Genomic DNA, 144,179 nt, shown 5'->3' with positions numbered 1-144,179 from the left:
AAAGCCAAATTTGGAAGATGCACACAGTGTGTCAACATGTACTATCTCCCATCATGGGGGATCAATGTACATGTTTTGTGGAAAGTGGCTGAGATGAAGGGGTTACACCCCCAAAACATGTACATTGATACCCCATGATGGGAGATAGCACATGATGACATTAGGCATCAGGAGGAAAATGGCCACTTTTGGATTCTCAATGTGTGTGCATCTTTCAAATTTCACGCCATTTTCCTGACCCCACATATTCCTGCCATGGTGCTGAAAATGAGCAATATTTTTGGCAGTAATGCACTACATACATTAGCAACAAAAACAAGGTGTGTGTAGCAGACCCACAACATAATAAGATTATCTGAAGAAGAGACTTTCACCTCATCTCTCTCAGAACTTGGGTTTGCACTGTTGTAGAAAAAGGCCCAAAAAAAACAGCAAAAATACCTAGGAGACACCTAAAACAAAGCCAAGCAGTAAATGAAAACAAAGATTATTGTAGTTTCAAAGAAAAATTTATTTAAAAAAATGCCTCTCAGACATTGTCTGGCATATCAGTGGCCCCCCTACCCACAAAGTACTCCATGTATTGGGTTCTGACCCCGCGGGCGCTTTGGGGGGGCAAGCCAGGACGAGCAGCTTCAAGGGCCGTGAGATTGTCATTTTCCGGCAAGTCTGTATCTGGGCCAACTGAGACCACATAGTTTGAGGAATGTTTTTTTTTTTAAATTGTGCAGAACACAGCAGGCAAGCACTATGTGATTTAGTTTATATTCCGCCATGTGGATTGGCGTCAAAAATAAGCGGAACCGGCTGGCCAGTATTCTAAAAGTGTTCTCCACGACTCTTCTGGCTCTGGCCAGCTGGAAATTAAAGATCCTCTAATCCGGGGTGAGGGTCCTCATCGGGAAAGGCCGCATCAGGTGGTTTGCCAAGGCAAATGCCTCATCCGCGATGAAAATGAATGGGAGTTCTTCTACATTCTCCTCTGGGGGTGGCAAGCCCAGACTGCCACTCTGAAGACACCAGTAGAATTCCGTCCGTGCAAACACTCCACCATCCGACATCCGGCCATTTTGCCACACATCCACATAAAGGAAGTCATAGGTCGCTGACATCACCGCCAACATCACAATACTATTAAACCCCTTGTAATTATAATAGTAGGACCCCGAGTTGGGGGGTGGGACGATGTGGACGTGTTTCCCATCAATTGCACCTCCACAATTGGGAAAGTCCCAATGGCTGGCAAAGTGGGAGGCCACAGTCTGCCATTCCTGTGGCGTTGAAGGAAACTGTGAAGTGAAACAAGAAAAAAAATAATAATAATTTGGCACATCAACATTGCAAGCAGATTAGACACAAACATTTTTGGACAATATCAGTATAACATTTTGGGAAATTAGTATTTAAAGCCTAAAGTATAAGGTCCCTTTATCAGAGTCATCACCCCCCCCCCCCACCCCCCCTATCTGATGGGCCCTTGCAAAAAATGAGGGGGGGGGATGTTTTGGACAGGTAACCCTCTCCACTTCATTGAGAGCTGAATGCAGAAATAATGTGTGATACTTTGGCCAGCCCCTCCTTACTTACACTATTGGCAGCCCTCCGGACAGGTAAGAAGTGTCATAATACCAAAAAAAGGAGCAAATGGAAGCACATTTTGACATTCTGCTATTACCTATCAAGATAATCATGGAGAAAAAAAAAACTAGAAAATGTAGCATTTGAGTATTGAGGCAGGCCCTTGCACTACTATTGGCGGCACAGTGGTGTAGTGGTTAGCACTCTCATCTAGCAGTAAGAAGGATCGCTGGTTCCCAACCAAGACACTACCTGCCTGGAGTTTGCATGTTCTCCCTGTGCCTCCATGGGTTTCCTCTGGGTCCTCCGGTTTCCTCCCACAATCCAAAGACATGCAGGTAGGTTAATTGGCTTCTGTCCAAAATTGGCCCTAGTATATAAATGGGGACCTTGGATTGTGGGCTCCTTGAGGGTATGGACTGATGTGAGTGTGCAATGTACAGGGACAATTGTAGACACCTCACTCAGGTTGAACTGGATGGACTGGTGTCTTTATTCAACCTTACTAACTATGAAACTACATGCTTTGGTGAATTTGTCCATCAATCTGACCAGAAAAAGGGTAGGTAGAGTGGGTATAGGGTTTGGCAAAGTCAGCAGATAGAAGATTGCTATCAGCTGACCTAGCAGTTGGGGGGAGGGGGGTTCCTAATGAGTCCAACCAAAACAAAATGGCACTCTGCATGAATTTAAGCACACACATAACATTTGAAGACATTTTAGGGGGTGTTTAGGGGAAAGCAATACTATGGAGCTGACAAAAGACATTGCTAAGTGACTAGACTATAGGTTTATGGGCCCAGAAAAGCATGGTGGGGAAGTTAGTGAAGGCAAATATGCATGAAGGACAAAAAAGGAACTTGAAAAGCTTCCAGCATGCATGAGGACAAAGGGGCACAGCATATCAATTACAGCATATTGCAATATTATGGTAATTTGCGAATGAGGAAAGAAATACAAGACATTAGCAATCATTAAATACATAGAATGTGATGTTAATAGAGAACACTTACCTTCATATAGTCCTTCTGCAGGACCTGAATGATGGCAGAACAGGTCTCTGGAATAATGATTCCCAGAGCCTGGGGGGAGATTCCTGCGGAGAACTTCAGGTCCTGAACGCTTCTCCCTGTCACCAAGTAGCGCAACGTGGCGATGAGCCTCTGCTCCGGAGTGATGGCTTGCCGCATGCAGGTATCCTGCCTGGTGATATAAGGGGACAGCAAAGCCAGCAGACGGTGAAAAACGGGGTCCGTCATCCGGAGATAATTCCTGAAATCATCAGGATTATTCTCCCGGATCTCACGGAGCAAAGGCATGTGCGAGAACTGGTCACGCTGGTGCAACCAATTCTTGGTCCACAAACTCCTTCTCGCCCTGTTCATGGACCTGGCTTGTGTCAAAGCTAAAAGCCCAACACCAAGTCCCTGCACAGCACAAACTCTACGACGAGTATGTAACGAAACATGGTTTAAAACGGTCGGCTGGTCAGAACGGACAACAGAAAGCACAGATAAACAGCATTGCCTGAAAGAACAACCTGAAAAGCAGAAACGAGCAGACAATAAGCAATGCAAATCAAAGCATACTATACCAAGATATAGTCCACAATGAGCAACAAATGATACGCACCGACAAGCACAAACTGAAGAGCAGTAACGAACTGAAGCACAAATCTGAAAAGCACGAATCGCCTCTCACCAAACTTCTACTAACATGTGATAAACACGAGATCAGCAGAAGGAGCCCAAAGGGTGCCGGGCGTGGTGCTGAACTTCCCTTTTCTAGTGCCGTCATACGTGGCTTGCGTCACCACGTTCTTGGCAACCGGAACTTCCGACAACTTAGTCCGACCGCGTGTATGCAACACCACTTCCAGACCACTTCCGGACTAAATCCGTCGGAATTTATCCGATGGATTTAGTTGCCGTAATGTCCGACCGTGTGTACGGGGGCTTACAGTGTTGTGGCACCAGCACCACCACCACAACCACCAAAGACCCAATTTTGCTACCACTGTTCAACAATGGCATGTAACTACACGTTGAACTGGATGGACTGGTGTCTTTATTCAACCTTGCTAACTATGTAACTACAATTCTTGATATAATCGTTCACAGCAGGGTGCTCCAGTGTCCACCAAGAGTCATTTTGAGGGCTTACAGTGTTGTGGCAACACCTTAGGCCCCCATTTCTGCAGAGCATATAGAGCAGACCCCTACTTTCAAACATCCAACTTACAAACGTCTCCTACTCTACCTAACACAACAAACCTACACAGTCCCTGTCTTGTTTGAACTGCCTATATACTGCTGTTCTGATTATATAGGGCCTGGGGGCCCCATGCCTTTCCTTTTTTTAATTTGGGTATGAGGTTCCCCTTAATATCCATACAAGACCTAAAGGGGCTGGTAATGGGCGGGGGGGGGGGGGGGCTACCCATGCCATTTTTTTCTCAATGATTTTCATCCGTATTGCCGAAACCAGACATTACATTAAAACCCCAAGCAGTTTTAAATGACTTCAGTTAGAAATGTCATTTTGTGCAGGGACTGTTCTAAACACAGGAAGCACGTGGCACTTCACAGTCATACTATAGACACCCCCCAGGCATGATATTTAAAGGAATATTTCACTTTTTTTTTCACTTTAATCGTCATTAAAATCAGTACTCCTGAAAAAACAGCAGTTTTAAAAAAAAAAAAATTGGCATTGACCCATGTCCCCTGGGGCAGGAGCCGGGTCCCCAAATCCTTTTTAGGACAATATCTTGCATATTAGCCATTAAAATTAGCACTTTTTATTTCGAACGTTTGAGTCCCATAAACTTCAATGGGGTTCTAAAGTTTGCACGAATTTTCGGTCCGTTTGAAAGTTCTGGTGCGAACCAAACCAGGGGGTGTTCGGCTCATCCCTAGTTAGAAGCAGGATAGGCTTCTTTAAAGAGAAGAGTTTTCAGGGATCGTCTAAAGATGAATAGATTGGGGGGCGTGACCGGATGCAGAGGGAGGAGGTTGTACGTGTGTGAGTGAGCCGGCGTCTCGCTCTCCTCTCCATGCCTTCACACTGAGCGGCGTCTCCCCCCGTCAGCCCCGCCTGCTCGCGGATGGACAGCGGCCTGGGATACGGACCCCACGCCGAACGGACGTTCTCTCCTCCCCCCGCTTGCCGTTCCGCCGTGCGGCGGAGCCTGTGATTCAGAGGCAGTGGGCGCAACTCTGGATGGGGGTAGCTCTTTTCCTGCCTCCCGTGGAGTGGTTAGATCTGGAGACTAACCCGGGACCTGAAGGCTGAGACCAGAGAAGCTGAGAAGCAAACAATGGGAGGAATAGGCTTTCTGCGTATCTACTGCTAAAAGAGACAGGACCTGAGCAACATGCAGATGATCTCAAAGAAGGTGGTGAGAAGCAGCTGAGTGAAGTGAAACCCTTTAGTATAAATAGGGTGGTGAGTGAGTATTGGCCAGTGAATCTTGAACTGAACTGTGAATTGTGAGTAAGATTGTATACGCTGTGGAAGGACGTTGAATAGTTCCTTAAACTCCCACCCTATACATCTGTTTTTTACTCCCCCCCCCCCCCCCCCTGTCTCAGCCCTGACAATTAAGCAGCTTGCTCAAGAGATAATATGAGGAATTGGGGTTTGTTTTTTGTTTTTTTGGAGGAGTCGTTAATTTATTTTGAATAGCCTGTCTGGGTGCACAAGTACTGAGTGGAGTTGTTGCTGTTAGACCCACTTGGATCTGCTGGGACATTGCCCCCTCCCAGGGTTTGATTGATGCTGGGATAGCACATCAGGCTATGGAAGCTACTTAGTAAACTAAAGCCAGACAGTCCTTTAAAATACCACTCTATATATCTGCTTGCTCGGCGCTTCTCCCCTGCCTCAGCTCTGATAACTAAGGTCTTTGTTTAAGAGAACAACATAAAGAACTGTATTCACTGGAGGAGTTACTAACCTATGGTAGAGAGCTGTTTCTGTCCATAGCATTGACAACAACTACAACTTTATCCCCCAGGGGCTGATTCACTCTGGGGTAATATACTAGGCTATTAAGCTACTACGGAATATCGGGTAAACTGGATTCAAATTGATAAAATTACAATTTGTCTTTGGAGAAGATAAAGGTGAAGAAAGGATATCGCTCTTGTCGTGTATACTCTCCTTTTCCTCTCCCCCTCTCTTTGTTTTTTTTTTTGTTTTGTTTTTTTGGATAGTTGGTATACTATCTGACCGGATTTGAGGTTGAGAAGGATACTAAGTGTTTTTACTTTTTGAATATTAGCCCTGCATAAAGTTAAAGTCATTATGCCGTCGCATCGTGCGACTAAAGCAAGCCAAGCAGCTGCGGCTGCGAAACTAGAAAAATACGCCCATAACCCTGGTCAGGGGCTTGGCCAGACCCCTCCGAAGGGTATCCAACAAGGACAGCAAAATCAAACTAATAGACTGTCAGGCGCCAAGGGCACTAGGAAAAGTCACGGGTTAAACCACCCCGTGATGGTATTGGAAGGAGGTGAAGATATGGAAAACATCCAAGGTCAGGCCATCGTTGCAAACTTGGAAGGAGCACTTGCCCCGCTTGAAGAGGGGGCTCAGGGAGGGGTGGAATCTGAATCTGAGCCAACATTAAAAGAAGTCCTGATGGCAGTCAATTCATGTAGAGAATCCCTAGGAGGAATGAGTGCTCAACTTATCTCCATTCAGGAGGAATTATCCTATGTTAGACAGGATATCCAAAAAATTCAGGAAAGGACTACAGCCTTAGAGGGCCGGATTGGTCGGGTTGAAGACGACCTAGATCCTTTGATATGGGTAGTCAGGTCTATGCAAGAACAGCTAACCAAACAGGAAAACAAATTAGATGAAATGGAGTACAAGATGAGGAAAAATATTCGGATAGTGGGTTTGCCAGAACACTGTGAAGGATCAGACCCTATAGCTTTTTTAGTGAAATGGTTTGGAGATATGTTTGGTCAAGATACATTTTCACCATTCTTTGCTATCGAAAGGGCACACAGAGTCCCTGCAAGACCTCCACAATCTGGTGCTCCCCCAAGACCATTCCTGGCCAAATTATTGTTTATATATTATATATTATAAAGACAAAGAAACCATTACACGTAAAGCTAGAGAGATGGGCAAGATTGTATAAAATGGCTCCCGAGTATCGATTTTTCCAGACTTTTCGCCTGATCTGCAAAGGAGGAGAGCCAAATTTGGGGAAGTAAAACGTAAACTCCGCCAGAGGAATGTGACTTATGCTTTACTATATCCAGCAAGATTGCGGTTAAATGCCCCTGAAGGGGCTATGATATTCGATAGCCCTAGAGGGGTTGAGGAGTGGTTGGAGTCCCACTCTTAGAGGCTATAATGCTGGTGGACTGCAAATCTCTTCTTCGGCTTTTCCCCATCTCCCTCTCCTCTCCCTGTTTTTGGGGGGGGGGGAGGAGGGAGAATGCTGGGCCATTTTTTGTTGTGGGGGGGTGGGGGGAGGCGATTGTTAAAGAAGGTGTTTCTATTACTATTGGTGGGGGAGGGAGGGGGAGGGCGAGATAGAGAAGAGGGGGAACGGCACGCATGACGTCCCTTTATATGGGGGGGTTAGCGAGCTGCTCTCCCCATATGTTTGTTGTATGGGTTATACTCTGTGTTTGGAGGGTTTTTGGGGGGGGTAGAGGGGTGGGGGCGAGGAAAGGGAGTAACCCACGGTAGAATGGTGTGGAAAGTTTTTGTATGGGAAGGTCACATTAGAAGGCCCCAGGAGGTGCCTAGAGAGGCAATGGGAGAAGTGTGTGAGTTGAGTGGTGGGTGTGATTGGAGAGATGTGGGGGGGAGGGGTATAAGGGAGGGTTGGTATATAGGATGTAGAAAAGGGTGGGAGAAGCACACTCTAAGAGCACTGTATAAAGAATATTTAACCACAAGGAAACAATGGGTAAGAGATAACCACATAAAACTGAGTGTCAAAGGTGGAGTATATAAATTTTATAATAAGGATGAACACTATAATTATCAATGAGTGAATTCACAGTGTCAAAAGGGGAAAGTTTTATTGTATATTCTTGGAATGTTAGAGGTCTGGGAGATCCGAGGAAGAGGATGGCGGTTAAGTCAATAGCTGGGTCACATGGGGTAACGTTTTTTTGTCTACAGGAGACACACTTTACAAATGCTTCTATTTCGCAGTTAAGTTGGGGGGAGTACCCTATTCAATACCACTCAGTACATACCTCCTTCTCTAGGGGGGTTAGTATTTTGATCAAAGTAGGGACACCCTTTAATTGTTTTCAGGTTAAGATTGATGAACAGGGGAGGTATGTTTTCTTATATGGTAAGATAAGATAAAGGAAAAGACTTTGATTTTGGCCAATATTTATATACCGCCGCCCTCTTCTATGGATATTCTATATGCATTGGTTGAGTTTGTGTTGGATAAGCCGGGGGTCCCATTGATGATAGTGGGGGATTTTAATATGGTTATTGATAAAACAATGGATAGATTTCCCAAAGGGAGGATACAACAAGGAGGTACAATAGAAAGCCGTTTTTTACAGTTCATGGGAGAACTGGGACTGAAGGACCTCTGGAGAATTCAGAACCCAAAAGCCCGGTCTTTTTCGTGTCTCTCTACCTCACATTCAACCTTGTCAAGGATAGATATGATCCTAGGGAATGATGAGGCAGTTGGATTAGTAAGTAAAATAAAATATATGCCAAGGAGCCTTTCTGACCATTCGGCAATGATGGCCTTCCTGGAGATCGAAAAGGGAAATCAGCAACGAGGGTGGAGACTTAGTCCCCTATGGCTGGAGCTTATGAGAGACCCAAAAGATCTACTTGATGCATTAAGGGAATATGTTGATTGGAATACAGGCACGGCTTCGCAGGGGATGGTGTGGGATACATTAAAAGCCTATCTTGGAGGTCTCCTGATACAACAGATCTCTAAAATCAAAAAACTGTCTGGGGAAAGGGAGAAATTTGCCTCAAGGAGAGTGGCGAAGTTAGAAATCCAGTATATAAATGCCCGAACACTTGATAACCAGAGACAATGGTTAAAAGCGCTGCAGGAATACCGTCATATAATGTTAGAGAAAGCTGAAAACAAATATATATTCCAGAAACAACAAGCATTCGGAGAAGGTGAAAGGGTTGGTCGGATGCTAGCGCATTTAGTGAAAACGAACTCGACACCTTCTATGGTAACAAGGATTAGTATGGCAGAGGGTGGGATATCCACAAATAAGCTAGACATACTAGAGAGATTTAGAGCCTATTATGAGGATTTATACCACTCTAACCAGGCTGAGAAGGGGGAAGAAATGGACACATTTTTTAGTGAGCTGATAATACCTCACCTCTCTAAGGAAGATAGTGATACCCTTGATGGTCCTATAACGATAGAAGAGATTCGGCGTATCGTGCAGGAAATGGCAGGACAAAAAGCTCCAGGCCCAGATGTCCTCCCGGTGGAGGTTTACCACCATTTTGGTGAGGTGTTATTGCCTGAACTGTTAAAAGTCTTTAATTGGGCATTAAAAACAGGAGAGCTTCCGTCTTCAATGATGGAATCAACCATAATAGTGATACCGAAAGAAAATAAGGATCCCCTCAACCCATCGTCATATAGACCTATCTCCTTATTGAATTTGGATGTAAAGATCCTAGCAAAGGTCTTGGCAGCTAGACTAAATAGAGTGATAGAAAACCTTATTCATCCTGATCAATCAGGTTTTATTCCTGGTAGATCCACAAGTATAAATATAAGGCGGGTTTTCTTAAATCTTCAAATACCAGTGGATGGAGAGGGTCAGAGAGCCGTCCTATCTTTGGATGCTGCCAAGGCCTTTGATACCATAGAGTGGAGCTATTTGTGGAGGGTTTTGAGGGAATTTCATGTGGGCCCGGTATTTATAAAATGGGTGAAAATGCTATATAGGTCCCCCGGAAGCAAGGATAAGAATAAATAATGATAGCTCGGCAGGGATTCAATTGAAGAGAGGAACGAGACAGGGGTGCCCTCTGTCTCCTCTCTTGTTTGCCATGGCAATCGAACCCTTGGCCGTGTCCCTTAGATCAAATATGGGGATAAAGGGATTTAGGAGAGGGAATGAGGAAGAAAAAATAGTGTTATTTGCAGATGATCTTCTCCTGCTTCTTGGGGATGTGCAGCATTCTATAGGGGAGGTAATGTATAGAATTAAAGATTTTGGACATCTTGCGGGATTAAAGATAAATTGGGAGAAATCCTGTATATTGCCTATTGACCCCCTGGATAGTCCTTTACCTTGTGAAGCTGCACATATCCAGATAGTGACGCAAATGAAATACCTAGGCATAACTCACTAAAGACCCCAAACAGTACATAGTGGACAACCTGGTCCCTTTGCTATTTAAACTCAAACATAAAATTAATATCTGGAAGAAATTACCTCTATCAGCAGCCGGTCGATGTAATTTAATTAAAATGATAGTCTTACCACAACTTTTATATGTTCTACACAATTCTCCAGTATGGATCTACAAAAAATGGTTCTATAAGGTAGATTCCATATATAGAGAATTGATTTGGAAAGGGGGTCAAGCACGTATTAGCTTAAAAACGTTGCAACTTCCCAGTAATGGAGGGGGAGTGGCACTTCCACACCCATTTAACTATTTTTTAGCGGCCCAGCTACAACATCTGGTGGGAGAGGGCTTAGAGGATGGAGGACGGAAAAAGAAAACCCCTCTTGAACAACTTCTGGGTAGACCGTTGGTAGTGACACTAGAGTCAGGGATCCATCTGCGAGATGTTCCTACTCTAGGGTTGATGATAAAGGTGTGGGAGGCAACCAAAAGAATATTGGGATATAGGGGATTTACGGATAACAATAAACTAGATGAGATACAGAAAATAGGACAAATAAGGGAATGGGAAAGGTGCGGCATAAAGCTTATCCACCAGATTTACCAGAACGGTAATTTGAAACAATTTCAAGAGTTAAGGGACCAGTTTGCAATTCCGAAGAAGTCTTTTTTCAGATATTTGCAGGTTAGGCACGCATTGGGAAAACAGTTTGAGGAAGAGGTAATAGAATGGTGTGAGATGCCAGTAATCAAGGATATATTACGAGTAAAATCGGGGAAAGGGTTAATATCTAAAGTCTATGTAAATTTGTGTAAGAAGACCCAGGTAAGAACGCAGGAGCAAACGAATAGGAAAAAATGGGAAGCAGATGTGGGAAGCATCTCGGAAGATCAGTGGGAGAGGATTCTTGAGTTGGCACCTTGGGTGTCCATCTCCCCTTCTCAAAAGCTCTCTCACCTATTCCTGTTGTATAGGGCATATTACACCCCCAAGAGGCTCTTTCTGTTTGGTAGAAGGCGTGATGCGGCTTGCCCTAGGTGTGGAAGGACAGAAGGAGATATGATACACATGTTTTGGAGATGCCCCAAGCTATATCGGTATTGGAGAGAGGTAGTGATGATAATCAATCGAGTATTCGAGACGGTAGTAGAAGTGGAACCGATGGGGTGCGTACTGGGGTGGATTGAGGGGGGTAGTGATCCCAAAGATAGTAAACTAGCGAAAATAAGGTCCCTCTTTCAAGACAGGAAATTGATAGCTCAGAAATGGCAGTCCCCAACACCCCCTACCAGTGGAGAGTGGGTGCAGAACATGAATAGGGTTATTCTTAAGGAAAGGGTAGCATATATAAGACAGGGTGGTATTAAAAAATTTGATAGGATCTGGAAGTTGTGGTATGAGAAAATGAATGAAGGGGTTTATACTTAAAAGGGGAAGAGCTGCTAGTCAAGAAACAGCGGGAGAAGTGGGTTTGAGTGAGTGGGGGAGTTGCCAGTTAAGAAATAGTGTGAGGAGTGGGTCTGAGTGAGTGGGGGAATGATATGAATGTGGGGAATGGAAGGGTGTAAAAGGGCTATATGTAATTTGTATGGTGTTTTGGTTTTATATGGTAATGTTGTATGTTATGTTTAAATTGGGAAAGAAAAATCAATAAAGAGATCAAGTTTAAAAAAAAGATGAATAGATTAGGGGACATTATTATTAGTACTTTGAATTTTATTTGTTGGGTGAGCGAAAGCCAGTGGAGGGATTGACAGAGAGGATTATTCTGCCACAGCTCTCTCCTCCACCCCTCATCTTCTTCTTCCTCTATGGCCTCTTCTGCAGATTTGTCCTCTGAACCAGCGGTGCTCCGCAATGCCGCATACACAGGACCGGACTTTCCGGCAGACTAGGTCCGACAGTCTTCCTGATGAACTTTTCAGCGGAGTTCCAACAGACTTCCAAACAAGCAGACTTGGCCACACACGAACGGTCTAAGTCCGTTAGTTTTGAACGTGATGATGTAAGATGGGACTAAAAAAGGAAGTTCAATAGCCAGTAGCTTCCCTTGCGTCGTATTTGGTCCATCGGACCAGCACACAGACGAACGGTTTTCCCGATAGGAATTGAGTCCATCAGACAGATTTGAAACATGTTCTATTTATAGGTCGGTCAGATTTTTATAACGAAAAAATATCAGATTAGCCTACAGGAGAAGGTGGCCAGCTGACCAATGCCTTTCAGTCCTCAGCACCAAGGTCTGATTGGTTCAAGCAACCATCGCCAGCGTCTGCATTACATGGTGCAGGAATATCTAGGAGCAAGAGCAGACTTGCAGACCTTTCCAAGAAAGCATTGACTGGGTTACTGGGTCTTCAGGATGGACCACTGGCCAGAACTTGCTCAATATGCAATTGAGCTATTGGCCTGTCCTGCATCCAGTGTTCTTTTTGAACACACATTCAGTGCTGCGGAAGGGTTTGTAATGGATCATAGAGTGCTCCTGTCCACAGACTCCGTTGATAGTCTCACATTCATAAAAATGAATCAGTCTTGGATCAGCAGCTATCAAGTACCTGATGCTGATGTAACTGATTCAATTTTCTATGGATGTGGGATCCCTTGAAGACTGCCTATGCTGACTATCTGATTCCTTCTCAATCTTGATGATGCTAGCTTCCAACAATATTTTTGGTTTAGGGCACCACCACCACCCAAGGCCCAATTGTTCTGCTCCTGTTTAACTGGAGGGCATATAATTAAAATGTTTGATATAATATTTCAGTGCAGGGCCCATTCCTGCACCCAAGAAGAGTATCTGTGAGGGGTAACAGTGTTGTGGCACCACCACCCATGGCCTCATTTTTCTGCCCCTGTTTAACAGTGGCATGTAATTACAATTCTTGATATATTTCATAGCAGGGCCCATTCCTGTGCCCAACAAGTGAAACTGTGAGGGCTTACATTGTTGTGGCACCACCACCAAAGGCCCAATTTTTCAGCCCCTGTTTACCAGGGGCATGTAATTCCAAATCTTGATATAATATTTCACAGTGGGCCTGTTCCTGCACCCAACAAGATTATCTGTGAGGGCTTACAGTGTTCTGGTACCACCATCAAAGGCCCAATATTTATTCCCTATTTTCCAATGATATAGTATTTCACAGGAGGGCCCGGTCCTACGCTCACCAAGAGTAACTGTGAGTGCTTACAATGTTGTGGTACCACCAACACCTAAGGCACAATTTTCTGCAGAGTATATAGGGCAGGCTGTATAGTAGATATACTGCTGTTGAGTATATAGTGCCTGGGGGCCCCCCACGCCATTTTTACCAGGGCCTAGTAATGGACTGGAGGGGGGGACCCATGCCATTTTTTTCAATGATTTTGATCTATATTGCCGGGACCCGACAATTCATTACAGCCGCGAGTAGTTTTAAATGACATAAAATGACCTTTAGAGGTGTCATATTGCTGCAGTATTGTTCTAAACACTGGAAAATGCGCTACTTTACAAGCATACTAAGGACACCTCCCAGGCATGATATTTAAAGGAATATTTTGTTTTTATTGTTTCACTTTAAGCATTATTAAAATCACTGTTCCTGAAAAAATGGCCATTTTTAAAACTTTTTTTTGCATAGATACATGTCCCCTGGGGCAGGACCCAGGTCCCCAAACACTTTTTATGGCAATAACTTGCATATAAACGTTTAGAATTAGCACTTTTGATTTTTCACGTTTGTGTCCCATAGACTTTAACGGTGTTTGCGTGTTTGAACAAATTTTTGGCCTGTTCGCATGTTCTGCTGCAAACCGAACCGGGGGGGGGGGGGGGGGTTGGGTGTTTGGCTCATCCCTAGGGGTGACCTGCACTTGCCCTTTGTGGAAAAATTCCATTCACTGCTGATAGTGTGAATGAGTCCTAAGGCAGACAACATTCACCTGCCATAACTCCCCCATCCTCCTCCCTGTTACACAACTGCATATTAAATGGCTATTCTGCAGGACCAGGGCCTACACTTGCTGCTTTCTCACCTAGGCAAGATTGATCCACTCCATCTGAAGTCTCCAGGGATACTGATGTGGCACCCCCTGGGTCTACTGGGGGCAAGGAGGGACCTCCGGGGCCAGGGGATGACTCAACATTTACCCCAGGGCTATAATAGTATAATAGTTTAGAACAGTAATTAGGCGCCAGTCACTAGATATTTTCAATGCTTCAACCCATGGATGCTCAATCTGTGGCCCTCCAGCTGTTGCGGAACTACAAGTCCCATCATGCCTCTGCCTTGGGGAGTCATACTTGTAACTGTCAATGTTGCAATGCCTCATGGGACTTGTAGCTCTGCAACAGCTGGAGGGCCACAGGTTGAGCACCCATGCTGTAACCACTTCAATACCAGGCACTTATCCCCCTTCCTGCCCAAGCCAATTTTCGGCTTTCAGTGCTGTCACTTTTTAAATAACAATTGCGTGGTCATGTTACACTGTACCCAAACATTTTTATCATTTTGTTCCCGGAAATAGAGATTTCTTTGGTGGTGTTTTATCAACTCTGCGGTTTTTAATTTTTTGCTAAACAAATAAAAAAGATCAACATTTTTGAAAAATATATGATATGCAGCACTGATGGGCACTCGTAGGTGGCACTGGTGGGCACCAATAGGCAACACTGATGGGCACTGAAAGGCTGCACTGATGGATACTTATGGGTGGCAATGAGAGGCAGCACTGATAGGCATCACTGATGGCACTGGCATTGGCAGGCAATATTAATGGGCACTGATTGGCAGCTGTCTGGGCACTGATTTGCAAAGCCCTGATGGTCTAGGGTGGCATACCTGTTGGGGTTCCTTTGTGGGCATATCTGGTGGTCCTGGCGGCATCCCTAGTGGTCATCCATGGGGGCCTGTGCTGATAAACAATTAGCACAGACCCCCACCGATCGGCTCTCCTCTAGTCATGGCTGTCAGATGCGAGTGAGGAAAAGCCGATAAATGGCTCTTCCTGTTTACGTCGTGATCAGCCATGATTGGACATTGCTGATCACTTGGTAAAGAGCCTCCATCAGAGGCACTTTACTGAGATCGGTGATGCGATGTGTCAGACTGACAAACCACGCTGCACGCCCCCACAGGTGCACGATCGTGGCTTATCCTGTTGGACGTCATATGATGCCCAGTCAGGATAACTGAACCCCTACCCGGCCGCCATTCTGCTATAGACCAGGTGGGAAGTGGTTAATGTAGAACTTGAAAAGAGGTAGTAGGAGAGTGGATTAGGGGTGTCAGATACCAAATGCAGATAATGTACAGATTATTTGGATGCAGAAACAAACAGCTTTCTCTTTTTGGGATCTTGAATATCTGGATAGGCCGCTCACACAGACCTAGCAGTCAGTAGAACTCCTGGATAGGCCTCTCTCACAGACATAACAGCCAGTAGCTATTTAACACATTTTATATTGTAGAACAGCTTGACAGTACCAGAACCTTTAAGCCGACCCGGCGATACTGCAAACAGGATTTGATTTGTAGAACAAGATCCAAATTCACAGTGTCAGAACTAGGGATGGGCCTAACTAGCCCCTGTTCGGTCGATCGCACCAGAACTTTCGAACATCACGAAAGTTGGGAACCGAACAACGAACCCCATTGAAGTCTATGGAACCCGAATGTGAAAAATCAAAATGCCCATTTTGAAGGCTTATTTGCAAGTAATTGGGCAAACAATGGTTATGGTGGTCTGGGTATTGCCCTGGGGGACATGTACTTTATCGATGAAAAGAAAGTTTGTAAAAAATTTCATTTTTAAATCAGTAATGATTTATTGATGCTTAAAGTGAAAGTATAAAAATTTAAAATTCCTTTCAATATAGTGCCTGGGGTTAGTTCACCTGTAAATTGGCGCATCTGTACTGTGTATAGAAGCTGCTGCAGCAATAATTGCATTTATAAAGCCCAAAAAAATGGAATTTTCCCTGCAAGCTTTCTTTGTTTTGTAAGCAACGGCTTGGGGAGCCAGTCTGTATGATGAGGCCACAATGTAGTGCATGGGGAACAAGATTAGAGATTTTTTGGGATAAATTCTGGTGTCTCTACCACAGACTTGGAATTGTTCTTTGGGTGTCGGTGGTGCCTTCACACTGTAACCCTATAGAGGTACTCTTGATGAAAGCAAGATTTCACCTTGCTGCCAAAAATTGTAATGATATGCACCTGTCAAACAGGTGTGGAAAATTGTTCTTTGGGTAACTGCAGCATCCTCACACCGTAAGTGCCCGTTCACACAGGGGCGACGCGACTTGCAGCGGGACTCACAGACGCGACCTGCACACGACTTCAGCGGCGACTTGCAAAATGACTTCTGTATAGAAGTCAATGCAAGTCGCCTGAAGTCGCCCCGAAAATACTACAGGAACCTTTTTCTAAGTCGGAGCGACTTGAGTCGCTCCTATTAGAACGGTTCCATAGTACAGAACGGAGCGCGACTTGTCAGGCGGCTAAGTCGCCTGACAAGTCGCGGTAGTGTGAACGGGCACTAACCCTATAGAGGTACTTTTGATGAAAGCAAGAATTGGCCTTGTTGTCAAAAATTTTAATGATATGCACCTGTTTAACAGGTGTGAAAAATCGGCCTTTGGGTGTTAATTGTGCCCATGAAACCTACACCAAAAACATTCTTCCAGATAAAATCAACATCCACAAAACTAGGCAGCCTAAAAGTCCTGCAGAGATTCCACATCCCAAAAACACTTAACCGGTGACATCGGCATCAGGGGCTTCATAGCTGCTGGTAATCCAGGACTGATTCATTTTGATAGAAGTCAGACAGTCTATGATCAGTAAAAAGCAGCACTGAATGTCCTTTCGGAAAGCAAAACGTCTGAGGGCACCAAGAAAATGGCCACCGAACTACTAAAAAATGGCCGCGGCCCCAGGAAAATGGCCGCTGAGCACATGGCGGCCTCCCCCCCATGTCACACACAGCACAAATACCCCAATGTGGCCCAGAAACAGGGAAGAGGACGAGCGGACCCCCAACACCCAGCGCAGCCCCCTGCCAGGGCCCAGAGCCCCCCGGAAGACCCTGGCCAGGTACGTGCACCGCATCCCCATGTGCCCAGTCACACAGCAGCCCATAGCATGGGGAGGAGGGAAGGGACAGAGAGAGAAGCAAGGGAGAGTAAGAGACCCCCTAGTTGACCTCCCAAGGAATGCCCAGCTGCTCCATCCTGCTGAGACAGGTGGAACCATACTTACCCCTCCTGCAGGGACTGCTGGACGCATTCTATGGACAGACCCATCACCTGAGCAGTACGGAGTGGCTGTCGGCCACGGCACACTGTGACACAGACAGCAGTAGCCCGGTCAAATGTGTACCCCGGAGCATATAGCTCACCGGCCGTCCCTGGATTAGACGGGGCATGTCGTGGCCAACACAGTGTGTAGCTAGGGCCTGCTCACGCTTTATGGCCAGGCTGGGGAGACTACCAGGATCTATATTATCCAGCCTGTCACCCAGCCTGGCTGTTGATTGTAGATCACAGGAAACAAAAAATGCAGAAAAAAGAAAAAATTCCCAGGACCAATGGTTCCACCAGGAATCAGGTCCTTCTACACTAGGCAGAAAAAAACTGAGCAGCTAGATGCAGTGTGAGGGGTTATAGCCAGTAGGACTGTCTGTTTTTAACACTTTCTGCCTAGTCCTCTCCTAAAGGGGCAATATAACCCTAAGGTCAAGATGAGCTGCTGTGTCTGTCAATAAACGATAGTGAAAAAGCCCTTGTGGATTTAATTAACCTTTTTTTTTCTTCAGTTAAGTCTCTTTTAAAGGGGCGTGGCAGAGGGCGTTCCCTGTGTCTACAAAAGTTTGCCATTAGGTGTCCCTCATTTCCATCTCAAAATGTTGGAAGGTATGCAGGGGGCTACAATAACATCATACATCCCAGGAAGGTTCAAGTCAATTTCCACCTCACTCTACATGTCCCGTTCTATCGTCAACGCACTTGCACATATACTGTGTCATCAGAGAGCGGGCTCGAGGAACCAGGAATAGACAGCCAGGCTCTTGTTGATGTCCCATGGGAAGATGGTGACACAGGATCTGGAGTGGTGCTGAGAGATGGCTTACATCAGACAACACTGGACTCACTGGGTAGGAGATATTTTTGTTGGAGACAAGGTAAATAATGAGAAAGAAAAATTGAAAAGGGGAAGTTAAAGAGGAGCTCCAGACTCCCCCCAAAAAATTAAAAGTCAGCAGCTACAAATACTGTAGCTGCTGACTTTTATTATAAGGACACTTATCTGTCCAGGGATCCAGCGATGTCAGCACCCGAGCCGATTCTTCAGTGAAACTTTACCCATAACAACTTGATAAATAATAATGTTCTTATTAAGGAACATACATTCTACAATAATAATTATGCTACCAAAACTAGTGTGTGTTGTAAATTGCCTTCAGCATTGCTCCTGTTTCTTTTTGCCAGAGGCTGCCATTTTGCTGAAGCCCAGAGCCCCTGAGCAGCACTAAATCATTAAGTGGAACTATTTAACGGTTTTAAAAAACAGTTATGCTGTGTACACACGACTGGACTTTCCGACAGACTAGGTCCATGAGGATTAGTCCATTGGACAATCCGATCGTGTGTGGGCTAGTCCGATCCTTTTTTGTAAAAAAAAAATTAGACGGACCTAGAAGTCTATCCGACGGACCCAATTCTGACGGACTAAATTTGGGAAAACTGTTTGTCTCTGTGCTGGTCTGACAGACCAAATACGACGCAAGGGAAGCTATTGGCTACTGGCTATTGAACTTCCTTGTTTAGTCCCGTTTACGTCATCATGTTCAAAATGAACGGACTTAGTCCATTCATGTTTGGACAAGTCCGTTCGTTCAGAAAGTACATCGGAACTCCGCCAAAAGTCAGTCGGGAAAACCGTCGGACCTAGTCTGCCGGAAGTCCGGTCTTGTGTACGCGCCATTACATTCCTGGAATGCCAAGTGTCACATTTGCTAGTGTCCTCAACCAAACTGTCAAATGATCAAATGGCTAGTTGAATAACTGATTACATGTGCAGCACCATGGCAGTTGCAGATCAAACAGAAGCAAATTCCATGGCGGTAAAGGATAGGAGGGTATTATTCAGCTTCAAATATTGAGAGCAACAGAGCATGTGCAGAGCAGGGTGATACAGAGTATTACTGGATTTGTAAACAGTATAGACACTTATTTTTAATGTTTTACATAGCTATACCTGCAAAAGGGGCCAGCCTGAGGTGATCTAGCATGGCTTGATTTTCTTAATAAAGTTCCACTTGCCGACCGCCTAACTGTAAATATATACATCATTACTTTGACGCTAATGACCGGGGTTATGACAGGCTTTCATATAAAAGTGGTTTCAGCGGTGCATTCACCGCAAGATCACTTTTATAGGCAGTGGGAGAGGTGCCCCCCCCCCCCCGTCGCTTTCTGGTCGTCTCTGAACTTACGGGAGCTATCAGTAAGCCTGGATTTGATCCGATAGGTAAGTTGAGTGAGGGCAAGATAGCCTCCACTTGGCTCTATGCCCTTGGAGGACCGGAGCGACCCTGTCATGGTCGGTCCCGAGTCCCAGCAGCCCGTGGAAGACTTACCCACAATGTTGGTCCGTTGAGCGCTGATAGGTCTTCCCGGGCGCGCGTTAGCGCGAACGGACGCACGCGGGTGCGAGCAGGTACGATCGGGCGCACGCGGGTGCGCAGGGTTGCAAACGTGCGCACGCGGGTGCGCGGGGTCACGGTCGGTTGCACGGTTTGACGTGGGCGCGAACGGACGTGCCGTGCGACCGTCCTTGGCGCCCAGAAGGCTTCTTAAGTGATTCATTCTAGTGGCCCGTTGCTGTCCTGTCTACAGCGTTCCTGAGAGTTGCCTCTGATTACCTGATTGTTCCTGTCTCTGATCTACTTCGGCTTGTTCCTGATTATCCTGCCTGCTGCCAGCCCTGACCTTCGGACCTCCTGACTATTCTTCTGCCTTCTCCTTCGGTACCTCTGCTGCCAGCCCGTTGACGACCCGGCTTGTGTTTACCCCGCTTCTGCCTGCTGTTCCAGTCCGTGTTCTGTGACCACCGCTGCCTGCCGCCTGCCTGTCAGCCCTTCCGGTGTGCCCACCTGCTTGCTGCCAGCTGCTGACCTCCAGCCGTTCCAGAGTCACCTGTCTTCATCCACTGCTGTCTGACGCCAGTTCCTGGACCAGGCCCACCTACACGGACTTGGCACTTGTGCCCTCTGCCCTCCAGAACCCCTGTTCTCACTCCCAGGGGGTCTCGAGCCAGAGGCTTACGAGAGGCCGCTCCCTGCACTCCGGGCTCCCACCACCAGGTACGTAACAGTACAGGACAGCCATGTCCGAGCCCACGCAGGGAGCGTCTCCAATGGACGAACTTTGCCACCATCTCGCAGGCCTCACTCAAGCAGTGAAGAGTTTACAGGAGGGCTACAGTCAACTGGAGGAACGGGTCCAGGCCCTGTCCGCCTCCTCTCCTGCTTCTTCCGGATCTTCTGCTACTCCTGCTGTAGTGATGCTGCCACCCGAACCCAGGGTGCCTACACCCGAGAGATTTTCCGGAGATCGAGGGAAATTCCGGTCTTTTCGGAACTCATGTGAACTGTTCTTTGCTCTACAGTCGAGGACCTTCTCCCTCGAGGCCACCAAGGTGGGCTATGTGATCTCTTTGCTAACCGGTGAACCTCAGTCTTGGGCCCACCGTCTACTTGAAAAGAAGGATCATTCCCTTGAAACCTTGGACATCTTCTTCCAGGCCATGTCGCGGTTGTACGAAGACCCACAGCTAACCGCCACCGCTGAAGCAGCCCTGCATTCGCTGCAGCAAGGTCGCCGGCCTGTAGAGGACTACGTGTCGGAGTTCCGACGCTGGAGCTCTGACACGGACTGGAATAATGCGGCATTACGTTATCAGTTCCGGATGGGCCTATCAGAACCGTTGAAGGATGAGCTCGCCCGAGTGGGCATTCCAGAGACTCTAGAAGCCTTAGTGGAACTGGCAATCCAAATAGAGAGACGGCTGAGGGAACGCCGCCTGGAGCGGTCTTCAACCACTTCTCGTCCGGTATGGATGCTTCCTCGAGTCCCCAGCTCTCCTCATCTCACCCCTCCTGCTGTCACCACGACCAGTCAAGACCTCCCTGAGCCCATGCAGCTGGGTTTACTCCGGCTTTCCTTAACGCCTGAAGAACGCCAGCGCCGCCGGGAAGGAAATCTCTGCCTCTACTGTGGTGGGTCTGGACACTTCGTGCGCAATTGCCCTGCTAAGCTCCGTAAGTCCCTCTTCGTTTCTCCTGCCCTTACATTAGACTGTCCTAGTGCTGCCTCCCATTTGACTATGTCCATTTCCTTGCAGCTACCAGGAGGGAACGTCCAGACCAACGCCATTATTGACTCGGGTGCTTGCAGTGGCTTTATGGACCTAACCTTTGCCTCTAAACATAACATCCCACTTCGGCCCAGGGCAAGGGGACTTTCTATACATCTGGCCGATGGTTCCGCCCTCAAGTCCGGACCTGTTACCCAGCAGACTCAGCCCCTGTTAACCACTATTGCCGGAACCCATCAAGAATTACTCTGTCTGGACATTATCACTTCTCCTCTCTTCCCTATCATTCTCGGCATGCCCTGGCTGAGGGCACATAACCCCCTTGTTGACTGGACCACCGGGGAGCTGAGATTTCCATCACCTTACTGCCTCCAACACTGTCTGTCGGGAACCGACCAGGCCTCTTCTTCTTCTTTGCTCTGTCTGGAAGTTGACGAAGAAACCCGCCAAGTTGTACCTGCTGCCTACCATGATTACCTAGACGTGTTTAGCAAAAAGGGTGCAGAGACCTTACCCCCTCACAGGCCATACGACTGTCCCATTGAATTACTTCCTGGGGCAGAAATTCCCTTTGGGAGGATCTTTCCGCTATCAGAGACTGAGTTGGTGACCTTGAAGTCCTACCTGGACGATAATCTCAGGAAGGGATTTATTCGTCCCTCCACTTCACCGGCGGGAGCAGGGATCTTTTTCGTAGAAAAAAAGGACCAGACCCTGCGCCGACTACCGGGCCCTTAATAAAATAACGATTAAGAACCGTTATCCCCTACCACTCGTGCCGGAGCTTTTTCAGAGACTGGGGTCAGCGGCAGTATTTTCAAAACTAGATCTCCGGGGGGCTTACAATCTGGTCCGCATCCGTGATGGCGACGAGTGGAAGACTGCCTTTCGTACTCGCTTCGGGCACTTCGAGTACCTTGTCATGCCCTTCGGTTTATGTAACGCTCCCGCCACGTTCCAGCACTTTATCAATGATATTTTCAGGGACTACCTAGACCTGTTCGTCATTACCTACTTGGACGACATCCTGATCTTCTCCTCTTCTCTGGCAGAACACCGGGAGCATGTCAGGAAGGTACTATCCCGACTTCGTCTGCATGGGTTATACGCCAAGCCGGAGAAATGTACCTTTGAGCAATCAAGTATTCAATTCCTGGGGCTGGTAATTTCTGTAGATGGCATCGAGATGGACCCTCAGAAGGTCTCCGCTATCCGGGATTGGCCCGCTCCCACTGACAGAAAAGGGGTCCAGCGTTTCGTGGGATTCGCAAATTTCTATAGGAAATTTATTAAGGGGTTTTCTACTATTATAGCCCCCATCACCAGACTGACCAGGCAGAGTCTGAAGTTTCAATGGTCTCCAGAGGCTCAGGAAGCCTTCTCTACCCTGAAGGACTTATTTGTGTCGGCTTCCATCCTCAAACATCCTGATCCAACCCGGCCCTATATCTTAGAGGTTGATGCCTCTGAGATCGCGGTTGGGGCGATTCTCTCCCAGAGACATGGGCCTAGGGCCCGCTTGCACCCAGTAGCATTCTTCTCCCGCAAGCTAACTGAAGCTGAGGCAAATTATGATGTCGGAGATCGAGAGCTATTGGCCATTAAAGCGGCCCTCGAGGAATGGCGTTACCTACTGGAGGGAGCTACGCATCCAATCCTCATCTACACGGATCACAGAAACCTGGAATACTTGAAGTCCGCCAAGAGGTTGAAGCCACGCCAGGCCAGAAGGGCTCTTTTCTTTTCCAGGTTTCTGTTCCACATAACTTATCGTCCGGGTTCCAAGAACACCAAACCGGACGCCCTGTCCCGAATGTACAATGAGCCAGAGACCTCTCCACATCCGGATACCATCCTGGCCTCAGGGAACTTTCTTCTTCTTCAGGCCGATTTGTTGTCCCTGATTAAGCAAGTCTCCGTTGGTGCCACTCCTCCACCTAATGTCACACTTCTGACCCAAGATGAACTTCTCTGGCATGAAGACAAAATTTTTGTCCCCCAGGAGGCTCGGGTGCCAGTCCTCAGTGCATGTCATGACCACCCGTTGGCCGGCCATTTCGGCGCCCTCAAGACCACCGAGTTGGTCCAGCGCACCTTTTGGTGGCCCCAGCTGAGATCCGACTGCAAGAGGTATGTGGAGGCTTGTGCCATTTGCATCCGTAATAAAAGCAGCAAGTCCAGGGCCTGGGGTCTGATGAAACCATTACCTGTTCCAGAGAGGCCTTGGCGAATGATTTCGATGGATTTCATCGTAGAGCTTCCTCCATCAGAAGGCTACTCCACAATCTTCGTGGTGGTGGATAGGCTAACCAAGATGGCCCACTTCCTGCCGATGAAGGGCACCCCGTCCGCTGCAGAGACCGCTGAGGTTTTTATTAAAGAGATCGTGAGGCTGCACGGTGTCCCCGCAAACATTATCTCGGATCGGGGTGTGCAGTTCACGTCCAAGTTTTGGAGAGCACTCTGCAGGGCTTTGAAGATTGATCTCTGTCTTTTGTCTGCCTACCACCCACAGACCAATGGGCAAACAGAACGGACGAACCAGACGCTGGAGCAATACTTACGCTGCTTCTCGTCCTTTTCCCAGGACAACTGGACTTCCTTGCTCCCGTTAGCGGAGTTCGCCTATAACAACTCCATCCACTCTGCCACTAGTCAGTCTCCATTCTTCGCCAATTACGGCTTCCACCCCTCATTCTTGTCCCAAGACCTGCCTGAAAGCCCGGTACCAGCAGTCCAGGAGAATATCGACTTCTTTAGTGCCAATAACAAGCTTCTGCAGGAGACCATGGCAAAGACCCAAAGACATAATAAAGAAGTTTTTGACAGGAGGAGAAGGGGGGAGCTTGAACTTAAGGTTGGGGACCAGGTGTGGCTCTCCACATTGAACCTAAAGATGGCCTGCCCTACTAAGAAGTTGGGGCCAAGGTTTGTGGGTCCCTTCCCAATTGTAAAGAAGATTAACGATGTAGCTTTTGAGCTGAAATTGCCTGAGTCATTCCGGATTCACCCCGTATTCCATGTGGCGTTACTCAAGCCAGCCGTTCCGGACCCCTTCGTCAGTCGGAGGATTGTCCCACTTGAACCTGTGGTCGTCGACGGTGAAGTCGAGTACGAGGTGGAGTCTATCTTGGACTGCAGGCGTAGACGGAATCAAGTCCAATTCCTGGTAAAGTGGAAAGGGTACGGACCTGAAGAGAATTCTTGGGAACCTGAATCCAACATTCATGCCAGAAGATTGATTCTCGCCTTCAGAAGGGCCCATCCTGGTAAAATGGCCCAATTGGGCATCCGGAGGCTGCCCCTTGGGGGGGGGCAATGTCATGGTCGGTCCCGAGTCCCAGCAGCCCGTGGAAGACTTACCCACAATGTTGGTCCGTTGAGCGCTGATAGGTCTTCCCGGGCGCGCGTTAGCGCGAACGGACGCACGCGGGTGCGAGCAGGTACGATCGGGCGCACGCGGGTGCGCGGGGTCACGGTCGGTTGCACGGTTTGACGTGGGCGCGAACGGACGTGCCGTGCGACCGTCCTTGGCGCCCAGAAGGCTTCTTAAGTGATTCATTCTAGTGGCCCGTTGCTGTCCTGTCTACAGCGTTCCTGAGAGTTGCCTCTGATTACCTGATTGTTCCTGTCTCTGATCTACTTCGGCTTGTTCCTGATTATCCTGCCTGCTGCCAGCCCTGACCTTCGGACCTCCTGACTATTCTTCTGCCTTCTCCTTCGGTACCTCTGCTGCCAGCCCGTTGACGACCCGGCTTGTGTTTACCCCGCTTCTGCCTGCTGTTCCAGTCCGTGTTCTGTGACCACCGCTGCCTGCCGCCTGCCTGTCAGCCCTTCCGGTGTGCCCACCTGCTTGCTGCCAGCTGCTGACCTCCAGCCGTTCCAGAGTCACCTGTCTTCATCCACTGCTGTCTGACGCCAGTTCCTGGACCAGGCCCACCTACACGGACTTGGCACTTGTGCCCTCTGCCCTCCAGAACCCCTGTTCTCACTCCCAGGGGGTCTCGAGCCAGAGGCTTACAAGAGGCCGCTCCCTGCACTCCGGGCTCCCACCACCAGGTACGTGACAGACCCCCTTAAAGGCAAAATTAAATTTGTATTTATTTTTTGCTTTTAAGGTTGGGTTCACACCATCGCCGCATGCAGGACCCAGCAGGGGTCCGGTGTGTCCTGGTCCATAATTTCAGGTCCGATTTCAGCCCGAGTTTTTGGCTGAATTTGGACCTTAAATGGACCAAAAGATGCAGAGAGCTCCTGTGTAAATTTGCAATGAAGCCACAGCGAAGATATGTGAACCGGCTCCATAGAGAATCGTTCCAAATTTCCTGATATTGCGAACTGGATGCGGGAAGCCCACATCAAATTTGCAATGGTATGAAACCAGCCTAAAAGGTAAATGAGAGATCTGGGGTCTTTTTGACCCCAGATCTCTCAATAAAGAGGACCTGTCATGTTTATCTCTATTACAAGGGATATTTACATTCCTTGTAATAGGAATAAAAGTGATAAAAAACAAAACAAAAAACAATAATTTATTGGATAGTGTAAAAGTAAAAAGTAAAATAAATAATAATAAAAAAAATGTAAGCGCTCCATCCCTCCGAGCTTACGCGCAGAAGCGAACGCATATGTATGTCGCGCCCGCATATGTAAACGGTGATCAAACCACACATGTGAGGTATCACCGCGTGGCTGTTATAAGTAATTTTCTAGCAAAAAATACTGATTTTAACTTGTAAACAACAAATGGCAGAAAAAGGCCTGGTCTTAAAGAGGAAGTAAACCCTGATGGGTTTACTTCCTCTTTCATTCCCTGCAAAGGCAAAGCATAATGGACTACTATGCATCGCATAATAGTCCATTATGTGTCACTTACCTGACACAGGAGCCAGCGACGTCACCGCTGTCCCCTGTAGTCCGGCGCATCCATCTTTTCGGTGGGGTCTCGCAGCGCACGGGAGCCGACACGCGCGGCAGCTCCATTGTTGGAAATGCCGGGCTCAGTGCGCCTGCGCGCCGCTGTCTACGGCGCATGCGCCGTAGACAGCGGTGCCTGTCTTCGGGCAAATATTTCTTGGACCTACAGGTAAGCCTTGATCTAGGCTTACCTGTAGGTCAAAGTGGTTTGTAAGGGTTTACAACCACTTTAAAGTGGTTAAAGCGGTTGTTAAGCCACTCTCCCTACTTCACCCGTGTGTAATTGATAAAAAAAAATATGCAGATTATACCTCATTTCCAAACATCAATCAGTGCTTTTGTGACTGGCCGGCTCTCTCCTCTCCCCATCTGACAGCTAGAGCGGGTGAGGCTGAAATTCCCACATTGATGTCAGTCAGGAGGAGGAGAGGAGAGAGCCAGCAGGTCACGTGAACGCCGATCGTGCTCTGAAATGAGGTATAATTTGACATTTTTTTAAATATAAATCACAAACACAGCATTAGGAGACAGAGCGGATAGTATGAAAATTACATACAGGCACTGTCACAAGCTGACAGGTAGGGAGGGGGGAGAGCAGGGAGGAGAGTAGACAGGAGAGTTAAAGATGAGGTAAGTAAACTGACCACTGTGTCAGGGCTCAGCAGCCCTGATGAACCGTGTTCAGTTTACAAAGGGAAGGGTAGAAACTGGCAGGATCAACCAGGTATTTCAGATGATAGAAAGGAGCCAAATTACACAGCACAAACACTGTGCTGTATAACATGCTTTAAAAGGACAGGATCAATTTTTTTTTTTGGGGGGGGGGGGGGGTAACAAACGGATATGTAAAGGTTTGTTTTAAAAAAACAAACATGTCATACTTACCTCCTCTGTGCAGTTTGTTTTGCAGTGTGGCCCCGAGCCTCCTCTTCTGGGGTCCCTCAGTGGCGTTCTTCTCAAGTGACCAATTGGAGAGCTGCTCTCCCTCTGGGCACTTGTGCGGGTGTGCTCCCGTGTTCTGCTGCTGCATCCATTGCCACAAGCAGGACTCCGCCCCGCCCCCAGGTCATTGGATTTGATTGACAGCAGTGGGAGACCCAAGGGTTGCATTGCTCTCATTCTATCCAGGCGCTGGCATCATTACTAAGGGAAACAGGAAGTAAAGCCTTACGGCTTCACAGTCTCTTTCCTACTGTGCATGCGTGAGTCGCGCTGGGCTTTATGAATGGTCCGTGCTGTCTAATGGGACCTGTGTGTCTCCCAGAGGGCGGGGGGGGGGGACATTACGTAGGATCTGCTCCCCCCCCCATGAAAGGTGCCAAATGTGGCATCGGTGGGGGGTTGGGGAATCCGATCAGCAGAAGTCCCATTTATAGGTGGAACTTCACTTTGAGTCATTTTCAAGACAAAAATGCACATTGTGATGTGTCCAACAAAATGTAAAAATTGTTCCGACAGGGAAAGGATACAAATGTGAAAAGGACTGCAACCAGGAAATGATCTTTGACTTTTCTTTTGGCAGTTATGAAAGATTGAGTTGGTGTCGTGCTGTTCTAATTTAGAGTATTATTCCGAAGAGGGTAAATCCCTATCTTCCTAACTCAAAGGGGGGAGGGGTAATGTAGAACTGGGAGATCTACAAAATATTTAGAGAGGTATTTGGGATATTTTATCCACTAACAAAATATAGATCTCTTCTCCTATGGTTTTGAGTAGATTAGATGTAATTATATAAAATGCCAAGAGTACAATAAAAACAAAAATGAAAATTAGTAAACACACTACAGGGGTGTCTTCACCTAAACTCTAGACAAAAACAATAGTGCTTATTTAAAGAAAAGTGGACTTAGTGTGATCGTGATGGACTAAAAAAATCAATATAATCAAAAAAATGATAAAAGTAAACACACTGCAGAGCCAGCTGTGGCCTGCAGTATAACCATAATACGAAGTGTAAACAGATTCAGCACCGTCACCTGCAACGGTCAAAACAACCAAAAAGTGCTATGTGCTTCAGGGGATCAGTTTTTACCCTGATGAAGTCACATGGTGTGACGCCACGTGTAGGGACGGGAAGGACGCCCTCTGCTGCTGTATAGAGGCACGAGTTCGCTACTCGTTTTTTACAAGGAATATTTTTATGAATGAAAATGTGAGTACCCTGTATAAAGTTTTCTAATACATTGGTTTCAATTTCAAAAATTACTACACCATGGTACCACTCTTTTATTAATCTATTGGGTTCCCTGGAGTTCTAAAGACACTTGAAAGGAGAAGTTTTAACCTGGTGGGAAGAACCTTAAAGAGACCTCCAGCTTAAGGTGCTTTTCTCCTTACCATAAGGTAAGGGGCCATTGCCCACCCGAGTGTATGGTCACGAAGGAGGAACACACTGGCAAGCGGTGTTTTCAATTGGATTGCACATCTATAGCAAAAAGAAAAAGCACACACACTTTAAGGGACTATATATTTTGAAGTTCCCCCACTTTTCCTTTCACCTCCTGTGCTTTGGACTAATTCACCCAAGCGGATGTAGTACCTAACTGATCCACTTGTGGTTTATTGCACTTATGAACTTGGCCCTGTAGGGCGTTTATTTATTCTACAGAAAAATCTGAATGTATGCACTTTCGTGTGTTTTCACATATATTGCTCTAGAGTTTTGTTGTAGTTTATCGTTATCCAATTTACATTGCACTCAGCACATTTCCTAATTGTATTTTTTAACGAGCTAAACCTCACACACCTGATGAATAGGCTCTGTAGGGCATTTATATTTATTATTCATTTCCACACCATATTTTACCAATTGTTTCTTGTTTTTTTATGAAATGTCTATTAATTTGATGTAGTCACTTGATTGCACACCTACTTTAAATTCATTTTATATAATGTATTAATATTTTTTTGCCACTATTACTTATTTATACTACCTTTAGAAGCACATAGCACTTTTTGGTTGTTTTGACCGTTGCAGGTGACAGTGCTGAATCTGTTTACACTTCGTATTATGGTTATACTGCAGGCCACAGCTGGCTCTGCAGTGTGTTTACTTTTATAAGTTTTTTGATTATATTGATTTTATTCGTCCATCATGATCACACTAAGTCCACTTCTCTTTAAAACTATTGTTTTTGTCTAAAGTTTAGGTGAAGACACCCCTGTAGTGTGTTTACTAATTTTCATTTTTATTGTACTCTTGGCATTTTATATAATTACATCTAATCTACTCAAAACCATAGGGGAAGAGATCTATATTTTGTTAGTGGATAAAATATCCCAAATACCTCTCTAAATATTTTGTAGATCTCCCAGTACTACAATACCCCTCCCCCCCATGGAGTTAGGAAGATAGGGATTTACCCTCTTCGGAATAATACTCTAAATAAGAACAGCACGACATCAACTCACCCTCACGTTACAATTAAGTGAATACGGTTTGATCCATCTCGGTGAACGCAGCAGTTCCTCGATTCATCACTTAATAGTGGCAGCGCAGGAATAACTACCTTATCAGTTATGAAAGATTGGCATAGAAAAGTGATTGCGACACATTACAAAATGGCTCGTAAACGAATGCCATTAGTTTGTCATAAAACAGCGGAGCTCCAGTTTGAAGCATTCTATTTAACTGAAGAATTAATAGCGACATCCCAAGACTTTTATATTAGGAGTTCTATTTTGAATCCCATGGAGTCTGCAGACACAAATCACGTGCCATCAGGAATACACCACTCGCACTTCCGGGGCTCTGCCCTATCTTTGGTGATGACAGCTCCCCTCTCACATTGCTCTGAGCTCCGCCCTCTCTTGTGAGTGACATCTCCCTTTCATATGGTTCTAAGTAACCGAGCTCCGCCCTCCCCTGTGACCATGCAGTTCTCAGTGCCTGAGCTCCGCCCACTCCCGCGAGTGACAGCCCCCTCTCATACAGTTCTCAGTACAAGAGCTGCGCCCTATACTTGGTGAGTGACAGCATCCCTCCCAAACTGCTCTTAGTTTCCGAGCTCCGCCTTCTCCTCTGAGTAACAAGCCCCCTCATGCAGTTCACAGTCCCCGAGCTCCGCCCTCTACTGTGAGTGACAGCCCCCTCTCATACGGTTCTCAGTTCCCGAGCTCCGCCCTCTCGCGTGAGTGACAGCCCCCTCTCATACGGTTCTCAGTTCCCGAGCTCCGCCCTCTCGCGTGAGTGACAGCCCCCTCTCATACAGTTCTCAGTTCCCTAGCTCCGCCCTCTACTGTGAGTGATAGCCCCTTCTCATACAGTTCTCAGTTCCCGAGCTCCACCCTCTCGCGTGAATGACAGCTCCACTCTCATTCAGTTCTCAGTACCAGAGCTCCGCCCTTTTATGTGAATGACAGCTCCCCTCCCAAAACAGCTCTTAACACCAGAGCTCCACCCTATCCTGGCGAGTAACACTCCCCACCTACTGTGCCCTCGAAAACAAAGACCCAGCCTTTAGCTGCCCGTTTAGCTGCCTGCGCAGCTTTTGATTGGGTGTCTTTCAATGACTCTAGGCCCTCTCTGTTAGCTGTCCTAGCAGTGCCTGCTGGTCCCCATCTGCTGAGGAAGCTGTAGGCATTGCGGGTCCGCCATTGCTTCGGTTCCCGGACGTCCCTGCGAGTGTCACGCCGGAGCTCCCCCACATTCCCCTTAGCAGCTCTTCCATAGACCGGCAGCATGTTCGAGGAAGCAGGAGAGGTGTTTGATAACATGCTGAAAGCGTCATTCCCGCTTACCTTCATCGTCTTCATCCCCGCCGTGCTGCTCCTCGTGTCCCCTCTGCAGGCCGAGGCTGCTCATGAGTTCACCGTGTACCGCATGCAGCAGTACGACCTACAGGGACAGAGCTACGGTCAGTGACAGCTCATGGGCCTTCATTGCCACCTATGAGCCTGACAAGCACCACGTCAGCATATACTCATTCATATTCTAATACCAGGATATAAAGCCTAACTCTAATTGTGGGCTGTTTTCGTTTTGCATAGGGGGGGGGGGGGGGGGGATTACAGTTTGTGTCACGTTTTTAATTCTGTCTGTGACCCCAGTGGGGACATTTCTATGACTTCCTGCCCTTCTGATGCCTTTAGTCGGAAAAAAGGTGTGGATGGCTAAAAAACCCCAAAAACTTTCGCCAACATGTTTTAATCTCTGTCCCCATTGGAGACATTTTCCATTGTTTCCTGTCCAAATGACAGTCTCCCTCCAGACAGGGGGGTAGCCCTCCAAGAGGCTCTAGATCTTGGTGGTACCATTCACCTTGAAAATGAAAACACGATAGCTGGGGTTGTCATTTTCAAAATCTATGCGCAGGGGGTGTATAAAAGTCTGAGTTCTTTGTTTTATAATCCAGCTCTAGTGGTCATGATACGGTATGGAATTGTTAGAATGTTGTGGGGATAGTTCCTGGTTTACATGAGATTAGACAGCTGTGTGTGTGGATTTGTAGTAGGGCATTGGAACTTGTGTGTTGGTCTGAACAATCTTTCCATTAACATGCATTCTAAAACCTGGTACACACTACTATATAAACACAGAGTGCAGGAGGAGCTGCTGTACTAACAAAGTGATGTTAGTACAGCCATTTTCCCTGCTGTTATTGTGTTCTGACAGTGAAGTGCCCCCCTCTGCCAGGACACTCCATTAGCCATTGGCTAAGAGCACTCTGATCGGGAGCAGATTGGCAGACCTTATTCAGTCACGACCCTGTGACAGAAGCTAGCTGAAAGGCCGACCTCTGTTGGGCCAGCTGCAGTACACACGGGCCAAATGTCGGCTGTTTTTTTTTTTTTTTTTTTTTTTTTCATTGAATTGGCCGATTCTGCCCGATAGTTGTCCCTTGAGTACTAGGCTTAGGGCCCCATTTACTATGACAGGTTGCCGCAGTAATTCGCAGCTCTCTGCACAGCCAGTGATTCCCTGTGGTGATCTCTGCAGGACGCACACAAAGTGCCTCCAGCTGCAATCATCGCAGGTAATCGCTGGCTGTGTGGACAGCAGTGAACAGCTGCACCTGCCGGCAATCTGTCATAGTGAGCAGGGTCAGCGGCTATTCTAGCCACTGAGAGCCACAGCAGGGATCTGCTTGCTGCTGCTACTGTTCACACCAACCTTAATCACCATTGTGAATGGAACCTTCGGCTCCATTCACGCATGGGCCTTCTTTGAGCATGGAAAAAAATGCCCTTGCCCATTGTTAATGACACCCCAAATGTGCCATGCAGATACGTGTTTTCAAGGGGCTGCTTAATGCGTGTAGCACAAATAAATGTGCGTTCACAATATCTTAGGTGTAAATCTAGCCTTAGGACTCATTCACGCATGTGGCCATTATTGCCACCCCTCTGAAAAATGATCCGCAGTGGATCACATTTTAGACCGCTTTTGGCAGGTGGTGTGGAGGTGATCTGTCACCTCCTATGTTAACCCAAAAAATGCCAACCATCCTCCCCACAACATGGTGCAGTCCCAATCATTTGAATGGGTCACGCTCAGCAGTAGTACCTCCCGCTGAATTTGACATGCCATTTAGTTTTAGCCTCAGCTGTGAAGCAGAACATTGCGGGTACGGCATGTGTACAGTCCCGTTTAGGTCGGGGGGGGGGGGGGGGGAGAGGCAACAAAATTGCAGCACAACCGCCTGCTTTAACCACCCATGTAAACAAGCCCTTAGATTCTTACACTTATGACAAGAGGGCAGAATTCCTAGTTAATTCAGAAGGAAAACAGTAGTGATTAGCTTTTAATAGAAGAAAAAAAAAGTGAAGCTGATTACGTTCCCAACCCCCCCCCCCCCTCCTTTAAACTGGTTGGTTAGGGATGTATGTGGGATATCTGCTGGTGCTCATACATAATGGGGATAGTTCTTGATTGATCCAAAAGCAGCCAGGTGGGGGAGACAGATGTCTTCTGGCTCCGTTCAATCTGAGGGATCCGACTCACAGGTGGAATTGCTGTGATTTGAAATGGCGGCAAGTTGCAGGATGCTGGTGCGATCCCCGTCACTTCCATTGTCACCCCATCCACAGCGCGATTTTGCTGCGATTGTCGACTGGGGAATTGCCGTAAAATCATGCAAACAGAGTTTACGGTACGCTTGTCCAGAAGAAGTTCTTCTTTGGGAGACAGGCCTCCCACGATTCTGTTTGCGATAAGTTAGTCGGACGACAATCAGAGAAAAATTGTGCCATTGGAAGTGACAGGGATCCCGCGAGTTGCCACTATTTTAATCGCGGGCAGAATCGCAGCGATTCTGCCATCACTGAGATGTGAACAAAGCCAGTTCTCACCTGAACATTTTGTAGCTCATAGCTCCAAATTGCTCAACATCCATAATCCCTTGTATTTCAGTGGTGGCTGTTCACATATGAGCACTCAGGTGCTTGCTCCTAAATGAGTTATTATTGAAGCAGAATTAGGTATTTGTGGCCTCATAGACTTGAATGCCTGAAAACGCACTAATCAAGCATTTTGTGCCATTTATTTTTTTCAGGTGTTTCTTAGCTCTTAAGAACTGGTCTCCTTCCACCAGTGCTTTCCATTGGCTAAAACAAAAATGCCTAATGCTTGATTACTCCTGTGTGTGTATATATATATATATATATATATATATATATATATATATATATATATATATATATATATAAAAAAAGCCTTTAAAATTGCTCTGCTCAGATGTGAATGCAGCCTAAAGCTGCCCGTGCATGGTTAGGTTTTTTATTTTTATTTATTTCAGCCAGCAGACTGAATGAAAACAAGCATGAAGAGATTCTTCCATCCAGAGCTGCAGCCACTTATTGTTGAACATGACCCTTCAACAGAAGTTGCTCAAGCAATCGACATCTGTTGAGCAGGGATGGCCACACTCTTATATATATATTTATATATATATATATATATATATGTATATGTATGTATGTATGTATGTTCCATCCATGCTGACTTTCAATCCATGTATGGCCTGCTTAAAGCCGGGTACGGTTTTTTTTTTTTTTTTTTTTTTTTTTCGTGCAAAAAAAAAAAAAAAACTGACGCCCTCGGTCAGAGCCGCTGTACTAACCATACAAGGTTAGTCGAGTGATCTTCCACACTGAGCTGTTGTATTCTGACAGGGGGGTGGCCCCCCTGGAATAACATATACAGCAACACCCAGAAGCCTTTAAAAAAAAAAAAAAAAAAAATGCATCAATGAGTCCAGGACGCAATCTCTCTGCATCCATAGCTGCTTATCTTTCCCCGTACGTAAGTACACACTCCAATATGTGTATAGCTGCTGCGCCTAGCAGATTCATTGATGATTTTTTATTTATTTTTTATAGGCTTCTCCGTGTGGCTGTATTCTACTTAGGGAGCAATCTACCAGTAGATCTATGTGCCCTTGTGAATGACGTTTTACTAGTATGCTATGAAAGGATGAATAATTATACAGAGGACAAGATACACTATATTGTCAAAAGTATTTGGACGCCTGCCTTTACATGCACTTAAACTTTAATGGCATCCCAGTCTTAGTGTGTAGGGTTCAATATTGAGAAGGCCCATCCTTTGCAGCTACAACAGCTTCAACTCTTCTGGGAAGGCTGTCCACAAGGATTAGGTGTGTGTCTATGGGGATATTTGACCATCCTTCCAAAAGTGCATTTGTGGCACTGATGTGGAAGAGAAGAATTGGTTCACAGTCTCTGCCCTAATTCATCCCAGAGGTGTTCTTTTGGGTTGTGGTCAGGACTCAGTTGGCAGCTATAATAACTTAAACTCTTCTGGGAAGGCTGTCCACATGGTTTAGGAGTGTGTCCTTAGTGTTTGACTATTCTTCCAGAAGGGCATTTATGAGGTCAGGCACTGATGTTGGACAAGAAGGCCTGTCTCACAGTCTCTGCTCTAATTTATCAAACATGATCTATCGGGTACTCTGTGCAGGCCAGTCAAGTTTTTTCACTCACTCATCTATGTATTTATGGACCTTGCTTTGTGCACTGGTGTGCAGTCATGTTGGAACAGGAAGGGACCTTCCCCAAACTGTTCCCATAAAAGTTGGGAGCATGAAACATGTCTTGGTATGCTGATGCCTTAAGAGTTCCCTTCACTCTTAACTCCAAGCCCAACCCCTGAAAAATAAACCCACACCATAATCCCCCCACCAAATGATTTGTACCAGTGCACACAGCAAGTTCCATAAAGACAACAATGACCGAGTTTGGGGTGAAGGAACCTGACTGGCCTGCACAGAGTCCTGAACCCGATAGAACATGTTTGATAAATGAGAGCAGAGACTGTGAGCCAGGCCTTCTTGTCCAACATCAGTGCCTGACCTCACAAATGCCCTTCTGGAAGAATGGTCAAACACTAAGGACACACTCCTAAACCATGTGGACAGCCTTCCCAGAAGAGTTGAAGCTGTTATAGCTGCCAACTCAATATTGAACCCTATGGACTAAGACTTGGATGCCATTAAAGTTCACATGTGTGTAAAGGCAGGCGTCCCAGTACTTTTGGCAATATAGTGTATTTATAAAAATATATGCTTGGATTACAGTTGGAAAGTCTTCAGGAAAATATATTAAAGAAATCCTTAAAGTTGCTAAAAGAATGCTTAAAGTTGGTGTAATATAAATATATAATATTTTTTCATGTTAAGTACAGCAGGCATGCTTTGTAATGTCTAATACTTAACAGGTATTTTTTTACCTTTAACAGAGATCACAGTACTACCCCCAACACCACCTTTTATCTGCTTTTCTATTCAGAAAAACAGCGCCATCTCTGTTTAAGCATCACCCGGGGTTGGAATCTACCTCCTGGACTGAGTGACTGGCACAATCATGTGATGGCTGTGCAGCTGTTTGCTATGTTCCAAAATGTCTGACACATCCTCTCACCTTTTGACTTACTACAAAGTTGCAATATTGCAATCTGATTACTTGGGGAGGGGGTGATTGGGGAAGTGCATCTTCTTGCTTGCAGCAGAAGGACAATTTCATCTCTGTCTAAATGCCCGTACACACGATCAGAAAATCGTACAAGAAAATACCACTTTCAAAGCAATCGTATGATAATCTGATCGTTGGTACACAACTTTCGCCTGAAACTATCCAAAGGGACAAACAGAATTTTTTTTTTTTTTCTTGTACGATTTTCATTTAAAGTGATTGTTAACCCATTTATATAAAAACATCCCATCTGCACTGTAATAAACGTCCCTGTGTTGGGTAAAAAAAAAAAATGCTTATCTGTATAACAGCATGGCTCCCAGCGCTCAGCTGCCTCTTCAGGTCTCCTCTCATTCCGACTTACAGCTCCAGTAGGTGGGGCTGAGCGCTCCCGCTGATGTCAGCCAGGGAGGAGAGAGTGAAAGCCGAGTCAGCTGAGTGCTGGCAGCTGTGCTGTTAGGTAAAAATATGCTTATCTATATGTATAACAGCACGGCTCCCAGCGCTCAGCTGACTCGGCTTTCACTCTCTCCTCCCTGGCTGACATCAGCGGGGAGCGCTCAGCCCCACCCACTGGAGCTGTATGTTGGAAAAAGAGGAGACCTGAAGAGGCAGCTGGGAGCAGTGCTGTTATACATAAACCAATGAGCATATTTTTTACCCTACACAGGGACATTTACAGGTATATTGGAAGGCAGATGGGATTTTTTAATGAAATGTGAGAGCGGTGGTGGGGGGCGCTGACATGCAGAGAGGGGAAGGAGGACAGGAGACACAGAATAGCAAGCAAGCTGTGGATGACGGAGGCACGCAAGCAGACCACGGTGTCAGGGGATCAGCACAGGCATGTTTATTGTGGTCTGTTTGCAGGGGGGTATAACTAGGGCAGGTTCAGCCAGGTATGTCAGGTGTTACAGGGTGCCAAATTACACAGCACAAGCACTGTGGCGTATAACTTGCTTTAAAGGAACAGAATCAGTTTTTTTTTTTTGGGTTAACAAACGCTTTAATCCGTACAGTTTTCATCTGAAAATACAAATACAATCCATGACATCACTTCTGAATTTTTGTTCTCCCATACAATAATTTTTGAACTTTAGTAACATTTTTGATATGAGACCAGCATGCAAAAAATAAATAAAAAATAGGCGATCATTCGTCTGATAATCTCATTGTTTGTAACCAGGCAAAACAAAAGTCACATAAAAGGAGTTCAAGGGTGGTCTAATGATAAAAGGTGTAGCCTTTTTTAGCAATGATACTACTGCTGTATATTGTGACAGGTCAGGAATATATTCACACAAACCTGTAAAATTACAGGAGGAGATCAACCATTTTACACCCCCATATCTTTCTCTTGATAGGTTTTCTTTTACAGCATGTTTTAGCCAAGACAAAACTCAAACATTTTTGACATTGCCAGTGATGCAGTGATTTACTGCTTGCCGCTGAGGGGCTTCATGGCTGCTAAATCCTGGATATAAGTGCTGTCTTGCCTTGTATACAAGGGCTAAGTTTTTGTTTTCTAAATAATGAATGGAATCATTTTAAAGTTTTCACATGTTACTAAACCCTAGACCTTTATTCCACCTTGAAGAGATTGTTAAATTTATTCCTTAGATAATGTGATTAGATTTCTTCTATACAGCACAGCAGTGCCCAAATCAGGGGCTAGGCTAAGTCTTATATCCTGGTGATGTTGCTTCAGCTATTATACACCCTCCCTTCCAGGCCATTCAGAGTTTGCGACAGCACACTCAATTCATTTGAATCGTTAGTTTGTTATTGCTTCATGAGAGCAGAGATTCTTTCTAGTTCAGACGTACTCAGTTGTAACATGATTAAGAAGAAAACTGGCCACATAAGAATTAAAGTTCAAACTTTTTGCAGATTTCTAATGATTGTTAAATTCAGAATCCAAGTTCACCAATGAGCATTGGCTGTTTGATCATATTCATAAATTCTGTAATCTTCTCTAGATGATAGTTCTTATATTTGTGCAAGGAAGGGAATGCTACCAGTTTTCTAAATGTTGAAGCTGTGAATTTTTATATATATATATATATTTTTTTTTTTTATGTAGGTACTCGAAATTCGGTACTAAACACAGAGGCTCGTACAGTAGAGGCAGACTTGCTGAGTCGGCGATGTGTGATTATGCGCTTAGCAGACTTCTCCTTTCAACAGTATCAAAAAGCACTTCGTCAGTCAGCGGGTGCAGTGGTGATAATCTTGCCTCAAGAAATGGCAGCCTTGCCACAAGATATTATGCAGGTGAGAAAATTCCCAAGTCTCCTTGTCAATGAATGACAATTGCGTGGCCGTGCAACACTGCACCCAAACAAAATTTTGAGCTTTCTTTCTGTGGTATTTGATCACACTGGGAGTTTTTATTTATTTATTTATTAACAAATAAAAGACCAAAAATGTAGGTGGAAAAAAAGTTTTTATTTTTCTGTTACAAAATATAAATAAGTACGTTTTCTCCTTCACCGATGGGCCCAGATGAGGCTGCACTGATGGGCGCTGGTGAGGTGGCACTGATGATGAGGCACTAATATGCAGCACTGATGGATCCTTGGTGGGGGGGGGGGGGGGTTGCTAATGCTAAGGAGAGCAGTTGATCGGCTCTCCTCTACTCACGTCTGTCAGCGCAAGTGGAGGAAAAGCCGATACATGGCTCTGCCTGTTTATGCTGTGATTGGACACAGCTGATCACATGGTAAAGAGCCTAAGTCAGAGATCGGTGATGTGGTGTCAAGTTGATACATCTCTTCAACAATCGCTGTGCTGCATGCCCCCTCACGGCTCGTCCTGCTGGACGTCATATCACGTCCAGTCAGGATAATTTAACCACTTTGTCAGTTTCAATTGTCTGTTTTTCATCCAATCCGCTGGATGCATGGTGAATGTATCGCTATCTGTCTGTTTTCAGCGCATCTTATCAGATGGCAGGCGAGTGTCAGCAGACACATCTCAGCTGACATCTGCCTGCCCATACCAGTCAATAGGTAGCCCGCTCATATCCATCTAAAAAAACAGACAGGCGGATCTTTGTGGGCCGATCGTGTGAAAGGGGCCTTAATCTGAGTTTTACAAGGATGTGCAAATAAACAGGTACACTTTATGTAGGAGGATTTGTTTAATCTCTGTATCACCTGAAGCCATTCAGTTCACTGGGTACAGGTAAGGGTTTACAACCACTTTAAGAATATAGAAAAAACTAAAAAGAAACTGCGCTAAGATATATAAATGCAACTTAAAGGTGCACCTAACCAACATAAACTATCTATGTAAAATATAGGAAGCAGCAATTCTCCTGCATAGCATCAATACAGTGAATAAATTGGAAAACTAGAATTGCGCTAAACCTGTGAAATAAGTGTGAACCGCTAAAAAAACAATTAAGAAGTGATCCAAAATTAGCATGAATACAAAGATCTATGTGTTTTTGTATACTAGAGCTATCAAGCTCATATATACAAACACACATAGAATAATATTTTGAAACACCAAATAATTGATCAAAAATCAACTAAACCAAGTGAGATATATATATATATATACCGTATATACTCGAGTATAGGCCGACCCGAGTATAAGCCGAGGCCCCCAATTTACCCCCAAAAAACTGGGAAACCTATTGACTCGTGTATAAGCCGAGGGTGAGATATGCCTGTCCATCCCTGTGTGTGTGTCCATCCATCCCTGTGTGTGTGTGTGTCCATCCATCCATCCATCCCTGTGTGTGTGTGTGTGTGTCCATCCATCCATCCATCCCTGTGTGTGTGTCCGTCCATCCATCCATCCCTGTGTGTGTGTGTCCATCCATGTGTGTGTGTGTGTGTGTGTGTGTGTGTGTGTGTGTGTGGCCTTGTGTGTCCAGCCTACCTGTGTCCCCAGCCTCCGTCCGGTCCCGAGCCTCCGTCCGGTCCCGTCCCGTCCCGAGCCGAGCCGAGCCTCCGTCCGGTCCCGTCCCGTCCCGAGACTCCGTCCGGTCCCGTCCCGTCCCGAGCCGAGCCGAGCCTCCGTCCGGTCCCGTCCCAGGATCACCGCTCTTCGTCGGCGCCCATTTTCCTGTTCAAATGCCGCGCCTCCCTGTCTGTGATAGGCGGAACACAATTTCCCAGCAGTCTGTGTTCCGCCTATCACGGCCATCCTTTCATCCTCGTCCGTAGTACGAGGATGAGCGGATGTCCGTGATAGGCGGAACACAGGCTGCTGGGAAATTCAGTGTTCCGCCTATCACAGGCGAAGGCGGAGCCGGAGGCGCGGCTTTTGAATTAGAATAGAATGGCCGCTGTCTGTCTGCTCGACACGCTGATCGAGCAGGCAGACAGCGATGACTCGAGTATAAGCCGAGGGGGGCACTTTCAGCCTCAAAAAAGAGGCTGAAAATCTCGGCTTATACTCGAGTATATACGGTATATATATATATATAATATATATATATATATATATCTATCTTTATATTTCTTTATATAAAAATGAGGAATACATAATGTCCAAGCACATACGTGACATCCACCCGTGCAAATTCAATTCAAGTCCATCCACAAGTAAAATGGATCTTCAATGCTGGTATAGAGAAGAATGTGCTAAATCCACCACTGCTGTGTAGAGAATTACTCTTACCAGATGCCCATGATCCCCCGTTACAGAGAATCTGGAAAAGCCTGTAGTAATGGTAAACTCTCCAGGGCGTATCGGGTAGGACTAATTTACTTCAAATCGCTTGTGACAATGATGCGATCTCCAATATAAGCCAAGCGTGGCTGTTACTCCTCAAACCGCCTCATTGAATTCCACCCCATAAGATGTGCGTGGCATGTAAAATATAAACGCTCCAATAGTGTAAAACCTTAAAATTTATTTGATTTATAAAACAAAGCATCACTTACAGATGTATCAGAATCAGCGCCTGAAGTCTGGTGCGCCAGCCGATACACACTCGGACAAGCCTGTCCTTCTGGGAACACAAACGGCAACACGAGATGACGCCAGCACGTCGCTCCGCCCTAGTCATTCACACACTTATTTCACAGATTTAGTGCGATTCCAGTTTACTTTAACCACTTCCCGACCAGCGCACGACGATGTACGTCGACAGCATGGCACGGGCAGGCATATTGGCGTACATGTACGTCCAATATTCGTTGCCGCCGTGCCATCGGGAGCGCGCCGCCGGCGGCGCGCTCCCGCTCTGGTCGGGACCCCCGTGAGTCCGGTCGCGGGACCCGCGGACTCGATCGCCGCGGGCATCCCCGCGATTGTCTCACGGAGCGGCAGAATGGAGGAAATGCTGTATAAACAACATTTTCTCATTCTGCCTAGCAACTAGTGACGCTGATCTCTGCTCCATGTGATTGGAGCAGAGATCAGTGTACACTAAATGAAAGCCCAACCCCCCCACAGTTAGTAACACACCCCTAGGAACACTTAACCCCTACACTGCCACCCACTGGTTAACCCTTTCACTGCCAGTGTCATTTACACAGGAATCACTGCATTTATATAGCAGTGATTACTGTATAAATGACAATGGTCCCAAAAATGTGTCAAAAATGTCCGATGGGTCCCCGACAATGTCGCAGTCACAATAAAAATCGCAGATCGCCGCCATTACTAGTAAAAAAAAAAAAATAATAAAAAATTATTAATAAAAATGCTATAAAACTATCCCTATTTTGTAAACGCTATAACTTTTGCGCAAACCAATCAATAATCGCTTATTGCGATTTTTTTTTTTACCAAAAATATGTAGAAGAATACGTATCGGCCTAAATTGAGGGAAAAAAATGTTTTTTTATATATTTTTGGGGGATATTTATTATAACAAAAAGTAAAAAATAATGCGTTTTTTTTCAAAATTGTCGCTCTATTTTTGTTTATAGCGCAAAAAATAAAAACCGCAGGGGTGATCAAATACCACCAAAAGAAAGCTCTATTTGTGGGGAAAAAAGGACGTCAATTTTGTTTGGGAGCCACGTCGCACGACCGCGCAATTGTCAGTTAAAGCGACGCAGTGCCGAATCGCAAAAAGTGGTCTGGTCTTTGACCAGCAAATTGGTCCGGTCTGAAAGTGGTTAAGAATATCGTTTTTGTTCTGTAGAATTTTGAGAGCATGGGGCAATTCATCTTGTTATAGACCTTATTGCATATGGTTTCTATAATGTCTTTCATGTTCTCATTGTTTTGCAGCAATTCATGGATATTGAGCCTGAAATGCTTTCTATGGAGACTCAAGTCCCAGTATATTTTGCAGTGGAGGATGCAGAGCTCATATCTATATACGAACAAACTCTTGCAGCCTCTGCGAGTCAGGGCACCTCTTCTGCTGCTGAAGGTAACACTGTTTTTAAGATGAGGTCTTCATGTAAAATGTTTTATACAAGATAAACAGACAGATTTTAGATGCTGTGTGTAGATCACATATTCTACAATTTTTCCCCATACAGTGCTTCTCCATACAGCCACTGCCAATGGCTTCCAAATGGTGACTAGTGGAGCCCAGAGTAAGGCTGTTAGTGATTGGCTTGTAACCAGTGTTGAGGTAAGCTATTAAAACTAATACATTTTAAATACACCCTTTAAATTCCAAAAGAATATATTATTCATATTTTACTGTTGTGTATGAAATAGTCAAAGGTCTTAAAACTCCCATGTTTAAGTATACCTGACACAAACCTTAAAGTGGTTGTAAACCCTTACAAACCACTTTGACCTACAGGTAAGCCTAGATTAAGGCTTACCTGTAGGTCCAAGAAATATCTCCTTAACCTATACGGTTTAGGAGATGTTTGCCCGAAGACAGGCACCGCTGTCTACGGCGCATGCGCACTGAGTGCGACATTTCCAACAACGGAGCTGCCGCGCGTGTCGGCTCCCGTGCGCTTGCGCGGGAGTGACGTCATCGCGGCTCCGCCGAATGACCGCGGCGGAGCTGCGAGACCCCACTGAAAAGATGGATGTGCCGGACTACAGGGGACAGCGGTGACATCGCTGGCTCCTGTGTCAGGTAAGTGACGCATAATGGGCTACTATGCGATCCATAGTAGTCCATTATGCTTTGCCTTTGCAGGGAATGAAAGAGGAAGTAAACCCATTAGGGTTTACTTCCTCTTTAAGATTAAGGGGGATAATATCAACATGTATAAATGCATAGGTGGGACATATAGTGAACTTGGTGTTGAGTTGTTCACTTTAAGGTCATCAGAGGACTAGTGGGCACTCTTTACGTCTAGAGGAAAAAAAGATTAAGGCTGGGTTCACATCGGAGAATGCAGTGGCTCATGGCAGGGGTCGGGTGCGTCTCCATTCACTGTTTCAGGTCCAGTTTCAGCCTGAATTTTGGGTTGAATTCAGACCTGAAACGGACCCAAAGACACACAGGACCCCTGTGCAATTTGCAAGAGAGACGCCGTGGAGATGTGTGAACCGGTTCCATAGAGAGTCGGTCACAATCTCTTTATGTAGGGAAACCCACATCCAATTTGCAATAGTGTATACCCAGCCTTAATCTTCAAATACGGAAGGCCTCTTCACAGTAGAATCTGTGAAAATGGGGCATTTGCCACTGATAGCTCAATTTAAAATGACTGATAGGATTCCTTGAATCTCCTTGTGACTCCAATTCAATACTTATGTCTTTGAGCCATTGTCCCTGGTATCTAGCGCATGGTGTTTTTGTTACTGAAAATATCAGTGGCTATATTGTTTTCTCTTTTCTTTCCACCTTTATTACCTCCTCCCTTCATCTCACTACAGTGTTATACCACTATTGGCATGGCAACAGTAGAATGACAAATTGCAGGAATGGTGTTGTATCTTGTTGTAATACTGACAAGTTTTATGTACACCAGGGATATGCAATTAGCGGACCTCCAGCTGTTCCAGAACTACAAATCCCATGAGGCATAGCGAGACTGACAGCCACAAGCATGACCCCCAGAGACAGAGGCATAATGGGACTTGTAGTTTTGCAACAGCTGGAGGTCCGCTAATTGCATATCCCTGATGTACACCATACCTTTTCTGTCGGGACTTGAATAATATAAAAAAAAAGTTATGACAAACTAAAGGGGCCTGCAACATAAGTGGTATCCAGGGATGCTGGGCAGGTGGTGTTATATTGTTTCTGTGGTGGGGATTTTCTGAACCGTTATTGTCACTTTACTTTGTATGATCTGCACAAATGCTGGCCATAGGTCTCAGGAGTGAAAGCAGTAATGTTGTGACTGTGGAGGTTTTTTGTATAATGGTAAGTAAGTGGTGGGCAGTTTTGTCTAAAGGCATTAGGCTGCATTCACACTACAGCGTTTTGAATCATAATTACACAGGTTGTATAAAGACACCAGTCCATCCTGAGTGAGTGTGGGTGTGTGTCTACAATTGTCTCTATCCCTGTACATTGTATCTAATTAAGATGCTCATCTATTATAATATTTGTTTTATTTTATGACCCATATAGTGCTGTCAATTTTATGCAGCGCTCCATCACACGCTCACATCGGTCCCTACCCTTAAGGGGCCCACAGATCGCTGGCAGATTTGCCGCAAATCTGGCTGTGATTTCAAAGCTCTACTGTGTTAATGACAAAGCGTGAGACTTGCATTTGAGATGCCATTCATTTGAATGACGCCTCAAATTGCAGTGCAGGTCTACTGTGATTATCGCTTGATAATTCGCATCGCGGAAAGCATGTCGCCCTAAAGTAGCCCCTGAACGTTTTTTGGGCGACAGGCTTCCCATGATGCGGAATGCTGTGATTGCAGCACGAATTATCACGCGGCAGACCCGCACCGTGATTTGATGTGTCATTCAAATGAATGGCGTCTCAAATGCGAGTCCCGTGATTTGTCATCTACGCATCGGCACTGTCAAATTGCGGGTAGATTCTCAGCAAATTTGCCCTCGATTCAAAGCGCTGTAGTGTGCAGCCTGAGCCACGAAATTAGTATTGTCCACTCCACATGGCAGCCACCTGGTATTGTAAAGCATTCTTTTTATATTATCTTTATTAATTGATTTCTTGTCTTCATGCAGGGACGTTTGACTGGTCTTGGCTCAGAAGACCTTCCTACCATTGCCATTGTTGCTCACTATGATTCATTTGGAGTTGCTCCGGTAATTCTCACACACCCATGCATTCTAACGTAGCGCAAAGACATTCTGTATGTGATCTAATTTTTACTGCAATATTAATGCAATATTGTTTGTTTAAGTGAAATTGGAGAAAATGGATAAATACACATACATATATGCATATCATCTCGGGTGAAGCACAAAACTTTAAAGCTCCTTTTTTTTCAAAACTTTTATAGCTCCCTGGCTATGCTATCATAGCAAACTTGTGAACATTTTAGAAGTATAGTTTTCTTTAAACATTTTAGAAACAGTTATGCTGTGGCAACTGATAACACTTTTATTCTATGCAGTGGCTGTCATATGGGGCCGATTCCAATGGAAGCGGGGTGGCTGTCCTCCTAGAGCTGGCACGTCTCTTCTCACGACTCTACACTTACAAGCGAACACATGCCAGGTTAGATTGCCAAACATAGCACTCTTGACCTAGTCGTACCAGCCCTGCAACATGTTTCTGTTTCTCTCTGGCTTGGCCTGAATGAAGCAAGGCCTTAACCACACCCATATCATGCTTACAGTTAAACAAATGCTTTTTTGGAACTATGTTGCAGAGTTTTAAGCCATTGTTTGTCTTGCATTGGCTAAATTTTCTGTAATTTGAAGGTGTAAACCTTTACCTTCCTCATTTCTGTACTGTATGTTTTTAGGGACATGAAAAAGGTGTGTGTGTGTGTGTGTGTATATGTGTATATATATATATATATATATATATATATATATATATATATATATATATATATATATATATATATATATATATATATATATATATATATATATATATATATATATATATATATATATATATATATATATATATATATATATATATAGTAAATAAGTGGTTCAAATGGCCTAGTTTCTGTATATAGTGTGTGTGTGTGTCCTAATATCCCAGTGGTGTAAAGGTCCAATGTATACCAATTGTTTAAAAAATTTAATATACTGCATAAACAGTGGAGCAGCTCAGAGCATATAGCAGTGTATAGACGGTGGTGTAGTGTATGTAATATGCAGCATGGCATACAGAATGCAGTGGTCTGCTGTAAGCAACATACAAAATATTGTAACCTTGGTGCTAGATTATGAATGCCACTCAAGCTTGGGAAGCCAAACTCTTGCAGTCACCAAGGAGAAAGGTGCAGACCGCCAAAGGTGCTCATCCAAACCGATGCATGTATAAAATCAAAGAGGCGCCACACTCCCATCCAATCAACCTAGTATAGATTGACTATCCTATGATTAAGCTCCAGTAGGCAGAGCAAAACATGTCATGGAGGTGGCTTTGGTGGGGACTCATGGGCTGAGGCGATTCAGTTCGCATTGTGCGCTATATAAGTATTTCATTCATTCATTCACTTTGATTTTATTGTGTACATATCCTGTACATATCAGTCTGCGATATGAAAAGTTCAGCACAATGTGCAAAATGCAGTGGTCCAGAATTTGTAACATACATTACAATATAAATAGCACAGTGATCAGGAGTATCTAAAGTGCAGATTACAGTGGTTTAGAATTTGTACTATACACTGGGAACTTACAATGCAGCATACAAATGACTTACAGCATGGTGGGTAATAGTCTTCTTTACGTTGGTGGTCAGTTGGAGAAAGAATGTTCCTACAGATAGCCAGAGATCATTTTTGATCTAGTTGTTGCTTGCATAAAAGATGACTCCCCACTAGTCCATTGCTACTGTGTGCCTAGTGACATCTGCATCTATGCAAGAATTATGCAGGCACCATCAAGTGATGGATCAATCCACCTGCACGTTTGGTGCATGGACCAGTGCAGTTGACCAGTTTCTATAAATACCAATTATTACCCTCTTATTGCAGTGTATATATATCCTCATCAATATGGTGGCAGAGAAAACTTTTGATTAAAAGCTGTAAGCTATGTATTTCTGAAAATCGTAGACTGTTGGTTCTTTGTTAATAAGCACCTGAAGTTCTGATGCAACTCTCTAGAGGTGAGAGGATGGAGAGAGCAACCACACTTTCCTGGATTGTAGTTTTAATAAAACTATAGGATCTGAAATACAGTATAGGTTCATGGGAATGCCATCACTAATTTGTAGTATAGCATAGTACATGCCCATTGCTGTTCTTCTTTACCGTTCCCACTTGCATGTCTTGATGTAGTCAGGCTGATGGATATCGATGATTTTGACGGTCCTTCCATAGAGATGCTAATTTCATTCCCCGATAATGCTAATCAGACACTGGGGGGAAGAGTCTACAAACCTTTGTGTGCTACGTAACATCAAAATTACTTTTTTAGCAAATATATTAACTATAAAAAATATATACTATATTCCTCCTGAAAATACCATTTAGTTTCCCTTTTAATGTGTATGCGGAGCTTAAACATTTTCTTTTTTAGTTCTGTATGAATTAGTGAGGGGTTAAATATTCTCTCAGTTTAAATTTTTGCTGTCTGTCCAACAGAAAGTGAGAGGGGTTCTCCGCAAAATAAAGAAAATTCCTCTTAGCTGTCATCAAAATAGGTGTCTACTTTTTGGAATATTTATCCTCCTTTCTGGCAAAAGCTGTAAAATATTTGATTTCCTATCATTTTGTGTCCTGAATAAAATGGTCCTTAGGAAAAATAGAGTGAATTCCCCCTAGCAGGAGACACAGGCAACAACACAAAAATTTACAGGTTCTGCTCTTTCCCTATCCTAGCCAAAACTGGGGGAAAAAAAATGTTGTAGTATACATACTTTATGTAAATGTTATCCTTCTCTTGTGGGGGACATTTAATGACCGTACAAAATAATAGACCATAGTAATTTTTGTCAACTCTGACTTAATGGATAGTCTGTGTTCTTGTGATTTTGTTTGTCTTTTAAAATAATTCTACAATGTAGCTGAGTACTAATACTAAATGCAATAAACTGCTTCTGCAATTGCAAGCACTGCCACATTCCCAAAGATATCCTCAAGTTATCGTTTCATTAAGCAAAAATCTGTTTTTCAGCTAGGAAGTTGGTATTTCTGTTTTTCAAACATTACAGAAAAAAAAAATCCAGAGATCTAGTACAGCTATAATAAAACCACTTCTGCAACAACTGTACATTGAGACATTGTCAAAAGGCACTACTGAGCTAGTACACAGAATAACATGATCATAAATATCATTACTTAGAAGCTGGTATTTCTGCCTGCCTTGTGCACTTCACCACTGGTCAATTTTGGCCACTCTCCACAATGACTAAAGTCTGGTACACACTGAGGGTTTTTTTTAACCTAGCGGGTTGAACAAATAATAAGCTTGGGAGAAGCAGTTTGTACTAACTATACAATGTTAGTACAGCTATCTCCCCTGCTGTTCTACTGTGTTCTGACAGGGGGACCCTACCTGCTAGGACATTCTGATCAGGGCTCTCCACCATCGGCTGAGAGTACTGATCAGTAGTCGGTTACCAGCATGCTCGTCCAACAGTAGCCGGCCATTTGACTGGCTTCTATCGGACAGGGTGGCATACACACGGGCCGACTGTTTGCCGATGTTTGGCTTGTGTGTATGGGGCTTAAGTAGTATTAAGGTCTAGGAGGGAAGAGGACAACCAGAGTTTGCCCCTCCAAAGTGAGTATTTTCGTAATTTTTATTAGGTTTTGAGCCTCCCTGGGTGCTCTAGAAGAAAAGAGGATATTTACTAACACCTTGAGGTGCTTGCAAAGTTATCAGAGACCATGTTTTAGAATAAGTACAGACGTAAATAGTTTTTTTGACCTTTTGTATATGCAGTTGCACAAATCAGCTTTTTACTTTTACTGAATCACATAGTAACTGTCCAATTTTATATTGCCTGTGTTGTTTTTTTATTATATAATGTCCCTGTTTTTTGTGATTATTTTAATTGTTGGTGTCGCCTGCCCTTAAATTCACATTTCTCCCATGCACAGTTACAATCTGCTGTTTTTCGCATCAGGAGGAGGAAAGTTTAATTATCAGGGAACAAAGAGATGGTTAGAGGATCATCTGGATCACACAGGTACTATAGCATGCTGACTAGAAGCAGCATTGCAAATGCAACCACTGAAAAACAGTCAAAAGAAACCTGTCGCAAGAGAATCCTGTGGACTGCTGTGGCTGACCATTCCCTAAAAAGACTTGTTTATATATATATATATATATATATATATATATAATATATTTCGCACATTTAAGTTTTTAAAAGATCTGCACTAGTGCAGTAATTTTTTTGAAGGCTAAATGTTCAGCTTGAGAGCCAGGCAACTAGCATTTTCAGAAGGAAGTCAGCAGTGGCGGCCCACATCTTTCTTTAGAGGTTCCCTGTAATGGCAGGGATTTGTATGTGTTTTTGGCTTAATTTTTTATTTTTTTTTCCACAATATTTACAAACAAACTTCTTCTGTTATGTTATCAGTTGCTTGTCTTTTCCACTTATATTTTGATGAGCAAGTGTGGGAGGGGTTTTGGGACTGCATCTTAAATGTTTTGTTTTAATCCTCATAATTTTACATATGTTTTATAGATTCTAGTCTACTTCAAGAAAATGTGGCCTTTATACTTTGCCTGGATACAGTTGGAAGTGGAAACAGTTTGCACCTCCATGTTTCCAAACCTCCCAAAGAGGGCACCTTGCAGCATGCTTTCCTTAACGAGCTGGAAATGGTAAATTAATAAAATTCAAAACAAGAGTACCTCTTAACTTGTTGGAAAGAAGTGTACTGTCTGCCTATAATTCTTCTTCCTGTACAAGCTTGAACTGAAAGGAAGCATATGATTGGTTGCTGTTAACAAAAGTGTCGGGGATCAGGAGTGTGAACTGTTGTGGGATTGAAATTTTTAATTTTTTTTCCATTTCTGCTAGAGTACTTGAATTTCTCTAAGTTTTTTTTTTTTTTTTTTTTTTTTTTTTTGGGTAAAGATTATCTCCAATCAGTTTCCTGAAGTGAAGTTTTCTATGGTTCATAAGAAGATCAACCTGGCAGAAGATACATTGGCCTGGGAGCATGAGCGATTTGCTATACGAAGACTTCCCTCTTTCACCATCTCTCATTTAGAAGGACATCGCAGTGGTCACCGTAACAGTGTCTTGGATCTCAGGTAAGATGGTCATCAACATATGGGGAAAATGCCAACATTGTATTCTAAGGGAAAGTGTGTGCATGCTTGTTTATATGGTAGCATAGTATATTTCTTTTAAATGCTGCTTGTCAGTTACTTAGTGTATACGAACCCCAACAATGATTTTCACCTATTTACTTTAATTTGGTCTGTTAAATATACCATTTGAAATATCGTGAGCTGGTAGCGTCCATTCCCTAGACCTGTGCTTACTATTATCAGTTGCATTCTTCCAAGTTATCTATCTGGACTACTGAACACCTCCCCCTCTGTTACAGAAAAAAAGAGGGGGTCCTGTAGTCCTATCTAGGGTGACAACGCTGCTCCATAGATGCAATGCATTGTAAGCGTTTTCACCCTAGGTCAGGAAGAATGACGCTGGCAAGATATGTAGGTGGTTAAAAAGCCTGAAAAAAGGCATCTAAGGTATCTTCATAAATGTAGAGCTTTAAAAAGGTGCAATATTTATTATTTTTTACTTAGTTTTTGGATAGGCTTCATAAAAAAAAAATGCATCTACTCCTTATAAAGCTATAATAGGAAAGTAAAAGTTTTTATTTTACATCCATTAAGGGACACTGGAAGTCCTTTAACTTTGGGTTATGTTGCCACCCACAAGGATTGGACACTGGTGAAAAAAAAAAACTGCCCAGGATTCCCTTCCTTTAGCAGCATGCCTCAGTATTTTGCTAGTGTCCTAAGAGAAAGTATTGTTTTCTGCATCTCCGCTGTATGAAAGACGAACTTATGTTTTTGCTACCACTTTTTTTTTTTTTTCCCTCCGTGATAGACTCGTATACATTGCTGCTGGAGCTTTGTCCCTTCGATTGCAGCTCTCATGCGGCCATCCTCAGTGTTTGTGTGTTTGGTGTTTGGAGTGCTTTCTGGCACTTTCCATACTTTATCTGGATAAGTTAACTGCAAAGTGCTTTTAAGGTCCAGAGCCATTGGCATTGCCCTCAACTCTTGCCCCGTCTCTGAGGACTCGCTTAATGAGCTGGTTGAGCAGCAGGGAACTACTTCAATTAGGTCACCATTCTTCCTTGTTCCTGCTGGTTTTACTGTAGAAGGTGGTAATTGGGTGCTGCGTCATATGCTGGGTGATGTGTTGTCTGCACATGGTCTGAGCTCTTTCCCACCATACAGCATCAGGAAAGCATCTCCTAATGTGGCAGAGAATCAAGTGGAGCTTTTTTACAGCTTCCCCCCCAGTGACCTTGGTCACCTTTGGCCATCTGTCCCTCACCTGCTGCCAGCTGTCTGAGTTTCATGAGTACCTGAGGCCTCTCACCTTTAACCCATAGGTTTCAATGTTTCTGATTCTGGACACAGGGAACAGTGTATCAGAGTCCTCAGCTCATAATCTGCCAACATCTCCAGGGCTGCTTGCAGTGCATCTACTGACTGCAAAGATCTGCAGCCTGCAATCCAAGTGATTTTCTGCTTTTAGAGTCTGTTCTGTCCTTTGAGATCCATTTGGACTATTTAGGTGTTTCCGGAGCCTCTTGGCTGAGGTTTTTTACCATAGTCATGCATGATATTGGCTCAAATCTCCCAGTTATCGGCTGACTCTGGTTGTAGAGGACGCAGGCATGCTCCTAAGATCCCTCCTGCCAATTCTGTATCTGATTGGCCGACAGCCTTGGTGACATCAGAGCCATAAATAAATCATAAATCATAAACTCTTATTGACTGGTGTGACTTACCTCTTTAAAAAAAAAATAAAAAAAAAATGACAATCTACCGCTCCCGTTACTCACAGCATTACATTGCTTTGTCACACCTGGTGTGTTTTGTTCTTGGCAAACCGGAAGAAACGCATCTTGCAGGGCAGCATACTGTGATGTCGAGGGTAGGCTAAACACACAGAAGCAGGAAGATGTGTGGTACATCACCCAGGAAATGAATTTACCCACACTGCTGGTTCTATGCACTTTATCTGTGAGTAACTTGATTGGTTTTAAGGGTTTTAATAAGATACAGTCTCGCGCTATGAGCCTTTCCTCCTCTCTTGTGCTTTCTAATGAGGGTTTTTTTCTCTCTTTCTATTAAAGAAGAATAGATGTATAAAAGCTATACATCGCCAGATATCTTTCCAGTTCAGTGCTGTTTGACCATCTTATTTCATAGAGGTCATTGGTATCCAGTGAGTGTGGTATATCCTTGATTTTGTAGATTCATCAGCACTATGATACAAAAGTTTGGATTTTTCTTCTTCACATGCAATATTTTACAGGACACTGATATGGGGGAAGGACTTTTATCTAATTCACTTCATTGGTTTGGATAATTTTACATTTTTATTTGCTATGTTATTTATTTTATTTTTTGTTATAGCTGTAGTTAGATATGTTCTAATGTTGGTGTATTTAGCAGCTAGATATAGATACAATGGGTTTATGGTTTTCTGCTAGGTAGAGTGCAGAATTTGTTAACAAACAGGGAATTTGCCTGATTTTGGATCTCGAAGCTCTGAATGTCTTCATTCAAGTCCAAAAATTACACATGGAATCTACCAAAATGTTATCAGTGCCTTTCTTTACCATGAAGACTTTCTGGTAAGATGCTTACCTACATGCCCCTATTTTTCCAGTGCACCAGCAATTCCTACGTCATGACCCTGCCTTTTGCCCTCTCAATTGCATCTCAAGTATTTACCAAGCTGCTGGCCACAGTACTAGTCCTGCTGCATTCTCATGATATCCTCCTTGTGAGTTACTTAGACAACCTCCTGTGGACAACATTACATTAACTGTCTGTTTTAGTTATGCTTTTTTTCATGAGAATCCTAGGTCAGATATTGGCTTCTATCAATGCAGTCTCATTTGCTCACTCTAGGCCTCTACAATGCAACATTCTGTTGTCATGGAACAAGTCTGTCTGGTCTGTTGATAGACTGATTTGTCTATCAATGAAGACCAGGTTATCCTTGGTCTGACAGTTCAGGAATCTGGCTCTGTAGTTGAAGTCCTTGCCAATTTTTGGAAGATCCTCACAATGGATGTCAGACTGTAAGGCTCAGGGGGAACATTGTTGGAGCAGGAGAATAGGTCACCTTTTGGAGAAGTGTCGCGTCTCGATCAACCTTCTGGAACATTGGGTGCATTGGTTGTTGCTGTAGCATTGGACCCTCCTACAGTGTACGGTCATCTGATCCTGATCTAGATGGACAATGCCACGACAGTGATGTGCATTGAATCTTGTCTTGGACAGAACTTCACATTGCACCCTTGACAGCTATGTAAATACAAGGTGTAGATGACTGGCAGGCAGACCTCCCCAGCTGGCAGTGCCAAGACCCAGAGGAGTGATCTCTGCACCCAAAGGTGTTCCAGGACCTGTCAAAGGTAGGAGACACCGAATGTAGACTTACTGACCTCCAAGATCTACATACTGAACAGGTTTGTATGTAGGTACAGGGATCTCCTTGCAAAATAGTAGATGCTCTAATGTATGTATGGGATCAGTACACCCTTATCTATGCTGTTCTGCCCCTGAAACTTTTTCCTGGTCTGCTTCACAGGATCGAGGTGGAGGGCTTTCTGGTGATCCTCTTTGCTCCAAACTCATTTAGGTGAATGAGGTACGCCAACCTGGTAAGGTTCCTGCATGATGTTCTGTGGTCTTTGCCAGGATCATCAGGATCTTACGCCCCAGGGAAACCTTTTTCTTTATCGCACATCATGGGACACAGAGCCACAGTAATTGCTGTATGGGTTATATGGCACCTTCAGGTGATGGACACTGGCACACCCTAGACAGAAAGTTCAATTCCACATATAACCCATCCCCTTACCAGGAGTACCTCAGTTTTTTTTTTTTTAGTTGAGCTCCTCTGGAACATTCCTTGTTGGGACAAGCTATGCAACTGGACCCATTCAAAGTGTATTTTCCAGGCCGAATTGAATGGTACCCGGGCCTCGTGTCAGAAGAAACTGGGTTTTGCCTGTAACACTTCTCATTTTAGACCCCGGGATCCAGTGTGTGTGTGTGTGTGTGTGTGTGTGTGTGTGTGTGTTTTTTTTCCAGCCCAGGCGTGTGGATCCCCCAATAAAAAGGAGCCCCGGTTCTTGAACAGTTTTTAACAGAGCCCACCATGAGTGGTGAAGATTGGGTCTGGTTACCACAGAACCTTGCAGCTGGATAAGGTAAGGGAGATTCCTAAGGATTTTTTTTTTTTTTTAATTCTTGTGGTTTTTCTCCTTTAAGTAAATGTTGTCATATAGTTGCCACCAGGGGCTGTCAAGAGCACATACCTGATTCCATGCTTGTCAGTCTCGCACTGTGTCACAAGCTGCATGCTTCCTCCAGCCCAAGCCCCAGTTAAGATGTGGGAAGAGGGGTTTCCTCTTTTGAATGCCCCCCCCACCTGGACAGCTTCTCTCCAGGAGGCAGGGGAAGCATGGCTCAGTCGATGGTATGCCACGCGGCTCCCGCTGCCGCCGCCATTACGACGGTTCCCCATCCAGCAGCTCTCCTCCTCCAAATGCGATCTGGGCCCCGCTCGCGTGGGAAAACAGTTTATTTTCAAAAAGATGAGCGGTGGGTTGCCGGAGGAAGGGGACAGGGCTTGTCTGCGTGGTTCAGCGTCCACAACGTGGACTGTGTAAGCTATAAAGTGCACCTTTTTCAGGTGCATACAGCTGAAGGAGGGACACAGAGCAGACGGGTGGCATGTGTGTGTTGGTGACACAAGCATTCCCAGGGCATGTTTACTTAGCGTCAGGCTGAGCTTCAATAGCAGCGGCAGTTGCTGGACTATTGCTCAGCAAGTGGGTGAATTTTTCTGGTAGTACCTCTGCGTTTGTGCTCAGCACTATAACCAGAGGGGGTGGTACAAATACCACAAAACACAAGGGCACAAAGGGGTCACCCTCAGGTCCTAAGAACCCTCCCTCTGCAACACCATTCTCCCTCGAAAGATCTAAGGAGGCTGGTCAGAGTGAGCCATAGGGGTCATCAAGGGCTGCATTTGCTTCCGACATTTCAGCCCTGTCTATATAAATGAGGTTTTCTCCTTGGCTATGAGTGGATTGTAGGAAAGGTTAGCGGCTTTAATCGCATCTTCAGAGTGGAAGAAAGCACATTAGGTCCCCTTCTACCACCCAGGATCCTCAAACAGAGGAACAGTGGGAGAGTAAATATTAATCCCCCTTGGGACCATAAAGAGACTGATGACTCCTCTTCTGAGGGATCAAGTGGGGGTGGACCTCCTTCAGCGTCACAAGCTGAGAAGTTAATGGTGCATTCTCTTGCTGAAATGGTCCGCTCCACATTTAAGCTACCTTTAACTGAGTCAGTTGAAGAACCCACTTGTTTGGGTTCACTAAAGCCTCCTCATGCTTTGCTTTTCCTGTCCATTCATTGCTGGAAAAGCTCTTATGTATTCTGAGTGTGATCACCCAGATAAGCATTTTTTCCCTCCTAAAAATATTCCAACACTTTATCCTATGGAGGAAAAATTTACTAAGAACCTTTGTGAATACTCGCAACCTTTAGACACTGGTGAAAAAACTGAAGTACTCTTAATATGGGAGGGATTATATAGGGGAGGAACTCTCTTGTAATTGGGGTTACCAGTGTCAAGTCAACTGAAGGTGACTAACCCACCAAGTAATTACTAAGCCTCTGTGCCCCATGATGTATGAACAAGAAACTTAATTTTCTGTTTGTAGCCCTGCCTTTTGGTCTGTCTACTGCACCTCGGTTGTTTACAAAACTTCTGGCCAGATTAAGTACACGAGGTATAACAATAATGGCTTACCTAGACGACCTGCACTTGATAGACCGGTCGGTAGCCCCCTTGGACCAAAGCATGGTCTCCACCAGTCAGCTACCTGGAATACCTAGGTTTGGTCCTCAACCTATAGAAATCTTCTTAAAAGCCAGTAAGAAGATTAGAGTACTTGGGTCTGGTTATAGATACAGCCCAGAAGAAGGTCTTTTTACCCCAGGCAAATATCAGCTCCATAAGGGAGCTGGTTCAGGTGGTCAGGGCAAAGAAGGGTCATTTTTATTCACCTTTTGTATGTGGTTGTTGGGAAAGATGGTGGCTTCATTTGAAGCAGTTCCCTATGCTCAGTTTCTTTCGAGACTGCTGCAAAATAGTAACCTATCTGCCTGGAACAGGAAGGTCCAAGCACTAGATTTTCTGATGCGTTTGTGGCCAAAAGTGCACCAGAGCCTCAGTTGGCAGAGGATATCCAAGAATCTGCAGGGGAAATCCTTACCAGTTACCTGGAAGGTGGTAACAACATATGCCAGCCTTTCGGGTTGGGGAGTAGTCTGTCCGTCCAAGGGAAATGGTCCAGAACCGAAAGGACTTTGCCCATCAACATTCTAGAGATTCTGACAGTGTACCTAGCCCTAAAGGCCTGGATATTTAGGTTGCGGGATTCTCCTGTCAGGATTCAATCCGACAATGCTGCAGCAGTGGCTTATATCAATCACCAAGGAGGCAACAAAAGTCCAGGCAGAGGTAAACCATATCCCAGGGGTGCCCAACCAGTGGCCCGGGGGCCACATGTGGCCCGCTGAGCCATCTGATGTGGCCCGCGACCTCCTTCTGTGGGATGGCGGATTGGCAAGCCCAGATCATGGTTTGCAGACCCGCCGTCGCAGATCATCTGTGTTTTTAATGAGGCCGACAAAGCAAGCAGCTGTGGAGCAAAAAACGCGGTCTGTCTAGGCGGATCGGATCAGAGGACCTATAGAGTAGAGTGAGCTGCATCAGTGTCCGCTTCTGCATGGACCTGTCATCCGCCTGCTCTGCTCATTGTGGCCCGCGACTGGTTACCAAGTTGCTTAAGTGGCCCTCGCTCTTCAAAAGGTTGGGCACCCCTGCTGTATCCTAACCTGGGCAGAAAAGCGTGTGCCGTGCATATCGGCAATCTTCATTCCAGGGGTAGAGAACTGGCAGGCGGACTACTAAAGTCCCCAGCAGTTGTTCCCAGGGGAATGGTCTCTTCACCCCGACATCTTCCTGGCTATATGCCAAAGATGGGAGATCTGTTTGCGTCCAGGTTCAACAACAAAGTCGACAACTTTGTGTCAGGGTCAAGGGATCCACTCGCATGTGCAACAGATGCATTGGTGACCCCGTGGGATCAGTTCTCACTGATTTATGCAATCCCTCCTATTCTGCTACCTCAACTTCTTTGCAGGATCAAGTGGGAAAGAAAGTTGGTAGTTCTTGTGACCCAGAAGATCTTGGTATGCAGAAATAGCAAAGATGGTGGTAGGGGACCCATGGACCCTACCACCACATCCAGACCTGCTATAGCGGGGACCAGTGTTCCATCCTACTTTACAAGCGCTAAATTTAACGGTTTGGCTATTGAATCCCACATTCTGAAGAATCGTGGGCTTTCAGGATCTGTGATATCTACTTTGATTAATGTAAGGAAGCCAGCTTCCAGTGTCATTTATTATACAGTCTGGAAGGCATATGTTTCTTGGTGTGAATCCAGGGGTTGGCACCCTAGAAAATATGTCATAGGCAGAATTCTTGCTTTTCTGCAAATGGGGTTAGAGATGAAACTGGCCTTGAGTACTATCAAGGTCTTGGCCTTATCGGTATTATTTCAATGTCCGCTTGCTTTGTATTCTTTGGTCTGTAGCTTTATACAGGGGGTAACTTGGCTTAATCCTCCGGTTAGAGCACCCCTGAACCCTTGGGACTTTAATTTAGTTCTGTCTGCATTACAAAAACAGCCTTTTGAGCCGATACAACACATTCCCTTGGTCCTTTGACAAGGAAACTGGTGTTTTCTGATAGCCATATCTTCTGCAAGAAGGGTATCAGAGTTGGCGGCTCTTTCTTGTAAAGAGACATATTTAATCATTCACAAGGATAGAGTAGTATTGCGTCCTCATCCCAGCTTTCTGCCAAAGGTGGTTTCAGGTTTTCATCTAAACCTTTTTTTTCCAGAATCCTGTTCTACAGAAGAAAAGTCACTACATTCTTTGGATGTAGTGAGAGCAGTCAAAATCTATTTGAAGGCGACTGCTCCAGATTCAGAAAACAGATGTTTTGTTTGTGTTGCCTTAAGGTCCTAGGAAAGGACAGGCAGTGTCAAAATTCACTATTGCCAAATGGATCCAGCGAGCAATTATTCAAGTTTATGGTTTGAAGAGGAAAGTTTCACATTTTTAAATCATAGAGCACCCTACCAGGGCTATTAGTGCTTCGTGGGCAGTGTGTCACCAAGCCTCCATGGCTCAAATCTGCAAGGCCGCAACTTTGTCTTCAGTTCATACATTTCACCAGATTCTATCGGGTGGATGCAAGAAGGCATGAGGATATCGCCTTTGGGCACAGCGTACTGCAGGCAGCAGTATAGGTCCTCAGGTCTGATTGCACTCTACTATTGTTAGTGTCCCCTCAGATAGCATTGCTCTTTGTCATCCCATACAGTAATTGCTGTGTCCCATGATGTATGATAAATAAAATAGGATTTTTATAACAGCTTACCTGTAAAAAATCCTTTTCTTGGAGTACATGACGGGACACAGAGGTCCCTCCCCTCTTTCTGGTTACACATGTATTGCTTTGCTACAAAACTGAGGTACTCCCAGTAAGGGGAAGGGTTATATGTGGATTTGAACTTCCTGTCTAGGGTGTGCCAGTGTCATATAACCCATACAGTAATAACTGTGGCTCCGTGTCCCGTGATGTACTCTAATAAAAGGATTTTACAGGTAAGCTGTTATAAAAATCCTATTTCTTTTCTTACATCGGGGGACACAGAGCCATAGTAGTTACTATGTGAGTTATAGGGCCACTGATGGTGATGGACACTTGCACGCCCTGTTGCAGGTCCAGGATTGTGGGTAACCCGAGGTTCCCCAGTTCCTGAAGGTTTCCTAAAAGGTCTCAGAGCCCACTGTGAAGGGTGAAGATTGGGTGTTTTATCTCTGATAAAACCCTGCTGCGAGGTAAAGGTAAGGGAGATTTTCTCAGGAATTTCTCCTATGTATAATGTTGTCATGCCTATGTGTCACCACTGGGGGCTGTATTGAGCACTCACTGTCCTGATGCTGGAAACAGGACAGAAGCCTTCATTCTCTTCTCCTTCAGCCGTAACAGATCTTCCAGTAAGAAGGGGGGTCTGCTTCGCTTCCTGTGCTCCCAAAATAGTTTTTCTCCCTTTCGGGGGATAAGATGCGATGCCAAACTAGTTTACTTAAAAAAAAAAAAAAAGAAAAAAAAAAAAGAGAGAGACAGACCTTGGCCGCTCAGCGAAGGATTTACCCCCCGCTCCATGCCTGCCTGTCCAGGACGCCACTTGCGTGGGAAAGCACTTTCCTTTGAAAGGAGGGGGGACGTAATTTGCGTGCAGGGGCATGGCTAACGCCAGCCACACATGTAGGAAGCTGATTTTGGCGCTGTATGTAATGAAAGCTGCTGGCTGTGGAGGGACAGAGTAGGAGGATGGCTTGATCGGGTTAGTGACGCAGGCTTTTTCCCTTTGTCACATTATACTTTACCAGGCTAGTATTAATAACCGCTAATGGCGCTGAACTATAGCCTAGCAATGTACATTCTTTTGCATAGTGCCTCTGCTTCATGCTTCAGGCTATGAATGGTAATGGGACCAGGAACTTCTCTAAAGGGGTCAATGTTTTTTTCACTATAAACTGAATCCATTTCCAAAAAAATGTCATCCTCCTCTGAGAGGGCTACGGCTAGTCACATTGAGCCGTCAGGGGAAGCTGTTGTTGCAGAAAACACTTCAGTCCCTTTTATATATCATACAAAAGATTTTTCCTCTACCATTTGTAAATTGGAAAGAAGATTAATGCTATGATGTCTCCATAGTGGGGCTAAACATAGCAGATTCCCATCTAGTCCTCAGGACCCTCTTATTGAGGTGCATGAGGCTAGGGATCAGGTAGATCTTCCCAAATATTTGGAAGATACTTATTTATCCTCTTCTGAGGATCCTAATATAGGAGTAGCAGCACAGGACAAGTTGCTTGTGTACTCCCTTACTCAACCCTTTTTGCTGCCTGCAGCACAGGTTCTTGATGAACCTACCTCTGATTGGGTTCATTAGAACCTTCCCCATCTGGGGATGTTTTTTCCTATTCATGCATGGCTAAAAAAGCTTATGTATTCTGAATGGGAACCTCCGCATAAAACAATATTATCCTCCCAAGAAGTTCTCCACACTTTATCTATGAAAGATGATTTCTATGAAGAAAATGGGGGGGGGTTTCCAACAATTGATGCTGCAATTCCCTTAGTGAGCAGAGTCTCACGTGTCCGGTGGATAATGCACTGATGATATAGGATCCAACAGATAAAAAGTTGGAACTTCTTTTTAAAGCGGGGGTCCACCCTAAAGTGGACCTTCCGCTCTTATCGGAATCCTCCCCCCCTCCGGCACCACAATTGGCACCTTTCAGGGGGGAGGGGGGTGCAGGTACCTGTACAGTACAGGTATCTGCACCCACTTCCGGGATAGCTCTCTGCAGAAAGGGGTGTAGATTACGCCCCTTTCCGAAAGTCCCCCACTGCCTGCTGGGAAACACACAGATCCCAGAGGCAGCGGGTCCATCCTTATTGCGCAGCGCGACTCGCGCATGCGCAGTAGGGAACCGGGAAATGAACCCGAAAGGCTCCACTTCCTGATTCCCATACCCAAGATGGCGGCGGCAGCACCCGAGAGACGATCGAGAGATCGGCTTCGGGTGCCGACATCGCGGGCGCGCTGGACAGGTAAGTGTCACTATTTTAAAAGTCAGCAGCTGCAGTATTTGTAGCTGCTGGCTTTTAAAAATAAAAAATAAAATAAAACGTGGACTCCCGCTTTAAAGACTGTCTTTTGCAAGTTCAGTAGCGCATCTGGTTCTTGCTGCAATTGGTGTATCTCAGTCCGTTAAGGTACAGTTTGTGGAGATGCTTGAAATACCCGATTAGCAGGCCCGGCAATGGGCTGGTGTATCTGACGCACTGTCTCACAGTAGATGCTATGAAAGACTCTATAATTTAAGCCTTATTGCTTATGCTTGGACTAGTGCGTTCTCGCAGAGTTCTGGGGCTGAAAAATTGATCAGCCGAAGCACTCTGTAAAAAGCTCTTAGACAGTTTTTTTCCCCTTCATGGGGTACGGCTATTTAGAGATGATCTGGATAAGTACATCCAAAGGACCTTTAATGAGAAAAGCTCTCTTTTACCAGTAAAGAGGTTCAAACATTTCTCCTTTTAATCATGCTGCCTCTAGGCAGTCTCGACTGCCTCAACCGTCAGGTTTAAGGGAAAGTCCCCAAGGGCAGCACCAGGGTCAGAAGAGATCTTGGGGCAGAAAGCCCACAAAACAGAATGCTAAAGCCTTCTCATGAAGAGGCACCCCACTCATTCAGGTGAGGGGAAAGGTCCTGCGATTCTCAAGATCTGGCAAGAACAATGTCAAGACAGATGGATTTTTTTCTCTAGGTTACGACGAGAGTTTCCGTCTCCTCGTTTTGTTTTGTTTTTTCTGAAAGAAAATGTTCCCAAGGATCCAGAGAAAAAAAGTCTTTCTGGCCTCTGGATCAGCTGTTATCCTCAGTCGGGGATATCAGAGGTTCCCTTAGTGGAACAGGGCACAGGGTTTGGCTCAAAACTTTTACTGTTATAGAACCAGAGTAAGACCCATTCTAGATCTCGACAATCTGAATCGGCACTTAAACATCCGATCTTTTCATAATTCGATCGGTTGTGTCCATCCTGCAAGGAGGGGAGTTTTTTGGCTTTAATCGATATCAAAAATGCGTATCTCCTTGTGCCAAATTTTTCCGCTCACCAGAATTTTCTGTGTTTTGAAATATATAATTTATCTTTTCAGTTGTGGCCCTGCCATTCGGTTTAGCCACAGCACCACGGGTGTTCTGAAAGATTCTGGCACCTCCTTTAGCCAGATTAAGGGCTCAAGGCATAACGGTCCTAGCTCATTTAGAAGATCTACTTTTAATAGATCGTTCAGTCTCGGGTCTAAAACCAGAGTCTGATCACAGCTGTAACTACCTGAAATTTCTGGGTTGGATACTCAACCTAGGAAGACTCTCCTTAAAACCATCAAGGAGATTACAGTACTTGGGGGCTGGTTATAGATACCATACAGAAGAAGGTATTCTTACCCCAGGCAAGAATCGGTTCCATTGTAGGACTAATTCAACTTATCAAAACAAAGGAAAATTCCTTCCATTCGGCTATGCAGGAGATTGTTAGGGGAAATGGTGGCCTCCTTAAAAGCCATCCCTTACACAAAGTTTTTACTCAAAAACTGTTTCAAAATGCCATCCTGTCGGTCTGGCATAAGAACATTCAGGCCTTGTTTGTTTCCAATACGCTTGGCTCCCGACATAAGTCAGAGCCTAAATTGGTGGTGGTTATCCAGTAAAAGGAAAAATCTTTTTCCTGGAAGGTGTTAACAGATGCCAGCCTTCTCGACTGGGGAGCAGCACTGGAAGAAGATTCTGTCTTGGGGACATGGTCCAGGTTAGAGGACCTTGCCTATCAACTTTTTGTAATATTCAGGCAGTACATCTGGCCCGAGAATCTGGGATGGTCAGACTACGGGACTGTCCTGTCGGTGTTCAGTCTGACAAGGCCCCGGCGGTGGCTTACATCAATCACCAGGGGGCCATGAGAGGTCCTGCAGCCCAAAAAGAGGTGAATAATGTTCTAGCTTAGGCAGAACACAACATTCCTTGCCCATCGGCAGTTTTCATTTCAGGAATAGAGAATTGGCAGGCGGACTACTTGAGTCGCCAATAATTTTTTCCGGGAGAATGATCTCTTCACCCCGACATCTTCCTAGCAATATGTCAGAGATGGGGTATTCCGGACATGGACCTATTCGCGTCCAGATTCAACAACAAAGTCCACAACTTTGTGTCGAAAAAGGGATCCGCTAGCAGGCGGAACAGATGCATTAGTCTTCCTATGGGATCAGTTTTCATTGATCTATGCATTTCCTCCAGTTCTGCTACTTCCGCGCCTTCTCCGCAGGATTAAGCAGGAAAGAAAGGAGGCGATTCTGGCGGCCCCAGTGGGTCACAGAAGATCTTGATTTACCGAGATCTTAAAGATGGCAGTAGGAGTCCTTTTGGACTCTGCCATTATAGCCAAACCTTTTCGCACAAGGTCCGGTATTTCATCCTACCTTACGGACGAAAAAATTTAACAGGTTTGACTGTTGAATCCCACTTTATAAAGGATCATGGGTGATCTCCTTTGGTAGTGTCTACCTTGATTGATGCCTGGAAGCCGGCTTCCTGAATCATTTACTATAGGGTCTGGAAGGCATATGTTTCTTGGTGTGGATCCAGGGGTTGGCACACCAGGAAGTATGTCATAGGCAGGATCCATGATTTCTGCAAATGGGATCTGAAATAAAGCTGGCCTTGACTTCTATCAAGGGCCAGATCCCGGCCTTGTTGGTGCTTTTTCAATGGTCTCATGCTTCCCAATCTTTGTGCGTAGCTTATTCAGGGGGTAACTGGGATTACTCCCCCTATCAAGGCACCTCTAAATCCTTGGGATTTAAGTTTGGTCTAATTGGCTTTGCTGAATCAGCCGTTTGAACCTTTACGAGAAATTTCCTTGGCTCTTTTAACAAGAAAGATAATCTTTCTGGTTGCCATTTCTTCTGCTAGAAAAATATCGGAACTAGCGGCTCTGTCTTGTAAAGAGCCAAGGTATTATTCTTGCTTTTTTCTCCCCAGAGCATCAATCTAAGGAAGAGAAAGCACTACATTCTCTTGATGTAGTAAGAGCGATCAGAGTCTATTTAAAGGCGACCGCTCAGGTTCGTAAAACACATGTTTTGTTTATACTGCCGGAAGGTCCAAAATGTGGACAGGCAGTGTCAAAATTTTGCTATTTTTCCAAATGGATTCGACAAGTGATTGTTCAAGCTTCGACTTAAGAAAATACTTTCTTCCTATGCTAGAGCACACTCATCCAGGGCGATTAGTGCCTCTTGGGTGGTGCTTCATCAGGCCCCTATTGCTCAGATCTGTAAGGCCGCTACTTGGTTTTCGGTTCATACGTTTATCAGATTTTATCTAATCGATATTAAAGGTCATAAGGATATTGCCTTTGGGCGCAGTATACTGCAGGCTGCAGTATGAGTCCTCTGTTTTTTTGTTGGTTCTGTCTCCCTCCCTTCAGTTTCCATTGCTATGGGGCATCCCACATAGTAACTACTATGGCTCTGTGTCGCCTGATGTAAGAAAAAACAGGATTTTTAAAACGGTTACCTGTAAAATCCTTTTCTTTTGATGTACATCAGGGGACACAGAGGACCCTCCCTTCTTGGTATACACTTGTATTGCTTGGCTACAAAACTGAGGACTCCCAGTAGTGGGAGGGGTTATATAGGGAGTACACTTCTTGCCTTAGGGCATGCCAGTGTACATCACCCATCAGTTGCCCTATAACCCACATAGTAAGTACTATGGCTATGTGTCCCCTGATGTACACCAAAGAAAATGATTTTACAGGTAAGCTGTTTTAAAAATCCCATTCTACTTTTCTACATGGTTGCTGGCTGTTGACGTCCAAATAAATTATATTTTCAATGTGTATCGTCAGATGTGAAAGACTTCCTTAAATGGGCTGTAAAGGTAGAAGGCTTGTTACCTTAAAGTGTTACTAAACCCACAGCAGTAAAATCAGGCTGTATATGCAGCATTCTTGTTATACTCGCTGTGGAGCCTAAGGGACTAATCCTCTGCATTGTGTAAAAAGGTTGTTTAATCCTGTTTTCTCTCTTCCTCCCCTTCCACAGTCCCCAAACCATCTCCTGATAAAACAGTCTTTTGGGGGACAAGCTGCACATGCTAAGTTTGGTGTGTATTGCTAGAGGGTTTTTTATTTTTGTGGGAGAGTGCATGTGATCAGCATATGAGCCATAGGACAGTGAGAGTAGAATGAAAACTCCTACAAGCTTTAATCAGACACTGATAGAAGTCACAGGACTGCTCTAACTGCTGAAAAAAGGTATTTAGCCGTTTATATTTACTAAAACTATTGAATTTCCATGTTCTATTTACTGTGGAGCCCTAATATAGTAAATGCAGGATCCTGGGTTTAGTAACACTTGCATGCTCTGCATTAAGGCAATAAACCTTCTGTGCACATGATTCCACGACTTCAGCCAGGACATTGTTCTTCTGTCCCTTTTTTGTCCAGCCTTTAGTTCATGAAAAGGAAGTCTCCCTCTACTGTCTGGATGTGATTCAAGCTGTAAGAATTAGCCACAGCTTCTTTCAAGAAGTTTAATTCCCCTTTTTGTCATCCCAAGGAACCCCATAAGGGTGCACCAACTTTTTGTTCCACCCTCTCTTGGTGGCTCCAACAGATCAGTATCCAAGCTTATGGTCCCAGGTTTGGGTTCTATTTCCTGTCACGGCTCACTACTAGAGCTTTTTTAGTCTTTTCAGGTACAAGCAACTGATTCTAAGATCTGCAAAGCCACCAGCTTGTCTTCTGTTCACATAATCTAACATTTTTACCAGGTGAACATTTGTAGTCTCTTCTGATGCCAACTTTTTCGGGAATAGGATCCTTTGATTCCCTATGGCCTTGTTAGCATTTGTTTGCTGTGATAACGAACCTCCCTCAGGTGGACTACTTTTGGATGTCGTGAACGATAAAGACTACCTGTGTCCATTGATACAGGTCTCGCACTTCTATGACCATGCATTTAGTACTGCATTCATAGGTTGAATAAAGACACCAGTCCATCCAGTTCAACCTGAGTGAGTCTCTACAATGTCCCTATCCCTGTACATTGCACACTCAAATTGATCCCTACCCTCAAGGAGCCCACAATCCAAGGTGCACATTCATATACTAGGGCCAATTTTGGACAGAAGCCAATAACCCTACCTGCATGTTTTTGGATTGCTACATAACTGAGACATGCTGGTAGTGGGAGGGGTTATACTGGGCTGTCCTACATATTTTTTTGTTTGGTCCTCCTGTAGACTGCAGTATAGCCCAAAGGTTAAAGACTCAATAGACTCCAAAAAAGGATTTTATTTATTCTTAATTTTACTTTGTAACAAGATAGTGTTTTAATTCAGGCATTGTATGTTTTCCATTGATCCAAGGCTTTATTAATTTAAATGCATTGGTTTGTTGTTTGCTTTGTAGGTGGAAAGTAGACACAGATATCCTGGCACGTAACACCCGTATTCTTGCTGAGGCTTTAACTCGTGTAATTTATAATCTAACTGACAAGGTATGCTGATTTTAAGCCTGTATTGGTTTATATATTTTCCATGTACGTTATTTATCCATAATTAAATTGGTAGCAAGCCCTAGAATTTTTTTACCTACCAATAAGCTTGTAATGAAGCTTAATGAAACCCATCTTGCCAACTGTATACGTTCTGACCAAACTGGGTTTATATCAGGGAGGACAGACAATTCCAACAGTGCAATCCAGCTGATCCATTGGGTGAATTTGCAAGACACCAGTCCAGCTTGCCTTCTATGATCTACTGATGCTGAGAAGGCTTTTGATAAGTTGGTCTGGACGTATATACAAGCTGTGCTGGCCAGGCTGGGAGTCTCGGTCACAAAATACTTAAATGGATAGGGGCCTTATCTAGCCCCCTGGAAGCTCGGGTCAAGGTGAATGGAACTCTCTGGCTTTTCCCATTCGGAATGGGGCGAGGCAGGTATGCTCCCTGTCCCCGCTCATATTTGCCCTTACCCTTGAGCCTTTGCTGAATATTATTTGTTTGAATCCTAACATTAAGGGACTCAGTGTAAGGACTATGGAACAGAAGCTGTTGGCATATGCTGATCTATTTTATGTGGCTGATCCGCTAATTTCCCCTACCTAAAATTATGGCTGAGCTACAGACATTCTATTAACTTTTTACATTTCAAAATTAACTATAGAAAGTAATCGATTCTTACCATCCCCTCTGAACTGCATACCCGTTTACAAGCCTTTTTCCTTCACTTGGTGTTGCTCTTCCTTAACATATTTAGGAATTTGTCTCCCAGCCCAATTTTCCAAATTATACAAGTGTCCCCTTGCGTTCTACAATCCGATCAGACTTGCTAAAATGGGACTGTACCACTTTCTCTTGGATGGGCCGAGTCAGTATTTTAAAAATGGATGTGTTGCCTCGGATTCTTTTCCATCTACAGATGGTGCCTATATCTTTGCCCAGATCCTTCTCCTAGGCCCTCAACAGTCTGTTTTTGAAATGTATCTGGCATGGGCAAAGCCCCCCGGGTGGCCCTCTGCACCTTGCAATGCTCCAAGAGGTCGGTGGATTGGGGGTGCCCCCCCCCATAAATATAATGAAGCAATAGCCTTGCAGCAGATATTGGACTGGCATCATCATGTGTACACTAAATTATGGGTCCCTTTTAGAGAAATTCTTGGCTGGCCACTACCTGTTCCACTCCCCTTGGCTCTTTAGAGAACATTGTAGCCTTTCAGATTTTATGTCCCCCTGTCACCACCCATGTACTGAAATTATAGGATACTCTTAATGCTCAGGGGCTGTTATCAGGGCCCAGATCAAAGTGATCCTAGATATTGAGATGTCTGACTCTCTCCCTTAGAGGTTTTTGCTCCATGTGCCATCTATTCCTCTGCCATTACCGTAAGTCTGTTTTACCTTATCTTTTGAATGCAGCTAGGTGTGTTTGATCCCTGTTCACTGGAAAACGGCTCATGTTCCTGGGCAAGGAGTGGATGGCAACGTGTAAGGGCCGACATGAAAAGTTCTATGGGATTTGGGCCACTTGGATACATTACACTTCTATTGCCTCACAGATCCCATGGCCATCGGCCTCCGGGTCCCCTTCATCTCTCGGGGAACTGATTTAGCTTAATTCTGTTTAAAGATTGGGAAAGACTTTCTCAGATCCCGAGAATATTTCTGAAATTATCATTTAGTCTCTCCCCCCCCCCCGCCTACCCTCCCTGCTTGTCCTTCCTTGCCCTCCTATCCTCCCGATATCATATATATATATATATATATATATATATATATATATATATATATATATATATATATATATATATATATATATATATATATATATATATTATTATATAATAATATATATTATTATATAATATATATATATATATATATATATATATATATATATATATTATATATATATATATTATATATATATATATATATATATATATATATATATATATATATATATATATATATATATGTGTGTGTGTGTATACACACACACACGTACACACATATATATATGTGTGTATATATATATAGATAGATGTACCAATAATCTTTTGGTTATCAATTTCAAGTTTTTGTAATTTTCAATCTTTCGCCAGCTTGGGCTTTTTTTTTTATTTTTGTAAGCTAAAAGTTTGTGAAAATCAAAACACAGACTACTTTAAAAAATAAAGATTACCTGTAGGTAAAATGATTATCTCCTAAGCATGCACAGTTTAGGAGATGTTCTTGCTAGAAGCAGCCAGTGACATCACCAGTGCATGCTCTCTAAAGGAATGGCATACCCATGCCGTACCTTCAGAGCTGTGTCCTGCGGCCAACACGTCATCGCAGCTTGGCCAATCAGATACTCCGAGTCCCCAAACCTGGAAGGAAGACTGAGTTAAGATGGAAGCCTCTGCCAGCGGTGACAGTGTACCGCTGGAGGGCTTCTTCTTTTTAAGGTAAGTCTTAATGAGCTAGTTTTTATTTTATTTTATTTTTTTGTTTATTACCGCTTTTGGTTGATTTTATTATCTTTTCTATTTTATTTTTTCTATTTGTTACAGGGTGCCCCAGCTGACCTGCAGATTTTCACACAGCAGATGGTAAGAATTTTAGGCACAACACATTATCTGTGCCTCTAAAAAGCAGATTGATTTATTTTTTCCTGAGCATAGTGTTTAACATCATCAATGTTGAAGTATAACAATGTAATGTTTATTTAAAGCTTAGCTCCATGTTACAAAATATTTCCTTCACTAACAGATGTGCCTACTGGGTATGCTGTATGAATTGTATGTAGCCTCAGCTACATACAGTATACAGCACTGTGTTCTGGCAGTGTGATGGGGACTTCACGTCCCATTCTCCAAATAAAATCGAGTCAGGCTGAGCACTGCTCAACCATTCAGAAAAAGCTTTGTATTCATTCTTAGAATACACATGTCTCTGAATGGCTGAGCAGTGCTCAGCCCGACTTGAAAAAAAAAAGACTTAATCCAAGCTGGACAGGTCCCCGGAAGTCATTAAGGCCCTGTTTGTATCAGAGGATACCTGCAGCAGTAGATTCGTTTGTTCTGCCCACCTACAGAGCATGGTCTGAGATGCTCTGTTGCATGGAACTCTCCCCCATGTCCAAAAGCTGTCAGTTGGGAAGAACTAGCCTGCAGGAGATTGCCCTTTAGGGGATCAGTGTAAATAAGACCAGAATGCATGGCACAGGAAGCAGAGTACCTCCCCTAACACCAACATGTTGCTAGACCAGGAGACCCAACCAGCAAAGAGGAAACGCCTGTTCTGCAAGTTTTTAATGCTCCCTGGAGACTTTTCTTTACAGAGAGGAACCCCCACAGAGATAGACGTCTTTTCAGCCTTTTGATGGGGAAACTGAGTAAACAAGCCAGTAAACAAGCCAAGAACTACTTAATAGGGGCAGAAACATTTATCTTGTTAGGAACTAGATCAGCAACTGCAGAGTAAGGGGCTATGGTAAATCTAGAAGAAATTGAAGAAAGATGCCTCTGAGAAGAATGTCCCTTCACACCTAAGATTCCAGCAGAAGATGAGTGACATGTAACTCCCTGTCTAAAGGCAAAGGTCTTGGAGGTTACCATGCTGTGGTTCCATCCACCAAAGGCATACTCTGTACAGCCTATGACCTTGCATACCCCACAGGAAGAGTTTGGTGGCCAAGCAGGGAAAAAGTTCCAGTCACACTTACACAGTAAGCAGAGCTAGACTCCATTGGTTGAGGAGACCCCAGGAGGCAGAGAATAGTCTTAATCTGTGCTGTGGCACATGGGAGCAGCTGAAGAACAGTGCAAGTGCCAGGGGATTCGCCAGTGAACCTTAAGAGGCACACTCTGTACCTGAGCCCATGAAAGGTAAACTTCCCAAGGACCTGGAAGGTTTGGTGACGATCTCCCTGCTTGGAAAAGTGGGGGTGTACCTTCATGCTGAAGACCTCTCTGAGGGCTTAACAGGTTTCTTGCTTGCACCTTGCAAGCTGCCTGTAAATCAGGCTCAGGTCTGGGTGTAAAGAGACACAGTGTACACATCTGCTCCATGCAGTCTGTAGTGAAATTCACATATGCTGGAACCACCTGGGTGTAAGCCCAGACCGCAACTAGTGTAGATGGATGATGAAAGGAGCGGCGCTCGAGTGTATTAAAACAAAACTTCTCTATTCAGAAAATCTAACTAAAATGACCAACACAGCCAGTTCCCGGGCAGCCAGCAAACGTGTTTCACACCTCTGTACTTATTTATCAGTAATGAGTAAGCGCTGACATGTGAAATGTATCTACTGGCTGCCCTGGAACTGTGTGTGTTTTTTGTCATTTTATCTAGGTTTTCTGAATAAAGAAGTTTTGATCCACTTTGGAGTGGATCACACTTTAGTTTATGTATGGAGCAATGATAATTGCTTGTTTACATTCAGAAAAATATGTCAAGTGTACTCAAGTGTACTAAAATAAACATATTGTAGCAGTGTACTTTGAATTATGTCAATAGAAAGTTGCTTGTGTTTTCCTTGCAGCAAGTTCAGAAGGAACAGCTAGATGCACTGATGCAGTGGTTGACCAGTCAGCCACGGGCTGCACAGCTAGTAGATAAAGAGAACACTGTAATCAGCACTCTGGAGTATTATATGAGCCGATACTTGAAGGATGTGAAACTTTATCATGTGAAGGCTGACAAAAGGTAAGAAGTGTGGATTAGTTTAGCTGGTTATCTATTATCTCTGCATGCCTTTGAGAATCCATTTTTTGCATTTATAGTAATTCTGTCATGATTTAAAATATAATTGTGGGGTCCTTATCTGAATTTAATCTAGTAACCCACTGCTCAAATTTCAGCAGGAAGAGGCTCAATAAAACTTGGTTCAAAAATGATTGATCTGGTTGGAAAATTATGAGCTAACAAATTTAGTCACTGTTCTAGCATTTGAATAGTTGCAGATGCTGAGGCTGTGTGAATACAGAAGCTAGCAGTGCAGATTACTCCATCAATGTCGTTTAGCTTGAATGGCGGAACTTGCTTATTTTTCTTTTGTTCAGCCCACTTTGGCAAGCTTTGTTGAGTGTAAGGCCCTGTTCACATATAGTGCAGTGGCCTGTTTTTTACCGCACTGGTTGAACGTAGGTCACTGCCAGGACAAACTGAAAACAATTGTTTTCTGTGTGTCCTTTTCACACTCCAATTCACCCTGGAGGTGCTATGCAATGAGCTGCAATAAAATGCAGACATGCTGCATTTTATCACAGTGTAAAGGGCGGATCACATGTCACTGTCCCACAGTGCAACACATTTGCTTTTACTTTGTAAAAGTTGATGCAGAAAAAAAAACTGCGTGATGTGTTGAAAGGCACACCACACCACCCCTAATGCCGGCTGACTGCAGCCAGAACGGAGTGCTGCCCACACACTAAACCACAGCGGTGGCACTTAGGGAGATGCTACCATAGATGCCTATTTGTATGTCTGCATGTCAGATAATTGTTCCAACCCCAGACAGCTCTCAGGTTAATCACTCATGGAAGTTATTAAAGGAGGAGTCTAGCCTGTGCTTGGTCTGCAGACTGCTCTCTGTTGACTTCACTGTAATCCGTCCAGGCACCACTTCATCACGACAAAGTCTGGATCTGCCAGGTGCCTGGGCTGATGCCTGTCTCAGCCTCTCAGCAAGCCTCCAGTGAGTGTGGAGGAGCAGGGATCCATGAAAACCAAGCCATTGGTGGTGTTTGGCTTGGATCTCAGTGCAGAGGCGGCCGGGGATAGATGCAGTATCGGTCCGATGCTGCATCCACCTAGGTAAGTATGATTAGGGAAAAAACATACTTCTCTTTTAAACTGACTGTTACAGTATCTCACAAAAGTGAGTACACCCCTCACATTCTTGTAAATATTTTATTATCTTTTCATGTGACAACACTGAAAAAATGACACTTTGCTACGATGTAAATTAGTGAGTATACGGCTTGTATAACAGTGTAAATTTGCTGTCCCTTCAAAATCACTCGACACACAGCCATTAATGTCTAAACCACTGACAACAAAGGTGAGTACACGCCTAAGTGAAATTGTCCAAATTGGGCCTAATTAACCATTTATCCTCCCCAGTGTCATGTGACTCATTAGTGTTACAAGGTCTCAGGTGTGAATGGGGAGCAGATGTGTTCAAATTGGTGTTATCGCTCCCACTCTCTCATACTGGTCACTGGAAATTTAACGTGGCAAAGAACTCTCTGAAAAAAAGAATTGTTGCTCTACATAAAGATGGCCTAGGCTATAAGAAGATTGCCAAGATCCCAAAACTGAGCTGCAGCACGGTGAACAAGACCATGCAGAGGTTAAACAGAACAGGTTCCACTCAGAACATGATCTTTTGGCTCACCATGGTCGACCAAAGAATTTGAGTGCACATGCTCAACGTCATATCCAGAGGTTGTCTTTGGGACATAGATGTATGAGTGCATTGCTGCAGAGGTTGAAGGGGTGGGTGGGTCAGCCTATCAGTGCTCAGACCATACACAGCACATTGCATAAAATTAGTTTGCATGGCTGTCGCTCTAGACGGAAGCCTCTTCTACAGATGATGCACAAGAAAGTCTGCAAACTGTTGAAGACAAGCAGAATAAGGACATGGTTTACTGGAACTATGTCCTGTGGTCTGAGACCAAGATAAACTTATTTAGTTCAGATGGTGTCAAGCGTGTGTAGCGGCAACCAGGTGAGGAGTACAGACAGGTGTGTCTTGCCTACAGTCAAGCATGGTAGTGGGAGTGTCATGGCCTGGGGCTGCGTGAGTGCTGCCGTTTCCCGGGGAGCTACAGTTCATTGAGGGAACTATGAATGCCAACATATACTGTGACATACTGAAGCAGTGCATGATCCCCCTCCCTTCGGAGACATGACCGTAGGGCAGTGTTCCAACATAACATCCCAAACACACCTCAGCCGACCACTGGCTTGCTAAAGAAGCTGAGGGTAAAGGTGATGGACTGGCCAAGCATGTCTCCAGACCTAAACCCTATTGAGCATCTGTGGGGCATCCTCAAACGGAAGGCGGATGAGCGCAAGGTTTCTAACATCCACCAGCTCAGTGATGTCATCATTGGAGTGGAAGAGGACTCCAGTGGCAGCTCAGGTGAACTCCATGCCCAAGAGGGTTAAGGCAGTACTGGAAAATAATGGTGGCCACACAAAATATTGAGACCGTGGACCCAATTTGGACATTTTCACTTAGGGGTGTACTCGCTTTTGTTGCCAGCGATTTAGACATTATTGGCTGTGTGAGGGACAGCAAATTTACATTGTTATACAGACTGTACACTCACTACTTTACATTGTAGCAAAGTGCCATTTCTTCAGTGTTTTCACATGAAATTATATGATAAAATATTTACAAAAATGTAAGGGATGTACTCTTTTGTGAGATAGTGTATATTCTACATATTTAAATAGTAACCTAGAATATGGATCGCACATTTATCAAGTTTTTCATTCTTTTTTGGCAGAGACCCTGAATTTGTGTTCTATGACCAGCTGAAGCAAACCATGAATGCATACCGGTGAGCCTCTTGTTTATAATTGAAGATTTGTCAAAGGCATTTGGGTTCTTTTTATTTCTTTTAATGCATTTTTTATTTTAGAAGAAAAGGCAACAAAAACATCAGAAAACCATACAATGTATAATGTATACAGTCTCTAGAAATAACTGTGATACTGGTTATACTTTATAGTAAAAACCTAGCGGTTTAAAGAAATTCCAGTGACAGAGATTAAACAAAAACATTGGGGCAGTGTAAGATGGCTAAGATGCCATGAAAGCAAAGCCATTATGTTCCTGGAGTTAGATTTCTTCTTTTTTTTTTCTTGGTGAACTGCATGGCACTAAGTGTAGGGAGCTGCTACTGTGGATGGGGCGGGAGACATAAGGAACTCGGGATTAAAGGGTGAAAGAATAAGGCTTGATCTTATATTGGGGCAGCTTAAGATGGGAGGGTGTCTACGTAAGGCTTGGGGGTTGTAGAGAGAGAGTAGAAAGGAGGTAGCAAGAGTAGAGAGAGTGTAGAAAGGAGGTGTGCCAGACAGAGGGAGCTAGGATAAGTAGGAAAAATTGGGGATGTGAGCGTTGAAGTGGGGTGAGAGAGAGCAGAGAAAAAGTAGAAAATATTTTTAGGCAGGCCAGTGGGTTGAAGGAAAAAAATGGACCTGATTTCCCCAGCCACACATTCAAGGTGGCTAGGAGAATCCTCCCTGCTGTGTCTTTTTTGTTTTCCGACAGCAGGGAGTCTTCCCTGCTGTCAGAATACACAGATCATTTCTGCAGTCTACAGCATGCAGTGCTGATCAAGTAGAAATTTTTGATTTAGATCAACTATTGTTCAACCAGAGTGTCAATTCAAAGATTTAAATTCTGCCGGTCCCCACTGAAGCCCCCAAATTTTGTTCCAAGTATGGCCAGCTTTAAGGTTTGGAAAATAAGCAGGTAGATGGAAAAGTATGGTGATGTGTGGTGGGGAAGGCACCCATTCAGGGTTATTTAGGGTGGGAGCAGGGTAAGCCATTTGTGTTTCTCAGTGATAGAGAAGTCTATAGTTCATAATAAAACCATATGGGTCAGAACTTTGGAATACATTCCTTTTTGTGGGAGCTAGTTGGGTCTTTCATCAATTTAATCATTCATTTTTAATACCTATAATCTTTTTGGTGTTTTATGGTTGAGTTCAAAGCAAGACGTGTAATGTTTATCAAATCCTTTAATGTATGATTGGAATATGGGGTATTTGAAATGTTTAGACATTGCTTAACCAAAAAATAAAGTAGTAACTGGTCATTTTACCTTTTTAGGGTGAAGCCAGCAATTTTTGATCTTCTCTTAGCTCTGTGCATTGCAGCATACCTTGGCCTTTCGTATTTTGCAGTTCAGGTATGGATACAACTTTATTCTATGATAGCCGTCTATGCTGTCTATACAGTGGGTACAGAAAAGAATCGCCTTTTGTTGTTTGCAGCCTACAATTAAGACACACTGTTTTTGTTTTATCCAGCTGTATTTACTAGTTCAACTTACAAGTGAAATTTAGAACACCAACATGTCAGACCTGCCACTCTTTCCTTTTTTTTTTTTTTTGCAGAACTTCTCAAGTTCAGTTAAATTTGATGGTGGCCATTTGTGGACTGCAGTCTTCAAGTCATTCCACAGATTTTCAATGGGGTTTAGGTCTGGGCTCTGACTAGGTCATGCAAGGACATTCACCTTTTTCTCCTTCAATCACTGTGTGGTCAATTTTACTGTGTGCTTTGGGTCATCGTAATGTTGGAAGGTAAATCTTCCCATTGACTGACAACTTTCTGGCAGAGGGCAGCAGATTTTCCTTAAGCATTTGGTATTTTGCCCTATTCCATTCTTCCTTCTATCCTGACAAGTGCTTCAGTTCCTGCTGCAGAGAAATGTCCCCATAACAGGATATTACCACCACAATGTGATTATTTTAAAGATGGGGACCAGGGTGTGATTCTTTTCTATACCCTTCTTTTATATTCTATGTATTCTTCTGTGTTTTTGTTTATATCCTGAAGACCATTTTAACCACTTGCTGATCAGCTCACAGTAGATGTACTGCACATGCGTGCACCGCACCCCCTGTTAACCCATGATGTGATTGGACAATGATTGTGGCTGAAACCTGCTGATCGGCTGTGGCTAATCACAGCACAGAGTTCTGTTGACAAACTCTGTGCACTGACAGCGATCTGTCTGTTTCTTCTTCCTAAAATCAACTCTGAATTCAGGGAGAAGCAGATAGATCTGGTAGTAAAAGCAACACACATTACACTTGTTAGGCATACAGTTAATCCCTTGATTGTGCCTCGATGTCAACTCTTTCCCAGTCAATGCCATTAGTCCAATGTACAGTAGTATCACTGAATTGGTGTCACTAGTGACGTCCTTGTCAGTCAGTGTTCCTCCCAGCCAGTGGCAGTTAGAGCTAGATTGCCTGCCACACTGTAAGTTGCTGATCACCGCCATTACCAGTATAGTGTCTGTACGGATCAGTATCTTGATCACGATTAGAACTATACTACTGTCCCCAAAAGCGCAGTTTGGTTTTTACCAAAGACCTGCATGCAATACATTTTGGCCTTCATTTATGGAGAAATGTGACTTTATTGGATATACAGTTGTGCTCATAAGTTTACATACCCTGGCAGAATTTAGATTTCTTTGCCATTTGTTTGAGAATATGAATAACACAAAAACTTTTCACTCATGGTTAGTGGTTGGCTGAAGCCATTTATTATCACTCAACTGTGTTGATTCTTTTTAAATCGTAGTCACAACAAACTACCCAAATTACCCTGATCAGAAGTTTCAATACCCCAGTTCTTAATACCATGTATTACCCCAGGGCTCGACAAACCCCGGTCGCCAGGTCGCATTTGCGCCTAGATTTCGTGTCCTGGCGACTGGGGCAACGCTGCTGGGGTATCCTGTCTCCATTTGGACCCCGAACTCCGCCGCGCAATTCCACCGGGCTGCGCCGGCCAGTAATTGAGGCCGCGGCTTTGCGGCCTTCTAAAATCTTTCGGTAGTCTGGCGCCATCTTGTGGTGGATGTAGAAATTACACCCTATTCCAATAATGCTAATTCCTAATGGAGTGAAGCTCCCCTGCCTGTTTTTTGCCCAACGGTGAGTGTGGTGGCTGGTAAATGGCTTCTCATTATAATAAATATATATATATATATATATATATATATATATATATATATATATATATATATATATATATATATATATATATATATATATATATATATATATATATATATATATATATATATATATATATATATTTTATCCTCCCTGCTTGACCCCTTTCACAAGGGCTGTCTGATCAGGTTCACCTGTCAGTTTTTCAGGCGGACCTGATCGAACCCTTAGCAGGGAAATGGCAGTAAATGAGCGGGAATATGTCGGAAATAATAGTCACATTCTTTTGTTAACCACTTCGTGCCCGCGCTATAGACGAAAGATGTCTACAGCGCGGACACCAATTGCCGGGAGGGCGTCCCTAGACATCCTCCTGTTTACTTCCCCTCTGCACGCCGCCATGGGCGAGCATCGGGGAAGTTCTGTGTTGGCCGTGTCCCTTGGATACAGCCAATCACAGATCATGCTAAATGACCAATCACAGCGGCCATTTAGCACTCGAGCGGTGTGTCCAATGAGAGGTGATCTCATATGTGGGGGGCTGGGGGCTATCTTCCCCTCACTCGTCTCCATGTCAGGCCAGGGACAGGTCCAGATCGCCGTCACGGACCTGGCTCCTAACTTTTTTAGCTGGCTCCTAGATTCCAAGCAAATTTGTCAACCCCTGTATTACCCCCTTAAACATCAATGATGGCTTAAAGTCTTTTGTGGTATTTGTGGGTGAGGCTCTTTATAGTCTCAGATGGTAAAGCTCCTCTTGGCAAAAGGCCTCCAAATCCTGTAAATTCTTATGCTGCCTTGCATGAACTGCACATTTTGAGGTCTCCCCAGAGTGGCTCAGTGATATTTGAGGTGAGTAGACTGAGATGGCCGCTCCAGAACCTTCACTTTATTCTGCTGTAGCTAATGACAGGTCGACCTGGCCTTCTGTTTTGGATCATTGTCATGTTGGAATCTCCAAGTACATCCCATGCGCAGCTTCCTGGCTGATGAATGCAAATGTTCCTCCAGTATTTTTTGATAACGTACTACATTCATCTTGCCAACAATTTTGACCAAATTTCCTGTGCCTTTAGTAGCTCACACATCCCCAAAACATAAGCGATCAACCACCTGTGTTTCACAGTAGGAATAGTATACCTTTCATCATAGGCCTTGTTGACTCTGCTCCAAATGTAGCGTTTCTGGTTGTGGCCAAAAAGCTAAATTTTGGTCTCATCACTCCACATGACATTGTGCCAGAATGTTTGAGCCTTGTCTCTGTGCGTATTGTAAGCAGGATACTTTGTGGCATTTGGCTTTCCTCTGGCGACTTGGCCATGCAGCCCATTTTTCTTAAAGTGCCTCCTTAGTGTGCATCTTGAAACAGCCACACCACATGTTTTCAGAAAGTCCTACGTTTCACCCAAAGTTATTTGGTTTTTTCTTTGCATCACAAACAATTTTTTCCTGGTAGTTGTGGCTGAAATATTAGTTGGTCTACCTGATCATGGTTTGGTTTCAACAGAAACCCTAATTTTCCACTTCTTGTTTATAGAGTTTGAACACTGCTGATTGCCATTCTCAATCCCTTGGATATCTTTTTATATCCCTTTTCTGTTTTATACAGTTCAACTAAATTTTCCCACAGATCCTTTGACAATTTTTATTTTTTTTTGCTTTCCCCATGACTCAGAATCCAGAAACATCAGTGCAGCACTGGATGAAAGATGCAAGGGTCTGTCAGGAGTCCAGAAACTCATTGACCTTTTATATATATATATATATATATATATATACACACACACACACACACACACACACACACACACACACACACACACACACACACACACACACACACACACACACACACACACACAATTACAAGCAAACAGATCACAGGTGAGGATGGTTACCGTTAATAGCCATTCAAACCCCTTTGTGTCAACTTAATCACCAGGGTATATAAACTTTTGATCGGGGTCATTTGGGTAGTTTCTGTTGTCATTATGGTTTAAAAAGAGTAAACACAGTTGATAATGGCTTCAGCCAAACACTAACCAGCAATGGCTACAACATTAGTGGCTCGTAATTTGGCGGTCTGGCTGGACCAATTACAAGGCCATTTGGAAAGTGGGGCCTCAGGAAAGAAAAATCTTGATTCCCTTCCCATGCCGCACAAAGCGGAGGTTAATATGGCAGACGCATCTGCTGAGTCAGTCAAGCTATCGGCAAACATCACTGCCCTTATAAATTCCTCTCGCACGGCTTTATGGTTAAAATCCTGGTCGGGGGACCCGGCCTCAAAGGTTAGGCTGTGTGGCATCCCACTTGAAGGAGACTTCTTGTTTGGGCAGGATCTAGAAAAAGTTCTAGACCGTACTCCAGACAAGAAAAAAGGCTTTTCCTATTAAAAGTAAGAAAACCCTCAGGGAAACGTTTTTTTTTTCACCCCCAAAGGCAGTCACAGGGACAGACCTCTAAAGGGTCAACCTCTAAAAAACAGTTGGGAAGGGGAAAACAGAAAGGTGTCTTGTTTTCCTCTCCTAAGAAAACCACCAAGTCCCAGTCAGTGACGGCTCCCAGGGATCCTCAGATGACAGCCCTGTTGTCACATATTGGCGACTTGGTAGACCAGCGGGTTCTTATGCCAGTGCCACAGCAAGAAGTAAACCACGGTTTCTACTCATGTTTTTGTAGTAAGTAGCAAATTCCGCCTAATATTGAATTTGAAGTCACTAAGCAACTGGGTGACCTACAAGAAGTTTCGGAGTGATACGATATTTTTGGTGAAGTCAATTCTTCCCCCAGATTGCTTTATAGCCTCCCCCAATCTGAGGGACGCCTATTTACATGTCCCGATCCACACAGAATCTCAAAAAATTTTGAGGGTGGCAATCCAGTGGGGAAGGCAGTTCTGAGATTTTAAATTCAGGGCCCTACCATTCGGCCTGTCCTCATCCCCCAGGATTTTTACGAAAATCCTGGCAGAGGCACTGGCCCCCCTGAGACTGAAATCTCGGTCATACCCATACTAATGCCCCATACACACGATTGGAAATTCCACCAGCAAAAGTCTGATGAGAGCTTTTGTTTGGAAAATGCAATCGTGTGTATGCTCCATCGGACTTTTGCTGGCCAAATTTCAACCAAGCAAACTGACTTTTGCTGGCCGAATTTCGGCCAGCAAAAGGTGGAGCGCATGTTCTCAATTTTTCAGTTGGAAAAAGTTCCAATTGGAATTTCAGATCTTCTGTACAAATTCCGAGGAGCAAAATTCTGACGGATGCTCGGAAGTATTGAACTTCATTTTCTCGGCTTGTCGTAGTGTTGTACGTCACCGCATTCTTGGCGGTCAAAAGTTCAGAGAACTTTTGTGTATATGCAAGACAGCTTGAGCGAAATCCTCTCTGAAAAACCATCAGAGCTTTTTCCGGGCCAAAATTCCAATCGTGTGTACGCGGCATTAGATGTCCTTTTTATTTTTTGCACTCTTCGTGCTCCAATTACAAAGAGCTCTGCGGGTGGCAATTAACTGGGGGTCAAGAGTAGCCCAAGGGCGCTGGGAGAAAGTGCAGTCCCAAAGATCAGCCAGCTGGAGGAAATTACAGGTGATCTGGGAAACGCTAAAGGCATTTGCCAGAGAGCTGAAAAGTCACCACGTACAAGTCCTCTCGGACAGTGTGGTAGCATTCTCTTATTTAAACAAGCAAGGGGGAACAAGATGTCCGGCCTTAATCAGACTAAAGAGTGCCATTTTTTGGGGGGGCAAGAGAAACCTGAAGTCAATATCCGCAGTCGATCTAAAAGGAGTGCACAACCACCTGGCGGACCTTCTGAGCTGAAACCAAGTGTGCAAGTCAGAATGGTCACTAAACAGGGAGATCTTCCAGCTAATAGTAGAGAAATGGGGACTCCCAGAGGTGGATTTATTCTCCAACAAATCAAATGCCAAGGTTCTCGCTAGAAAGAGAAGTATGGGCCAAGAGGTGGGCTTTTCGCATTTGTTACTCCTCCCCCCCTCCCCCCCATTCAAACTTTTTCCTCTGGTCCTGAGGAAGTTTGTTCAAGAGAGTACCATGATGATACTAGTGGTCCCGTATTGGCCGTGGTTTTCCACACCTGACAGAGGAGCCCCCTCTCATGCTGCCCGAGAGCAAGGATCTCCTGTCCCAGGGCCAAGTTCTATTACCAAAATTACAGACTCTAAAATTGTTAGCTTGGTGTCTGAAGAAAGCGTTCTGAAGTCTAGGACTCTCGGACAGGGTGGTAAACACAATTCTTTCTAGTAGAAAGAAAGTAACCCAAACAATTTATGGAAAATTTTGGAAAGTTTTTTTTTTTTTTTTTTTTTTTATATTGGTCATGGTTAGATACCAAGAAAGTGTCTGTAGTTATCCCAGCCGTCTTGGAGTTTTTACAAGACGGTGCAGATCAAGGACTGGCCATTAGCACATTAAAAGTGCAGGTCTCGGCCTTGTGGTGTGTTTTTTTTGTTTTTTGCGCAACCCCTGGCATTAGACCCGCTAAAATTAGACCTGTCAACAGTATTGCAAGGTTGAATAAAATGGACGCAAAAGGAAGAGCTGTCCTTAAAATGGGTCACGCTCTAAACTGTCTTTTTAGTGACCATATCCACAGCTAGACGCATTAGCGAGCTGCAGGCACTTTCCATTAAGGAGCCTTTCCTGCAAACTTTTGAAGACAGTCCAGTACTACGTACGGACCCAGGTTTTTTTTGCCTAAAGTAGTGTCAAAATTCCACAGGAATCAGGAAATTGTTTTGCCTTTGTTCTGTGGGTCCCCAACCAATCCAAAGATAACAGAATTCCACCAACTGTATGTGAGAGTCTGTGTCTTGCGGTATCTGGAATTGTCAAAGCATTCAAATAACCAATGCTCTATTTTATATTCAGGAAAAAAATTGGGGTTCTATGCTTCGAGAGGCACAATCACAAGGTGAATTAAACAAGCTATTGTGGAAGCTTACAAAATAAAAAAAAAGGAATGTCCCTTTTACCCCATGGCTCACTCCACACGGGCACTAGCGGCTTCTTGGGCAGAGCGAGCTGGATCGACACCAGAATAAATCTGTCGAGCAGCAACATGGTCAAACTACTCAACTTGATTATGAAGCATTATAGATTGGACTTGATCTCAGCGCAAGACCACGCTTTTGGGATAAACGTCCTCCAAGTTGTGTTATTGTTATCATTCATGTTCTCTAAAAAATGATCAAGAAATCCTAAATTATGCCAGGGTATGTAAACTTATGAGCACAACTGTATTTTATAACAAAGTGGAAAAGGTTGTTTTCTTTTTTCAATTTTTTTTGTTTATATAATAAAAAAAAGTGGTGATCAAATGCCACCAAAATCTGTGTGGAAAAAAGTGACGTAAATTTAATTTGTGTGATCGCGCAGTTGCCAGTTAAAGTAGTATAGCAAAAAATGCCCGCCCTACTCGTGAACGGGGTAAAACCTTCCGGAGGCCAAAGATGTTTGGATTCACATATTTTAGTTGTTTTACAAATGCATGAGGCCACGTGCTAAGGGGACGTGTTTCTCCTTAACATTCACCAAATTTGCATACAGATCTTGAACACGTGTGAGAGACAAAATTGAACGTAGATGCATAAACATTTACTGACAATGTGCTCAAAGTAATATTAGCTAGCTGTATGAAATTCACTTGGGAAAACTGCTCCAACTCTTTGAGAAATGATCACCAAGGGTTGACTGGAAAAGGTGCTGTTTACCATGGTGGTAAGTTTTAGCTTTGCGTAATGTGGGTGAACATGGTAAATGTTATAAGCTGTCATTTTACAATAGATCTCTTGACAAAGGATTTTCAGATGAAATATTAACCACACTGTATCTACTCCCTTTTATTTTACTTAGCTTTGCTTAGATGATAAACTATACAGGCCGCACATAATATAGAAAGTACTGCACACCACAGAATGTTTTTCCCATGAGAAAAACCCTAGATTAAATCTAGGGAATGTCTATATAAAAAAAAAAAAAAATTACTTTTTGCCACATCAAATCATTCAAGGACTGGCCTACATTCTCCCTCCACTCCCTTCTACATGGAGGGTGTCTTCATTGTTCCTAAGGCGACTTCAGGTGGTGGGACCCGCTTCAACTTTTCTGCAAAAGAGATATGCATTTTTATATGACCTGGGGTTAAAAGCTCCTAGAATGCAGTACAGAGAGATACAGCGGCTAAAATAAGTATTGAACACGTCACCATTTTTCTAGGTAAAATTATTTCTAAAGGTGCTATTGACATGAAATGGTCATTGCATGTGGGTAACAACCCATGCAATCTATACAGAGAAACCCAGAAATAAATAAGTTCAGAAATGAAAGAGGATGTAAACCCTGATGGGTTTACTTCCTCTTTGATTCCCTGCAAAGGTAAAGCATAATGGACTACTAGTCACCGCTGTCCCCATGTGCACGGAGCCTCCATCTTCTTGGTGGGTCTCACTGCTCCGGCGCTGTCATTCGACGGAGCCGCGATGAGGTCACTCCCGCGCATGCGCAAGGGAGCCGCCACTCGCGGCATATCGCCGTTAGCGGCGCGATCAGTGCTCATGCGCCGTAGACAGCGGTGCCTTTTGGCACATATCTCCTAAACCGTGTAGGTTTAGGAGATATTTCTTGGACCTACAGGTATGCCTTAATCTAGGCTTACCTGTAGGTCAAAGTGGTTTGTAAGGGTTTAAAACCACAGTTGTGTAATAAAAATGGAATGACACAGGGAGAAAGTATTGACACGCCAACTGAAATGTAATACCAGAAAATCCTTTGTAATGACAGCTTCAAGATGCCTCCTGTATGGAGAAACTAGTCTTCTGTGTGCAGCGGCCCCCCTAATACATACCTGAGGTCCTTCTCTGTCCACGAATGTCTCAGCTGTCCAAAATTCTCCTTCCTGATTGGCTGAGACACAGCATCGGTGCCATTGGCTGCCACTGCTGTTAATCGCAGTCAGCTAGCCAATCAGGAGAGATGGGGGGGGGGGGGGGGGGCAGGTCAGGGCTCCATGTTTGAATACACACAGGGAGCTGTGACTCAAGTCGGGTGCACCCATTGCAGGCTGCTTGTTGTGGGGGCACTGAACAAGAGAGGGGGACCCGAGAAGAGGAGGATGCGGGCTGCTCTGTGCAAATCCACTGCAACAGGGCAGGTAAGTTTAACATGTTTTGTTATTTTTATAGGGAAAAAAATGAGACTTTACAATCCCTATACGTAGTTAAGGATTTAGAAATTGTTAAATGGTTGTTACACTAATCAAATCGTGTGTTTTTTTTTTTTTGGGGTTTTTTTTCCAGAATTTTGGAGTTCTTTACAGACTGGTCCAAAGAGTTGCATGGAAGCCCAAACAGGCCTGAGAACACATTCCTAAGCTATGGTTAACTATCTAAAAGCCTGGTGATCCAGTATTTTATTTATCTTCAGCACTGGAGTTTGAAGGTCAACATAAACTCTGTTGCATGGATATCAACTGTATCATCACTCCTTTCTTTACTAAACTGCATAGAACATGATGGAATATGCTCAATAGACCTGGTGGCACTGTGTTGCAGTTTACGTCCATGTGAAATGGACCAATCATTGCGGGTACTCAGGATGAATATAATGTGGTTTAAATATTTATACCAGGGAATCCCCCCACCATTTGCCTTTATTTTGTTTTTGTTTTAAATCATGCACTGACTCCCTCCCTGTTAATTCCTTGGTCATTAATGTTTAATTAAAACGGATTGATGGTTAATATTAAAGGATGAAAAACAAAAATAGTAATGGTGTTGGTTTTGTAATGTTGACTTGACATATAAACCCCTTGTGCATTATTTTGTCACACTCATGTCATCATATCATCTCAATCATCCCACAAACCAGTGAAACTGGCAACTTTAAGGACCTGCATTGGTTTGTGAGGTTGAGGGATAGTAAAGCTCCACATCAGAAAAAGTAACGTCAATTAGCACAGTGCACCTATGATCATGGCACTCAAGGCACGCATAGACATTTTGTTCTTAAAGAGACCCCGTCAGCAGATCTTACTTTCTTTATCATACATCACGGGACACAGGCTAATATTCACTGTTATACACCATCTCTAGGTGAATGGAAACTTGTAGAGACAAAGTTTTAGACAAGAAGTCCGCCCCTATATAACCCTTCCCATACAGGAAGTACTTCAGTTTTTCTACCAGTGTCTGCAAGGTGGACGGGCACATTTGTTGAGCTCTCTGAGCTCCAGGTCTTTAGTCCCAAAAAGGGTTCTTAAATCAATCAAGGGATTGACCGATCTAATCCAATTTGATGAAAAGCTTTTATGCTTAATTAAATGGTATTCGAGCCTCGCAAGGATCCTGCAAGGTTTTGCCTGTAATAAGACCTTCGAGCGCTGGATAGTGGAATCCTGGACACCACAGAGCTAAGGCATTCCTGCAGGGTGCTGTACAGGTCCAAGGGAGTGGACCCTAAAACATGAAATGGTACTTATTCCTTGAAGGTCCCCAAGTGACAGAACCTGCCTTGATGGGGTGAAGATTAGACTTGGTTTCCACTAGTGCCCTGTGCCTGGACGGGTAAGTAAACCCCTTATTTACTTATTGTGGGGTGCCCTGGTGAATTTAACAATCAGTCAAGCTAGCTAGAGGCTGGATACCTGTGTGCGGTGACCACAGGGGGGGAGTTTTGGGCAAGCTGTGAGTGTTTGCAAAGAGTAACTTTTTTTTTTTTTCCTTGTCTTGGCTGTCTTTGTCTTAATAAGTGGTCCGTGCATGAGGGTGTGCCATTGCACATCTTGGTTCTCCACTGTGCATGGGCGTTCGCCAAAGTGCACACGTGTTTGCGGCTGTTTGGCGGCCATGACGCACGCGGCATCGTCACAGGCGTTGCACGCGCACACAGCTGCAGCCTAAACTTGTCGATCGAAGACTTAAGTCCTATGCAAATACAGCCCCGCCCATTCGTCAGGGACACATGCATGCGCGGAACGTCCCGACGCTGGTGCGCATATGCCGTAGACATCGGTGCCCGGTTTTTGTAAAATATCTCCTCAACCGCGTAGGTTAAGGAGATGGTTCTTGCACCTACAGGTAAGCCTTAATCTAGGCTTACCTGTAGGTTAAAGTGGTCCCAAAGGGTTTACAAACACTTTAAGGTACAGAGGAGATAAGACAATTTGATAGAAGTGGATTACCAGCCACTTTAAGTTGCCTCCTACAGAGGTTTCTGAGGCCTGAGCTGCACAGGCTTTCCCCTTACACCCACTGTTGGAACAGGCAGTATATGCTGATTGGGAACATCCTGACTGGATTTTCGTTCATCCTAAAGAGGTTTTCCTTTTTATAATCCATGGAGGAAAAGTTTGTAAGAAATGGAGCATGCCAGCCTTAGATGTGGCAGTCTCCTCCTTAAGGCCGGGTTCACACCACAGCGATGCGGGAACGCCGCGAATCCGTGGCGTTTTCCCGCATCGCACACCTCCCGCCGGCAGTTCACACTGCCCTATGCGGACGGCTGGGAGTGTCAATGTTATGTTAATGACACCCCCAGATCCGTCCGCATATCGCAGTGCGATCTGCCGACTCGCACAGGAATCGGATCGCATGGTGTGAACCCCCATGCGATCCGATTCTGTTGCGGACCAAAAAAAGGGTCCCGTGCGAGTTTGCTGCGGGAGCGCTGCGAATTCAGCCATACTATCTGTATGGCTGAACTCGCAGCGCTACGGAGATCGGATGTGATTTGCTGTGTGAATCACATCCGGATCTCCCCCCCCCCCCCCCCCGCAGCAGTGTGAACCCAGCCTAAACAAGAACTTAAAGCGGAACTGCAGTAATTTTCATCTTTCCATCCATTAAAAATCCTTTGCCCTTGTTTTTGACTTTGGATAGTAGATTTTTTTTTTTCTGCCAGTAAATACCTTATACAGCCTACTTCCAGTTTCTTGTCTGGTAAAAAGCCTGGGCTTATGACAACAGGCACAGCTCGCTCGCTCTCACTCAGTTTGCCAGAAAGGGAGGGTCAGTCATAAGAGGGCCAATGAGAGCTGCAGAGCTGGAGGTGTCTGTAAATCCAGGTGAACAGACAGCAGCTTCAGCTGCCCACAGTTAAAATGGATGCAAAGTGGAGTATAGAATCACAATATATATAAAATATGCAAAGTAGTTGGAGGGAAGCTTCAGAATGTCAAAGATGTTTTTATTACAAATTATTTGAGAAGACTAAAGTTCCTCTTTAACTTGTATGGTGGATAACGCACAGGACTTGAAGGACCCTGTTGACAAGAAACTGGAGTCACTATTAAAGGCTTCCTTTTCTTTGGCCTGTTCAGCTATTCTGCCAGTTGTCGCAGCAATTGGAGTCTGCCAGTCCTTTAAAGCAGTGGTCATCAACCCTGTCCTCAGGGCCCACTAACAGGCCAGGTTTTAAGTATTACCTTGGGGAGATGCAGACTAGAATACTGCAATCACTGAGAAGCAAATGATATCACCTGTCATGTATTTCAGTTATCTTGCAAACCTGGCCTGTTGGTGGGCCCTGAGGACAGGGTTGATGACCACTGCTTTAAAGGATCAAGTCAGATGGCCTGACAGGCCTAACCAAGAGGATGATCCTGCTGAAAGCAGAACAGATATACCTTGCGTGCTGTGTTTTGCTGTTGATACGTTGAAGGATTCAATACAGCAGGTTTCTTGTTTGGCTCTCCTGTACACGTGCAGTTTTTTTAATTTATTTTTTTATTGGTGTGAGAACTGGTCAGCCAAGCTTCCTTTTGTAAGAAGTTATTGGCAATGGGGGACATTTGATTTGGATTAGTATATCAAAAATTTCTGGAGGGAAGAGCTCTCCATTTCATGTGAAGAGAAGGACCAGGCGTACCTCTAAATGCTTCCTCCGGGGTCTCAGTGCCAAGGGAGTTATGCCGCAAACAGGGCCCTAGAGCCAGAGGCAAGCCCCAGGGCCAGAAGAAACCCTGGGTCCAAAACTTTTCTAAACCTGGCACCAAACCCTCCTTTTGAGGGGATGCCATCACTCTATCGGGTGGGGGGGGAGGCTGCTGCACTTTGCATTTGGAGAACAGTGGTTCAGGACGAGTGCGTTAACTTGACAGTATCCCACGATTACAAGCTTAGGTTTCTAAGGTCCAGCGTTCCCTTGGATCCTCCAAAGAGAAACTTATTGTTTCAGGCACTAGATCATTTGGTGTATCAGGGAGTGATTATACAGGTTCCTGTATCTGAAAGGGGTGCAGGGTTTTATTCTAACCTGTTCATGGTTCAAAAACCAAACTGGGATACAAGGCCCATTTTGGATCTAAGATCCCAGAACCAGCACCTAATAATCAAGTCCTTTCGGATGAAGTCTGTCCGCTCAGTAGTAGCCTCGCTCCTGATGGCAGACTTCTTAGCCTCCATCGATATCAAGGACATGTATTTACACGTACCTATTTTTCAGCCTCATCAGAGGTTCCTGCTATTTGCAGTAGAGAAACGTAATTTCCAGTTTGTGGATCTCCTCTTTTGGGCTTGCCGCAGCACCCGGGTGTTCACAAAGGTCCTAGCACCAGTACTGTTTTTTTAAGGGCCCAGGGAATTTTGGTGCTCGGGTACCTGGACGACCTGCTCAGAGATCACTCACTACAGGCTCTAGCCTGCCCAGTGCAGTATTTAGAGAGCTTGGGCTGGGTCATAAATATCAATGTCAGCCTTGAGACCAGCTCAGTCTGAAGTATTTAGGTCTGATCCTAGATATGGTCCAGGCAAGAGTATTCTTGCCACCCATAAGGATCTGCGCCCTGAAGGATGAGGTGCATCAGATAAGGGGCAGCAGGCAACCCTCCATTCGGCTCTGAGTCTTCTAGAAAGGATGATGTCCTCCTTTGAGGCAGTGACCTATGCCCACTCCCATTCCAGGCCTATATATCCTGTCGGCTTGGAACAGGAGAGGGCAAGCCCTGGATTATACCATGTTCTCGCCTCTGGCGCGTTTAAGCCTAAGCTGGTGGTTGCAGGATCAGAACCTGGGTAAGCGAAGATCCTTTCTTCCGGCGTCTTGGATAGTACTGACAACAGATGCCAGTCTCTCAGGCTGGGGAATGACCCTAGAGGGGCTCACAGCTAAGGCGAGATTGGTCACGGGCAGAACAGAGCCTGCCCATCAACATCCTGGGGTTCCGGGCAGTTCGCCTAACCCTACGGTCCTGGAAGGTGGAGCATCATGACTGCCCTATAAGGGTTCAGTCCGACTTTGGCACTGCAGTGGCCTATATAAACCACCAGGGCGGGGCCGGTTCTATCGGCAGCTCGTATCCCAAGGGGTAGAAAACTGGAAGACAGTTTAGCTCAGCCGCCAGCAGACCGGCCTGGGGGAATGGTCCGTACACCCAAGGGTGTTCCAGGAAATTTGCCAGCGTTGGGAATGGCCAGATGCCGATATATTGGCATCCAGTTTCAAAAACAAGCTTATGTCAGTGTGTGTCCCGAACAAGGGATCCCCTGGCATGCTCTGGTAGTTCCATGGAGCCAGTTCTACCTGGTTAATGCTTTCCCCCAATCCCTCTCCTTCCACATTCATTACGCAGGGTTTGGAGAGCGGGGGTTCCAGTCATTCTGGTGGCACCATCTTGGCCCAGAAGACTTTGGTTCCTGCCGATTGTGAGATTGGCAATAGATGGGCCATGGACGTTTCCGTGCCACCCCGATCTACCTTCTCAAGGTGCTATTTTCTACCCCAATTTACAACCTCTAAATTTGAAGGCATGGCTATTGAAGCCAGGATGCTGAAAGATTGTGGCATCTCGGGACCAGTGGTGTCTACCCTAGTGAATGCTAGGAAAGTGGCCACTATGAAGATCTATCATAAGGTCTGGAAGACTTGCATTGCTTGGTGTGAAGACAGAAAATGGCATCCTCGGAAATATGTGATTAGGAGAATTCTCCCTTTCTTTTGATTCATCACAGGACACAGAGCCATAGTAGTTACTATGTGGGTTATAGGCCACCTTCAGGTGCTGGACACTGGCACACCCTAAGATAAAAAGTGCACTCCCTTATAACCCCTCCCACTAGACTCGGCTCGATCGTGGTCTCGGGATGCAGCAGTAAGGACGCATTTTCTCTGAGCTCCGGTGCTGACCCCACTAAAATAGCACTCATTTGCTGCATGAGCACTTCCACCCTCCCGGGGGAGATGGGTAGGAGAACCGGCAAGTCCCTGCCGAAGAAAGGTGCACCCGAGGGCTCTATGAAGAGATTCCTGGCCGATGTGGGGGACATGGATGGCCTAGGCCGCTCTCCTCATAACACGGGCGTGAACACAAGCTCCGCCCCCCGCCATAGGCCTGAGCGCAGATCGCAATCCCCGGCCTCGTCGGCAGGCTCTGAGGGAGAAGAGAGTGGATCCAAACGCTTGGAAGTGGCGGCCCTGGTGAGTGGACTCCCCACCAAGACGGAACTGGCTTCAATGCTACTGGGGCTTGAGAAATCTATTAAGGAAGTATCCGCGGTCCGATCGGACCTTGCTCAGGTTTTGGACCGGGTGGAAGAGACGGAGCAAAGATTGGACAGACATGCGACCGCAATTCACTGCAAGCAACCACCCGCTCACTCGCCATCGCACACAGGACGGCCCTCTATAAGATCGAGGACCAAGAAAACCGTAACAGACGGAACAACATCCGTATCAGGGGGCTCCCGGAGGTGACTGGTGATGAAGACCTCCCAACGGTAAGGGGCATCTTTAACGGACTTTTGGGTCTGGCGGCGGATCACCCCTTAAAAATCGCCTTTACAGGGCTCTCTGCCCACGCAACCTCACAGTTGAAACCCCACGTGATGTGATCTGCAGGGTGCACTACTTCGAGGAGAAAGAACGCATCATGAAAAAAATCAGAGGGTCCCGTTTTGGACTTCAATGGGGCATCGCTCACCTTCTTCCCTGATCTTGCCAGGGAGACTTTTTGGAGCGTCGCAGGGCTCTGCGACTCCTAACTGAAAAACTGAGCTCAACCTCGATTAATTACCGTTGGGGTTTCCCTGCTGCCCTGATTGCGCACAGAGACGGGAAGACGGCGGTTCTTCGGTTTCCAGAGGACCTGGAAAAATTCAGCCGGAACTACCTGGATGGCAAGAAGGCATCCCACCTCTACCAAACAACCCTGAAGTGACCTGGCAGAAGGTGAACTGCAAGCATTGCGTCTCATCCACTAGCCCTCCTATTATGCAAGCATAGATGTGTGGAGGCGTGTCAGACTGCATTCTCATATCTACCTGCCCGGTCCGCTATTTCTGCCTTCCTGGCCCCGCAAGTATAACACTTATATTTTTTTTTTTGTTTTTTGCATCAAGTTCCCTATGATGCCTACCGGGGGCCAATCTTAGCAGAGCGGATCTGCTTTATGCCAACGGTCAGGACCTCAATGACAGTTCATGGGGGATACCCCTCAGAGATAATATCCCATTACCCCTGGTATATGGTTCTAAAATTTGAATATTATTGGATGTTGCTCTCAGTTCATTGGTTACGTATACTTTGTGCTATCTTTTTATGTGATATTATGTTCCTTGTAATTTGGGGTGAGAGCCGGGGCTGCGGCCTGTAGTTTTTGCCCTGGTGGGCTGCGGTTCTCTGCTGGCTAGCTCCCCTTGCTCTCCCTCTTGGGGGCGTCGGGCGGGTCTGGGCCCCCGGGCTCCTGCCGTTTTGTTGGCGGGGGGGGTCCGGGGGTGAGGTCCCGGGCGACTGCCCCTTTACTGCACTGCAGTCAGTTGCATGCACATGCTGCCTTAGACCCAGAACGGTCTGTGTTGCATATGTTACATGTGTTGCAGGTGATGGCTTGTAAACTGTCTTTTCTCTTTTTCTTTCCTATCTCCTCTTCTTCACCTCCCCTCCATTCCTTATCCCCTCTGCCTCCGGTCCTACTCACTAGTGATCTATTATATGCAGTATCCTCTGGCGCATCCCCATGGCCACTGTGGACCTAATATCATTGAATGTGAGGGGTCTTCACGCACCGGGTAAGCGGCACAATTTGTATCGTGAACTGGGTCACCTGCGGAGGGACATTGTCTTCCTACAGGAGACCCATCTTACTCACACCACCTCGGTGAAATTATTTTCCCCGCAATATCAAACCTGGTACTATAGTCTATCAGATGTACATAAAGCGAAAGGTGTGGCCTTTGGGCTCCGCAGGGGAACCCCTTTTCACTTGGTAGAAAGGTTGAGTGATCCTCACAGACGTTTTCTGTTCCTTAAGGGTAGCCTGGGTGGACTGCAATGCACGTTAGCAACCTTATATGCCCTGAACCGTGATCAAGCTACCTTTATCGCAACTACTCTTGGGAAATTGAGGTATTTTGCCTGCGGATACGTAATTCTTGCAGGAGATTTTAATATCCCATTGGAACCGAGTCTTGACACGTCCCTGGGGAAGTCCTCGGTTCCTCATAAGCGACTTGCATATATCCGTAAGCGTCTATTTTACGGCCAGTTAATGGACGTATGGCGGGTGATGCATCCGCGGGCAAGAGACTACACCTACTACTCTGGCGCCCATCAATCCTATTCTAGGATTGATTTTTTTTCTTTAGACCATCACCATCTTTCCCTATTGAAGAAGTCCGAAATTGCTAAATCACCCATCTCCGATCACGCTCCCATTTTGCTTACCCTCAATATCTCTTCGATACCCCAAAAACTGACCAATTGGAAACTGAATGAAAATCTTTTTAGTGAGGAGGTAGACAGGCTACGTATGAGGGAGGAAGTAAATCAATATTTTGTAGACAATACCCACCCGGACATATCACCAGGCGTACTCTGGGAGGCCCATAAGGCCCATATGAGAGGTAAATTCATGGAACTGGGAGCCAGACGGAAAAAATTCACACAGTTACGATCTAAGCTGTTACGAGAAATGAGTGCCTTCGAGTCACAACACAAGGCCAGTCAGGCGCAAGCAACGCTGCATACATTAACGGTAAGACGAGAGGAGCTGAAAGCTCTGTATCATGAGCAGTGAAAACAGGGTGCCTGTAGGGTGTCACAACGGTTCTATGAATGGGGAAATAAACCGGGGAGGCTCCTGGCTCGTTCCCTACAACAGGAAAAAAAACAGGGCTTTCATAGACATCTTCTGACGCTCTCATGTATGAGACCACAGACAGACAGTTTCATGCGTTTTATCAACGCCTATACCACGTCCCTCAATCTGTGACAGACTCGGAGACTAAGACGACCCTGATCCGAGACTATCTACAGCAGGCCAACTTACCCAAACTTAACTCGGAGGTCCTCGCCTCATTAGACGGAGAGTTCCCTCAAAGAGTTTTGTCTGGCGCTGAAGACCATGGCGAGTGGCAAGGCCCCTGGACCCGACGACTTTACAGCCTTTTATTATAAGACCTTTGCTGATGCCTTGCTACCTCGCCTCTCCTCTTACGCTAATGCGATTTCAGTGGGGGGGACCATCCGACCATAAACTTTACACGCACATATTTTGGTGATTCCTAAGTCGGGGAAGGACTCTAGTTCATGCGGGAGTTATCGCCCTATCTCTCTCCTGAATATAGACGCTAAATTGTACGCCAAAGTCATCGTGAACAGACTTTTACCCCTGCTCCCACGTTGGGTCTCCAGCAATCAGACAGGTTTATACTGGGAAGGGAAGCACGTGACAATGCCATACGTACCCTGTCCCTGATGGCATTCGTGAGGGGGTCCACCCGGCTACTCTCTACAGACGCGGAAAAAGCGTTTGACAGGATGGACTGGGAGTATCTTATGACAACCCGGTCTCACTTGGGAATCAGCCCGTTTCTTCTCTCACATCTCCGCCTTATAACACACCCCCCCCCCAGCCCAAATCCGCAGAAATGGCTCCTTAAGCGACCCCCATTACACTCTATAATGGCACGCGTCAAGGATGTCCCCTTTCACCGATTCTTTTCGCTTTATCCCTGGAACCCTTCCTCTCGACAATCAGACACAACCCAAACATCCATGGTATTACTGTTGGTGACCTAGAACATAAATATGCGGCCTACGCAGATGACATCCTGTTTTACATAGAACAACCCCTGATTTCTCTTCCCAATTTGATGTCTGCCTTCTCAAAATTCGGTGCCCTATCCAATTTTAAAATGAATATGTCCAAATCGGAAATCCTAAACATCTCCACCCCCAGTAGGACTGTAGCCCTCCTTAAAGACTCCTTCCGGTTTAGCTGGCAAAAATACAAAATGAAATATTTAGGCATATATCTCAGATCCAAACCCACGACTCTCTTCCGTGCTAATTACATACCCCTTCTTAATGCAATTAGAGTGGATTTACAAAGATGATCCCAAGCTGCACATTCTTGGTTGGGGAAGATTAGTGTGGTAAAGATTAATATTAATATTCTGCCCAGGCTACTGTTTTTGCTCCAGATGCTTCCAGTTGGTATTCCTGCTGGCTTTTTCATGTTAATAGACTCATTGCTAGGGAGATATGTTTGGAACAGAAAACATCCTAGATTGTCCCGAGCCCTTCTAGCCAGACCTAAACGGTTGGGGGGCTTGGCTTTACCTAACATTAAACTTTACTTTTTAGCTACCGTATTAAATAGGATATCGGACTGGAAATACCACAAAGATTCTAAATTGTGGGTTACACTCGAACTGTCGCTCAGCGGTACGGACCTTTTTACTCAGATCTGGATCCCCAAGAAACTTTGGTCACTGGCATCCACATCCTCCCCTCTCACACATTCTACCCTGTGGATCTGGGATTCTATCTGTAAGAAACACAACTGGCTATATAACTCCCCCCTTTATGCCATTGACTGGCCATAACTATTTCCCTCCGGGAAACGTAGATCCTAGAATTCATTCCGGGAACCTGGGCACTATACCCCTTTTACATCACGTTACCAACCGGACAGGAATTGTGCCTCTGTCTCAACTACTGCCTGTCTCAAGAGCAACGCCCATGGATCAGTGGACTTATCGTCAACTGGCTGCTTTTGTTCACTCTCTCCCGAAACCACTACGTTCATCAGCCGAATTAACACAGATCGAATCGGCCTTCTCAGAGGATCAGCCGGTAGAGAGACCAATATCCTTTTTCTACCACTCTACAGCTGCTGTTGATCAATGGTCACCCCTCTTTTTTGACCAACTGGGAAAAGGACATTCATAGTGAGTTGTCGGAGGCACAAAAATCTATTATTTTATCTATGGCCCATGTGTCATCTACGGCCTCTAAAGCAGCAGAAGAAAACTACAAACTGTTGACGAGATGGCATTATACCCCAGCAGTCCTACATAAGTTATTTCCACAAACGTCACCTCTCTGTTGGAGAGGATGTGGGGAACATTCCACACATGCTCATATTTGGTGATATTGCCCGCTCATTCGCTAGAGGTGCGCATCTTCACTGGCCTCACGAATCGATTTGATTGCGATTATCAGGTCAGCGATTAGATTCGATTCCGCGATGCATCACGATTACTGTGCGCGGTTTTCTTAAAAAAAAATATAAAATTCAAGCAGTCAGGACAACTTAATTTTTTATTTTATATGTTCTTAAAAAAAAGACAACACTGTGCATGCAGCAAAGTCTAATCACAGCAGACAACTTAGAGGAGTTCCAGGCTTCCAACCCCCCCCCCCCCCCAAAAAAAATACTACAGGAGATGGTCGGAGACTGCGGACATACTACAGGAGATGATCGGAGACTGCGGACATACTACAGGAGATGATCGGAGACTGCGGACATACTACAGGAGATGATCGGAGACTACGGACATACTACAGGAGATGATCGGAGACTGCGGACATGATGCGCTGCTGCCATGGAGACAGAGACCAGTGCTATCAAATTTCGGTGCCAGGAAAGCAACCCTGGTTGTTCGCCCACTGGTCCACTGTCTGAGGATTCCCCCATCCACCTGGAATGTGTAGATGGGTGAATTGGATCATATTCTTTTTCCAGTGTAATGACAAAAAAAGCGATCAATGTATGGACTGCATAAGTGGTTTAGGGGTAACTGGATCTTGGAAGAACAGAGAGGGGTAGGGAGACAGAGGAGAGAAAGGGACAGTTCAGTTATCAATGTGTAATGAAAAATGCAGAGCTCACTGATTCAGGGAGGAGGCTGGAAGTTCTCACAGCTTGGAATGTGTAGCTGCTGCTGTTCATATCTCCCGCACACACCCCACTCTCCCCCCCCTCTTACCTCTTCACAGCTGTAAATCGGGATAGGAGAGTGGGCGGGCCAGGCAGACACGGGGAGAGAGAGGTGGGGCAGCTGTATGCAGTACATTCATTGGTCCCTTGCTGGGAGGGGGGGTGAACTTCGCTGGGCTGTGTGAGACGAGACACTCAAACTCCGCTGCAGCCACCAGCCTCTAAATGTACAGACTGATCATCCTGTCCTACCGACGGGAGAAATCAGTGTGTTTGTTTTTTTTTTCTCTGTCACAAGGATAATGGGAGGCTGGAAACAGTGCATTGTCCCTCCCACAGTGCAGGATCAGACAGACAGCTACACTGATCTGTCTCTCAGCTCTGCGCCCGCCGATGGGGAGATGAGAGGGGTGTCTACAGCTCCAAATCCCGAGGCGGGGGAGAGCCTGGGTGGGGGCAGCATGCTGAAGCCAGATCATTGACGGGGAAAGGCTCAGCCAGCCGAGCGGTGGCTTGTCATGACCGGCAAAGACACTGCTGTGCGGGGAGGAGCGAAAATGACATCATACATAATCGATTCTCCTGGCTAACCGCATCGATGCCAAATCGGGAAGGGCAAAATGGCGAAGCATTGATGCGGCGATCATTTACAACACCCCTATCGCTCGCCCCTATTGGCTAACTATTCTACACTGGGTGAAAGAAATTCTAGGTTTTGAGATGCCCAATGACCCATGGGTCATACTTTTTCATTGTACAGGCTCACCAGCGGGATCATACAAAAAGTCTCTGACTCCACACTTGATCAACACTGCAAAAGCACTTATCCCGCGTAGTTGGAAACAAACTACTGTACCCTCTTTACGGCACTGGTTGCTGGAGGTGGATTGCATATACCATTTGGAAGATCTCACTTACTCCCTCCGGAATAAGTCTGATCTGGGGAAAAAGATTTGGTCTTGCTGGTTAGTCTTCAAATGTACATCTGTATATACGGACATTATGTCGCAAAATAGGTGAGATAGGTTACTAGCATAAATTTCTTCCTCCTCCTACACCCCCCCCCCCCCCCCCCCCCAGACCATCCTCCCCCTTTCTTCTCTCTCTATCTTTCGTTCCCCCACTTGCTTTCTTTCAGCTTAGTTTGATAAAAGCTAATTGTCGTAGCGAGAGACTGCATTTATACTGTTTTAGCCCAAATTTTATGTTCGTGAATGGCCTTTCTGCTCGGAACTCTTGGGCTCAGATCCTAAGTGGTTAACTAATGTCGAGTTACTGGAGATGTGGTGTCCTATACCTTGTTAACCGTCAATTGCAGTCCATGTCTCTCATTATGTACTTTGTATTCTATTTGCCAAGCTCTGGTTCATGTTCTTTTTCAATAAACATAAATTAAACAAAAAAAAATAACCCCTCCCACTACTGGGAGTACCTCAGGTTTTTTTCACCAGTGTCTAAGGTTTTGGTCACGAGTAAAGATGTGCATGCTGAGTTCCACTGGAGCAATCCTTGCTGGGGCTAGCCATCCTGCCATATCAATTCAAAGTGTCTCTTTAGGCTGAATTGAATGGTACCCGGGCCTCGTATCCAAAGAAACAAGGTTTTGACTGTAAACGCTTCTCTTTTTAGAGTGCTGAACCCCGGGATCAAGTACATTCGGTAGTAAGGCCATAAAGTTTTACTGGCTGGAGATGCTATTACAGGTCTAGGATTGTGGGTTTCCTCAAGGATCCCCAGCTCCTGAAGGTTTAACGGAACTCACTGTGAAGGGTGAAGATTGGGTCTGTTGGTTTACCACAGAAAACCCTGCGATGGGAAAGGTAAGTTGAGTTTTTCTAAAAAAAAATTCTTATGAATGTCTCCTTTAAAATCAGTAAATGCTGTCACCACTGGGGGCTTTATTGAGCACTCACCGCCTCACGCTCAGAGAGCACGCTGTGTCAGAAGAGCTGGGATGCTTCTTCCTCCAGCAGACAACCTCCGGTATGCTTGGGGGGGGGGGGGGGCTCTTCTCCCCACCTGACACCCTCTGTGCTGATTGTCTTCCCCTCTTTCTGGGGGAAAAGATCTTTAGATTTTTTTAAAGAAATAACTGGAGTGAACGGCACGTCGCTCGGCGACTTAGACCCCCGATCCATTCTGCTCCATCCCGTGGGTCCCATAGGACCTGGAGCCTGCCGCTCATGTGGGAAAAGGCTTATTTTTAAAAATAAGGGGAGAAGCTGTAGATAACGTGGGGGGGGGGCGTGGGCTAGCACGGCATTGGTGTCCTCTGACATCCAACACGAGAAGGCATGGTTTAAAAGGCGCCATTTTGTGTTGTTGCAGGCTGTAGAGTGACACGAGCAAAGGTGGCATTAAGAGGTTTGGTGGCGCAGGCATTACCTTTGACACATTTTACTGTTGCATCAGGCTGGGCATTAATAGCAGCAGCAGAGCTGGACTATTGCTCAAGCAGTGAATGCATTCCTTCTGGTAGTACCTCTGCTTTGTGCATCAGGCAGTGAGTGAAAGGGGGGTAAAAAAACACCTCCGAAAGCCTCTAAGAAGGTCTGTTGTCGCACGACAGCCTAGATCCATCTCAAAAAAGATGGCATTCCCCTCCTGAGAGTGATGTGGCCGGTCAGAGTGAGCCATCAGGAGGGGCTGGTGTTGCAGCTGCTCTTGACACTGCAGCCCCTGTGTATATCACTAAGGAGGTTTTTTCTTCTACCATTTTAAGTTTGGAGCAAAAGATTGATGCTTTAATCGCATCCCAGAGTGGACCTAAGCATAGCAGATCTCTGTCCACTGCTCAGGACTCTCATGCTGAGGAACAAGGGGCGAGAGATAATGAATTTCTCTCAAAAGATCAGGAAGAGGCTGATGACTACTCTTCCAAAGATCCTAACATGGAAGGATCGGCTTCACAGGAGAGACTGTTGGTACACTTGCTCACTAAATTAGTCCACTCAACTTTTTTATGGCCTGTTACGCAGTCAGTCGATGAGCCCACCTTTGGTTTTGGGGTCATTAAAGCCTCCCCAATCTGATTCCTTTCCTATCCATTCATGGCTAAAGAAGCATATGTATTCTGAGTGGGAGCACCCAGATAAACAGTTTTTTCCTCCTAAAAAGTTTTCTATACTTTATCCTATAGAGGAAGAATTCTATAAGAAATGGGGGATTCCAGCAATTGATGCTGCTATATCCTCTGTAAACAAAAACCTGATTTGTCCTATAGACAATGCTCAAATGTTGAAGGATCCAATAGATAATTTGGAATTTCTTTTTAAAAACATTTCTCTCACAGGTTCAATCGTTAAGCCTCCATTGGCAGCAATTGGGGTATCTCAGTCGTTTAAAGGACCAGTTTGTAGAGGTACTCAAAATTATTCTTGATCAGCAGGCCCAGGAATTGGCTGGTATATCAGAAGCATTGTAGCATTACGGTAGACGCTATGAAAGATTCTATTCTCACGGCTCATGCTTAGGGCTGGTGCATGTGCGTAGAATCCTATGGTTGAAAAATTGGTCAGCCATGTAAAAAGCTCTTGGCCAGTTTCCCATTTCATGGTCAACGGTTATTTGGAGACGATCTGGATAAGTATATCCCAAAAATTTCTAATTGGAAAAGTTCTCTTTTACCAGTTAAGAAGAAGTTTAAGCGTTTTTCCTTTTAAACATGCGTCTTCTCCAGTGCCAGGGCCATCAGCCTCTAGGCAGTCTCGACAGCCTCCACCGTCAGGTTCAAGAGGTAGACCACAAGGTCAGTCCCAGGGCCAAAAAAAGGACCTGGGACAGGAAACCCAAGGAGAAAAATACTAAAGCCTCTTTATGAAGGGGCGCCCCCCGTTCACTCGAGTGGTGGAAGGCTTCTACAGTTTTCAAAGATCTGGCAGGAACAATGTCACGACAGATGGGTGGCTTCCTCAATTTCTGTAGGTTAAAAACTAGAGTTCTGAGAATTCCCATTTTCTCAGATCAAACGTTTCCAGAGACCCAGGGAAAAGGAAGTCTCTCTTTCTGGCTTTGGATCATCTCTTGTCTCAAAAGGTGTCTCAAAAGGTGAGATCAGTGGATCCCATAGAAGGGCAGGGGTCAGGGTTTTATTCAAACCTCCCCGTTTTTGGTACCGTGAAGAGGTCAGACCCATTTTAGCTCTCAAGGATTTAAAGCCGTGTTTGAACAACCGTTCCTTTTGCATGGAGTCAATCCGATCAGTAGTCTCCATCCTACAGGGAGGAAAATTTCTGGCATCAATTGACATCAAGGATGCTTATCTCCCATGTGCCAATTTTCCCCGCTCACCAGAAATTTCTACGATTCGAGGTAGAAAATCTTAATTTTCAGTGTGTAGCTCTGCCTTTCGGTCTGGAGTGTTCACAAAGATCCTGGCCCCTCCTTTAGCCAGGTTAAGGGCTCAAGGTATAATAATACTCGCCTACTTAGACGATCTAACCTTGCTAGATCAGTCGGTAACCCGCCTAAACCAAAGCTTAGTCACAGCAGTAAGTTACCTAGAATTCCTAGGCTGGATTCTCAACCTAGAGAAATCCTCTTTAAAACCATCAAGGAGATTGCAGTACTTGGGGCTGATCATAGATACAGTTCAGAAGAGGGTGTTCTTACCCCAGGAAAGGATTAGTTCCATAAAGGGAACTGATTCAGCTTGTCAAAACAAAGAAAAGTCCTTCTATTCAGCTTTGCATGAAGTTGTTAGGAAAGATGGCTTCTTTTGAGGCCATTCCTTATGCGCAGGTTCATTCAAGGCTGCTGCAAAACAGTATTCTGTCACCTTAGAACAAAAAGATCTGAGCTTTGGACTTTCCAATGTGTTTATCCCCCGAAGTGCGTCAGAGTCTCAATTGGTGGTTGAAGATTCCTGGATATCAACAAGGGAAATCCTTTCTACCAGTCTCCTGGAGGGTGGTAACGACAGATGCCAGCCTTCTGGGCTGGGGAGCAGTCCTGGACAAGCATCTGTCCAACGGAAGTGGTCCAAATCAGAGAGGACCTTGCCCATCAATATTCTAGAGATTCGGGCAGTATGTTTGGCCCTAGAGGCCTGGACACTCAGACTACGGAATTGTCCTGTCAGGATCCAATCTGACAATGCCACGGCTGTGGCCTACATCAATCACCAAGGGGGCACGGGAAGTCATGCAGCCCAAAGAGGTGAATTGTGTTCCATCTTGGGCAGAAAACTTTCCTTGCTTAAAGGCGATTTTCATTCCAGGGATGGAAAATTCGCAGGCGGACTACTTGAGTCACCAACAGTTGTTTCCAGGAAAATTGTCCCTTCACCCAGACATCTTTCTGTCGATATGTCAAAGATGGGGTGTTTTGGGTGTGGATCTGTTTGTGTCTAGATTCAACAAGGTTGACAACTTTGTGTCAAGAACAAGGGATCCGCTGGCATACGGAACAAACGCCTTGGTCTTTCCATGAAATCAGTTTTTACTGATCTATGGGTTCCCTCTCATTCTACTGCTTCAGCACCTTCTTCGCAGGAAGGGAAGGATGTGATTCTTGTGGCCCAAGAGATCTTGGTTTGCCAAGATCATAAAGATGGTGGTAGGGAACCCTTGGACCCTACCACTATGGCCAGACTTTCTCTCGCAAGGTCCATCCTACCTTACAAACGCTAAATTTAACGGTTTGGCTATTGAGTCCCACATTCTCAAGGACCATGGGCTGTCACCTTCAGCAGCTTTTACTTTGGTTAATGCTAGGAAGCTGGCCTACAGAGTCATATACTATAGAGTCTGGAATGCATATGCCTCCTGGTGTGAATCCAGGAGTTGGCACCCCATAAAATATGTCATAGGTAGCATCCTGGAATTCCTACAGGTGGGATTAGAAATTAAGCTGGCCTTAAGTACTATCAAGGGCCAGGTGTTGGCCTTATCAGTATTTTTTTCAATGACCACTTGCTTCATGCTCTCTGGTTCGTAACGTTATTCAGGGGTAACATGGATTAAAATCCTCCATTTAGGACACCCCTGAGCTCTTGGGACCTGAATTTAGTCCTGTTGGCATTACAGAAACAGCCTTTTGAGCCTATACAGGATATTCCCTTAGTTCTTTTGACAAGGAAAATATTTTTTTTTGGTTGCCATATCCTGTGCTAGAAGAGTATCAGAGTTGGCAGTTCTTGTGAAGAGCCATATTTTGATTATTCATATGCATATCTATGATTAGCCCCAAGTACTGCAATCTCCTAGATGGTTTTGAAGAGGATTTCTCTAGGTTGAGAATCCAGCCTAGGAATTCTAGGTAACTTACTGCTGTGACTAAACTTTGGTTTAGGCGGGTTACCGACTGATCTAGCAAGAGTAGATCATCTAAGTAGGCGAGTATCATTATACCTTGAGCCCTTAACCTGGCTAAAGGAGGGGGCCAGGATCTTTGTGAACACTCGAGACCGAAAGGCAGAGCTACACACTGAAAATTAAGATTTTCTACCTCGAATCATAGAAATTTCTAGTGAGCGGGGAAAATTGGCACATGGAGATAAGCATCCTTGATGTCAATTGATGCCAGAAATTCTCCTCCTTGTAGGATGGAGACTACTGATCGGATTGACTCCATGCAAAAGGAACGGTTGTTCAAACATGGCTTTAAATCCTTGAGAGCTAAAATGGGTCTGACCTCTTCACGGTACCAAAAACGGGGAGGTTTGAATAAAACCCTGACCCCTGCCCTTCTATGGGATCCACTGATCTCACCTTTTGAGACACCTTTTGAGACAAGAGATGATCCAAAGCCAGAAAGAGAGACTTCCTTTTCCCTGGGTCTCTGGAAACGTTTGATCTGAGAAAATGGGAATTCTCAGAACTCTAGTTTTTAACCTACAGAAATTGAGGAAGCCACCCATCTGTCGTGACATTGTTCCTGCCAGATCTTTGAAAACTGTAGAAGCCTTCCACCACTCGAGTGAACGGGGGGCGCCCCTTCATAAGGAGGCTTTAGTATTTTTCTCCTTTGCCCCATTTTGGTACCGTGAAGAGGTTTGAATAAAACCCTGACCCCTGCTCTTATATGGGAACCACTGATCTCACCTTTAGACCAGAGATGATCCAAAGCCAGAAAGAGACTTCCTTTTCCCTGGGTCTCTGGGAATGTTTGATCTGAGAAAACGGGAATTCTCAGAACTCGTTTTTCGTTTTTAACCTAGAGAAATTGAGGAAGCCACCCATCTGTCTTCACATTGTTCCTGCCAGATCTTTGAAAACTGTAGAAGCCTTCCACCACTCGAGTGAACGGGAGCGCCCCTTCATAAGGAGGCTTTAGTATTTTGCTCCTTCGGTTTCCTGGCCCAGGTCCTCTTTTGGCCCTGGGACTGACCTTTATGGTCTACCTCTTGAACCTGACGGTGGAGGTCGTCGAGACTGCCTACAGGCTGATGGCCCTGTCACATGTTCTTATTAAGACACTGCCTTTGAAGTAGCTGCTGTTTTAGGTGCAAACCAACAATTATTGTATGTTGAGTGCGATTCTTGAACCTGTAGCGCTGAGGTGGGAGGAATTGAGTAGCGCAATTTTGTTTTTCTTCCCTTGTGTCTATTTACCAGATTCTACCAAATAGATGTAAAGGGTCATGAGGATATCGCCTTTGGGCGCAGTGTACTGCAGGCCATAGTATAACTCCTCTTGTCTCTTGGTGCCCTACTTTTGTGTCTCCCTCCTTTCAGTTGCCATTGCTATGGGACATCCCATATAGTAACTACTATGGCTCTGTGTCCTGTAATTATAACCGCTTACCTGTAAAATCCTTTTCTTTGAAGTACATCACGGGACACTATAGTCCCTCCCTCCTTTGGTATACACGTGTATTTCTTTTCTACAAAACTGAGGTACTACCAGTAGTGGGAGGGGTTATATAGGGAGTGCACTTTTTGTCTTGGGGCGTGCCAGTGTCCATCACCTGAAGGTGGCCTATAACCCACATAGTAAATACTATGGCTCTGTGTTCCGTGATGTACTTCAAAGAAAAGGATTTTTCAGGTAAGCTGTTATAAAAAATCCTGTTTTTCTACAGCCGGCTGTGGCAATCAGATTGGCGTGGAGTACAATCAGAGGTCAGATTTCAGTACTGTCTGTATTCTTCCAAAGGCCTTTAGCTTCCCATTCGCTGGTCCGAACCGTTATGCAGGGGGCAAATTATTTGCTTCCCCCATTAGGTCACCTATATGTCCTTGGGACTTGCATTTCGTGCTGTCTGTGTTACAAAAACAACTGTTTGAGCCTATCAAGGAAATTCCATTAGTTTTGCTGTCGCGCAAGCTAGCCTTCCTGATGGCCATCACCTCGGCTAGAAGGTGGCCCTTTCGTGTAGGGCACCATACCCAATTCTTCACCATGACTAGGTGGTGTTCCACCCTATCCTAACTCATCCTTGCCAATGGAGGTGTCTGCCTTTCATTTAAATCGGGACATTGTTTTGCCTTTTTTTTTTCTCTCTGCCTTGTTTGGTGGAAGAGAGACTTCTGCATTCCTTGGATGTCGTCCAGGCAGTAAGAGTTTATCTGATCTGCAGAGATCTGAGGATAAGACTCCTTTTTTTGTTTCACCAGAAAAACACAAGGAGGGGCAGGCAGCTTGCACTGCCAATTTGGTGTGCCAGTTAGTCATTCAGGCCTAAGGTCCCTTCTGGGTGAGAGATTATTCTACCAGGGATGTAGGAACCTTCTGGGCTTTTCGCCATAAGGTAGCTGTGGCTCAGATTTGTAAGGCTACTACCTGGTCTTCAGTGCATATGTTCACAAGAGTTTATCAGGTAGATGTTAGAGCAGCCGAAGATTCAGCTTTTGGCCATAGTGTACTAAAGTCTGACTATTTTTGTTTGGCAGGGTGTCTCTCTTCCCTCAAGGCTATTGCTCTGGGATGTCCCAGTAGGTAATGAATATTCTGTGTCCCGTGATGTATGATAAAGAAATGGGATTTCTTTTTTTTTTTTTTTGTCATGCTTACCTGTAAATCTCCATTTGTTTGAATACATCACGGGAAACAGAGGTGCCTCCCCTCTTTTGAGGATACAGTGTTTGCTACAAAAATGGAAGTACTTCCTGTATACGGGAGGGGTTATATAATGGCAATCTTCCTGTCTAAAGCCCCATACACACTATCAGTTTTTCTGCTGAGTTTTTCCATCAGGTTTACCAAAACCATGTAGTGCAAGGGCCTGCCTGATTGCATACACATTGAAACTCCTAAGGTTTGACCTCATATTATATGGTTTTGGTAAGTCTGAAGGAAAAACTCAGCAGAAAAACTGATAGTGTGTATGGGGCTTAAGACTTTGTCTACCAGCATCCAGTCACCTAGAGATGGTGTAAAGCCCAGTAGGTAATGAATATTATTCTAACTCTGTGTCCCGTGATGTATTCAAAGAAAATGATTTTACAGGTAAGTATGATGGAAAATAAATCATATTTTTAAAATGAAGACCTCACAGCAGTAGACAATGAGCATTTGCATGTTTCCCCACTTTTTCCCCCCATGTTACAACCCGTGAGTCTTTAGAACCAGGAAATTTCCTGGAAATTTTGATTTCTTTTCTGCCATCCGCTGCTCCTGTGCAGGCTTTTTCTATCCTACATAGCAGCAAACATTAGGATTATTAGGCAAGATTGGTTATTTATCTTCTGTGCAACCATAAAATAAATACATTACTAAAACTGGAGAAAGAGGCAAAAGGTGCAAAATCTGGTGCAGCTGCAGCTCTGCTTAACCACTTCAATACAGGGCCGTAGTCAAACGACGCCCACAGATGGGATATCTGGGTGGGCGTCATATGACGTCCTCGGTATTTTGCCGCTTCTGCGCGCCCCCAGTGCGGCGATCATGGATGAGGTGTGTCCCTCGGACACAGCCCATCCCTGATCTGTGTGATTGGCATTCCCAATCCACTCCCGATACACGTGACCGGCCGTGTCCAATCACAGCTGGTCACATGTACTGTGTACATTCACGGCGCCCGTGCACATGTCTAGGGAGCACGTGCAGAGCGGCGAACGGGGATGCGACACAGGCCAACCCCGATTGCAGTAAAGAGCCAATGAAATTGGCTCTTTAACACGTGACCGGCTGTGTCCAATCACAGCCGGTCACAGAATGTAAACAAACCGCGGTAACGAGATGTTACTGGGTTCTCCTCCTCACACAACAATCGTGTGTGAGGAGGAGATTGCGGTAATATCGCGTTGCCGCCTAGTGTACACATCAACCACACTGATTACCACCCCCTGTCCCAGCCCATCTGAGCACCCGAGTACCTGTTCCAGCCCTTCTGAGCGCCCGAGTACCTGTTCCAGCCCATCTGAGCGCCCGAGTACCTGTTTCAGCCCATCTGAGCGCCCGAGTACCTGTTCCAGCCCATCTGAGCGCCCGAGTACCTGTCCCAGCCCATCTGAGCGCCCGAGTACCTGTCCCAGCCCATCTGAGCGCCCGAGTGCCTGTCCCAGCCCATCTGAGCGCCAGAGTGCCTGTCCCAGCCCATCTGAGCGCCAGAGTGCCTGTCCCAGCCCATCTGAGCGCCAGAGTGCCTGTCCCAGCCCATCTGAGCGCCAGAGTGCCTGTCCCAGCCCATCTGAGCGCCAGAGAGCCTGTCCCAGCCCATCTGAGCGCCCGAGCGCCTGTCCCAGCCCATCTGAGCGCCCGAGCGCCTGTCCCAGCCCATCTGAGCGCCCGAGCGCCTGTCCCAGCCCATCTGAGCGCCCGAGCGCCTGTCCCAGCCCATCTGAGCGCCCGAGCGCCTGTCCCAGCCCATCTGAGCGCCCGAGCGCCTGTCCCAGCCCATCTGAGCGCCCGAGCGCCTGTCCCAGCCCATCTGAGCGCCCGAGCGCCTGTCCCAGCCCATCTGAGCGCCCGAGCGCCTGTCCCAGCCCATCTGAGCGCCCGAGCGCCTGTCCCAGCCCATCTGAGCGCCCGAGCGCCTGTCCCAGCCCATCTGAGCGCCCGAGCGCCTGTCCCAGCCCATCTGAGCGCCCGAGCGCCTGTCCCAGCCCATCTGAGCGCCCGAGCGCCTGTCCCAGCCCATCTGAGCGCCCGAGCGCCTGTCCCAGCCCATCTGAGCGCCCGAGCGCCTGTCCCAGCCCATCTGAGCGCCCGAGCGCCTGTCCCAGCCCATCTGAGCGCCTGTCCCAGCCCATCTGAGCGCCTGTCCCAGCCCATCTGAGCGCCTGTCCCAGCCCATCTGAGCGCCTGTCCCAGCCCATCTGAGCGCCTGTCCCAGCCCATCTGAGCGCCTGTCCCAGCCCATCTGAGCGCCTGTCCCAGCCCATCTGAGCGCCTGTCCCAGCCCATCTGAGCGCCTGTCCCAGCCCATCTGAGCGCCTGTCCCAGCCCATCTGAGCGCCTGTCCCAGCCCATCTGAGCGCCTGTCCCAGCCCATCTGAGCGCCTGTCCCAGCCCATCTGAGCGCCTGTCCCAGCCCATCTGAGCGCCTGTCCCAGCCCATCTGAGCGCCTGTCCCAGCCCATCTGAGCGCCTGTCCCAGCCCATCTGAGCGCCTGTCCCAGCCCATCTGAGCGCCTGTCCCAGCCCATCTGAGCGCCTGTCCCAGCCCATCTGAGCGCCTGTCCCAGCCCATCTGAGCGCCTGTCCCAGCCCATCTGAGCGCCTGTCCCAGCCCATCTGAGCGCCCGTCCCAGCCCATCTGAGCGCCCGTCCCAGCCCATCTGAGCGCCCGTCCCAGCCCATCTGAGCGCCCGTCCCAGCCCATCTGAGCGCCCGTCATTGTTCATCTGAGCACCTGACGAGTGTGGAAGCTGATTGGGGACTTTGTGCACAGTCAGTTCAGGCAGAGTGCAGGGGAAACATCAGAGGTCCAATAGAGAACCTGTTACTGCACAATAGAATAACAAAGGGAGTTTATCAGGTAAGTAACAAAATAGAGTTGAAAGTAAACTTAAATTACGCAAAAAAAAAAAATGTAAATCATCTATGCCCTCCACATATATAAAATTATGTGCGTTTGAAAACATAAATTGCATAACATATTTGGCATCCCCATGCACGCTGGAATGATGCCAATTCCAGTACCATTATTTATGGTTATCCCAAAATAGTGAACTATAAAGGCTTTTAAAGCATTACCTATGGACAATATTAGGTGTCATTGTTTGTCGCTATTTCACAGGTGCACACAATTTTTAGGCTTGATATGTTTGGTATCCCTTTACTTGACAAAATCTTATAGTTTCAATTTTAACAAAATTATTGATTGGTTTGTGTGCACCAAAATTATTTTCAGTATATTTTTTTTCCCAAGGTTATAGGCTTTATATGCAGGTGCGCTGATATTGGGTAACTTAAAAAAAATATATATATATTATTACAAAGGTTGTTTTTTTTTTTTTTTTTTTTTTTTTTTTAAAGTTTTGTGGGTTTTAATTTTCTGTCTAACAGAAGCTGGCTTAAAGTGGTTGTTAATGCACTTGGAGGAGGTTCACTGTCCTACAGTGAGCATCATATTTCTCTGCAACAGCCAGGGCATGGAGGGCAAGTGGTGTTTACTGTACCTTTTCTGCAGTATGCCCTCCGTGTGCTTGTTCTGTGTGTCATGGATGAAGAGGTGGATGGACATGGACTTCTCTGCCTGCTGTACTGATCACTGCCAGCCTGCCCTAAGACTGCCACAGTTCTTTTGACGCTGGTTCCCTCAGCCGGCGCCTGCCCTCCCAGCACTTACTTTCTGAAGAAGGCAGGCATTGAGAAAGTCAACATCACTTCTCCAGCAGCAACGGGGACTGGGAGCTAGGACTTTAACCACTTGACCACTGGGCACTTAAACACCCTTAATAACCAGACCAATTTTCAGCTTTCGGTGCTCTCACATTTTGAATGACAATTACTCAGTCATGCAACACTGGACCTATATGAAATTTTTGTCCTTTTTTTCACACAAATGGAGCTTTCTTTTGGTGGTATTTAATCACCGCTGGGTTTTTTATTTTTTGTGCTATAAAAGAAAAAATACAGAAAATTCTGTAAAAAAATGAATTTTTCTTCATTTCTGTTATAAAATTTAGCAGATTAGTAATTTTTTCTTCATAAATTTTGGCCAAAATTTCTACCACTACATATCTTTGGTAAAAATAAGTACAAATTGGTGGATATTATTTGGTCTTTGTGAAAGTTATAGAGTCCACAAGCTGTGGTGCCAATATCTGAAAATTGATCACACCTGAAGTACTGACGGCCTATTTCAATTCTTGAGACCCTAACATGCCAGAAAAGTACAAATACCCCCCAAATGACCCCTTTTTGGAAAGAAGACATTCCAAGGTATTTAGTAAGAGGCATGATGAGTTTTTTGAAGTTGTCATTTTTTCCCACAATTCTTTGCAAAATCAAGATTTTTTTTACTTTTTTTTTTCACAAAATTGTCATATTATCAGTTTATTTCTCACACAGCATATGCATACCACAAATTACACCCCAAAACACATTCTGCTATTACTCCCGTGTACGGCGATACCACATGTGTGAGACTTTTACACAGTGCGGCCACATACAGAGGCCCAACATGCAGGGAGCGCCATCAGGCGTTCTGGAGCACCCAGGACAATTCTGACATTTCTCTCCTACATGTAAAAATCATCATTTATTTGCTAGAAAATTACATCGAATCCCAAAACATTATATATGTTTTTTTTAGCAAACACCCTGGAGAATACAATGGTGGTCGTTGCAACTTTTTATCTCGCACGGTATTTGCGCAGCAATTTTTCGAATGCTTTTTTTTGGAAAAAAAACTGTTTTGTGCTTAAAAAAAAAAAAAAAACACAGTAAAGTTAGCCCAATTTTTGCATAATGTGAAAGATGAAGTTACACCGAGTAAATCGATACCTAACATGTCACTCTTCAAAATTGCACAGGCTCGTGGAATGGCGCCAAACGTCGCTACTTAAAAATCCCCATAGGCGACGATTTAATTTTTTTTTTACTGGTTATATGTTTTGAGTTACAGAGGAGGTCTAGGGCTAGAATTATTGCTCTCGCTCCAACGTACGCAGCGATACCTCACATGTGTGGTTTGAACACCGTTTTCATATGTGGGCGGGACTTACGTATGCGTTCGCTTCTGCATGCGAGCACATGGGGACAGGGGCGCTTTAAATAAAAAAATTTATTGTTCATTTTACTTTATTTATTTTATTTTGACATTTTTTTTCCCCAAAAATAAATTTTTTGATCACTTTTATTCCTATTACAAGGAATGTAAACATCCCTTGTAATAGGAATATGGCATGACAGGTCCTCTTTACAGTGAGATGTGGGGTCAACAAGACCCCGCATCTCACCTCTAAGCTGGGAAGCCTGAAAAAAAAAAAAAATTCTGGATTTGATAGTATTGGCGAGTCGGTAGAAGCACCGGAGGGCGGCGGGAGGGGGGGGGGGGGGGGGTGTCTATGGCTGGGTATTGCAGGGTATCACCGACTATGGCTGGGTATGGCTGGGTATATCAGAGTATGGCTGGGTATCTCAGAGTATGGCGTTGCAGAGTATTGCGTTGCAGAGCATTGCAGGATATTGGAGGGTGTTGCAGAGCATTGCAGAGTGTTGCACGGTATTGGCGGGTGTTGCAGAGCATTGCAGGGTATTGGTGGGTGTTGCAGAGCATTGCAGAGTGTTGCAGAGCATTGCAGAGTGTTGCAGGGTATTGGCGGGTGTTGCAGAGCATTGCAGGATATTGGAGGGTGTGGCAGAGCATTGCAGAGTGTTGCACGGTATTGGCGGGTGTTTGCGAGTGTTGCAGGGTATTGGTGGGTGTTGCAGAGCGTTGCAGAGCATTGCAGAGCGTTGCAGGGTATTGCAGGGTATTTGCAGGGAATTGAGGGGTTAATTTTCGGTGAGCAGCGATGTGGGCACTGCAGATGCAGCCCATATCGCTGCTGACACCGATCTCCTCCCCCTCCGCTGTTCCGATCGGTACAGAGAGGGGGAGGGAGGAACCGGCGTCATAACATGACGCCGGTTTGTTTACAAGTGATCACTCCGTCATTTTACGGAGCGATCACGTGGTAAACGGCCGCGACGAGCGGCCGTTTACCGTGATCCGTGATGCGCCGGGTCCTGTGGACCCGGAGGTCACGGATGCTCTCGAGTGCGCGCGAGAGCGGAATTCTGGGAGGACGTCATATGACGGCCTCCCACAGTTAAGAAACCGCCCTAAAGCCGTCATTCGGCTATAGGGCGGTTATTAAGTGGTTAATGTGGTTGTTTGGTAAATCGGCCGGAAAAGTAAATAAGTCATTCTATCTGCACTCCCAGGTCCCTCTGGATGAACGGATTGCCTGCCCCCTACAGGAGGCCTGGTGGTTCCCCCTTATCGGCGGCCCTGACTAAAGCACTGCACTTTTTCTTGTTCCCGCCTGTCCACTGATAGAGTCTTTATTAAACAATGGTATGCTAGCCAACAGTGGCGCAAGTTGTCCAAGAAGTTACTACTTTTTTTTTTTTTTTATTAATGTGAAATCGTAATCAGAGGGGAACACACAAAGGGGTCTTTTCTGACCAAAATAAAACCCAGGAAATGATTTAGCAGTACAAATGAGTCTTTCTGGCTAAGAAACCGACCCTGGAATAGTTACATAAAAAAGGTGTTTTGACCTTTCACTGGCTATCCTGAGCTCTTGTTTCCACAAAAACAGCTCCATATCTGCTCAACTCCAGTCAGCTGATAAAAAAATAAAAATAAAAAATTTTGTAGCCCACATGCAATATAGTAGGATTCTAATTCTTGTTTCTAGGTGGGCATATAATGGGTGGGCAGAATTACCTTGGGACCAAAGGCGATGAGAAATCTCCATATTAGGAACAGACACAGTGAAGTTGGAACTTTTGCCAATGCATTTTGTCTGCGTCTTCCTGTCCTGGTGATATCCTATTTTATAAAGATAAAGAAAGATCCGCGCTTAGTAGGCCTTAAAGTAAAACAAGCAGCTGAACACCATAACCCAGATACTGGGCACAAAGAGTGCAGATATACTATGAAAGTAAAATATCAATCAAATGTATCAATATAATAATGAATATATACACCGAAAAAAACTGAACATATGCCATGAAAAATAAAAAAATCAATCAAAAAATCAATATAAATAAAGTTCATCTATAAAGTGTCCATGAATATAAAAAATCAACGTGAATAAAGTTCATCTATAAATAAAGTGTCCATATATGTGAAAAAAATTAATCCACAAAATCAAGTGCGTAAAAAAACAGTGTGACTTGATAGTTTGACTCATTCAGTTTGACCACGTAGAACCCGTCACCGCTAATCACCAATTATAAAATGGAGGCTTACCAATACGCACTAAGCGTTGGAATGATTCACAATCGCACCCCAAGATCACCTCGCTGTTCATCCTCCATATAACCAACCCTCAACTGGAAACCATTACCAACAGGGTTTTCAAGAGGGAACACAGGGGGGTACAAAAGAAATGGGGACACAAGAGAGGGTGCAGAGGGGGGGGCATTTTCACCCCAAAAAGGAGAAGGATGTAGACTGTAGCGGTATTATTAATTTGAGCACCAAAGAGTTATCTAAGGAGGAGTTGGTAACTCTCAGTAAGGGTCTAAAATTTTTGCCTCCACGCAACCTTAATAGGTTTCAGACCTTTATTGACATCCAACGGTATACACGTAAATTGAATGTTAAAAGATACATTATGAGCAATCCCATGAGGCAGCTCAATAGGGAATCAACTACGATTGTCCATTCAGGCCTGTCAAATGCCTCATTGTTTAATCCTCCTAACAATATGGCACCCAATATTAGCATTTTTCAAGACTTGGGGATTAAGGATCTTAACAATTTAAATTGAAACCAGCCTTACCCCCACAGGATTTTAAGATGGGACTAGAATCGTTATGTGAGAGGAAGGACATAGTGGTGTGTCCGGCGGACAAAGGGGGGCCATTGTTATTTTAGATAAGGAAATGTACGCATTTGAGATGGCCAGGATCTTATCTGATCCTGATACCTATTCCCCACTACTTGTGGATCCAACCACAGGATTTAAAGGGGAATTAAAGGAACTCATTGACAAAGGCTTTAACATGGGCATTTTGAATAAGAAGGAGTTTTTGGTTGGGTTGGGGTAGCCACGCCCACACTCCTTGCGCATGTGCGATCACATTTTAAACTCTTACTGAGGAGTTTTTTTTCTATCCTATTTTATGTACAGTCTTCACATGAAGGAGGAAAGACGTTCCCAGTTAACTATTGCATGGGTTTTCAGTCTATTCAGTATGTCAGTTTGCAATTTCCTTACGGTATTTTCCAGCCCTGATTTCTTTAATCTAGTAGGTCTCTCAGGGAAGTCAATGTTAACAGAAAAATAAAACAACTCCTATCGTTAAGTGTTGGAGTTTTAGTCAATACTGTTGAAAAAAATGAAAGTAGTAGTAATATTTGACACCTAATGTAAGACTAAAGTCTTATTTACACTTGCTTAGACTTTAATACACATTTTGTAAAGCGCCTACCACTTCAGCATGCTTTTTTGATGTGTTTTTGATGTTTCAGTAATGCTTTTTTGAAGCTTTAATGAAGCTTGGCAAATGCCGTGTGTATGGATTCTCTATTTGTTTTAAAGGCACCCAGAACCCCATCTCAGTAGCGCTCCCACTCAGCAGATCCCCAGCTCATTAGTAGGTATTATACTAGCTCATTAGTAGGTATTATACTTGTCAGTATTATCCCCAGCTCTGCTGATCTCCCACTCAGTAGTGTCCCCAGCTCTGCTGATCTCCCACTCAGTAGTGTCCCCAGCTCTGCTGATCTCCCACTCAGTAGTGTCCCCAGCTCTGCTGATCTCCCACTCAGTAGTGTCCCCAGCTCTGCTGCTTCTCCTCAACAGTAAGCCCCAGCTCTGCTGATACTCTGGTTTACTTATTTCTCTTTCGTTCACTGACTGACACAGCTCCATTAATCTTGACCGTATGGTTATTATGCCACCTTCAGGAGAGGACTAGGCAGAACATGTAATACATGTGAAAAAACAGAACTTTACAGTTCTGCCCAGGGGGCAGTCCCACTGGTAATAACCCCTCAGCCTGCTTCCTGCAGCTCAGTTTCTTTCTGCCTAGTGAAGGAGATGGACCTAGGCTCCCTGTGGGACCATCGGTCCTGGGATTTTTCGCTGAATGTTTGCCTTTTGCGCAAGATTTTAAGATCCTGTGATCTGCTATCAATAGCCGGCTGGGTGACAGGCTGGATAATCTAGATCCTTGTAGTCTCCCCAGCCTGGCCATCGAGCGTGTGCAGACCCTAGCTACGCACTGGATTGGCCACGATATGCCCCTCAGGCTCCAGGGGTGGACGGTGAGCGCAACGCTCTGGGGCACACACTGTCTTTGTCACAGTGTGCCGTGGCCAGCAGCCACCCTGTACTGCTCGGAGAGTGGGTCTATGATGGGATGTCCCCAGCTTGTCTGGATGGTAAGTACAGCTCTTCCTGCCTCGGTGGAATTGAGCAGCTGGGCATTCCCTGGGAGGTCGATTAGGGGGTCCCTCTCCTCCCTCTCTTCCTGTCCCTATTTTCCCTCCCCCCTGTGGGGGATGCTGCATGATGGGCTGCTAAGCGGTGTGTGTACCTGTAGTCAGGGGTCCCCTGGGGGGGCTCTCACCTTAGATTGGGGGCTGCACTGGGTTTCTGTGTCTGTGGTCTCCCCGCTGGGTGTCTGGAGGTCTGCATGCGTTGATCGCCATAGCACTGTTCTGCCGCCATTTGCTCTGTCATTTCACTGTGTACAGTTGTTTGTCATCCATTTTTGGTGTGCCTCAGTGGAAAGTATGGTCAGGGGCCATGTTTCTGTAGCTCGGCTGCCATTTTCTTTGTGATTATGTCCCTTATACAGGGTGGCCGGTGGGCATTTTATCCTCAGCGATTGACCCTCCTGCTCAAAACGGCGCATATTTTTTCCCCTCGACACCTGGGAGCTGATACTGGACACAGACACCTGTAACTGAATGCCGCAGAACTCGGGGTGGTGAGTCCTGCAGGGGGGCCCCTCAGTCTGCAGCAGCTAGGAGGGTGGGATTGTGCATCTGTCCCCAAGGGTGGCAGACAGGGAGGGTCAGTATGGCTTCAGAAACTGGTGTTTCTTCCCCAGAACTCCCTACAATTGCAACTGGCTCGTCTTTGGACGCTTTGTCGGCAGTCCTTGAAATGTTTGTTGCCAGGGTGGAGGCGGTGTTATCGGGCGCAAAGGTGGGAGAGCTCTGACTCGGACCCCCACTGAATGAATGAATGAATGAAATACTTATATAGCGCACAATGCGAACTGAATCGCCTCTAGGCGCTGTGGCGAGCTTTGATCATCTGCTAAAAGAGGAAGGTCTTGAGTTTTTTCCTAAAAGCCAGGTGATTTTCTTCCAGGCGGATGTTTATTGGTAGAGCATTCCATAGCCGAGGCCCTTGGACAGCGAATCTCCGATCCCCCTTGGATTTATACCGGGCTTTGGGCACGAGGAGGAGGTTTTTGTTGGCTGATCGAAGACTGCGGTTTGGTGTGTAATGATTTATTTTCTCCATTAGGTATTGCGGAGCTTCTCTATGCACGCATTTGTGGGTGAGGCAAAGGGTCTTGAACGTGATCCGATTTTTTACGGTTAGCCAATGTAAGCTCCTCAGTGAAGGAGAAATGGATTCCCAGGGTTTTTTTCCTGTTATCAGCCTTGCCGCCGTGTTTTGGATCAGTTGTAATCGCGCAAGTTGATATTGTGGTAATCCTATGTAAAGCGAGTTTGCGTAGTCCAGTCGTGAATTAATGATTGTTCCAACTACCACTGCTTTGTCATTCTTTGGGATAAAAGGGATGAGTCTGCGAAGCATGCGCAGCAGATGGTGAGATCGACTGACTACTGCTCCTATTTGCGCATCCATTGACATTTGTGCGTCTAAAATAACCCCGAGACTCTTCGCTTTGGTCTTTGGGGAGATAGTCTGCCCAAAGACGGTTGGTGGAGACCAGGAGGTTTTGGTTGCGGGCTTATGATTTGGGTGTAAGATAAGAAGCTCTGTCTTTGATTGGTTCAGCTGGAGGGAGTTGGTGGTCATCCAGTCCTCTATTGATTTGAGGCAGTTTTCAAGTTGTTGTTGGTGATCTTTTTTCCCATTGATCCGGAAATAAAGTTGCGTGTCGTCAGCGTAAGAGTGGAAGCAGAGATCTGAGCATCTGATGATTTGAAGGAGTGGGCGAATGTAAATGTTGAAGAGAACGGGTGACAACGGAGAGCCTTGAGGGACTCCGCAGGTGACTGCCCGAGTTTCGGAGAGGAATTTTCCTAGTTTCACTGTCTGTGACCGATTTCCTAGGAAGGACGCGAACCAATGGAGATCTATGTCTTGGACTCCGGCTACTTCTGTGAGGCGGACGAGTAGAGTATTGTGATCTACTGTATCAAACGCTGCACTTAGGTCTAGCAGTACGAGGAGACACGGCTCTCCGTCATCTGCCGCTTCGAGGGCGTCATCCCAAATCTTGAGGAGAGCTGTTTCTGTTCCATGACCCGGGCGGAAGCCTGATTGCAGCGGGTCCAGGAGTTTGTGAGTATCCAGGTGAAGTTGTAGCTGATGTACTACAGCTTTCTCCATGATCTTAGAAATGGTGTTGAGGCTTGTAATTGGCCTACGGTTGTTTGGATCCTGAGGGTCCAGGTTTGGTTTCTTGAGTAGAGGTTTGACGATGCCTTGTTTGAGGATGCTGGGAACAATCCCTTCGTGGAATGATCGGTTTATGAGGTGGGTTATGGTTGGAGCCACGATGTCGGAGCATTCTTTCAGTAGTTTTGTGGGGATGATGTCAATAGGTGAGGTACTGTCACGCAGTTTATTAATGATGTTTTTTGCGGTGTCTACGGTAATTGGGGATAGTGAAAATTTTGGCAGTTGCGGTATGTTGGTGCGGACATCCTCTTTATGTATTTGCTGGCTGAGGTCGGATGTTTTCTTCTGACAAATTGTTTCCCTGATGGTTTTGACTTTATCGATGAAAAAATCTGACAGTTTGTCACAGTAATCCTGGGATTCGCTTTCTGGGGGTTCTAGGCACACCGGATTCATTGATTGATTAACCAGTTTAAACAGTTCCCGTGGTTGGTTTGCGGCCGTTGAGATTGTATATGAGAAGTGGTCCTTTTTGGCTTTGAAGATTGCTTTCCGATAATTCTCTGTCAGACCTTTGTAGTTAAATAGGTTTTCCTCGGTGGGATTTCTTCTCCATGTTCTTTCCGCTCTTCTGCGTTCTTGCTTTAGTACGGAGAGGGAGCTATTAAACCATCCAGCATTTTTCTTCCTGATGAGAGCCCTGCGTTTTGGTGCTACCGAGTCTGCTGATTGCAGTAATGCCTTGTTCAGGGAGTTGAGTGTTTCCTCCGTAGAGTGGTTTAAGGTTATTGTAGATATTTTTTTGGACAGAGTGGTTTTGAAGGCTTCGGAGTACAGTTGGGACCACTGAGACTGGTGGCCCCTGCTCTGTCACTTCAGATAACGCTGTCATGACAGATCGGACAGTAAGGATGAGTCCCCGTCCGGGTCTGCGTAAGACAAAGCGCTAGTTGTAGCACTTATCACAGCTATGCGTTATACCCTGAAAATTCAAGATACAGCAGGTTCCTCTGCTGAAGTAGCAGTTTCCTTTGGGTCCCGTAAGCCAGCCCGTACACCTAAGGTGTTGCCGTATCTGACTTATTTTGATAAGTTCATATACAAGGAATGGGGAAGCCCGCAACGGACCTTCTCGGTCCCTAAAAGAATGGCGGTGCGCTACCCCTTTGAGGAGAGCCTTCTTAAAAAATGGACGGCTCCTCCGGTCGTGGACCCCCCAGTAACCAGGTTAAAGTAACCACGATCCCGGTAGAGGGGGCTCCTGCATTCAAGGACCCTACCGACAGGAAGGCCGAGGCAGTGGCCCATTCCTTGTTTACAGTTGAGGGGTCAGCAATATGACCAGTACTGACCACAGCACTTGTGCTGCAGACACTTACTGAATGGGCAAAACGTTTGCACCGCGAATTGGAGAAGCAGCAGGCTACTCCTGTCTGCGTGGAACTAGCAGACCAGTTAGTGCACGGCCTTAAGTACGTTTGAGATGTGGCCCTGGATACGCTTCCTTTGCTCTCCAGGGCTTCAGTGTCAGCAGTGGTGCTGCGGCGCCTGATTTGGCTAAAATGCTGGTCTGCGGACCAGGCATCCAAAAAATCTACCCTTCCTTGGTGAGTGGCTCTTTGGAGCCTCGTTGGATGACATTATTAAGAATGTCACAAGTGGGAAAAATACCTTGCTCCCACAGGCCAGGAAGACTAAGGAGCCATGCCGCAGGCAAGGGTCCTCATTTTCCGCTTAAGAGGCTTTTTCATCCGTCTGACAGGACGACCGCTGAGGGACAAAAGCGTCCCTGGAACCGCAAGCCTGCGAGCAAAAGTGCTACCACATGAAGGTTTGCCCCTGCCCGTCTCTCGGGTGGGGGGGGGGGGTCACCTTCGGGAGTTTGCAGCCCTGTGGGCCTCTCGGCTGTCGGACCAATGGGTCTACAAAGCCTAAGTTTCCTCTGGCTACAAGCTAGAGTTTCTCTCTTGGCCAACAGATTCTTCCCCTCCAGCATGCCCTATTGGGGGCAGTAAGGGACCTGCTAAGCCACGGGGTGATAGTGCCTGTTCCGGAATTGGAAAGGTTCCAGGGGTTCTACTCCAATCTGTTTGAGGTCCCCAAAAAGAAGGGGTACGTCCAATCTTGGACCTGAAAACAATCAATTGCTTTGTAAAAGTACAGAGGTTCAGAATGAAATTGGTTCACTCAGTAGTCGTTGCACTCCATCAAGGGGACTCCCTGGCGTTTTTGGACATCCAGGATGCGTACCTGCACATACCCATATGCCTCAGGCATCAGAGGTTTCTGCGAATTGCAGTAGGGGAAGCCCACTACCAGTTTGTGGCTCTCCCTTTTGGCTTGGCATCAGCACCCTGAGTCTGTGCCAAGGTATTGGCTCCAATTTTGGCGTTGTTGCGACAACGCGGGATCGCAATTGTAGGTTACCTAGACGATCTCCTGAGAGCAGCTTCCGCCACAGAGTTAAAGGAGGATGTGGCGATCACCATGCAAACCCTGCAGGAATTTGGGTGGCTGTTGCACCTCAAAAAGTCGGTGCTTATACCGACTCAGCACTTGGCTTACTGCTGGACTCCGTGGAAGCAAAAGTTTTTCTCCCTTCAGACAAACTGCAGACTCTCAGAGCCGCGGTAAAACTATTGAACCACAGGTGAACCACTGCGCTTCTGCATGCGAGTCCTGGGCCTCATGGTGGCCTCATTCGAGGCGGTACCGTACGCCCAGTTTCACACCAGAGTCTTGCAGAAGGAGATATTGACAAAATCTGACAAATCTGTTATCCCTGGATCTGCAGATTCGTGTGAGCCAGTCAGTCAGGGACTCCCTGATCTGGTGGCTGAGATCCCCGGCACATTGGTCCGGGAAGTTGTTCCTACCTCTGCATTGGACAGTGATCACAACGGACGCCAGCCTAACCGGCTGGGGTGGAGTACTAGGAGTACATTCGTCCCAGGGCCTCTGGTCGGGGGAGGAATCCAAGTTACCGAACAAAATGTGCTTGAGCTCCGAGCGATCAGGCTATGCCTCTCCACGTGGTCGCTGAGACTAAGAGGGTGTTCGATCAGCATCCAGTCAGACAACGCCACGACAGTGGCATATGTCAACTATCAAGGAGGAACAAGAAGCTCGGCTGCAGCATGGGAGCTCGCTCACATCCTTCAGTGGGCAGAGCGATATGTACCAGCCTTGTCGGCCATTTACATCCTGGGAGTAGAAAACTGGCAGGTGAACTACCTAAGTCGCCAGATTCTGGACCCAGGAGAATGGACGTTGCATCCGGAGGTGTTCAGGCTGCTGTGCCTGTGGTGGGGCACACCAGACGTGGATCTCCTGGCCTCTCATCTCAATCGGAAGGTGCTGAGATTTGTATCCAGGACAAGAGATCCTTGGGCAGACTCGTCAGACGCACTGGTGGCTCCATGGGGTCAGTACCGACTGATCTAAGCTTTCCCTCCAATAAAACTGTTACCACGTCTGCTCCGCAGAGTGGAGGCCGAGGGGATTCCAGTGATATTGATTGCCCCGGCGTCCCTTGTACACCGACCTAGTACGCCTGGTTGCAGATGCTCCCTGGTGACTGCCGTTGCGAGAAGACCTGTGTCAAGGTCCGATTCTCCATCCTGCTTACGATCGCTGGCTTTAATGGCATGGCTATTGAGAGCCAGGTGCTAGGGAACCGGGGCCTGCCGGACTCTGTGATTTCAACTATGTCGAGGGCATGAAAATCTTCTTCTCGGAAGATATACCATCGTACCTGGAAGGCCTACATCTCCATGTGTGAGGAGAAGGGGTGGCGTCCGCACACCTATTCTGTTTCTAGGATCCTGCTGTTCTTACTGCGAGGAGTAGACCAGAAATTGGCTTTAAGAACCATTAAGGGACAAATATCAGCTTTGGCTGTTTTTTTTTTCCAACGACCCCTGGTGTCTCACTCTCTAGTGAGCACTTTTATTTAAGGGGTCCGGCATGTAGTCCCTCCAGTGTGTCCACCTTTGCCCCCCGTGGTATCTGAACCTGGTGCTATAGGCGCTTCAGAAACCACCATTTGAGAACCTCAGAGAAAATTCCTTGTTGACTCTTTCTCAGAAAGTGGTCTTCCTAGTGGCCAGTACATCGGCCAGGAGGGTTTTCAGAACTGGTGGCCTTGTTTTGCAAGTCGCCCGATCAGGTTATCCATAAGGATAAGGTGGTGTTGCGTCCGCAACCTTCTTTTCTGCCGAAGGTGGTTTCAGCTTTCACATCAATGAAGACATTGTGTTACCATCTCTGTGTCCTAAGCCGACACATCCTAAAGAGGTGACCCTTCATTTCTTGGATGTGGTCTGGGCTCTAAGGGTATATTTGTCTGCCACAGCTCCCTTTTGGAAGTCAGATTCTGCTTGTTTCGGTAGCTGGTCCGAAAAGAGGTATGGCGGTCTCGTCGTCCACCATTTCCAGGTGGATCAGACAGATTGTGGTACAGGCCTATCCCTTGAAGGTCAGGTGCCCCCCTTTCCTGTCACGGCCCATTCCACCAGGGCAATTGGAACCTCTTGGGCTTTCTGACATCAAGCATCAGTTGCTCAAGTGTGTAAGGTGGCGAATTGGTTGTCCGTTCACACTTTTACCAAATTCTACAAAGTGGATGTTAGCGCATCTTCGGATACATGCTTTGGACGCAAAGTTTTGCAGTCGGCCGTGTAATGTTGCAATTTGTTATGCCCCTTCGGCATAGGGTCTCTCAGCGTGTTGCTAGCAATGCTGCCAGTGTCTGCTCAGCACGTTACAAACAGGCTGGATGCACTTCTTAACCAGGGAAAAGTTTATTACTCACTCAGAAAGCGATGTACATTCTTACATGGAGAAGTCATATACAACAGATCTCCCTCTAAGAATCATGCTGCTGCTTCCCAGTCCCACACACACTGTGACTGGCTTCCTGCTACAGACCATCCCCCAGCATGCATCAGGAGAAAGGGGTTAAGGGTCACAGTGATTCTGCTTAAACATTACACAATTCTGCACTCTTTCCTCTTTTAAAGAAAGTTACTTTTGAGCAGTAATGCACTGTTGTATTTGCTGACCGCAAGTTCTGATGCGGTTAGTTAAGATGGTGACTTCCCTGTTAGGGAACACCGTTGGTTGTGGGTGAAGTTTTTTTTTTGCTGTTCCCACCCCTCATTATGACACTGCTTGGGGACATCCCTACAGTCAAGTTTAATGGAGCTGTGTCAGTCCGTGTACGAAAGAGAAAATAGGATTTTTGTACTCACCGTAAAATCCTTTTCTCTGAAGTTCACTGACTGACACAGCACCCTCCCCTCCTATTGGTTTACGTTATATTGCTTGTTGACGTACTGAGCTGCAGGAAGCAGGCTGAGGGGTTATTACCAGAGGGACCACCCCTGGAGCTTGAGGGGCATGTCTAGGGTCTGCACATGCTCGATGGCCAGGCTGGGGAGACTACAAGGATCTAGATTATCCAGCCTGTCACCCAGCCGGCTGTTGATGTCAGATCACAGGATCTTAAAATCTTGCGCAAAAGGCAAACATTCAGCAAAAAATCCCAGGGCCGATGGTCCCGCAGGGAGCCTAGGTCCATCTCCTTCACTAGGCAGAAAAAAAACGGAGCTGCAGGAAGCAGGCTGAGGGGTTATTACCAGAGGGTCCGCCCCCTGGGTGGAGCTGTAAAGTTCTGTTTTTTCAAATGTATTACGTGTTCTGCCTAGTCCTCTCCTGAAGGTGGCGTAATAACCCTACAGTCAAGATTAATGGAGCTGTGTCAGTCAGTGAACTTCAGAGAAAAGGATTTTATGGCGAGTACAAAAATCCTATTTTTCCTCTCTGGTCCCTGCTCACCTCCCGCTATATTGCTTCCACAATGCGCACCATGCGTGACGTCTGCTAGTTTATCCTACACTAGTCCCTCAGCTCTGCTGATCCTCTGCTCAGTTCTCTCTCGTTTGTCCCCGCTCTCCTTCTGCCATAGCGTTCCCATGTAAGAACTGCTCTATGCACACTACAAATCCTATAGTCATCTTCAAAAGTGAGAAAGAAGGTGGCTGCATTGCAGTGGGACCATGGAGTTTTGTGTCACTTTAAGGTATGAAAAAGGGAAAAAAATTGTTGAGCAGTTCTTATTCGCCTTGAAATACGCTTAGAGCAAAGTTTAAAAAAAAACCTTGCATATATAATAAGCCACAAGGAGGCAGCATAATACTACTATGTTTTATATTGGTTGCTATTTTAAGAATTTCTCACAGAATGCTGTAGAATATGCTGAATCTCTACAACACAGAAATTAGACCTGTAAACTGATTTTCCCTAACCAAAGAAGAAAACAAGCTGGCACTATAGCTGATCACCGTCTTACAAAAATCAAGAGACCATGTGTATTTGCGCAATAATTGTCTGAATCCAACAATTCAGTTAGAATTCCCAACATATTTTTTCTGAATTGGGAAATACATTAAAATATTATCACTCGCAATAAAAAGAAAGCCAGTGCTCCTTAAAGAGAAACTGTCATCTTGCCCATTCAGGGCAATGTGATGTGTTTTTAAAGACCACCTACCCTCATGCTCCTTAAAGAGAAACTGTCATCTTGCCCATTCACGGAAATGTGATGTGTTTAAGACCCCCTACCCTCTTGCCATACCAGTTATACTTGCCTTGCTTGTACTCAAGCACAGGTCATCCCCTTATCACAGCGAACAAACTCAGTGCTTGCAGATATGGGGGAGTATTTGATGGCCTCCCAAGTGATCTTGCTGGGGTCTTGCAGCCACTTGCTAGGCCAAAGCCCTGCCATATGACCTGGAGTGAAAACACTGCTACCATTAGCGTTTGGCACCAGCCAACACCTTGAATTTCACTGTCAGCTTATTTTATATATACAGCTGTTGGTAAAAACAGCAACTAAGAAGAAATTGAATGAAAGCAGACACAAAACATAATTCAGATTAGAAGCAGTTTTTTGGTAAAGAACACATCTAGGAGCAAATATTCAGCAAACCTTGAAGTTGAATGTTGGTTAATCCCATCTATTAAAGGGTCAGTTCATCAAAACATGATATTTCTCTTTTGTTCATTGACGGATACAGCTTCTTTAATTCTTGACCTTAGTGTTATGACGCCACCTTCAGGAGAAGACTAGACAGAACATGTAAAACATTTAAAAACAGCAAGACTGCACAGCACCGCCCTGGGGATGATTCCTCTGGCTATAACCCCTCACCCTGCTTCCTGCAGCTCAGTTTTTTTCTGCCTATTGTAGAAGGACCTGGCTCCCTGACTGCTTGGGTGATGTGTCTGTGGTGGAATGTGTCCAGCAATCCCGACAGGAAGGATAAGCACAGCTCTCCCTGCCTCGGCAGGATATAGCAGCTGGGCATTCCCTGGAAGGTTGACTAGCTGATCTCTCACTCTCCCTTTCCTCTCTACCTATCCCTCCTCCCCCTGCTGGGGCCGCTGTGTGACTGGACATGAGGTGCGGTGTATGTACCTAGGTTGAGGGTCCTCCAGGGGGACTCTGAGCCTTGGCGGGGGGCTGCGCTGGCTGTTGGGGTCCATTTTTGCTTTTCTGTCCCTTTTTTCTTTACTGTGAGGTGCATGAGTGGATTTACCTCAGGAGAGGCCTCCACGCGGGTTGTGGCCATTTTGCTGAGGCTGCGGCCATTTTCCTGTAGTCTTATGCAGTGTATGGGCTGTCAGCCATTTTCTAGAAGGTTCGGCAGCCATTTTTTGGGTGATTTTGGTGGTCGGCCGGCATTTTTACCTCTAGTGCTGGGTCTGTGTTCCTCAGAACATCGCAGTTTTCACTGAAAGCACTTTGTGACCGAAACAGGGCAGAGCGGTCAGCGGCAGCATGGCTCAGCACTCAGTCAGGGTGGTGAGTCCTGCGGAGGGGCCCCTCAGTCTGTGAGCAGCTAGGAGGGTGGTATTTGTGTACCTTGCTTTAAGTCCCTAAGTTGTGGTAGGCGAGTGAGGGTCAGCATTGCCTCAGAAGCTGGCACTTCTTCCCCAGACATCGCTGTTATTGCAACCAGCTCACCTGCAAAAATGCGGTGCCTATGGGCGCTTTGTCGGAGGTCCTGGAGACCTTTGTTGCCAGGGTGGAAGCTGCGTGCAGGCGTAAGAAGGGTAAAAAGAATGCCCCCCGTCTTTTGGGGAGAGCTCTGATTCAGACTCTGGTCCAGCGGTGATTGCCGGCCCCTGTTCTGATGTGTCAGAAGGTGCAGACCAGGACCGTTCGGACAGTGAGAATGACTCTGTCCGGGTTAGCACAGGAAAAAGCGCTAGTAAGAGCACTTATCACTCAAAATTCACTATTTCTAAGTGGATTCGTCAAGTCCTTATTCAGGCTTATGTTTTAAAGAAGAAGATTCCTCCTTTTCATTTTAAAGCACACTCAACCAGGGCGATTAGTGCCTCTTGGGCGGTGCATCATCAGGCCTCTATAGCTCAGATCTGTAAGGCCGCGACTTGGTCTTCAGTTCATACGTTTTACCAGATTTTATCAAATCGATGTTAAAGGCCATGAGGATATTGCCTTCGAGCACAGTGTGCTCTAGGGTGCAGTATGAGTCCTCTGACTTTCTTTCTTTTTAGTTGTGTCCCCCCCCCCCCCCCCCTTCAGTTGTCATTGCTATGGCTCTGTGTCCCCTGATGTCAAACAAATGAATGAATATAGGATTTTTAAAACAGCTTACCTGTAAAATCCTTTTCTATTATGTACATCAGGGGACACAGAGGTCCCTCCCTTTTTGGTATACACTTGTATTGCTTGGCTACAAAACTGAGGATTCCCAGTAATAAGAGGGGTTATATAGGGGAGTACACGCTTTAGGGGTGTGCCAGTGACCAGCACCTGTCGGTCCGATATAACCCACATAGTAATTACTATGGCTCTCTGTCCCCTGATGTACATCAAAGAAAAGGATTTTACAGGTAAGCTGTTTTAAAAATCCTATTTTTTTTCCGCTCAGAAGCGGCTTTTTCGCTCGTCCGGGTCAGCAGGTAAGCGTTCCCAGGCCGACAAGGTGCCTGCTGAAGTACAAAAGCATTGTTTGTTTTCGCAAGCCAAACAAGCAAAAATGTTACCACAAGAAGGTTTGCTCTCGCCCAACTCTGGGGTGGGGGGGATGTCTTTGGGAGTTTGCAGCTCGGTGGACCTCTTAACTCTCTACAGGTGACACATCGCTCATATGTTAACAAAGGACATGGAAAATAGAAATGGAAAAATTTGTACGACGAACTGTCTGCCGATTTTCCGATCGTTAGTATGGTGCTTTCGACAGCCGATGCCGCTTTTTCGTCAATCAAAAGCTGGATGTGCAGACTTTACATTTTTTGTGGGATGTGAACTCAACTTCCTTTCATTTACTACGGTTTTGGTATGAAAAAAAATTGTAAGAGCACTACGCATGTTCAGAAATGAAAGAATACATACAAAACTAGTCAACACATTAAGTCACTTCTGAGGTATTCTGTCGTATGAAAATTTTCGTATTGTGAGTAACCTCTTCACTTTTGAATTTTTTTTTTAAACTATCATATTTTTCAGGAACAGTGATATCAATGATGCTTAATGTGCAACAATAAAAATGAAAAAAATCCTTTAGTGCCTGGGGGTCCTCTAAAGCCACGTACACACGTAGCCGTCTGTCCGATGTACTTAGTCTGGCGGACTTTCCGCCACACTGTCCGTCTGACTTTCCGAACGGGCTACTTGCCCACACACGGCACTTTTTCAGCGGACTAATACGGCGTACTAAGTCCGCCGTACTATCCGCCCTACTTTTGAAATGAACGGACTCGCCCACACACGCGGAGGAAAGTCCGCTCATTTCGAGCGCGTCTCCAGGTAGGCGGGGCCCGCGAGGGAGACGTCGGTGGCCCCGCCGCCTGGTATCGACTTAAAGGGGAACCCCAACGCCGAAAAAAAAACGGCGTGGGGGTCCCCCCCAAGTCCACAACAAACTCTTGTCTGAGCACGCTACCCGCCCGGCCAGGAAAGGAGGGGCGAGCGAGCGCCCCCCCCTCCTGAGCCGTACCAGGCCGTGTGCCCTCAACATGGGGGTGCCTTGGGGAAGGGGGGCCGCATGGCCCCCCCCACCCCAAAGCACCTTGTCCCCATGTTGATGAGGACAAGGGCCTCTTCCCGACAACCCTGGCCGTTGGTTGTCGGGGTCTGTGGGCGGGGGGCTTATCGGAATCCGGGAGCCCCCTTTAATAAGGGGGCCCCCGGATACCGGCCCCCCACCCTATGTGAATGAGTATGGGGTACAATGTACCCCTACCCATTCACCTGTAAAATAAAGTACAAAAAAAAACCACAACACACAAGATAAAATAATTTATTGCACAGCTCCGGGGGGTCTTCCGTCTTCGGGGGTCTTCTCGCCGGACTCCTCCGCTTCTTGTAGCTCTTTTACTAGCGGAGGAGCCCGGCATTCTTCTTCGTCGCCGCGGCCTCTTCTTCCGACTTCGGGGGTCTTGTCCCCCTCTTCGGTTCTTCTGCCGGGCCACCGCGCCTTCTTATAGCTCTTTTACAGGCGGTGGCCGGTCTTCTGTCGCCACCTTCCGTTCTTCTGTTCTTGTCTTCTTCTTCTTCTTCAGATGTTGCCTCGCCGAGTCCTCCGCTCACAATGACGGGGAGCGGGCACGCGGCGACTTATTTAGGGACAAGGGGTGGGGTCTTCGGTGGATGTCACATGGGTTGATGTCACATGGCGACAGTCCCAGCATCCTCCAGGACTGTGACATCGTAAGGGGGCGGGGTCACCATGTGACATCCACCCATGTGACATCCACCGAAGACCCCGCCCCTTGTCCCTATATAAGTCGCCGCGTGCCCGCTCCCCGTCATTGTGAGCGGAGGACTCGGCGAGGCAACATCTGAAGAAGAAGACAAGAACAGAAGGACGGAAGGCGACACAAGACCGGCCACCGCCTGTAAAAGAGCTATAAGAAGGCGCGGTGGCCCGGCAGAAGAACCGAAGAGGGGGACAAGACCCCCGAAGTCAGAAGAAGAGGCCGCGGCGACGAAGAAGAATGCCGGGCTCCTCTGCTAGTAAAAGAGCTACAAGAAGATAGCGGAGGAGTCCGACGAGAAGACCCCCGAAGACTGAAGACCCCCCGGAGCTGTGCAATAAATTATTTTATCTTGTGTGTTGTGTTTTTTTTTTTGTACTTTATTTTACAGGTGAATGGGTAGGGGTACATTGTACCCCATACTCATTCACATAGGGTGGGGGGCCGGTATCCGGGGGCCCCCTTATTAAAGGGGGCTCCCGGATTCCGATAAGCCCCCCGCCCGCAGACCCCGACAACCAACGGCCATGGTTGTCGGGAAGAGGCCCTTGTCCTCATCAACATGGGGACAAGGTGCTTTGGGGTGGGGGGGGGCCGCGCGGCCCCCCTTCCCCAAGGCACCCCACATGTTGAGGGCACGCAGCATGGTACGGCTCAGGAGGGGGGGGGGGCGCTCGCCCCTCCTTTCCTGGCTGGCCGGGTAGCGTGCTCGGACAAGGGTCTGTTGTGGACTTGGGGGGAACCCCCACGCCGATTTTTTTCGGCGTTGGGGTTCCCCTTTAAGTCCATACCAGGTGACAGTGCAAGCAGTGTCTCCTTCGCGGGCACCGCCTACCTGCAGACCCGCTCGAAATGAGTGGACTTTTCTCCGCGCGGGAAAAGTCCGCTCATTTCAAAAGTACGGCGGACTGGTATACACACGCTCGGAATGTCCGCCGAAATGCGAGTCCAGGGGGAAGATTGGAGGGCAACACTGCCTTCTAAGTCCGCCGTACTTTCGGGTCAAAAAATTATGCCGGAGGCTACACACGGGGGGATTGTCTGGCGGACTTGAGTTTGCCGGACTTTTCCACCCGCTTGTTTGATCGTGGCAAATAAGTTTGCCTGTAAAGTGGCACATCTGTTGAAGGCATAGAACATGCAGCAAAAATTGCATTTCTAAAGAAAAAAAAAAATCACATTTAAAATGACACACAGTTGCAATTGCCGTTACCCCGGCTATTGAAAAAAAATGGTGTGGGTTTCCCCACCCTTGTTCATACCAGCCCCTTCTGGTCTTACCCGGCTGGCAGCTGAGTAAAAAAAGCAACAAACAGCGTGGGGTCCCCCCCAAAATCTATACCAGACCTTTATCCGAACAAGCATCCTGGTAGGTCAGAAAATGAGCGAGCACCCCCTCCTGAACCATTCCAGGTCATATTCTCTGCCCCCCACCCTAAAGCACCATGTCCCCATGTTGATGGGCACAAGGGCCTCATCCTCACAACTGTGGCAAAATAAAAACGATTTTATTTATTTTTTTACCCTTTTTTTGCTGAATGGGTAGGGGTACTATGTAACTTATACTCATTTACATGGGGGGGGGGCAGTTTCCAATTGGCCCCCTGCCTGCAGAGCCCTACAACTACCAGCCACAGTTGTGGGGATGAGGACCTTGTCCCCATCAATAGGGGGGAGAATGTGCTTTGAGGTGGGGGGGCGGAGCCCCCTGCCCCAAAGCACCCACCCCCCACGTTGAGGCGAGGCCTGATATGGTTCAGGAGAGGGGGGTCGTGTACTTGTCCCACTTTTCTGACCTGCTAGGCTGCATTCTCGGATAAGGGGCTGGTATGGATTTTGGAGGCAGGGAAGCCCATTGACAGCGAATGACTCGTCGCTCATTAAGGACTCCGTGGCCGGCTTCCCAGCCCTGCTCCCTAACAGCCAGCTTATACTGCAACCTGATTGGGCAAAGCTTTTCCAAATCAGGGCACAAAATGCATTGTGCAGTGCACAGTGCATTGTAGGGCGTTCAGCGGGGCGAGCACCCACCAAACAACCTGTAAATTAGGGTGTTCCCCAAACGGGGGGAAGAGCCAATGTTTGGCCCGAATTGATGCTCGGGCTGAACCGTTCTCCCAACTCTAGTAACACATTTAAGCAATTGTTCATTTTGTAAATACTTGCATTTGATAAAGAAAAGATCTGGCTCAAAATATAGTTGTCACTTTGGGGGGATTCTGTCTGGGAGAAACGATTTTTAACAAGACTTCTATTTCTATCAAGGTATCCTTATCAAGATCCTTCGTTTACTGCAAAGTGAAGTTCAATTGTTTCGTTTTCCAGATTGTCTGATCCTATGTAATAGTTTTTAAGGCTTTGCTGGACCTTTTTTTTTTTTTTTTTAATTTATTTACAAAAGTGAACTTTATTCAAGGTTAATGCACATAGGTCAGCTTATGGTATACAGTCATTCAATGCTAAATATCTATGCACATACGTCAACAGAGTACAGATCATCACATAATGGTCACGGACAAGAGACGTGATTGGGAACCGGACAGCTTACAGACATTTGCACAGCCTAAAAGGGGGGGGGGGGGGGGGCGGGGAACCGTGTAGGGTCCGAGAGGGAAAGGAGCACTAGGGGGGGAAAGGGGGGCAGGAGAGGGGAAAGGGCAGATCAGGGGTCATGGGGGGGCAGGGAAGGGGAAGCATCAAACACCAGATTCACGTTTCTCGCCTCCTGCCGCTGAATCATAAATCCCCATCTGGATCAGGGGGAGACAGCTCCAACGGCAGGGAACCCCATGAGTCTATCCAGGAGGACCAGATCTTGTCAAATTTATGCAGACAATTTCTATTGACATATGTAATCTTATACAGTGGTAGAACATTATTCAAGGTATTTCTCCAAGCAATGATGGTGGGCGGGAGCTCGGACTTCCATTTCAACAACACCTCCCTTCGGGCATAGTATGTGGCAAAGGCCACAAACAATTTCTTATATTTCCCAATAGTATGGTCATCTATCACATTTAAAAGCAAAATTTCTGGTTTCCACAGGAGAGAACTTTCAGCCGTCTGATTAATATCAGCTGAAACTGTTCCCAAAATCCTTGTAGCGCAGGGCAAGACCATATCATGTGGATAAATGTGGCCTCTTCACCTCCACATCTAGCACAATTGGGGGACCTATCCCTGTAAATAGCTGCCAATCTTTGCGGCGTATAGTAAGCATGGTGCAAGAATTTCAGCTGTATAATACGGTCCCTGGCCGAAATCAAAGTCGAGACGTAAGAAGAGACACAGGACTCCCAGTCTTCTACCTCAAGAGACGGTATGTCCCTTTTCCATTTAGTGTATAGCTTGGGCAGTTTAGGTGGCCTAGAGGCTGTCAGATGAAAATAAATTGTGGAAAGGGGAGCCATTAGGAACTTGGTGGTTAACAGTGTCTCAACAGGGTCTGTCCCAAGAACCACCTCTCCCGGGAACTGGTGTTGGAAGGCATGCCTCACCTGTAAGAACCGGAAAAACATCCAGTTCGGCAGATTATATTTAGTTTTAAGTTCTGGGAACGTACTCAGCCTACCCCCCATCACCACATGTTTCAAGGCCACTATCCCTCTTTTAGCCCATATCTGTGGGTCCGGGATACCACGAAAGTGGGACAGATTAGGGTTACCCCACAGAGGCATATGAGGGGAGACCACCCCTGGAGTCTGATGTATCGCCCGAGCTCGGCCCCAGACCCTGACAGTTGTGCACATCAGGGTAGTGATGTTGGGAAGGGCTTTGACACCTCGGAAGATCAGGTTGCTTAGGGCTGCGTAGGACCCCAGGATTGCGGCCTCTAGGGTCACAGCTGGGTTGTCACTCGGTTGTGAGAACCACCACCGAGCGGTTACCAACACCGCTGCCCAGTAGTAGTGATGGAAGTTGGGGAGGGCGAGCCCGCCCTGCCCCACTGATAGTTGCAGGGTAGACAGCGCCAGACGTGGCACCCTGCCTAACCATACAAAGGAGGTGACTATAGACTTGATTTTGTTAAAGTAGGTCACAGGGATCTCAATCGGGCTATTTCTGAACAGGTAGAGGAACTTCGGTAGGAATACCATTATAAGTAGATTCACTCTACCAACTGGGGTCAGGGGTAGCGACTTCCAGTCCATACAGCGCCTGGAGAAGTGGAGCAACAGTGGGTTCAGGTTGAGTTCCATGTACCTAGCCGTCGGTCCACCCATCCATATCCCCAAGTACTTAAAACTATGCACCCACACTAGCGGTTTCTGTATAGGAGGCCTAGGCCCGTTAGGGCCTAGGGGGTAAATTAAGGACTTCTCCCAATTGATCCTGACGCCCAAGTAAGTTCCGAATTCATCGACTCTCTGTAAGGCCGCAGGGAGCGAGGAGGAGACATCAGCCAGGTACAGGATAGTGTCATCTGCATACAAGGATATCTTCTCCTCCACCACTCCCACCAGAATACCCCGAACCGTAGGTGCGTCTTAAATTCTTGTGGCCAGGGGCTCCACCGCCAAGGCAAAAAGCCCAGGCGATAGCGGGCATCCCTGTCGGGTACCCCTTCCCAGTGGAAAGGCCCGCGAGAGGGAGTTGGTGCGTATATGGACACTAGGCGAGGTGTACATCAAACACAGCCACTGGATAAACACGGGTCCAAATACAAATTTCCGGAGGACAGCCCAGAGGTATTCCCATTCTAACGAATCAAAGGCTTTTTCTGGATCTAAGGACACCACCACCCCCAGGCTATCCTCCGGAGCCCTATCCATATGTGTCAGCAGTCTCCGTATGTTATTGTCTTTCCTTCTGCCCAGCATGAACCCCGGACTGGTCCAGGTGTACTAGAGCTGTGATTACCATGTTCAGGCGGCCCGCCAGAACCTTTGCCAGAATTTTCAGGTCTACATTTATGAGCGATATGGGCCGATATGAGGAACACCGTTCAGGATTCTTGCCAGGCTTAGGGAGGACTACGATGACTGCTTACGACATTGACCCTGGCAGCACCCCACCCTCATGCGCTCCCTCAACAGGACCTCTCTAAAGATGGGTAGGAGATCCTCCGCATAGTGTTTAAAAAACACGTCTGGGCCCGGTGTTTTCCCACCCTGTAATGATTTAACTACTATTTGGACTTCTGATAGTGACGGGTCTATCCAGAGCCTCCCTGGCTGCGTCAGTAAGACATGGCAGGTCCACTTGGTCCAAATAGATACTTAGTTCCTCAGCTGTTTACTAGGCTCTAGAGCTATAGAGATCCTGATAATAAGAGGCAAATCTAGCATTAATTTGAGATGAATCAGTAAGGACTTCCCCACTGGGTGACTGGATTTGTGATATAGAAACAGGGGAGGAGTGTTCCCGGGACAACCATGCCAATAACCTACCATTGCGCTCGCCCTGCTCAAAAATTCTCTGGCTCTGGTGGAGCAAGTGGATCTTCGTAGCAGAGGCTCGCAGAAGGTTGACATCTCTCAGGGCTTCCCTAAAGCAAGAGTACGCCTGAGGGGTGCGGTCACCAACATATATAAACTCCAGAGATCGAACCCTTTCCTCCTCTCTCAAAAGGTCGCTCCGGGCTTCCCTACGAACCCTACCAATGTGAGCCTGAAACTGCCCCCGCATGCAAACTTTGAAGGCATCCCATGTATCCGGGACGGGAACATCTCTATCCCGCGTAGTCCAGAAGGCCATAATATCTGCCTTACCCGGGATATCAATCCGTGGGTCAGTGAGCCAGAACCGCGAAAGGCGCCACAGACTCTCTGATGGGGGATAGGATAATTCCAGTGTCAGGGAGACCGGGGCATGGTCCAAGACTCCTCTAGGCAAAATGGAAATGTCCTTCACTCTAGAAAGGACGGGACCCCCCCCCCCCCCCCCCCGAGTACACCAGGTCGATCCTAGAAAACGTTTTGTACATCGCTGAGTGGCAGGTAAATGCTCTCAGTCGAGGGTGTCGCCAACGCCAGACAGCAGTGAGATTAAACACCTCTGCCCAGGCCCTCCGCGCCGCAGCAGGGCCAGAGGACTGCGACAGTCTGTCCATTGTGGGGTCTGGGACCATGTTAAAGTCCCCCATCAGTAGGATATTATCCGTTTCATATTGCGTAAGTTTTGCTACTATCTGGTACAGTAGGGACAAGGAAGCTGGCGGGGACACATACAAGTCCACCATCACCACCTCTAAAGACATGATATTTGCGTGAATGATGACAAAGCACCCCACCGGGTCCACCTCCAGGGCCAAGAGTTGGAAAGGCAGAGACTTACGTATAAGGATACTCGCTCTCCTCGCTAGTTTGGAATAGGTCGAGTGATAGGAGTGACTCACCCAGTGTCTACGCAAGCTCATAACTCTACCCCCTGTCAGGTGCGTCTCCTGTAAAATACAGACGTGGGGGGAGTGCTTTTGCAAAAACTGGAACACCAGTGACCTCTTAATCTTAGAGTTCAGACCCCTGGTGTTGCAGGATACAATCTTACAATAAGACATTAAGCTCCACATACCACTCTGCAGGGCTAAGAAATACCTTTAGGAGCCACCGAGCTCCCATCACACCGCCAGTTCGTATCATCTGTAATACAATTCCCAGGTAGAGCATGATACAATTAGGACATATAGCAAGCCGACTCACACAAACAATAACAAAAACCCCAACCCCAAGGGCTAAAAAAAATCCAAAATGCCTCACTTAGGTGGACGCCTTCTCCAACGCTCCTCTCTTGACCAACAGAAGACTCAAAACAATGTTTTCTACGCCACTGTAACCTACTGGTGTCAGGAAAAACTTTCAATAAAATCCTCTAACATGTCCTTAAGAGATTTTATCTTCTGCACTCTCTGTGGGGACGGGAAGAGTTCTGAGACCTTACCCTTAGAGCGGTGGTCAAGGAGGGTTGCCAACCAGTAATCATCCTCCTGCTTTATGCCACGTATTCTTGGGTCCTTTCGCAGGCTTTGAAGCATGAGGTTGCCCATGCGCCTCAAATTTGCTGAGGCTTGAGAAGCAGGCTCCTTGGGGTCACTCAGGATGACAACATCTGGAAGTTCCTCCTCCCAGCCACGTACTACTCCCAAGGGTCCTGGGGTTGGAAAGCCATCGCTTAAAGATTGGCGGATGTCTTCCTTTTCTTTGAAGCCTATGAAAGTGCCAGAATCCTTCTCTTCATCCTCCTCCCCTCTCTCCTCCTGTGTGTTCTGTGACATAGGAATGATGGTGTTTGGATAAAGTGGGCCTTGAGAGGATTGTATCACTGATGCATGCACTGTCACCGCTCACCATCCTTGTGGCCTCCTCAAATGGTGACAATGCAGTGCATGCATCCTTAATGATCAGCCATTTGCGTGGGGGAAAAAAAGCTGAGGCAGCCTGAGCCTGTTGTCGTGCCGTATTCACACAGGTACTCATTGAAGGCCCTGTGCTGCATGTATAGCCGCTGCAGAATTGACAATGTTGAGTTCCACCTGGTGGGCATGTCAAAAATCAGGCGGATTATGGGCAGGTGGATTGCCTGCTGAATTTCAGCCAACCAAGCACTGGCTGTGTATGACCGCCTAAAATCGCTACAGATTCTTCTGGCCAACATTAGCACATCTTGCAACCCTGGGTACGTATTTAGGAAAAGCTGCACCACCAAATTGAGGACATGTGCCAGGCATGGCACATGTCAACTTTCCCTGTCTAAGGGGGGACAGGAGGTTTGAGCCATTATCGCACACCACCATTCCTGGCTCCAGCTAGCATGGTGTGAACCACCTTTGGCCCTGTCCCTGCTGAGATGCAAGAATCACTGCTCTGGTGTTGTTCCTGTCTCCTAAACATACCAGCTGAAGCACTGCATGGCACCTTTTAGCCTGACTCTGGGAATAGATCTTTGAACACTTAGGGGGTACTTGAAGTTCATAGGACAATTATGCAGAGGAGGGCATGGAGGTGGCGGAGGAGGAGGGGGTAGAGCTCACAGGTCTGGCATCATCATCATCACCACCAGCTGTATGGAAACATGGGGGCACAAGTTGCAGCACTGAGCCCTGTCCTGCATTCTTTCGAGTTGCAAGCAGTGTTACCCATTGTGATGTGAACAAAATATATCGTCCCTGTCCATGCTTGCTGGACCACGTGTCAGCAGTAAGGTGGATTTTACAGCTTACTGCATTGCCTAACAATGGCAGAACATTCCCTTCCACGTGATGGTAGAGAGATAGAACAGCCTTGTGTGAAAAGTAGTAGCAACTGGGAACCTGCTATTGTGGTACAACACATTGTGTGAATTCATGGAAGGGGGCAGAATCCATCAGGCTGAAAGGCAGAAGTTGGAGAGCCAACAGCTTTGACAAGCTTGCATTTAGACGCTGGGTGTGTGGGTGACAGGGATTGTATTTTTTTTTTCCGCTGCAGCAGAGAAATTTGCCAGCTACAGTCTACAGCTGGTGGTGTGCTGCTAGGATCTGGGACACCCTGTGCTATACCATCATCCCTGTCAGTGGAGGCTGCTGAGAGGTAATGACTCGGTATAGCAGTGGCAGACTGAAGTGGGTAAGGCATAATGATAAAAATCGCTGATCGCCGCCATTTAAAAAAAAAAATTATTAATAAAAATGCCATAAAACTATTCCCTATTTTGTAAACGCTATAACTTTTGTGCAAACCAATCAATAATCTATTATTGCGATATTTTTGGTAAAAAAAAAAAAAAATGTAGAAGAATACGTATCGGCCTAAACTGAGGGAAAAATTTTTTTTTATATATATATTTTTGGGGGATATTTATTATAGTAAAATGTAAAAAAGAATGTGTTTTTTTTTTCAAAAATGTCACTCTTTTTTTAGTTTATAGCACAAAAAATAAAAAACACGGGGGTGATCAAATACCACTAAAAAGCTCTATTTGTGGGGGAAAAAAAGATGTTAATTTTGTTTGGGAGCCATGTCGCATGACCGTGCAATTGTCAGTTAAAGCGAAGCAGTGCCGAATCGCAAAAAGTGCTCTGGTCAGGAAGGGGGTAAATTCTTCCGGGGCTAATTTGAGTACTCGCACTACACAGACACACTCCACGGATACACTATAACAGGGATATGCAATTGGGGGACCTCCAGCTGTTGCAGAACTACAAGTCCCATGAGGCATAGCAAGACTCTGACAGCCACAAGCATGACACCCAGAGGCAGAGGCATGATGGGACTTGTAGTTTTGCAACAGCTGGAGGTCCACTAATTGCAGATCCCTGCACTATAATATACTGCAATATAATGCTCCAAATGTACAGTGACACACAGAACTATATGGCGCTAAACTGACAGTAACACACACAAAACTATATGGCAATTAACTGGCAGTAGCGCACACAAAACTATATGGAGTTAAACTGGCTGTAATGCACACAGAAGTAAATGAAGTTAAACTGGCAGTAACGCAATCAAATAGACGGGGTTCAACCGTCACTATACTGATGCTATCTTAAAGCGGTAGTAAACCCACAATTTTTATTTTTATTTTTTTAAACCTGCAAAGCAAAAGGCATAATCAGCTAGTATGCACCGCATACTAGCTCATTATGAAATACTTACCTTAGAACGAGGCCCGGACATCTGGCCCGATCCACGCCGAGGGAGCTGACATGCTCCCTCTGCGTTTCTTCCAGGTATCGCGGCTCCGGCGCTGTGAGTGGCCGGAGCCACGATATCGTCACTCCCGCACATGCACGCGGGAGATTTCATTCCGGCCGGTCGGCCACTGCCGGATTTTCAGGCCGAGAATCCCCTTGTGCGCATGCACCGCTGCAGTCAGCGGCACATACCGAGGGGAATATCTCCTAAACCGTACAAGTTTAGGAGATATTTTTTTTACCTACAGGTAAGCCTTATTATAGGCTTTCCTGTAGGTAAAAGTTAAAAATTTGAGTATACAACCACTTTAACTGTCCCAACTCTAGCTATATACCAATGTAAAGATTACTGACACGGTCTCGCTACACTACACTGAAACTATCTGAGCTGTCCCAACTCTAGACTGATATATGTATGAATGACACTGTCTCACTACACTACAGTGAAACTATCTGAGCTGTCCCTACTCTAGCTGTACACTATGCAAAGATGAATGAATCGCTACACTCACACTATCCTTAGACTGACACTATACTAATATCCTACAACAATTGAAGCAAAATAGCACAGTATAGCACACTAACTAATAGAACTGGGCTCTGTTCAGTGCTATCTCTGTCCACACCAAAATCACACTGAAAATGGCTGCCATTGAAAAAAATACTTTTAGCCCTTGTACACACGATCGGAGATTCCGACAGCCAAATCCATCCGACGGATTTTGTCCGAAACTGTTGTATGCACACGGTCGGACGAAGTTGTCGGAAAATCCGATTGTTCAGAACATGATGACGTTATTTCATTACGACGGGACTACGTTCAGGCTAGTAGCCAATAGCTTTGATGTAGGAATTTGATCAGAGCATGCGTGGCACTTTGTCCGATCAGAATTCTCTACACATGATTGGAGTATGTCCGATCGGAGCATTTTGTCGGAAAATATTTCCGGCAAGTTGGAAAATTTGGTCCGACGGTTATTCCGACGGAAACAGTCCGATGCATACCACACACAGTCGGAATATCCGACAAAACGCCCCCGATCGGACACATTCCGTCGGAATCTCTGATCGTGTGTACAAGGGCTTATACTGTGGGGCGGGAATGAGCCATGATTGGATAAAGTCATGACAGTATCCAGTCATGACTCTGACTGTGCTCTGTGCCCTAATTGGCTGAAGCAGTGAAAGTTTCAGCCAGTCAGGGCTTGCAATGCACTGTTCAGTGCTGAAATGCATTGTGGTCAGTTTGGGGGGGGGGGGGGGGGGGGGTGAACAAACAGTTGAACGACCTGTTTGTTCAGCTTTTCGTCGAACGTCCGAACAGTAAAAGTTCGCCCATCCCTACTTACCACAATGTAATGTGATAATAGACGGACATGCATTTAACATGACGGCTCAGAAACCTGATGAAGGAATACAATCCTATGCAGCCACACTGAGGCTGCTGGCTAAAAAATTTGATTTTGGAAGAGATGAACCGAAATGTGACAGGATTTATGTGGTATCTACAATGATGCAGTTCATGCTCAGTTGTTAAAGCAGTTGTATACCCGCTAATGTGTTTTTTTGTTTTTTTCCCACCTGCAAAGGAAAAGGCATAATGAGCTAGTAGGCACCGCCTACTAGCTCATTATGAAATACTTAGCTTAGAACGAGGCCCCGACATCTGGCCCGATCCACGCCGAGGGAGCTGACGTGTTCCCTCAGCTATTCTTCCGGGTATCGCGGCTCCGGCGCTGTGAGTGGCCGGAGCCGCGATATCGTCACTCCCGCGCATGCGCGTGGGAGATTTCATCCTGGCAGGGTCCGGCGTCTGCTGGGCCTTCAGCCGAGAATCCCCTTGTGCGCATTCGCCTCTGCAGTCAGCAGCGCATTGCGAGGGGAATATCTCCTAAACCATACAGGTTTAGGAGATATTTTTTTTACCTACAGGTAAGCCTTATAATAGGTTTTCTGTAGGTAAAAGTAAAAAAATTTACTATACAGCCGCTTTGAGGGAGAAAGATTTAACACTGGAATCAGCCATCAGAATATGTATGTTGTTTGAACATTCCGAAAGGGCCACTAAGGAAATAAAAAGCAAGGCATAAGTGTTTGTGGTGCAACAGAATAAAACTCGTGCAACAAATGGATTAATTTGGAAAAATGTTGTAGGTCCAAGCCTCAATATAGAGGTGCATAGATGACATGACACCATGGAAAGTGATGATCACCAAAAATTGTTTTCATTGTGAAAGTGTGGATCTAATTGCAAATAAAAGAGAAACATTCACCACCCTCTCAACAGAATGCAACAAACATGTCAAGTTGAAAATTGACACTGGTGCAATGTCATGTCCTTCTCCACATTGCACAGCAATGACCCCAAAGCTGACATTGATCAGTCAAATAAAGTAAACCTGAACGCTTATGGTGGTCAAACAATTCACACACTGGGCACTTCTACCTTGGATATCAGGAGACAAGCTTCTATTCCACATTGTGAATAGAAATGTTAAGAGCATACTAGTTTTATCAGACAGCATGCGCTTAGATCTAATCCAACTCAGTCCAGAAGTACATGCAGTACAAAAACAGGCTCCTGAGTAGACATGTGCGATTAGTTTCGTACGAATCGCAAATTCGTACGAATTTCCCTAAATTCGTACGTTCGGGAGGATCCGGAATACAAATTGCCATGCGTCCGAATTTTGTACGCAATACGAACTTTTGTTTACGAATTTCGGATCAGTTGTCGTCGCATCGACGACTCAGTCATTTTGCTTATTATGAGGGGCTCCCACCATCCTTGTGCTATGCTGACTTCCTCCTGGGGCTGTACCTCTGCTGTGCTCATTATGAGGGGTTTCCACCATTCCTGTGCTGACATACTGAGCATAGCAGGGGTACAGCCCCAGGAGGAAGTCAGCACAGCACAGGGATGGTGGGAGCCCCTAATAATGAGCACATGGCTGCCATGCACAGCTGCTTTCGTTTTTATACCCCGCACTGTACGGGGTCAGCGGGGATATGCGGGGTCACTGGAAATTGTTTGGTGTTACCAAGCATGTGCTCTCCGCACATCCCCGGTGACCCCAAACAGTGTGGGGTGATCAGGCGAAAACTGGACCAGCGATGCATGGCAGACAATCCGCTTCTCTCTTGTATTTTCAAATCTTAACGGAACAAACTGAAGAGAAGCTGATTGGTTGCCACGGGCAACTGCTCCAGATTCTGTTCGCTTCAAGCTTGATCAATTTCCCTAAATGTCTTTTTATCTGTTCTAGCAGTCATATGTGTAAATGAGAAGAATGGTGGGGGCACATCAGGGCACATTGGAGCACATCAGGGCACATTGGAGCACATCAGGGCACATTGGGGCACATCAGGGCATATTGGAGCACATTAGGGCACATCAGGGCATATTGGAGCACATTGGGGCACATCAGGGCATATTGGAGCACATTGGGACACATTGGGGAACATCACGGCACATTGGGGCACATCACGGCATATTGGAGCACATTGGGGCACATCAGGGCATATTGGAGCACATTAGGGCATATTGGAGCACATTGGGACACATCAGGGCACATTGGAGCACATCAGGGCACATTGGAGCACATTGGGGCACATCAGGGCATATTGGAGCACATTAGGGCACATCAGGGCATATTGGAGCACATTGGGGCACATCAGGGCATATTGGAGCACATTGGGACACATTGGGGAACATCACGGCACATTGGGGCACATCACGGCACATTGGGGCACATCAGGGCATATTGGAGCACATTGGGGCACATCAGGGCATATTGGAGCACATTAGGGCATATTGGAGCACATTGGGACACATTGGGGAACATTGGGGCACATCAGGGCACTCTCTTCTCATCCATCCCAGATGATGTCACAAGCAAATAGGGGTAGATGAGAAGCGAGGGGAGGGATTGTGTGGAGGAGGGACAGGGACCAACTACTAAGACCAAATGGCCATCTCTGCTGCAGACAGTCAGTTCAAGGAATGTTCAGAGTGAGGGAGGGGTACCCCAGCTTTGGCAAATTGATTTTCAAAAATGCTAACTGCTCCATTAGCTGGGGGGACAACTGGGATCTTTGGGGTGACAGGATGTTTCCCATCACAGAAAACACCCGCTCACTCTGGACACTTGTCGGAGGGCAGGACAGTAGCTCCTTGGCAATATCTGCGAGGGCAGGCCACTCCTCGCTCTTCCCCTGCCAAAAAAACATTGGATCTGTGGTGGGGTGCACTGGTGGGGCTGACAAAATAGGACATGACAACCTCCTTTGTTGATATGGGTTTCTTGGGGTGCACTATGCTGGAGGTTCCCATTAGGGTGTCAAGTGCCTCAGCCAAGACAGAAGATGCTCCGCTGGCAGGAGCTCTGCTCACTTCACTAGATGTAGATGATGCATGGGAGAGGGGGTCTTCAATATCTTCTTCCTCCTCTTCCTCTTCTCCCAGACTTACCATCTGCCTTTCCCTCTGACGCACCCTGTCGACTAGTCTGTCCCGCCATGTTGTCAGAGCACTACACTGCACAGCCATTTTGCCCTTGATGCGAGGGTCACACATGGCAGCCAGCATCAGTTCTGGGCAAGAGACGGTCAACTCCTGCGTGCGCCTGCCCAACTCCATCAGAAATGTGTTTAGCAGAGCCAACACATCAGGTTGAGGGCCACCACCAGGCAAAGGTTCCTCAGCCGACTTGAACCGCTCCAATTTGCTCTGAAGTTGGTTGAAGAGTGGGAGCACATGACCAATGCTGGCATCCTCGTGGCTTAGGTGTTCTGTGACAGAGAGGAAAGGCTTGAGGACTGCCACAATCTGCCCGATTATGGCCCATTCCTCCCTGCCTAAAGGTCTCTCTATGCCAATGTTATGATCACAGGCCATGGCATGGAGAGCCTTCTGCTGCTCAAGGATGCGTTCCAGCATTGCTAGGGTTGAATTCCACCTAGTCCCCACATCCTGTTTTAGGCAGTGTTCTGGAAGGCCTGCCTTCCTCTGTTCCACCCTGAGGAGGTGGCTGTCCCTCACACTCCGATGGAAGTGGCCAGCCATCTTCCGACAAGAGTCCACCACTTTGGACAGCCTTCCATCGCCACCAGAAATGGTCTCCACCAACCGAAAACTGTCAGCTACCACCTGGTGGAGAAGGTGGGCTGAGCAGCGCGCACCCACAAAGCTGCCATCCCTTACAGCCTTGACCATGTTGCTGCCTCCATTAGTGACAACATAGCCAATCCGGTAGTTGCTGTCTGCCTGTCCAAACCACTGCAACAACATTTTCTGCAGAGCTTGCAGGATGTTTTGCGATGTGTGCTTTTCATCAAGCACCTCAGCGTGCAGGAGGAAGGAACGGTACCCATGTTTGTCAACTACTGACGAGGATCCAGATGTTTGAACTACATCATGGGACACCTTGGCCTGCCACCAATGTGTTGTCAGGGACAGGAAGGCATGCTGGGCACTACACGCACTCCACAGGTCAGTGGTCAGGTGCACTGCCTGTCCACCTGCCCTTCCAATCTCCTCCTTGAGCACCCCAATACAAGACCTGTATAAGGCTGGCACCACAGTTTGGCTGAAGGTCTTACATGATGGCACACGGTACTGTGGTGCAACAGCCTGCATCAATTGCTTGAAGGGCTCACCTTCCACCATGTTGAAAGATGCTCCTCCAACTGCAATGAGCTGGCCAATCAGGCATGCTATTTTATGCACCTGCGCCCGAGACATACCCTTACTCTGAAAGCCACCAAAATCTTCCAGGGTGGCCTGGCTGGTATGGATTGGATGCGGGATGGTGGCTGTGGCGGTGCCACTATTGGTTCCCCTTTTGGTGTTTGGAGGAGTGGCCATGATACTTTTCTCCCCTAACAGCACTACATGGTGGTGCACACGCATGTGCTGGTTCATGCCACTGTTACTGAGATGCCCTATGTCTCGGCCCCGGCTGACCTCCCTGCCACAGTGATTGCGTTTGGCCTTCTGACCGACACCAATTCTTTGAAAATGCTGCCAAATGCTGGAACGGCAGCCACCACCTTGGACACTGCCTGATGGAATACCTTTCACTGCAGTGGTCACACTCTCTTTCTGAGGTTCGGCAGGAGCGGGAGGAAGAGACCTGAACATCCCAGGTATATTGGGTGCTGTGATGGATTGAGGTCTAATGGTTGCATTGGCCCATTCTGATGCTGGAGGCTTAGAAAGCACTTGGGCAGGGGTCTTTTCAGGAGAAAAAAGTAGTGGGGACTGAGGGGAGATACTTTCTGGGCTGTCGGTGGTGCCAACATGGACAGAGGGCTGGAAATTAAATTTGTCTACAACAATGTCAGGAAAGCCTGCTTTCACCTCTTTCACATTGCCAAGGGAACAGTGATCATTAGAAGCAGTAAACTCTGTCTCCTTGCTGACCACTGCCAAGCTCCCTGTAGTGCTGATGGTGATGGCACTGGCAGTAATGGTGGTGGTGACATCATCATGAGCCTCGCCCTCCTGACATGTTTCCTGCTGCATGGCTAGGATCTCCAGCTTTGGCTGCACAAATGTATGTGCACTAGGAACCTCTTTGGCCTGCCCTCTTCCATAAAAGGTACCAATGGGCAGCATGTTACCAGCAGCAGTGGCA

The 144,179-nt window shown here is 46.0% G+C and overlaps 1 protein-coding gene across 1 annotated transcript; it reads left to right on the top strand.

The window, feature by feature from the left end:
- The first annotated feature begins 30,733 nt into the window (after positions 1-30,733).
- Positions 30,734-85,132, top strand: NCLN (nicalin). Its single transcript, XM_077475582.1, has 15 exons — positions 30,734-31,070; positions 38,228-38,418; positions 42,346-42,490; positions 42,603-42,697; positions 45,191-45,271; positions 45,583-45,686; positions 49,204-49,292; positions 49,797-49,936; positions 50,193-50,371; positions 66,543-66,630; positions 69,187-69,225; positions 71,160-71,323; positions 74,140-74,193; positions 75,476-75,554; positions 84,665-85,132. The coding sequence occupies exons 1-15, from the start codon at positions 30,896-30,898 to the stop codon at positions 84,722-84,724; spliced, it is 1,683 nt and encodes a 560-aa protein (XP_077331708.1). The 5' UTR covers positions 30,734-30,895; the 3' UTR covers positions 84,725-85,132.
- Positions 85,133-144,179: the final 59,047 nt, after the last annotated feature.

The sequence above is a fragment of the Lithobates pipiens genome, unplaced genomic scaffold, assembly GCF_037356315.1.
Source record: "Lithobates pipiens isolate NorthernLeopardFrog02 unplaced genomic scaffold, aLitPip1_a1.2 Scaffold_13, whole genome shotgun sequence".
Lineage (NCBI taxonomy): Eukaryota > Metazoa > Chordata > Amphibia > Anura > Ranidae > Lithobates > Lithobates pipiens.
This window is presented reverse-complemented; position numbering and strand designations above follow the sequence as displayed.

Excerpts from the sequence above, each read along its gene's own strand:
- NCLN (XM_077475582.1), top strand. The coding sequence starts at position 30,896 with ATGTTCGAGGAAGCAGGAGAGGTGTTTGATAACATGCTGAAAGCGTCA. Across the intron at positions 42,698-45,190 it reads GGCTTGTAACCAGTGTTGAG|GGACGTTTGACTGGTCTTGG; the intron begins GTAAGCTATTAA and ends GTCTTCATGCAG. Across the intron at positions 74,194-75,475 it reads CAAACCATGAATGCATACCG|GGTGAAGCCAGCAATTTTTG; the intron begins GTGAGCCTCTTG and ends TTACCTTTTTAG.